Source organism: Ranitomeya variabilis, chromosome 3 (assembly GCF_051348905.1).
Source record: "Ranitomeya variabilis isolate aRanVar5 chromosome 3, aRanVar5.hap1, whole genome shotgun sequence".
Classification (NCBI taxonomy): Eukaryota; Metazoa; Chordata; class Amphibia; order Anura; family Dendrobatidae; genus Ranitomeya; species Ranitomeya variabilis.
In genome coordinates, this window is record NC_135234.1 from 111,699,107 (window position 1) to 111,843,285 (window position 144,179).

The 144,179-nt window shown below is 45.4% G+C and overlaps 1 protein-coding gene and 1 long non-coding RNA gene across 2 annotated transcripts; both read left to right on the forward strand.

The window, feature by feature from the left end:
* The first annotated feature begins 36,422 nt into the window (after positions 1 to 36,422).
* LOC143817992 (uncharacterized) lies at positions 36,423 to 79,041 on the forward strand. Its single transcript, XR_013224245.1, has 3 exons — positions 36,423 to 36,511; positions 78,462 to 78,566; positions 78,909 to 79,041. It is a non-coding gene; the product is annotated as an uncharacterized LOC143817992 (long non-coding RNA).
* A 24,383-nt stretch (positions 79,042 to 103,424) lies between these two features.
* FZD9 (frizzled class receptor 9) lies at positions 103,425 to 111,900 on the forward strand. Its single transcript, XM_077294514.1, has one exon. The coding sequence runs from the start codon at positions 104,177 to 104,179 to the stop codon at positions 105,932 to 105,934; it is 1,758 nt and encodes a 585-aa protein (XP_077150629.1). The 5' UTR covers positions 103,425 to 104,176; the 3' UTR covers positions 105,935 to 111,900.
* The last annotated feature ends 32,279 nt before the right edge of the window (positions 111,901 to 144,179 follow it).

Here is a 144,179-nt window from a genome sequence, read left to right on the forward strand (position 1 = left end):
GACCCAAGACTCAACAATAGAAAATTATCACTGTGTTTTTAAGATTTATGGAATTCCTAGAATATCATGTTATAGTCCTTTGGCATTTAGGTCCTTATTCATCAAGCTATCAAGCTATTTTTACAAGTATTTTTTACTTAAAACTGCTTGAAATTTTGTACAATTTTTGCACAACTTGAGTTCCCCTCAAAATTTGCAACATTTAACATTTACACGTCAGTCCTGGCCAGCTCCGTCTACTTTTTGAAAAGTGTGTGGAGCTTAGCCAAGATGGGTCATGGCTGAGTGCAGCCAACAAATTCCTCATAATTTACGCCACAAAAGTGACTTAAACTATGACACGAATGTACTCCAGTGTCCTTGGTGGCAGCTGAAAGATGCGCAAAATTCATCAAGAAGCACATGCCTCCTAATGAATTTGGCACATCTTATTCCTGTGCACTCTTCATCAAAGATCCCCATGAATTGGGCCCTTAGTGTGCTGCTAACAGGAATACTTCAACTTTAAATGGGCAACCATGAACAGACTTGGCATAAGCCACATTGAATGGCCTGATTTACATCCCTACACCGTAACTTAGGGATCTGACCGAGAGTGAGAGCAGAGTGTGAGCCGACTCTCTTGGATGAGGAGAAGATGGGGAAAACAATTTCTCCATTTTCTCCATTCTGTCAGGCCAGGGAAATAGGACTGCACTCAGATGACATCCAAGTGCAGTCCAGTGTTTTCCATGGACTCATTTACTTGAATGGCCGAGTGGGATCCAAATATTGGATCAATCTCAGCTATGCTGTGGTTGTCAGATGATGTCCCAGGAAATAATTGGACAAGTACATGACCTCATAAACCAACATTGGTCTGAGTGCAATCCGATGTTTTGTCGGCTCACGCTAAGACCAATAATACGGTTGTCTGCACCTGCCCTATCAGAAGAATAATTTACAGAGATTCTTGTAAGTTTACAGAGCAGCATAGGTTACAATCACTGGCACTACAGAAAGGGTATTAGGGATTTAAATATGGCGCTATGACTTCTTACCTCTCTTCTGTATTCTATGGGCGTTATGGAAAGAGGACACTAACAGCTTTTAATAAAGGGCTGGATGATTTCCTCAGTACACATAACATTGTGGGTTATAGTTAATTTAGAGACAAAATGTACAATTGGTGGAGAAAGGTTGAACTTGATGGATCGAGATCTTTTTTCAACCTGTGTAACTATATGTACTGTATATGAGTGCTGCCGTACAATATCACCCGTCCTTCATTTCAATGTATTACAGTGTGGACTGATCATGTTATAAGTGTTGGTGGGCATAATAATAATAGCAATCAGCTGTACATACTAAAAACTCTACTTGATTTTCTAAGATTTACAGAGAATTTAAAATGTCAGATGTGTCAAATATTGATTTAGGGCGGAAGCCAAACTATTAAAGCACAAGAATTACTCATTTTACTCCCTACTATGTTAATTTTTTTAACTTTTAATATAATTATATTGTTTTTTAGAATAGCATTATTAATTTTGGTAAAGCCGGATCCATTTCTTATTTATATGTTCCTAACAAGGTACAGGCTGTAACATTTTTCCTGGAGTGTACTAACACCAGGGTTTTGGCTCAGGTAGTCATTCATACGTAGCATGTCCAAATATTCCACTGCTCTGTGTCAGACTCCTGGTTAAAGGGGTTGTATGAGATTAAGGCTATGTTCACACGATGCGGTTTTTGCTGCGGATCCGCATCCTTTTTCCATGCAGGGTACAGTACAATGTTACCCTATGGAAAAAAAAAACACGCTGTTCCCACGTTCCTTTTTTCCGCTGGAAAATCCGCGCTGATTTTCTGCGGAAAAAAAAAGAAGTACCATGTCAGTTCTTTCTGCGAATTCCGCAGCGGGTTTCCACCTGCACCAATAGGAAAATGCAGCTGGAAACCCGCAGTGGAATCCGCAGTAGAAAAAGGATAGAAAACCGCAGTGAAAACCACCGCAGGTTTTGCACTGCGGTTTTGCAAAATCAGGACTTGAAAAATCCGCAGCAAAAAAAGGATGGTGTGAACAAGGCCCAAAGGAAAGAACGGTTGTGTGTGTTCATTTTCCAAAAACAGTGCCCCACAAATCCATGGTTGTGTCTGGTACTGTAGCTAAACCACTTTCACTGAAATTAGATAAAGCTTTTGAAAACACTGACCGACAATATTTTGTCTTCGATTAATAGTCTAGAAAGAAGGGGTGTCCTTGTTAACCTTCTATCGTCCATGTCCTATGGATACGTTTATAGGGACAGACACATAAAGGTGATATGTTACCTGGTAAGCACCATATATTAGCCCTATATGACATATGTATTAGGACGGCGAGGTGGCTGACTGACGTATTGGTAACTGGCGGCTTTCATAGTTTCACAGCCTGGTCGATAGCCGCCAGACTGTGTTATACATGCCTAGAGGAAAGGGTGAGTGGCTGTGGAGGGATAAGACATAGGAGAGCTGCATTTCTTCGTCTCCCCTGCTCGTCTGTAACTAGACCCTGGTCAGGAAATGAGTGTGGCTTTCCGTGAAACACTGGGCACAGACGCTGAATAAATTGGTGAACAAGGAGCGATATTGTGTGCCCGGCGGCTCCCCCTGGCAGGTTGTGCTTTGTTTGGCGGGGGATGGGGGCTGGAAGAATGCTGGAAGTGTGCTAAGTGGAGAGGAATCCAGAGGGGTCTTAACCCATTGACTGCTAAGTATAGACATAAAAGCTAACTATAAGGCTGCCGTCACACTAGCAGTATTTGGTCAGTATTTCACATCAGTATTTGTAAGCCAAAACCAGGAGTGGAACAATTAGAGGAAAAGTATAATAGAAACATATGCACCACTTCTGCATTTATCACCCACTCCTGGTTTTGGCTTACAAATACTGATGTAAAATACTGACCAAATACTGCTAGTGTGACGGCAGCCTAAGGCCGGCGTCACACTGGCATATTGCATCCGATGTGAGAGCATCGGATGCGATATGCTAATGACACTCGGCTCCTGCTCGCAGCAGAGCAGGAGCCGAGTGTCATGCGTCTGTGCTCCGATTCTCTCGCACAGGGAGGATCGGGGCACAGCTGCGGAGGAGGCGGAGAAATGAATTTCTCCATCTTCTCCATTGCTTGGGTCCGCTCATAACGCACATCACTCGGATGATATCCAAGTGATGTGCGCTGTCTCACTCGCACCCATTGGCTTATATGGGTGCGAGTGAGCCGAGAGTTTTCTCAATGCTGCGATTGTCTCGGACCGAGGAAAACGGCCGACAAAAAGTCGGCTGGTGAGAGCTGCCCCATAGCTTAACATTGGTCCGAGTGCAATGCGATTTTTTATCCGTTTAAAACGCCAGTATGACGCCGGCCTAAGAGGTGTGACTGGTCAAATTTACTAAAATATTTCTGAGCAAATTTGTAGGAAGGACGATATCTGAAAGACAAGTGAGCTGTGCTCTTTTAAGTTCACTGTGTAATCTTACCTCCCTACTTTCCGAGCCGTCAGAGATATCTTTGGTTCATTGTGTGAATGAACCATTTTTCCATTCATATTGATACACTTGAGTACGTCTATGTATAACGCTGGCTAAACATATAATGGAATGTGTTTTATAAATCGACAAGTATTCCAATAATTCATTAGGTGTTCTTTTCACTGCATTTAGGCTATGTGCACACGTTGCGGAATCTCTGCGGATCTGCAATGTTTTTTGACGCGGTTTTGACGCGGTTTTGGTGCGTTTTTTTTCCGGACATTTCCCAATGCATTTTATAGCGGGAAATCCGCAAAAAAACCCGCAAAATTAATGAACATGCTGCGTTTTTTACCGCGATGCGTTTTTTTAGCAGGAAAAAAACGCATCATGTGCACAAAACATGCGGAATTCATTCTAAATGATGGGATGCATATTGTATGCTTTTTTTTGCGGTTTTATAGCATTTTTATCGTGAAAAAACGTGAAAAAAACTTGAAAAATCAGCAACGTGTGCACACAGCCTAAGAAAAAAATCATCTGAACAGCACTAAAGAATAACATGGGTCAGTATGCTGTCCAGTTAAAAATCCGATAGCATGTGTCTGATTTATATGCTTGTCTGCATGAGCATTGCCACGCAATGCCACGCTAAAATTCTGCTAGTCGTTTTCATGCCTTCCTTGCCCAGTTCTGACAAGGTAGGTGGAGTCGGGGCAGGACGAGGGCCTAATGGAGAGTGGCGTCCCTCACTCGTCAAATTCATGATGAGCAGTGGCGTTCCTTACACTACAAATATCTCGACTCGAAGAATAAGATTTGTGGTCAGGTGAACGCTGGGGCGCAAGCTACTTTACACCTCACCTCATTCTTAATAAATCAGGTGTCTCTCACTCTACCCCACCCTCTCATCAAAATTGGCATGAAAACCAAGGGTTTTGACGAATCGGGGCCATAGTCCTCAGAGAAACAATAGCGTGAACAACCCCACAGACCATAATAGGTATGTGTTCTAAATATAAGGAAAGAGCATGTACAACATAGATTCTCACCACAGCAAAATAAAACTCAGCTATTCCACATAATAAGGTCATCTCTCCAATATGTCTGTTGCGATATTGGCAGTCATGTAACCAAGGGAAACGATTTATTTTCCCAATATTTTATTTGTTTTAATAGGGGTAAAGGGGGGAAGGGGGATTTTAAAGTGAGTCAGGTGGTGTTAGGAAGGCGAGGGGAGTAAAACAAAACATAACGCACGTAAAAATGCGAATTGGCTACAGTTTAGCCTGAATAAAGCAAGGGACGCAGCCCTTGGAACAAACAGCCTTATAATCAACAACTATAGTGTAAAAGTCAGAAAACAGAGAGTACATTGTTGAGACATATTTGAGACCATTGTTAAAGAGCGAACTGGATAAAGAATGATAGTGAGGTGAGAGAGTAAATGATCAAAACGTAAAAAGTTGATCCCATTTGTACCATTTCTGATAGAACTTGCCAAATCCATTGTTGGAAAGCAAATTTAAGCTCAAGTTCTCTATGTTGAGACATAAGTTTGATGATGAGGTCGGAGTTGGGTAGAGTAAGTTTTTTCCAATGGTAGGCAATGGAATTTTTGGCGACCATGCATATGTGCAAAACTATATGTTGCAGAGAGTTGTCTAGAAGTTTAGTATCTAAGGAAAGTAAAGCCAATTGGGGTGTGAGGGTAAATGTAGAACCCGATAGTTTAGTGATTATTGAGGAGATTTCCGACCAAAAGGCGACGACAATGGGACAGTTCCAGAAATTATGTAGTAGGTCTCCTTTGTGGCCACACTCTCTCCAACAAAGTGGGAAATTAGAAGTATCTATGTGAGAAAGCCTAGATGGTGTATAGTACCATCTGGAGCATAACTTGAAGTGTGACTCTAGGAGAGACATAAATATTGTGGAATGGTAAGACATTGAAAACGCCTCTTCCCAGTCATCTGTAGAAGCAGTGAAATTAATGGACTTTTCCCAAGCTAGTATGAAAGCGCTTTTTGCAAATGACGTGTCTTTGTTAAAGCTATCATAGACAAACTTATGACTCCAAAAAATTTGGTGGTTTGGATTGACCAATATTTTTAGAGATGCCTCCGAGAATCTCAACTTGTAACCCAGAAATGACTTAACGTGTTCCCTCAGTAACATGTAATCAAGGAAGGAGGATGATGGGACCTTGAATTTATTTTTTAGAGTGCTGAAATTCAGATGGTTGGGTCCATCCGAGATATCACCCAGAGTGTGAATTTTAAAATCCACCCAATGGGGGGGCATAGTTTGGTTCAAAAATGAGTAAACAAAAGCTAGAGGCAATTTATGTAGCGTGGACCCTTTCTGGCTGCGACCATCAATTCTGGAGATTCTGGACCAAGCCAAGGAGATTGCTTGAAATATTGGGTGCGTAGAAGTGTTTGGAGTCGAGCTAGATATAGCTTTAAAAACCAGGGATTTAGGGTGTTTGCCTTCGTTAATTTCCATCTCCAAGTCATACCATGCGGGGACATTTTGGTCTGAAAACCAAAATGTGCTCTGTTTGAGTAGTAGCGTGAAGTAATGGGCATATATATTAGGAAGGTTGATTCCACCATGAGTTTTCATTTTGAACAGAGATCTAGTATCAGTTCTGGGTTTTTTGTTATTCCAGACAATGTTGTTCAATTGAGATTGAATGGCCGTCAGGTAGGCCGTGGAGATGGGAAGTGGGATGCACCTAAAAACATATAAGATTTTGGGCAGTGTAAATAGTTTAATCGCCAAGTTTCTCCCCCACCAGGACAAATCTCTATCTTTAAAAATGATACTGTCTCTAAGGATCGAGTCTGTCAGTTTTTTCATGTTTGATATGGCGGTCTTGTCTAAGTTTTTATTGATTGTAACACCTAGGTATGGAAATTCCTCTTTACACCATTTAAATGAGGTAGAAGCTTTTAGAAAACGGATTTCTTCTGGTTTAACATGGATGGGCAAGATGTTAGATTTTAGGTTGTTAATTTTAAATTTGGAAAGAGCTGCAAATATCTCTAACTCGTTAAGGATCTCCAGAGTAGAAGCTACAGTATTCGTGAGGGTCAGGATTATGTCATCTGCGAATAGGCTAAGCTTATGCTGGCGTCTATTAGTGCGTATACCAGATATTTTGAGATTTTGTCTCATGTGTTCCACTAAGGCTTCCAATGCTAAGTTAAAGAGTAAAGGTGAAAGGGGGCATTCCTGTCTCGTGCCGTTATTAATGGCAAATGCGCCCAAAACGTGGTTATTACAGGTAATTCTAGCTGTGGGGCCATTATATAGTGTCATAAATGTGGTGATAAGGTTACCGTTAAATCCGAATTTGATTAAAGTCTGTCTGAGAAAGCACCAATCAATACGGTCGAATGCTTTCTCAGCATCTAGTATGAAGACTGTTGGGGTCCTGGTTAAATTGGTGAGTTTAATGGAGTCCAGTATTCTTCTTGTACCGTCAGCTGGTTGTCTGCCCTTAACAAATCCCATTTGGTCTTTAGCTATTAGATTGGGTAAAATATAGCTAAGCCTATTAGCCAGGATTTTTTAAAATATTTTTATATCCGTGTTTAAGAGGGATATCGGTCTGTAGCTACTAAGGGTACCGTCTCACAGTGGCACTTTGGTCGCTACGACGGCACGATCCGTGACGCTCCAGCGTCGCTCCAATATCGCTCCAGCGTCGTAGACAGCGGTCACACTTTGCAATGCACGACGCTGGAGCGATAATTTCATGACGTATTTGCGATGTAGAAGCCGTTGGTTACTGTGCGCACATCGTATACAACCTGTGTCACACGATGCGATCATGCCGCCACAGCGGGACACTTGACGACGAAAGAAAGTTTTAAACGATCTGCTACGACGTACGATTCTCAGCGGGGTCCCTGATCGCAGTAGCGTGTCAGACACAGCGATATCGTATGGATATCGCTGGAACGTCACGGATCGTGCCGTCGTAGCGACCAAAGTGCCACTGTGAGACAGTACCCTAAGGGATGCAGGATTACCTGATTGTTTTGGGATTAGTGTAATGGATGCCTCCAGCATCTCTGGTGGGAAGGATTCTGACTTTGAGGCATAGTTGAAAAGCTTCACAAGATGTGGAGATAACCTTTTGCCAAAGGCAAATAGGCATTATTGTAGCCGTCCGGCCCCAGGGACTTAGGAAGATCGAGGTGGTTGATAGTATCTTCCACCTCTTGGGTGGAAAAAGGTGCAGATAGGGATGGCAATTCAATGTTTGCTAGGTAAGTTTTTATATCGAGTTCGTTAGGGGGAGGGGAAGATGGGTCTGAGTTTAAGTTGTATAGTTTGGTATAATATTTGGAGAATTCGTTGGCTAGGGACCTGACGGACACCGGAATGTGAGTATGTACGGTTTGTTTTTTTTTACATTTACGATGATAACCAGGGTAAACATAGGGTTACTAAGCGCGGCCCTGCGCTTAGTAACCCGATGTTTACCCTGGTTACAAGCGAACGCATCGCTGGATCGGTGTCACACACACTGATCCAGCGATGACAGCGGGAGATCCAGCGACGAAATAAAGTTCCAAACGATCTGCTACGACGTACGATTCTCAGCAGGGTCCCTGATCGCTGCTGCGTGTCAGACACAGCGATATCGTATGGACATCGCTGGAACGTCACGGATCGTACCGTCGTAGCGACAAAAGTGCCACTATGAGAAGGTACCCTAACCTGGTTTCTATTAGGTGCGTACACATTCCCCAGGGTACATGTTTGACCATTAATGACACAAATCAAGATATGGTATCTGCCTTTGGCATCACCAAACTCTTCAAGGACCTCAAAGGGGACGGTATTTTTGACCAAAGTGATCACCCCAGCTCTTTTACTGGAATTGCAGGCTTCAAAAATATGAGGGAAGCTGCGATGTTTGAAGTAGGGGTGATTTCCTGCCAAAAACTTTGTCTCCTGAATACAAGCAATATCTGCCTGAGATTTGAGTAACTCTCTCCATATAGTATGCCTCTTTTGGGGGCTATTTAGCTCTCTGATGTAGTAAGAGAGAATTTTAAAAGTCATTTTAACCAGTTCACTATGATAGAAAATAACACTTTAAACCTTAGGATTTCTATAGTCTGAAAAGGAAAAATTGCACTGAGGTGCGAAATATAGTGATCACCCGTGTACCGTATTATATCTTTCTTCTTGCGAACCGCAGTCTCGACGGGTCTTTAGTTGAGACCTGAAAGATAAGATAACGGGTCTTTAGTTGAGACCTGAAAGATAAGATAACGTCTACAATGTCTACACAAGTAGGTCCGCAGAACTACCTGAAAAGAGAAATGGGGTTATTAAAAGTGGGTGGGAATAGGGGAAAAATCCCAAATAGCGGTTGAGACGGAGGCCCCCACCACTAGGGGATGGCTGAGAAAGACCTTCCCTATGACCATCATCTGGTTAGTCTCTATTCAGTGGTCTAACGATCTAACGAAGTTCAGTCCGTCTTCAATGGAGAAAATTGGTATGGTTCTTCCCTGATATGAAATTAGCAGTTTCAACGGAAAGCCCCATTTGTAACTGATTCCTTTATCGTGAAGAGCTGTAGTCACAGGCCTGAATTCCCTTTGGCCTTCCAGAGTTTCTTTTGAAAAGTCAGGAAAAACCTTTAGTTCCTTATAAGGCTCTGGGAAGGTTTTCTTATCCTTTAGGTAGGCAAGTATCATCTCTTTGGTTTTGAAAAAGTGAAGTTTGAGGATAGTGTCTCTTGGTAATTCCGCAGAGACCTTGGGAGGTTTGGGCAACCGGTGGGCTCTATCGATCGTTAGGTCCAGATCTGAAAGGTCGGGCAAGGCCGATTTAAAAATATTCTTGAGGTGAGTCGACAGTTGTTCCTGAGTCACATCTTCCGAAATGCCCCTTATTTTCAGATTGTTTCGTCGGCCTCTGTCTTCAAGATCTGCCATTTTGCAGCGTAAATGTTTCATCTCTAGGTTGAGCGGGTCCAGTTCATCAAAAGATATTGACGATCTGTGTTCGAGCCTATTTAGCCTCTCCTCGTGTTTTGACAATTGTTTATCGATCTTGTCAATCTTGTCACAGTATCTTTGGAAGTTGGAGTCCATTTCTATTTTCATTGTCTTTACAAGAGATTCTAGTTTTTCATCCATTTTGTTAATTAACTTACTTATTAGGTCGTCTTGATCTGATTTACTTGAACCCGCAGAGTGTGTAGGTGCGTGTAAACTTGCTGAGTTTGCACCTTTGTGGCATTCAGAGTCGTCGTATTTTATTTTGCTTTTCAGTGGTGTTTGATTAGGGGACGTGTCGCTGGATTCGACATCATCCCCTACTTCAGAATTATTCCCAGAAGAAATATATCTCTCACTTATAGCTCCTGGGTTCATTCTTTTCAAACTAGTAGAAGAGTCCATTTTAGTAGGAGAAGATTTACTGTCAAAGGATTTAGTATTAGGCCCATAGTCAAGTAAACGAGGCATATCTCTCTGAGGAGATCTAGACCTACGCCTAGGAGAAGAAGTGAAGTTAGCCCTGTTTCTTTCTTGTTTTAGGCTGTATTGAGATTTAATTGGGGTAGTGGGGTTAGCTTTCCCCTTAAATTTTGAGTTGTACATGGTCCCAGTCAGAGGATGCTGGCGGAGTGATTCTTAATGTTGTGGAACGGCCGGAAATATTTCCTATATACAGATGCTGTACGTGACAGTATTATAATAAAAAAACGCACTTATACTCCTCTCCAGGAGTAATTTCTTATAGGGCCGATGAGAGGAGGACACTCATGTAATTACCCCCTTTTCTAGAGCTCCCCGCAGTATATAGGATGTTTTTCAGGGGACTACTTTTTTCAGGCCTCCATAAACCGCCGGGTTCGATCCGGGGCCTCGATTTGATTATGTACTGACCTTGCGGTATGCCTCTAAGGGACTCCCCGGGAAGGCCGAGATCCTCGTCGGAAGGCAGGGAGAGGGCGGGATGATTCACTGGCGGTGATCCAGCAGTCTAGGTGACCGCCGGTCTTCTGATACAGAGGCACGGAGCCTGCCGGTTGGAGCCTGCCGGTTGAATGACGCCGGCGCCTGGGGAGCAGCGGTGAGACCTGCATCTGATGAGGAGACGCTGCACCACAGCTCCTGCTCTCTGTTATCTGCCGCTTGATGTGGCGCTTCAGCAGCGCTGTCCTCTGCCGGTCTCCTGGGGCCGCGGCTTGCGGCCGACTCTGTGCACCTGATGAGGAGACGCTGCACCGCAGCTCCTGCTCTCTGTTGTCTGCCGCTTGATGCGGCGCTTCAGCGGCGCTGTCCTCCGCCGGTCTCCTGGAGCTGCGACTTGTGGCCGACTCTATGCCTGTAAGGCCTGCTGCACCTGCTCTCCAGGGTTAGCCTGGCAGAAGGTCCTCCAGCTTGTGACCTGCAGAACTCCCTGAGGGATCGCAGTGGGGGACCGTTTTGCAGGAAATGGGAAAGAATGGGGATGAGCAGGAAGAAAGTCTCTTGTTAGTAGTATTGGGCCTCTCAGGCTTAAAAGGCCTCAAAGGCCCCGTCAGGCAGATGCCAGATTGCGGCCTATCGCGCAGTTTAGCCAGTCAATTTTTGATTGAGAGTGTTCCCTGTAGTGTGAGGGGTCTATATAGAGGGGTTGTGTGGCAGGTAGCCCCCTTTAGGATGCGTTGATAGCCGCTTTGTGGGATTTTTCCCCAGAGCTCCCTCTTCAAGTGTGTCTCTCCATTGACACCGAAGCCACGCCCCCAAGGGAAACGATTTCAATCAGAATAACCATTGACCTAAATGCAGTAGTGGCCAAGAAGTATTTTTTCTAACTATCTTCTATAATTCTTAGGGCTCCTGCACACGACTGTAAAAATCGGATGATTACTATCCGTCGCTTTGACCGATAGCCTTCGTCCCCATGTTATTCTATGGGGCTGTGCACATGCCCAATTTTTTTCCATGAAACTGAGTCTATGAGTCCGTGGAGCATATCGAACTGTAATCTGATGACATCCGAGTATGGACTGACAATATAGAGATGGTTGAGAAACTTTTTTTTTTCTACACCTCCGAGAAAATTGGATCACACTGATCACACTGTAATCAGTTTGTGATTACCATAATGGGACCGATTTTCTCAGATGAAATAAAAATGGTCTTGTGACTTTAGCTTTTACGCTATGTGCATACGACGTTTTTCTCAGGTGTTTTTTTTTTTTTTGCACCATTTTTTTTCCAGTCGAACATTCTACAGCATGTTAGTTGCAAAACAATGGGAGAATAATAAATGTACTAAAAACAATTAATTTTCATGACATTTTTAACTCCCTTTTAGTGCATTTCGTGGAATAACATTCCTTTTTCCATGGACACATTGACTTGAATGGGGAAGTTTGATCCATAAATTGGATTTAAAAAATTGGACGTCTGGTTATATATTTTTATGAAGGTCAGATGATAATTTAAAATCCATAGCAAAATCTATAACATACCACAGTATCTGTCACAAAGTGACAAGGGACTGTGGGCACCTACCCGGTCCCTTGAACTAGGGGCGCCCAAGGCTATCCCTGTCCCCTGGATAACCCCGGATGGTGGAGATGACGGATTTCCTACCTTGCTATGCTTCTATCTTATCCTTATCTGTTCCCTCCCCAACCCAGGCCGAAGTGTATAACCAGTCAGGGGTTAACAGACAGGGATGAAAGAAAATGACAATCAAATACACTCACAAAACAACAGTGAGTGGGAAACAGGAGGAAGAGGAAGGAAGAAACCAAATGGGAGAGGATAAGGATAAACATGCAAACCAGCTTCACACAGCAATCTCCTGAAAAACTCTCCAACCGCCAACTCCAAACACTGAACTCTCTCATTCAACTCAAAACCAGGTAGTGGTAACTGTCACTGACAAGGTCAGAAGCAAGGAGGAGGGTTATTATACCTGCTGGGAGTAACAAACTCAGAACAGCTGATAAAACCCAAGACTGAGAACTCCTGGAGTCCACCTAAGCAGTTTAGCCCTTGCAGTACCAGAGCAAGAAAGAACTGCTAATAGGATGGTGAAGCCGTTCTAACTACAGCAGGTGTATGTGTCACCAGACGCTGATGCTGACCCCACTCTGTTGCGGTAATCCCGTGACAGTATCAACAGTGCCATGCTCTGGGTGTGATGTTTTTTTCTGACATTTTTCACATAGTCTTCTCTATAGGGATTGATCAATACCAGAAAATATGCCTTTACAAAATGTCACAGAACAAAAATGTTAAAACAAATGCTCGAAAATAAGGCTATGAAAAAACGTGGGGCTGTGTGCCCACTATGAGTTTTTGATGCTGCGTATTTTTGCTAAGTCGAAAACACAGCATCTTCTAGTTCCAGCAAAGTGGATGGAATTTATAGAAATCTCATGTCCTCTTGAGCTGTTTTTTGTACTTGGCGTAAACTTACTTGCGGTGCATGTTTCAAATCCGCATCATGTTATTTTCTCGTGCACTGAGTTTTATGTGCAGATTTTCCTACAGACTTGCATTATATGCTGAAAATCTGCAGACAGTGTGTTTCCGAAGCGTAAACGCATTAAAAAGGTAATATCCAGAGTATAAATGATAATTACCCAAGCCTCACAATACACTGTGTGCAGAATTATTAGGCAAGTTGTATTTTAGAGGATTATTTTATTATTGATCAACAACTATGTTCTCAATCAACCCAAAAGACTCATAAATATCAAAGCTTAATATTTTTGGAAATTGGAGTGTTTTTTTTTTTAGATTTGGCTATCTTAGGAGGATATCTTTTTGTGCAGGTAACTATTAGGCTAAGTGCACATGCTGCGGAATTGCCATGAAAATTTCCACGGCAATTCCGCAACTCCTGCCGCCGGTATATCGCATGCGGAATTGGCATGCGTATTCCCGCTAAACACTAGCGTTTTGCAAGCGTAATTAGCTTGCAGAATGCTAGCATTTTCCAAGCGATCTGTAGCATCACTTGGAAAACTGATTGACAGGTTGGTCATACTTGCCAAACATAGTATTTGACAAGTGTGACCAACTTTTTACTATTGATGCTGGCTATGCAGCATCAATAGTAAAAAGATCTAATGTTAAAAATAATAATTAAAAAAAAAAAAAAAAAAAAAAAAGGTTATTCTCACCTTCCGAGATCACCCGGTCTCCTCAGCGGTGCACGCGGCGGCTGGGATGCTGTGTGCTAAGGACCTGGGATGACGTCACGGTCACGTGACCGCAACGTCATCCCAGGTCCTTCGCACACCGCATCCCTGGGAATGGAAGCCGCTGTGTGCACCGCTGAGAGGCGGGAGGACTCCGGGAGCCATCGAAAGGTGAGTATATCACGATTTTTTATTTTAATTTTTTTTTAACAATTATATGGTGCCCAGTCCATGGAGGAGAGTCTCCTCTCCTCCACCCTGGGTACCATCCGCACATAATCCACTTACTTCCCGCATGGTGGGCATAGCCTCATGCGGGAAGTAACTGGATCAATGCATTCCTAGGTGTGCGGAATCCCTGCGATTCTGCAAATTAATGAACATGCTGCATTTTTTTCCGGAATGCGTTTCCGCTCAAGAAAAAAATGCAGCATGTGTATACAAAATGCAGATTGCATTCTTTTAAGAGGATGCTTAATGTGAGCGTTTTTTCGCGGTTTTATATCGAAAAAACGCAAGAAAAATCCGGAATGTGTGCACACAGCCTTACTGTGCAGAATTATTAGGCAACTTAATAAAAACCAAATATATTCCCATCTTACTTGTTTATTTTCACCAGGTAAACCAATATAACTGCACAAAATTTAGAAATAAACATTTCTGACATGCAAAAACAAAACCCCCCAAAATTAGTGACCAATATAGCCACCTTTCTTTATGAGGACACTCAACAGCCTTCCATCCATAGATTCTGTCAGTTGCTTGATCTGTTTATGATCAACATTGTGTGCAGCAGCCACCACAGCCTCCCAGACACTGTTCCGAGAGGTGTACTGTTTAACCTCTCTGTAGATCTTACATTTTATGAGGGACCAGAGGTTCTCTATGGGGTTCAGATCAGGTGAACAAGGGGGCTTGTCATTATTTTTTCTTCTTTGAGACCTTTACTGGCCAGCCGATACCGACTTCTTCCTGTACCACTGCTTGAAGAAGTTGTCTTCCAGAAACCGGCAGTAGGTCTGAGAGTTGAGATTCACTCCATCCTCAATCTGAAAAAGTCCCACAAGTTCATCTTTGATGATACCAGCCCATACCAGTACCCCACCTCCACCTTGCTGGCGTCTGAGTCGGAGTGGAGCTCTCTGCCCTTTACTGATCCAGCCTCTGGCCCATCCATCTGGCCCATCAAGAGTCACTCTTATTTCATCAGTCCATAAAACCTTTGAAAAGTCAGTCTTAAGATATTTTTTTGGCCCAGTCTTGACGTTTTATCTTATGTTTCTTGTTCAAAGGTGGTCGTTTTCAGCCTTCCTTACCTTGGCCATGTCCCTGAGTATCGCACACTTTGTGCTTTTTGTTACTCCAGTAACGTTGCAGCTCTGAAATATGGCAAAACTGGTTGCAAATGGCATCTTGGCAGCTTCACGCTTGATTTTCCTCAATTCATGGGCAGTTATTTTGCGCCTTTTCTGCCCAACAAGCTTCTTGCGACCCTGTTGGCTATTTGCCATGAAACGCTTGATTGTTCGATAATCACGCTTCAAAAGTTTGGCAATTTCAAGACTGCCGCATTCCTCTGCAAGACATCTCACAATTTTGGACTTTTCAGAGCCTGTCAAATCTCTCTTCTTACCCATTTTGCCAAAGGAAAGGAAGTTGCCTAATAATTAGGCACACCTTATATAGGGTTTTGATGTCATTAGACAACACCCCTCCTCATTACAGAGATGCACATCACCCGATTTACTTAATTAGTAGTTGGCTCTCAAGCCTGAACAGCTTGAAGTAGGACAACATGTATAAAAAGTATCATGTGATCAAAATACAACTTGCCTAATAATTCTGCACACAGTGTAGATGACAGCGCTGCTCTGCTTTCTCAAGGGGTGTGTGTCCTGTATTTTTCTGGTATACATATATTATATACACTATGATTAATATGTTTTAGCATCTTTGAAAAATAAATAAGTATTTTATTAATTTGAGTGTGGTACATTTTTTGCAGGCTGTACATTATAAGTCTTCATTAAAGTCTGACATGCACTGAGTTTTCGGTTTCATCCAACAGACAACCATCAGTAATGGTGACTGATTCATACCTAAAGTGGGAACCTCAAAGCAAATCCAACATGGAGATCCATCTTGCTGATAGTTGAGTTGATGAGTCTGACACTACCCAATCTACGTTTTTACCTGATTACCTTTCTTTCACTCCAGTGCATTTATGCCACATAAATGGAGAAGAATCCAAAAGGAGAAAAGTCCCTCAATTTACCAAAATTCCCAAATGAAAGTACGCCATAGGGATTTCGTTCTAGTAACCTACCTTCATCAAAGCTTTGGAGGGCTGAAGATGAGTCGCCCGCCAGGGCCGTGTGGTACTCGGTACCGGGTCCGGTGTTCACAGGGGGATGTCACGGTGGTGACCCGGTCCGTGACCCTGGGAGTTGCTCATGTAAAAGGGAAAGGTCTTTAAAGGGAATAAAGTTTATGTTTGTGACGCCACTTGTGGTATTTGGTCAGGGTGACCGACGCTGCTTTAAGGGGTCCTCTGGGGTGATTGTTATGGATCCCAATGGCTAGGGGATCGCACTGGACAAGCAAAAATAACTAAAATAACGGACGAGCTCTAGGGTGATGGAACCTGGGCTGACCGCTGCCCTACTCCTGACAAACACAACTAGAAATAGCCAGGGAGCGTGCCTACGTTGATTCTAGACGCCTCGCGCCAGCCTAAGAGCTAACTAGCACTGCAGAGAAAATAAAGACCTAACTTGCCTCCAGAGAAATAAACCCCAAAGGTATAGTTGCCCCCCACATATATTGACGGTGAAAATGAGAGGAAGGCACGCACATAGATATGAAAATAGAGTTAGCAAAACGAGGCCCGCTATAACTAGAAAGCAGAAGGATACAAAAGGGGTCTGAGCGGTCAGCAAAAAACCCTAATCAAAAACCATCCTGAGATTACAAGCACCCATGTGCCAACTCATGGCACATGGGGAGCACCTCAGCCCACTAGAGCTTCTAACTAGCATAGAGTAATATTTAGCAAGCTGGACAAAAAACAAAACAACTGAAAAGCATAACTTAGCTTATCCTGAGAGATCTGGAAGCAGGTAGTCAGAACCAAACTGAGAACATCTGAGAACATTGATAGCCGGCAAGGGAATGACAGGGAAGCCAGGTTAAATAGGAAACACCCAGCCTCTGATGGACAGGTGGAAACCAGAAACCGCAACCCACCAAAGTCACCCAGTACCAGTTGTAACCACCAGAGGGAGCCCAAAAACAGAATCCACAACAGTACCCCCCCCTTGAGGAGGGGTCACCGAACCCTCACGAGAACCCCCAGGGCGATCAGGATGAGCTCTATGGAAGGCGCGGACCAAATCAGTCGCATGAACATCAGAGGCGACCACCCAGGAATTATCCTCCTGACCATAACCCTTCCACTTAACCAAATACTGGAGTTTACGTCTGGAAACACGAGAATCCAAGATCTTCTCAACAACATACTCCAATTCTCCCTCCACCAGCACCGGAGCAGGAGGCTCAACCGAAGGAACAACGGGCACCTCATACCTCCGCAATAACGACCGATGGAACACGTTATGAATAGCAAACGATGCTGGGAGATCCAAACGAAAAGATACAGGGTTAAGAATCTCCAAGATCTTATAAGGACCGATGAACCGAGGCTTGAACTTGGGAGAAGAGACCTTCATAGGGACAAAACGAGAAGACAACCACACCAAGTCCCCAACACGAAGTCGGGGACCCATGCGGCGACGGCGATTAGCAAACTGCTGATCCTTCTCCTGAGACAACTTCAAATTGTCCACCACCTGATTCCAAATCTGATGTAGCCTGTCCACCACCACGTCCACTCCAGGACAATCCGAAGGCTCCACCTGACCAGAGGAAAAACGAGGATGAAACCCCGAATTACAAAAGAAAGGAGAAACCAAAGTAGCAGAACTAGCCCGATTATTAAGGGCAAATTCGGCCAGTGGCAAAAAGGCAACCCAGTCATCTTGATCAGCAGAAACAAAACACCTTAAATAACTTTCCAAGGTCTGATTAGTTCGCTCCGTCTGGCCATTCGTCTGAGGATGGAATGCAGACGAGAAAGACAAATTAATGCCCATCTTAGCACAAAACGTCCGCCAAAATCTAGACACAAACTGGGATCCCCTGTCAGAAACGATATTCTCCGGAATCCCATGCAAACGAACCACGTTCTGAAAAAATAAAGGGACCAACTCAGAGGAGGAAGGCAACTTAGGCAAGGGTACCAAATGAACCATCTTAGAAAAGCGGTCACACACAACCCAGATAACGGACATTTTCTGTGAGACAGGGAGATCTGAAATAAAATCCATGGAAATGTGTGTCCAAGGCCTCTTCGGGATAGGCAAGGATAACAACAACCCACTGGCCCGAGAACAGCAAGGCTTAGCCCGAGCACACACTTCACAAGACTGCACAAAGGTACGCACATCCCTTGACAAGGAAGGCCACCAAAAAGACCTGGCCACCAAGTCTCTAGTACCAAATATTCCCGGATGACCAGCCAACACAGAAGAATGGACCTCGGAGATGACTCTACTGGTCCAATCATCCGGAACAAACAGTCTTTCTGGTGGACAACGATCAGGTTTATCCGCCTGAAACTCCTGCAATGCACGTCGCAAGTCTGGGGAGACGGCGGACAATATTACCCCATCCCTAAGGATACCAGTAGGCCCAGAGTCTCCAGGAGAGTCAGGCACAAAACTCCTGGAAAGAGCATCTGCCTTCACATTCTTTGAACCTGACAGGTATGAAACCACAAAATTGAAACGAGAAAAAAACAACGACCAACGAGCCTGTCTAGGATTCAGACGCCTGGCAGACTCAAGGTAAATCAGATTTTTGTGATCAGTCAAGACCACCACACGATGTCCAGCACCCTCAAGCCAATGACGCCACTCCTCAAATGCCCACTTCATGGCCAAAAGCTCCGGATTACCCACATCATAATTGCGCTCGGCGGGCGAGAATTTTCTAGAAAAGAACGCACATGGCTTCATCACCGAGCCATCGGAACTTCTCTGTGACAAAACCGCCCCCGCTCCAATCTCGGAAGCATCAACCTCAACCTGAAAAGGAAGTGAAACATCTGGTTGACATAACACAGGAGCAGAAGAAAACCGGCGCTTAAGTTCCTGAAAGGCCTCCACAGCCGTAGGAGACCAATTAGCAACATCAGCACCCTTTTTAGTCAAATCAGTCAAAGGTTTAACAACACTGGAAAAATTAGCAATGAACCGACGATAAAAATTAGCAAAACCCAAGAACCTCTGAAGACTCTTAACAGATGTAGGTTGTGTCCAGTCACAAATCGCCTGAACCTTGACGGGATCCATCTCAATAGTAGAAGGAGAAAAAATGTACCCCCAAAAAGAAATCTTCTGGACTCCGAAGAGACATTTCGAGCCCTTCACAAACAGAGAATTGGCCCGCAGGACTTGAAACACCTTCCTGACCTGTAGAACATGAGACTCCCAGTCATCAGAAAACACCAAAATATCATCCAAATACACAATCATAAACTTATCCAGATATTCACGGAAAATATTGTGCATAAAGGACTGAAAGACTGAAGGAGCATTAGAAAGTCCAAAAGGCATTACCAAATACTCAAAATGGCCCTCAGGCGTATTAAATGCGGTTTTCCACTCATCACCCTGCTTTATCCGCACAAGATTATACGCACCGCGAAGATCTATCTTAGTGAACCACCTAGCCCCCTTAATGCGAGCAAACAAATCAGTCAATAATGGCAATGGATACTGATATTTGACTGTAATCTTATTCAGAAGGCGATAATCTATACAAGGCCTCAGGGAACCATCTTTTTTAGCCATGAAAAAAAAACCTGCTCCCAGAGGGGACAAAGATGGACGAATATGTCCCTTTTCCAAGGACTCCTTAATATAATTCCGCATAGCAGTATGCTCTGGCACTGACAGATTAAATAAACGACCCTTAGGGAACTTACTGCCAGGAATTAATTCTATAGCACAGTTACAATCCCTATGAGGAGGGAGCGAATTGAGCTTAGGCTCCTCAAAAACATCCCGATAGTCAGACAAAAACGCAGGGACCTCAGAAGGAGTAGATGAAGCGATTGAAATCAGAGGTGCATCATCATGAAACCCCTGACATCCCCAGCTTAACACAGACATTGTTTTCCAATCCAGGACTGGATTATGAGTTTGTAACCATGGCAGACCAAGCACTAGTACATCATGTAAATTATACAGTACAAGGAAGCGAATCACCTCCTGATGAACAAGAGTCATGCGCATGGTCACTTGTGTCCAGTACTGCGGTTTATTCATAGCCAATGGTGTAGAGTCAATTCCCTTCAAAGGAATAGGAACTTCCAGAGGCTCCAGACTAAAACCGCAGCGTTTGGCAAATGACCAATCCATAAGACTCAGGGCAGCGCCCGAATCCACATAGGCATCGACGGAAATGGATGACAGTGAACAAATCAGAGTTACAGACAAAATGAACTTAGACTGCAGAGTACTAATGGCAAAAGATTTATCAACCTTTTTTGTGCGTTTAGAGCATGCTGATATAACATGAGCTGAATCACCACAATAAAAACATAATCCATTTTTCCGCCTATAATTTTGCCGTTCACTTCTGGACTGAATTCTATCACATTGCATAGTCTCAGGTGCCTGTTCAGAAGACACCGCCAACTGGTGCACAGGTTTGCGCTCCCGCAAACGCCGATCAATCTGAATGGCCATAGTCATAGACTCATTCAGACCTGTAGGCGCAGGGAACCCCACCATAATATCCTTAATTGCCTCAGAAAGACCATCTCTGAAGTTTGCAGCCAGTGCGCACTCATTCCACTGAGTAAGTACCGACCATTTCCGAAATTTTTGACAATATACTTCCGCTTCATCATGCCCCTGAGAGAGGGCTAATAAAGCCTTTTCAGCCTGAATCTCCAGGTTAGGTTCCTCATAGAGCAATCCCAGTGCCAGAAAAAAACGCATCCACACTGAGCAATGCAGGATCCCCTGGTGCCAATGCAAATGCCCAATTCTGAGGGTCGCCCCGCAGGAAAGATATTACAATCTTGACCTGCTGAGCAGGGTCTCCAGAGGAGCGAAATTTCAAAGAAAGAAACAATTTGCAATTGTTCCTGAAATTCAGGAAGGTAGATCTATCTCCAGAAAAAAACTCTGGAATAGGAATTCTAGGTTCAGACATAAGAGTGTGAACAACAAAATCCTGTATGTTTTGAACTTTTGCAGCGAGATTATTCAGGCTGGAAGCCAAACTCTGGACATCCATGTTAAACAGCTAAGGTCAGAGCCATTCAAGGGTTAAGAGGAGGTAAGAAGCAGCTAGACAGCAATTAAAGGCTAGGCAGCAAAACTCTGAGGGAAAAAAAAAAAAAAATTTCCCTTCAACACTTCTTTTTCTCCTGCTTCAGCCCAAACAATTAACACTTTGTAGGCCGGCTATACTGTTATGGATCCCAATGGCTAGGGGATCGCACTGGACAAGCAAAAATAACTAAAATAACGGACGAGCTCTAGGGTGATGGAACCTGGGCTGACCGCTGCCCTACTCCTGACAAACACAACTAGAAATAGCCAGGGAGCGTGCCTACGTTGATTCTAGACGCCTCGCGCCAGCCTAAGAGCTAACTAGCACTGCAGAGAAAATAAAGACCTAACTTGCCTCCAGAGAAATAAACCCCAAAGGTATAGTTGCCCTCCACATGTATTGACGGTGAAAATGAGAGGAAGGAACGCACATAGATATGAAAATAGAGTTAGCAAAACGAGGCCCGCTATAACTAGAAAGCAGAAGGATACAAAAGGGGTCTGAGCGGTCAGCAAAAAACCCTAATCAAAAACCATCCTGAGATTACAAGCACCCATGTGCCAACTCATGGCACATGGGGAGCACCTCAGCCCACTAGAGCTTCCAACTAGCATAGAGTAATATTTAGCAAGCTGGACAAAAAACAAAACAACTGAAAAGCATAACTTAGCTTATCCTGAGAGATCTGGAAGCAGGTAGTCAGAACCAAACTGAGAACATCTGAGAACATTGATAGCCGGCAAGGGAATGACAGGGAAGCCAGGTTAAATAGGAAACACCCAGCCTCTGATGGACAGGTGGAAACCAGAAACCGCAACCCACCAAAGTCACCCAGTACCAGTTGTAACCACCAGAGGGAGCCCAAAAACAGAATCCACAACAGGTGATGTTATGGCAGCTAGATGGTATAACTTCCCACAGGTGAAGTATGTCCCCAGGGTGTTATGACCCCAATGGCGAGGGTCTCAGAGGAACGTGGAAGTCTGCAGAATACAAAAATCCAGCTCATAGGGCAGTGGCAACTGGGTTGACCATATATCTACTCCTAACGCCAACACTAGCAGTAGCCGGGGATCATTCCTACGTTGATTCTAGATGACACGCGCCAGCCGGAGAATCTAGCTACCCCTAGTAGAGGAAAAACAAAGACCTTTCTTGCCTCCAGAGAAGGGGACCCCAAAGCTGGATAGAAGCCCCCCACAAATAATAACGGTGAGGTAAGAGGAAATGACAAACACAGAAATGAACCAGGTTTAGCACAGAGAGGCCCGCTTACTGATAGCAGAATAAAGAAAGGTAACTTATATGGTCAACAAAAACCCTATCAAAATCCACACTGGAAATTCAAGAACCCCCGAACCGTCAAACGGTCCGGGGGGAGAACACCAGCCCCCTAGAGCTTCCAGCAAAGGTCAGGATATAGATTTGGAACAAGCTGGACAAAAATACAAAACCAAAACAAATAGCAAAAAGCAAAAGGCAGACTTAGCTGATATAACTGGAACCAGGATCAGTAGACAAGAGCACAGCAGACTAGCTCTGATAACTACGTTGCCAGGCATAGAACTGAAGGTCCAGGGAGCTTATATAGCAACACCCCTAACTAACGACCCAGGTGCGGATAAAAGGAATGACAGAAAAACCAGAGTCAAAAAACTAGTAACCACTAGAGGGAGCAAAAAGCAAATTCACAACAGTACCCCCCCCTTAGTGAGGGGTCACCGAACCCTCACCACGACCACCAGGGCGATCAGGATGAGCGGCATGAAAGGCACGAACTAAATCGCCCGCATGAACATCAGAGGCGACCACCCAGGAATTATCCTCCTGACCATAGCCCTTCCACTTGACCAGGTACTGAAGCCTCCACCTGGAGAGGCGAGAATCCAAGATCTTCTCCACCACGTACTCCAACTCGCCCTCAACCAACACCGGAGCAGGAGGCTCAGCAGAAGGAACTACAGGCACAATGTACCGCCGCAACAAGGACCTATGAAATACATTGTGAATAGCAAACGACACAGGAAGATCCAGACGAAAAGATACAGGATTAAGGATTTCCAATATCTTGTAAGGCCCAATAAAACGAGGTTTAAATTTGGGAGAGGAGACCTTCATAGGAACAAAGCGGGAAGAAAGCCATACCAAATCCCCAACGCGTAGTCGGGGACCCACACCGCGGCGGCGGTTGGCAAAGCGCTGAGCCCTCTCCTGTGACAACTTCAAGTTGTCCACCACATGATTCCAGATCCTCTGCAACCTATCCACCACAGAATCCACCCCAGGACAGTCAGAAGGCTCCACATGACCCGAAGAAAAGCGAGGATGGAAACCAGAGTTGCAGAAAAAAGGCGAAACCAAGGTGGCGGAACTAGCCCGATTATTAAGGGCAAACTCAGCCAACGGCAAGAATGTCACCCAATCGTCCTGATCAGCAGAGACAAAACACCTCAAATAAGCCTCCAAAGTCTGATTGGTTCGCTCCGTCTGTCCATTAGTCTGAGGATGGAAGGCAGACGAAAACGACAAATCAATGCCCATCCTACTACAAAAGGATCGCCAGAACCTGGAAACGAACTGGGATCCTCTGTCTGACACAATATTCTCAGGGATGCCGTGCAAACGAACCACGTTCTGGAAAAACACAGGAACCAGATCGGAAGAGGAAGGCAGCTTAGGCAAAGGAACCAAATGGACCATCTTGGAGAAGCGATCACATATCACCCAGATAACGGACATGCCCTGAGATAGCGGAAGATCAGAAATGAAATCCATGGAGATATGTGTCCAAGGTCTCTTCGGGACAGGCAAGGGCAAGAGCAAACCGCTGGCACGAGAACAGCAAGGCTTGGCTCGAGCACAAGTCCCACAGGACTGCACAAATGACCGCACATCCCTTGACAAGGAAGGCCACCAAAAGGACCTGGCCACCAGATCTCTGGTGCCAAAAATTCCCGGGTGACCTGCCAACACCGAGGAATGAACCTCGGAAATGACTCTGCTAGTCCACTTATCCGGGACAAACAGTCTGTCAGGTGGACAAGACTCAGGCCTATCAGCCTGAAATCTCTGCAACACACGTCGCAGATCCGGAGAAATAGCTGACAAGATAACTCCATCTTTAAGAATACCAACAGGATCAGCGACTTCAGGAGCATCAGGCACAAAGCTCCTAGAAAGAGCATCGGCCTTCACATTCTTTGAACCTGGTAAATACGAGACAACAAAATCAAAGCGGGAGAAAAACAATGACCAGCGGGCCTGTCTCGGATTAAGGCGTTTAGCAGACTCGAGATACATCAGATTTTTGTGATCAGTCAAGACCACCACACGATGCTTAGCACCCTCGAGCCAATGACGCCACTCCTCAAATGCCCATTTCATGGCCAACAACTCCCGATTGCCCACATCATAATTTCGCTCGGCAGGCGAAAACTTCCTAGAGAAAAAGGCACAAGGTTTCATAACAGAGCAACCAGGGCCTCTCTGCGACAAAACGGCCCCTGCTCCAATCTCTGAAGCATCCACCTCAACCTGAAAGGGAAGTGAGACATCGGGCTGGCACAAAACAGGCGCCGAAGTAAACCGGCGTTTCAACTCCTGGAAAGCCTCCACGGCAGCAGGAGCCCAGTTAGCTACATCGGAGCCCTTCTTGGTCATATCCGTCAAAGGTTTCACAATGCTAGAAAAATTAGCGATAAAACGACGGTAGAAGTTAGCGAAACCCAAGAACTTCTGAAGACTCTTAACTGACGAGGGCTGAGTCCAATCAAGAATAGCTCGGACCTTGACTGGGTCCATCTCCACAGCAGAAGGGGAAAAAATGAACCCCAAAAAGGGAACCTTCTGTACACCAAAAAGACATTTTGAGCCCTTGACAAATAACGAATTTTCACGCAAAATTTTAAAGACCAACCTGACCTGCTCCACATGCGAATCCCAATTCTCAGAAAAAAACAAAATATCATCCAGATAAACAATCAAAAATTTATCCAGATACTTCCGGAAAATGTCATGCATAAAGGACTGAAAAACTGAAGGCGCATTGGAGAGCCCAAAAGGCATCACCAAGTACTCAAAATGACCTTCGGGCGTATTGAATGCGGTTTTCCATTCATCACCTTGCTTAATGCGCACAAGGTTGTACGCACCACGAAGGTCTATCTTGGTGAACCACTTGGCACCTTTAATCCGGGCAAACAAGTCAGACAACAGCGGCAAAGGATACTGAAATTTGATAGTGATCTTATTTAAAAGCCGATAATCAATACAAGGCCTCAAAGATCCGTCCTTTTTTGCCACAAAAAAGAATCCCGCACCAAGAGGGGAAGAAGACGGACGAATATGTCCTTTCTCCAGAGACTCCTTGATATATGAACGCATAGCGGTATGTTCAGGTACCGACAGATTAAACAGTCTTCCCTTAGGAAATTTACTGCCTGGGATCAAATCTATAGCACAGTCACAGTCCCTATGAGGAGGCAGTGCACTGGACTCAGACTCACTGAAGACATCCTGATAATCAGACAAATACTCAGGAACTTCCGAAGGCGTAGAAGAAGCAATAGACACAGGCAGGGACTCCCCATGAATACCACGACAGCCCCAACTTGAGACTGACATAGCCTTCCAGTCCAGGACTGGATTATGGGTCTGTAACCATGGCAGCCCTAAAACAACCAAATCATGCATTTTATGTAAAACCAGGAAACGTATCACCTCGCGGTGTTCAGGAGTCATGCACATGGTAACCTGTGTCCAATACTGCGGTTTATTTGCTGCCAATGGCGTAGCATCAATACCCCTAAGAGGAATAGGATTTACTAATGGTTCAAGAGTAAAACCACAGCGCTTAGCAAATGACAGATCCATAAGACTCAGGGCAGCACCTGAATCTACAAACGCCATGACAGGATAAGACGACAGTGAGCAAATCAAAGTTACAGACAGAATAAATTTAGGTTGCAAATTACCAACGGTGACAGGACTAACAACCTTAGCTATACGTTTAGAGCATGCTGAGATAACATGTGTAGAATCACCACAGTAGTAGCACAAGCCATTCCGGCGTCTATGAATTTTCCGCTCATTTCTAGTCAGGATTCTATCACATTGCATTAAATCAGGTGTCTGTTCAGACAACACCATGAGGGAATTTGCGGTTTTTCTATCACATTGCACCGAATTAGGTGTCTGTTCAGACAACACCATGAGGGAATTTGCGGTTTTGCGTTCCCGCAACCGCCGGTCAATTTGAATAGCCAGTGCCATAGTATCATTCAGACCTGTGGGAATGGGAAAACCCACCATAACATTCTTAATGGCTTCAGAAAGGCCATTTCTAAAATTAGCGGCCAGTGCACACTCGTTCCAATGTGTCAGCACGGACCATTTCCGAAATTTTTGGCAATACACTTCAGCCTCGTCCTGCCCCTGAGACATAGCCAGCAAGGCCTTTTCTGCCTGAATCTCAAGATTGGGTTCCTCATAAAGTAAACCGAGCGCCAGAAAAAACGCATCAATATCAGCCAATGCTGGATCTCCTGGCGCCAGCGAAAAAGCCCAATCCTGAGGGTCGCCCCGTAAGAACGAAATAATAATTTTTACTTGCTGAGCAGAGTCTCCAGATGAACAGGGTCTCAGGGACAAAAACAATTTACAATTATTCATGAAATTCCTAAACTTAAACCTGTCTCCGGAAAACAGTTCCGGAATCGGTATTTTAGGTTCTGACCTAGGATTTCTGATAACATAGTCTTGTATGCCCTGCACACGAGTAGCCAGCTGGTCCACACTTGTAATCAAGGTCTGGACATTCATGTCTGCAGCAAGCATAGCCACTCTGAGGTAAAGGGGAAGAAGAAAAAAAAAAAAAAAAAACTCAGAATCTTCTTTCTTATAATCCCTCTTCTGCAATGCATTAAAATTAATACGGGCCTGGCAAACTGTTATGACCCCAATGGCGAGGGTCTCAGAGGAACGTGGAAGTCTGCAGAATACAAAAATCCAGCTCATAGGGCAGTGGCAACTGGGTTGACCATATATCTACTCCTAACGCCAACACTAGCAGTAGCCGGGGATCATTCCTACGTTGATTCTAGATGACACGCGCCAGCCGGAGAATCTAGCTACCCCTAGTAGAGGAAAAACAAAGACCTTTCTTGCCTCCAGAGAAGGGGACCCCAAAGCTGGATAGAAGCCCCCCACAAATAATAACGGTGAGGTAAGAGGAAATGACAAACACAGAAATGAACCAGGTTTAGCACAGAGAGGCCCGCTTACTGATAGCAGAATAAAGAAAGGTAACTTATATGGTCAACAAAAACCCTATCAAAATCCACACTGGAAATTCAAGAACCCCCGAACCGTCTAACGGTCCGGGGGGAGAACACCAGCCCCCTAGAGCTTCCAGCAAAGGTCAGGATATAGATTTGGAACAAGCTGGACAAAAATACAAAACCAAAACAAATAGCAAAAAGCAAAAGGCAGACTTAGCTGATATAACTGGAACCAGGATCAGTAGACAAGAGCACAGCAGACTAGCTCTGATAACTACGTTGCCAGGCATAGAACTGAAGGTCCAGGGAGCTTATATAGCAACACCCCTAACTAACGACCCAGGTGCGGATAAAAGGAATGACAGAAAAACCAGAGTCAAAAAACTAGTAACCACTAGAGGGAGCAAAAAGCAAATTCACAACACCAGGGCTTCCCAGTGTGTAGATGGTAGAATGGTGAGAGGTGCAGTAAGGAACGAGGACACCGGTTTGCAGACTCTTTACCTCGTTTACTGAAGACTTCAGCAGCCACAGTCCAGGGCAGTGGATCACAAGGCAGGTAGGGTCCGGCCGATTTGAAGGCAAGTCCCGAGTCCCCTTATCCAGGTGGAGAATAGAAGCCTTCCTTTGCGCTGTAGTGGTGTAGTCCCTTACTGCTAGAAGCTTCACATAAGGTTCTCACAGATGTTACCTCTTTCTCTCTGTTCCCCGGATAGGATAGCACAAAACCTGTATGACTGGTGACTTGAGCCTGTTTATAGGGTCTCTTAGATGACCCGGCTCTGAAGGGTGTCACCGTGCCTCCTGGGTGTTGGGTCGGATAGGGAACTTGAAGTTCAGCTGTCCTGCCAGTCTCTGATGTAAGGCGTGGAGGTCCTTACAACCTTGGTGTTTTGCCTACCGGATTCCTGCGCCTCAGAAGGAGGCATCCTACTCGGGGCTGGTCCCCTTCTGGTATCCTCTCCTGTGCTTCCTCTCCTGCATGCTCACTGCAATCAATTCTGCTTTCTAAATGTCTCTTTCCAGGAGCTGCAGCTCTGTGGCATGCACAGCTCCGTAAACCCTCTGTCCTCCTCAGACTGATGTCTGGAACTGACTAACTTTCCCTACAGACTACCAGTTATATATATATGGGGAGTCACCTAGTAAATAGGATCAAAAGCTCACCCTGGTGGCCTGGAGTGTGAATGTGTTGCATGTTTGTGGTACCTGGTTACAGTTATCCTTTCTTGCCTCCAAAATGTAGCATCACGCTCCCCATAAGGAAAGCGACATTACTGTGATGACCAGGACCCTGGGGCGCCACAAACTATTCCCCAGTGTCTGCCTCTCAAGAATTTTCTGTGGCTGAGAATGCAGGTTTTTGGTTCCCTAAAAGGAGATCCGGCGTTTGCAGTGGTGAGGAACTTGATGGTAGGGGGGAGACACAATGGCACAATGGCTGCTTTCCCTTCATTGTTAATAGTAGAAATAAAGCATGTAAAGTGATTGGATGATTTTTGTTTTACCAATAGTCTAGAATGGAATAAAAAAATAATGAAAGAACCGTGTTTGCGTGGGTTTCCTCTGGGTACTCCGGTTTCCTCCCACATTCCAAAGACATACTGATAGGGAATTTAGATTGTGAGCCCCATTGGGGACAGCGATGATAGCACAGGTCTGCAAAAAAAAAATTTTCAAGAGCTATTTTGGTTATTCCATGTCATCTTTATGTTTTTAAGTGCGCTGAATCCGAAAATGACCTCCATTTTGTCATAGGACATCACGTTTTCTGACAATTTAAGTAACTATGTTAAATAAGACAATACCTCAAAATAAATGTAAATAGACTCATCAAATTAATTTTTTATTATAAAATGTTTTATGAAAATCATTTTTTAACTGCAATGAGCTCACTAACACACACTAAAATCGATTCTTCTTCCCTGTGAGGCTTCTCTTGGTACATTTACGCTTGTGAGTAGCATCTGGAATATCTCTCTGAAGCGTCCAACAGTAGTCTGCCATCACTGTAATGCTCTATCTTCCCTGGTATCATCTTTTCATCTCTTTAATGTCCGGGTGGAATTTTCAGGAAAGTTGTCAAGGTGGGAATGGAGGAAATGCACTTTCAAACTCATCAGGCAACCTAAAGCTTGAAATGCTTTCAGCATTCATCCGACGATTTTTTTGTAGTCAGGGTCTTTGTTATTGCCTAAAAATTTATCTACGACCTCTTTAAATGCAAACCACCCTTCTTTTTGAGGATGCGTCATGGTATTGATAAACTCTTGATCAGCTATAAGCCTTCTACTGTCTGGTCCGACGAACACACCTTCCTTCAATTTTGCCTCCAAGAGGCCTGGAAACTTGGTGACCAAGTATTTGAAGCATTCTCCATCTTTTGGAAGTGATTTTACGAATAGCTTCATCGATCAAAAATTGAGAAAAATATACTAAATTTGAAGAGAATTTTGCATTTTGTGGCAAATCCTGACGTCCAGGATTTTTTTCAATATTTTTTTTCGTTTTCAGCACACCAAAATACATGGAAATTAGATGAACATAATCAAGCAGCTTTTTAGTCGCAGACTAACTGTAAAGCGCTGCGGAATATGTTAGCGCTATATAAATAAAGATTATTATTTATTATTAAAGAAGCAATATTCACTTTATTGATCTATTCCAATGCTACCTGTGGCCTCCTCTGGCTTTTACCTTCTGGTCCTGTCATAAAATACAGGAAATGCTAGACTGTAAAGCCGATTATGTTGGTGCTAAATGAGGATCATTCTAATAATTTAGTTCTAATGCATAGTGAAGCTTGTCAGAAGGTTACTGTCTATTGGGAGCATGAATCCGCAGCACTGTCTGCAGGCTGCATGATGTCACAGATTAGTCTGCGGAGTGCACTGAGTTTCATCAAAGTGCTGCCTACAGGGGCCTCTGTGTACTACACAGCCTCCATACAGATGTGAGCACAGACTGCGTGCAGCCCTAATGTGTCTGGCTAATGGCTTCGGGCTAGGAGAAGGAATCATTTAAGAGCAGAGTGTTAATAAGGGACTCAAATCAAGGACGTCTGCATAGGGGCTAATGTCTGAGCACTGCACATAGGACTTATGTTACTAATGGAAAAAAATATATCAGACCGGTGTCTCACAGAGTAGAGTGATGTCATTGTCTTGCTTTGACTAAGAAGGGGGACGATGTCATAGAACAGCTTTTTAGTAGGAAGGTTAAACCTAATTGATGTTTTTACAGGCCAAAAACGTGCAAAGTGTGAAAAATTTGAATGTGCAAAATATTCAGAACTTCCACTTAATGATAATGTCAGGGGTGAGATCAGGGTCCATGTCTGTTCTATAGGCCAGAGGTGTGCTCTTAAACACTGGGAAAACTTCATAAGAGCTTTCAAAGACCGCTGACACCAGCATAAGAGAAATGCCTGCAGCAGAGGACTGCTAATGCTCCCTCATTCGTCCTGACACTTGCTTCTTTTCACTCTGTGGAATCGACTTGCTGTATAAATAATCAGCTATTTCCAACCAAAATGAAACAGGAGCCGGAGCTGTGAGAGACAAAAGCAGCTTTCATAGAGGCTCATTTTGAGCGCCGGGAAAGCCTGGCTCCATCCATCCACCCCCATTACATCCCAAGCCCTGGGGATTTCCTTTAACACAGCTGGGGTCGGGGGCTCAGGTCTGGCACCCTAAAACATCCTTCTGGTATTATAGAAAATAATCTACAGTGTGCAGCAGCCTAGTCATGCTGCACTGGTTAAAAAAAAGTTTCAAGGTATAAAAAAATAAGAACTATGGTCAACTTTAGTAAAACAGATGCCATATTTTATTTTCAAGTGGAAAATATTATAATAATATACTATATACAACTACGGTAAGCATCAGAACTGTAAGTGTTCACGCGGGCATCTGTTTCCAAACGTTGCCCCTAATGAGACTGATCCACTTGGATCAATTATTCCCACTAATTGGACCCCCGAAGGGCTAATCGGGGAATATGGTTTGAAGTGCACGACTTATGAGTGTATGTGATGGCTTTTCATCCATCAGTGATCCCTTCTTCCTGGATTTTTTTTTATCATCTAGAAGACTTTGATACTTCTTATTACATTGCAACCATTTATTTATGTTATTATAGTGTAGCAACTCACCTGGGAAAACAGGTAGCACACTAAAAACTGCAACTGACCCTGCTGGTTCCTGTACGGATTAGAGATCCTGACCCCGCGGTCCCTAGTTGTTCCTGCGTGAGCTGCGTGAAAGGCCATCGAGCGCTTCACGTTTGTCCTAAAGAACCGGAGGGCAGAGCAGAGTACAAATTATATTCAGAAAGGTCTAAGGTGTTGTATTCAGATGAAAGTAAATTTTGCATTTGCTTTGGAAATCAAGGTCCCAGAGTCTGGAGGAAGAGTGGAGAGGCCACAATCCAAGCTGCTTGAGGTCTTGTGTGAACTTTCCACAATCAGTGATGGTTTGGGGAGTCATGTCATCTGCTGGTGTAGGTACACTGTGTACTATCAAGACCAAAGTCAGTACAGCCGTCTACCAAGAAATTTTAGAGCACTTCATGCTTCCCTTTGCCGACAACCCTTTTGGAGATGGAAATGTGCAGACAAACTGAAGGCCCCAAAAACCTTTTAAAGTTCCCACGTGCTGTATGTTTTTCCTGTCGGTCCGGTCATCCTCCCTCATGTTCTTTCCATTTGATAATAGATTTGATGCTGCTCCAGGGGATCATTTTTTTAATATCCCAACCCAGACTTGTATTTCTCAACAACTTTGTCCCTGACTTGTTTGGAGATCTCCTTGGTCTTCATGGTGTTGTTTGGTAAGTGGTGCTTCTTGCTTGACCCCTTAGTGGCCATCAATATGTCTTTTTACAGACCTGAGATATAAGAGGCTAGCGTCCCCCAATGGGTGACAATCCTGTAGCTATCAGCTACAGAACTATAGCTGACAACTTGCTGCATAATCCACAATCAGTGTTTGCACCTACTATGTACGTTTAACCCCTTAAATGCATCTGTCAATAGTGACTAGATGGTTAACAAAGTGTGGTGGCTTCCTCTTTAACTTAATTGGCACTCTGAGATCTTGATTGTTTGGTCTTGATGTTTGCCATGCCAGTTCTTGGCCAAATAAAGGCTTTAGAGGCTACTGGCTATAGGGACCTGTTCAAAAGGTATCAGAATTTAGGTGGTAAAAACAAACTTTTTAATTCCTGTCATGCCATATTGCATTAATTCCTGAAAAGCACCCGAATGGTTAATAAACTACCCAGAAGCAATTTTGAATACACTGAGAGGAGCAGTATTTAAAATGGTATACTTTTTGGGGTTTCCAATATATAGGACCCCAAAAGTCACTTCAAACCTGAACAGGCCTCTAAAAAAATAAGTTTTGTAAATTTCCTTGAAAATGTAACAGTAATTTTTCATTTTTTCAAACTTCCTAAAATGCTAACAGAATAAAACAACATTTTACAAATGTTGCTGATGTAAAGCAGACATGAAGGAAATGTTATTTGGTAATTTTGTTTGGTATGGATATCTGAATTAAGAGGATAATTATTCAAAGTTTGAAAACTGCAATTTTTGACAAATTTTTGATATTTTTAGAAACATATCAACCTAAGTCTATCATTATCATAAAGTAAATGTGTCAAAACCAATCTCAAAATCAATGGAATATGTTGAAGCATTCCAGACTTATTACTACATAAAGTGACACATGTCCAATTTAAAAAAAAAAAAAAAATAGCCCGGTCACTAAGGGGTTGCAGCCTCAGTGGCCTTTCAGGTGTGTATATACTGACAGACCATGTAACACTTAGTTTGCACTCAGGTGAAAGTACTGTCACTAAGCATGTGACTTATGAAAGTAATTGCTTGTCCCAGAAATTTTTTGGGGCTTCATAGCAAAAGGAGTGAATATATATGCACGTGACAATTTGTAGTTATTTGATCCCATAAGTTTATTTTATGCCTATATTTTTATCATTTCATTCCACCAACTTAGACTATTTAGTGCTAATGTATCACACACAAATTGGATTAAAAAAATATTTAAACACAGATTTTAGTGTAACAAAATACATAAAAATCCAAGAGGTGGGGTGGTGAATACTTTCGTCAGCCTCTGAATGGGGTACCTAAGACCAGGGCCGCCATCAGGGAATTACTGCCCTTATTGCTGTATGGGGCCGATGACCAGCGGCACACAGGGGGGCCCGCAAGGCCCTGCCTCTTGTGCTTCTACTCATCGGGCCAGGGCCCCATCGTGCACTAATGTGCTGCTGTGCGCTGCGGGGGTGCAGCGCACACGTCGGCGCCGGACCCAGGATCTTTCTCGGAGCTGTGCACGGCTGTCTTACCTTGACAGCTGCACAGCTCCGACTCCCTCTGCCCTCCCTGGACTTCTGGTCACGTGTCGGACATGGTTATAGCTAGAATGTGTGGGCTCCTTCCAGGTCCTGTCAGCAGCCCATACAGTCTAGCTGATTCACTGCTGAAAATGATACAATGTATTGGCTTCTTCCAGTTATAGCGTCTACTGTGACAAGAATAGGAGCTGTGCCTGCTGAGGATCACTTGTGAAGTAAGTATGAAAAACTTTTTTTTTTCTTGATAAAATGAATTAAATGGGTGAGGGGTGCTGCAATAATGAAATGGGGGCTTATGGAGGGGGTCTGCAAATGATGGAGGGAGGCTACAAATGATGGAGGTGGGTGCTGAAAATGATGGAGGGGCTGCAAATGATGGAAGGAGGCTACAAATGCTGGAGGTGGGTGCTGCAAATGATGGAGGGGGCTGCAAATGATGGAGGGGGGATGCAAATGATGGAGGGGGCTGCAAATGATGGAGGGGTGCTGCAAATTATGGAGGGGGCTAATGGAGGGGTGCTGCAAATTATGGAGGGGGCTGCAAATGATGGAGGGGGTGCTGCAAATGATGGAGGGGGTGCTGCAAATGATGGAGGGGGCTGCAAACGATGGAGGGGGCTGCAAACGATGGAGGGGGCAGCAAATGATGGAGGGGTGCTGCAAATGATGGAGGGGGTTCTGCAAATGATGGAGGGGGTTCTGCAAATGATGGAGGGGGTTCTGCAAACGATGAAAGGGGGGCTGCAAATGATGATGTGAGGGAGGGGACGGGGGACTGCACATGAACAGAAGGGGACTGCACATGATGAAGTGGGGGAGGGGAACTGCACATGAACGGATGGGGACTGCACATGATGAAGTGGGGGAGGGGGACTGCACATGAATGAAAGGGGACTGTACATGATGAAGTGGAGGAGAATGGGGGACTGCAAATGATGAAGTGAGGGACGGGGACAACAATTGAATTGAAGCTGGGGGATGGGGAGAGCAAATAAGGACCTGAGGGAGAGCAAATAGTGATGAATTTTGAGGGTGGTGGGAGTAAGTGATGTATTGAGGGTATGTGCACACGTCAGGATTTCTTGCAGAAATTTCCTGAAGAAAACCGGAAATTTTCTGCAAGAAATCCGCATTTTTTTTTTTGCGTTTTTTTCCCTTTTTTTCGCAGTTTTTTTTAGCACTTTGCAAGCGTAATTAGCTTGCAGAATGCTAAAGTTTTCCAAGCGATCTGTAGCATCACTTGGAAAACTGATTGACAGGTTGGTCACACTTGTCAAACATAGTGTTTGACAAGTGTGACCAACTTTTTACTATAGATGCAGCCTATGCAGCATCAATAGTAAAAGATAGAATGTTTAAAAATAATTTAAAAAAATAAAAAAAATGGTTATACTCACCTGCAGACAGCCGATCTCCTCAGCGGCTTCCGTTCCTATAGATGGTGTGTGTGTGCAGGACCTTCGATGACGTCGCGGTCACGTGACCGCGATGTCATCGCAGGTCCTTCACACACACCATCTATAGGAACGGAAGCGGCAGCATGCACCGATGAGAGGCGAGAAGACTCCGGGGCCATCATAGGGTGAGTATATGACTATTTTTTATTTTAATTCTTTTTTTTTTTACCAATTATATGGTGCCCAGTCCGTGGAGGAGAGTCTCCTCTCCTCCACCCTGGGTACCAACCGCACATGATCTGCTTACTTCCCGCATGGTGGGCACAGCCCCATGCGGGAAGTAAGCAGATCAATGCATTCCTAGGTGTGCGGAATCCCCGCAATTCCGCAAATTTAATGAACATGTTGCTTTTTTTTCCGCGATGCGATTTTTTCGCGGAAAAAAATGCAACATTTGCACAAGAAATGCGGAATACACTGAAAATAATGGAGGCATATGTTAGGCTACGTTCACATTTGCGCTGTGTGTTGCGTCAGCGACGCAACGCACAATGCATGCAAAACGCATGCAAAACGCATTGTTTTGTGACGCATGCGTCCTTTTTTTGCTTGATTTCGGACGCACAAAAAATGCAACTTGCTGCGTCCTCTGCGCCCTGACACGTGCGCCGCAGTGACGCATGCGTCACAAAACGCAAGTGCAATGTTAAATATAGGGGCGCATGACGCATGCGTCGCCCGACGCTGCGTCGCACAACGCTAATGTGAACGTAGCCTAAGCGTTTTTTTTGCGTTTTTTTTGCGTTTTTATCACGTTTTTATAGCGAAAAAACGCGAAAAATACTGAACGTGTGCACATGGCCTGAATGTGGGGAGAGCAGTTGATAATGAATAGAGAGTGGGGGTGGGAGAGAGAAAAGACATGACAATGAATTTGGGCGGAAGGGGCATGTAAATATAATGAATCAGGGGAGTGGGAGGCACATAGTGGGGGACTTTGAGGATGCAGTGGCTGGTAATGAATTGTGGAAAGAGTACAGGGGCTAATTAATGTATATATTTATTATGTTGGGAAAATGGCTATTTACAGTTGGTGGGGGCGCAGTGGTGGATTATAATTTATATTTGGAATGGTGGATTGCATAATAACTAATTATGTATTAATGGTGGGTGCACATCTGTATTCAGATGTGTAGTGCAGAAGAAAGGGAAAAAGTGGTGAATGTGCTCTAGAAGCCTTGCTCTAGGTAACTATGTGTTATTTTATGCAGAGACGAGTCCTGGCTGGTAGAAATGATGGCGGTCTGCTCTGCATGAAAAAGAAAAGCAAAGAAAAGGAATTCAGCTACTGATGTTACTGGTGAGTCAGTGTGTTACCTGTACACTGACACTATACACTCTATTACCTTTTCACTGTACACTATATACAGAGCTCCTGTATATACTGTCACTGGTGATCACTGTATTACCTGTACACTGACTCTATATACAAAGCTCCTGTGTATAATGTCACTCGTAATCACTGTATTACCTCTACACTGCGTGCAAGCGTTTCATGGCAAATAGCCAACAGGGTCGCAAGAAGCGTGTTGGGCAAAAAAGGAACAAAATAACTGCCTATGAATTGAGGAAAATAAAGCATGAAGCTGCCAAGATGCCATTTGCCACCAGTTTTGCCATATTTCAGAGCTGCAACGTTACTGGAGTAACAAAAAGCACAAGGTGTGCAATACTCGGGGACATGGCCAAGGTAAGGAAGGCTGAAAAACGACCACCTTTGAACAAGAAACATAACATAAAATGTCAAGACTTGCCAAGAAATATCTTAAGACTGACTTTTCAAAGGTTTTATGGACTAATGAAATGAGAGTGACTCTTGATGGGCCAGATGGATGGGCCGGAGCCTGGATCAGTAAAGGGCAGAGAGCTCCACTCCGACTCAGATGCCAGCAAGGTGGAGGTGGGGTACTGGTATGGGCTGGTATCATCTAAGATGAACTTGTGGGACCTTTTCGGGTTGAGGATGGAGTGAAGCTCAACTCCCAGACCTACTGCCATTTTCTGGAAGACAACTTCTTCAAGCAGTGGTACAGGAAGTCGGTATCGTTCAATAAAAACTTGATTTTCATGCAGAACAATGCTCCATCAGATGCCTCCAACTACTCCACAGCGTGACTGGCCAGTAAAGGTCTCAAAGAAGAAAAAATAATGACATGGCGCCCTTGTTCACCTGACCTGAAACCCATAGAGAACCTGTGGTCCCTCATAAAATGTGAGATCTACAGGGAGGGAAAACAGTACAGCTCTCGGAACAGTGTCTGGGAGGCTGTGGTGGCTGCACGCAATGTTGATCGTAAATAGATCAAGCAACTGACAGAATCTATGGATGGAAGGCTTGTGGATCTCTGTATGATCCAATGTTCAATCCACCAAAAACAAATATGTCAAGATCCTACTTTACCAGAAAAACCAAACAAGAAAAAACAAGGATCCCTAAAATATAAATTTTAATATATAAAGTTTAAAAAGATATTCCAAAATTGGAGACAAGTAGCAAAAATACAAAATATCATAGGGAAAAATGATATGCACCAATAGTATATCCTTTTGGGCCCTATAAATAGACTAAAATGACTACTACCTGACAGTGGAGGTTGGCACCCTAAGTTTCAGTGGTAGGCGCCCCCACTCCACGGTGGCTTGCCCTCCTGTCCCTACAAATCCCTATGATCAAAAAATGTGTCCCTATACACCCATTGCCCCAGTGAAAAAAACACAGAAAAAATTACAAAGTAAACATAAAAAATGAAAAAAATATAAATAATAAATAGAGCGAGTACTTCCCATACTAATAAATGCTCTATTCAGCTCCCAAATGGGAGAAAGTAGGGAATAGTATCCCCTTTGTACCAAAAAATCAATCTGTAGGCACAAATGGTATAAAAAAATATAAGTGTAACACCTGCACTGGGAACTGTCAGGGCAGCTACTGGTATACTGGGATTTACAGACACTAAGAAGAGCTTTGCAGCTGCTGTTAAACGGGGACCTACAGACATTAGCAGATTTTCCTCTGAGCTGCAGTGGACTACGATTCCCAAGGACCCTTGGACTACAATTCCCAGGGATCCTTGTTTCAGTCAGATGACACAGCCTGGATTGGATGAGGAGTGACTTGGAGGGAGGAGCTGGGCACAAAGTGAAAGCAAGAATTCAGAGAAAGAAAAGAGCGTGGCATCTTGCTGGGAGAGACAGCACGGTGGATTTGCATCGCACCACGCTGCAGGTTTGCTGTCCCCTCGGATATACCCGCGCTGCTGGCAAGAGCGCGGATTTGTTTTACTCTCTGGAGCAAGTTGCATCAAGAACTTGGAGAGTTCTGCCGGCACTCCCACCGTATAAAGGACTGAATCTGGCCGCCCCCAGCTGGCGTCCAGAGAACCATCCGACCATTGGAGATGCGCAGTGAGTGCCCTTCTGAGACTTGTGGTCCTACCAGCGCTATTTACAGTGAGTACATTACAGCCCAGACTATTGCCATTAATATTCGTCTAAGTGCACCAACTGTTGTAATTTGCGCGCCAACATCCGCGGCAACTGGGCCCCAACGTTTGGACTGAGTTAAACTAGAAACAAAAACCCTGCTACGTTATACTTGCAGGGTTGAAGTAGAATTAGAGTGTGATGTGTATATGACTTTGATAGAGCACAGTTACTTGTATTGCATGTTATTCTTTTAAATCCATCTCATTTATGCTGCATAGCAATAAACCTGTTAAACTGTTTTACTACTGATCCCTGTGAGTGTGTACTGAGTGTGGCAGGGGCTTCCCGAGTTAGCCCCTGGCAGAAGATAATAGTCCTTCTGCAGTCCCAGAGAGAGCTCCAATCAAGATTCGGGTGGAGGCACTGCGCCCTAGAGAGGTGAGACCCCCCATAACACCCAGTGTACCATGGTAGCCCTAAAAGGGTGTTACAGTGGAGGCACTGCTGAGATACAGAACTAACACAGGAGTATTTACTATGGAGACTTTAACAAAACGAGAAGTGTATTTGTGGTGTGAAGAGATGGATGTTCCTGCCAAACAAAGCTTTGCAGTGAGTGGTGAGCTCTGTGATGCGTCTGATGAAGAGATACTGAAAATAGTTAACTGACTCACTGAACTTGCCCACCCTAAAGTGGTCGACCGCCGGAAGGAAAAGCGGGGACAGTTACCCACAGCCCTGATTTCAACCGGGCAGATCTTGAGAAAAGAATACTTCCCATCCATGGTAGTCATGTCTTCAGAGTATGGTCGACAATGGCAGATCACTTGGCCTACTGAGTCCGAAGTTGAGACCCGACAACAGGAATCAACCACTCAGCCTAGAAAGACTAGTATATATCCACCCTCTTCTCCACCTAGCTTCCGTCCTGAAGAGACAGCGGCCCCTGCTGATGTGCTTATGACAGCTATGGAAAAGTTAGTCAGTCAGTTTGCCAAGATGCAGCCAGAAGGGAACTACCGTCGTCTAAGAACTTCCTCGGGTGCCCTCCCCACCCCTACTAGAGAAGAAGGATATGATACTTGGAGGGATGTCACTTTACAGTGGCAGTGCATTGATGCTGTAAAGAAGCAGAGAATAGTAGAGAGCTTGAAGGGTACTGCTATGGAGGTGGTGCAGGCTGCTTGGCGGAGCAAGCCTCTGGCAACTTATCAAGATTATATGAGTGCTTTAGAAGATGCTTTTGGATCCCTTGAAGATGCTACTGATCTACTCTATAAACTCTGTACCACGTACCAACAGCCAGATGAGAAGATGTCCGACTATCTATATCGACTAGATAAGCTGGTTCATAGAATAATATCTAAAGGTGGCATCAGCCCTAAAGAAGTTGATCAGTGTCACCTGGAACAAGTACTCAGAGGAGCTCTCACTCATGATCCAATTGCCCAGCGGATGAGGTCTTGTGATAGAGAGAAGATTCCTGGTTCTTTTCATGAGTTGCCTAAGGAAGTTGGGAAGGAGGAGGTTATTTTGGCCGCAAGAGAGACGACATCCCCTCGGGTGACTACTGTTGCCTTGAAGCCAGCAGCCGACTGCCGAGAGATAGAACTGTTGAAAGTCATCGAGAAACAGGGGAGCAGATCACACAACTGTTAAGTGCTCAGGCCAAGATAATACAGCGGCTACAAAGTGCTGCGGAGGTAGCCGAGAAGCAAACCCTGGTTTCAGGAAGAGAGAATGATGACCTCGGTAGAGTAGAGAGTAGGAAACCAGAAGGGTGCTTTGTCTGTGGGAGTCCAGGCCATATAGCTCATCAGTGTCCGAAGAGGTGGAGCCCAAAGAATTCTTCACATCTTCCCCATCACCCTCAGAGGCAGTCGGGAAACGGGAAAGGGGGCCAATAGAACCCCATACTGAGCACCCATCAGCAACTAAGACCTACTCTACCGCCCCATCCAATAGTGCATCATCGAAAACCCTGCCTGAAGGTTTAGTGGGACCATCCCCACATGTCCCCGCATATATCAATGGTCAACCTTGCACAGTATTACTGGATAGCGGGTCTCAAGTATCCATCATCTTTGAAGGATGGTATAAGAGATATTTATCCAACGTGCCTCTGAAACCGTTGTCTGGACTCGTGGTGTGGGGACTGAGTGAGCAGAGCTACCCCTACAGAGGATACGTGTCCGTGACGCTACGATTCTCAAAGACTGTTGTTGGAGTGGATAAAGAGATACCCATCATAGCTCTAATCTGCCCAGAGGCCGAGGCAGATGAGAGACCAACACCTGTCATAGTGGGAACAAATGCCAACATCTTCTGTGCGTTAGCTCAGTGGTGTCGGGAAGTTGGGGGAGAAAATTACTCGCAGACCCTATCCATCCACCCAGTCTGCCTGGAGGCCTATGTGAGAACGGAGGAGGAAAAGAGGGAACTACGCCTTGAAAGCTTTGACCCTTGTTTTGAAGGAAGCGAGCTAAAAGTTGACGAGAGGGGGTTGGTCATTGATGGCCTGATGATGCGAGGTGCAGTTTTTACTCTAGGTGAATGGGACATGGGACTCGCCCAAGGAGTGGAGCATCGCATTCGGTTGAAGGATCAAAAGCCTTTTCGAGTGAGATCCCGAAGATTGGCCCCGGCGGATATCAAAGATGTCAGGCAGCATCTACGCGGTATGTTAGACACAGGAGTCATCATAGAGTCTAGTAGCCCCTATGCTTCCCCCATCGTGATAGCTCGAAAGAAAAATTGAGCTATTCGGATGTGTGTGGATTATCGTACCTTGAATAAACGTACGATCCCCGACCAGTACACTGTGCCCCGAATCGATGAAGCTTTGGATTGCCTGCAAGGGAGCCAATGGTTTTCTGTGTTAGATCTCTGGAGTGGCTACTATCAGATACCCATGTCAAAAGAAGATCAAGAGAAGACCGCTTTTATCTGCCCCATTGGGTTCTTCGAGTTTCAGAGACTGCCTCAAGGACTGACAGGTGCTCCGGCCACTTTTCAGAGATGTATGGACAAAGTAGTGGGGGACATGCACTTACGTGAGGTCCTGGTTTATCTAGATGATCTAATTGTTTTTGGGAAGACTCTGGAAGAACACAACCAGCGGTTGTTCAAGGTGCTGGATCGGTTGAAGGAGGCTGGGTTGAAGTTGTCCCTTGACAAGTGCCGGATTTGCCAGACGACTGTGAAATATGTGGGGCACATAGTCAGCAGAGAAGGAATTTCCACCGACCCCGCCAAAGTGGAGGCTGTTGTAAACTGGCCTAAACCCACCAAACTGAAGGAGCTTAGGTCCTTTTTAGGATTTTGCGGATACTACCGAAGATTTGTACCCCAGTACTCTCAGATTGTGAAGCCGTTAACTGCCCTTACTCAGGGGTATCCCCCTTCCGGGAGGACAGCCCACTCCTCAAGGTCAGGAAAGAGGGTCTACTTCAAAGTTAATGAACTTTTTGGGGATAGATGGACACCGGCATGCGACGAGGCATTCGAGAAACTGAAGTCATGCTTGACCCAAACCCCAGTGTTGGCCTATGCAGACCCCAGTAAACCAAATGTGTTACATGTAGATGCTTCTCTTGATGGACTAGGAGGGATTCTCTATCAAGACCATGAAGGCTGTCTGCGTCCCGTCTACTACATTAGTCGAGGGTTGACTCCCAGTGAACGCAACTACCCAGCTCACAAACTGGAGTTTCTGGCTTTGAAATGGGCTGTAGTGGACACGCTGCATGACTACCTCTATGGGGTACCCTTTGTGATTCATACCGACAACAATCCATTAACCTACGTGAGAACCACGGCAAAACTGGATGCCACGGGGTACCGGTGGCTTGGCTTGCCGCACTCTCTTTGTACGATTTCAGCTTAAAGTATCGACCGGGGATCAGTAACATTGATGCAGACACACTCTCTCGCCTGCCTAGGGAACCCTTAAATGAGGAAGAAGAACGAGGATGGATAGAGGTCCCTGCCCCTGAGGTGAAGACTCTGTGCCATAGACATCAAACAAATGCTCTCCCTATGCAGGGTTGTGCTGAATTCTTAGGAGTATCCAGTGAAGCACTCCCGTTGTTGTACTGCCGAGTGACAAATGTAACCCCAGACTTTCTCCCTCAACTGACTCGTAATCAAGTCCAAAAGGCACAGCAGGAGGATCGATCAGTGGGGGTTGTCTGATGGTGGGTTAAGAGGGGCTGGAGGCCCGAAAAGAATGCATTACGAACAGAGGAATCTGTCCTGCTGACTCGGCAGCTAGAGTCTCTGGTAATAAGAAATGGACTACTATACCGGGAGGCAAAGCGCCAGAAGGGACGAGTCCGCCGACAGCTGGTGTTACCCACCCAATTTCGGAGGATGGTCATGAAGTCCCTGCATAATGACCATGGACATCTTGGCATCGAAACGACCATGAGTCTTGTGGCTGACCGATTTTACTGGCCTCGGATGGAAGCGGATATTGAAGAATACTGCAAATCATTATCCCGGTGTGTGTTGAGAAAAACCTTGCCTTTGAGAACAGCCCCCCTTGTGAACATTACCAGTGATGGCCCACTTGAGCTAGTGTGCATTGATTTCCTCTCCATCGAGCCTGATGAAAGCAATGTCAGTAATGTGTTAGTGGTCACTGACCATTTCACCCGATATGCCCAAGCCTACCCCACCAAAGATCAAAGGGCAACTACTGTAGCAAAAACACTATGGGAGAAGTTCTTCGTGCATTATGGGCTGCCTGCCCGCATCCATACCGATCAAGGAAGAGCTTTCGAAAGTAGACTAATCAAGGAGCTATGCGCCATCTGTGGGATCAAAAAATCCAGAACCACCCCGTATCACCCCCAAGGGGACCCTCAACCTGAGAGGTTCAACCGTACCCTTCTGAACATGTTGGGCACTTTGGATCCCAGGAAGAAGGGACAATGGAGCAGGCATGTGAGTCAGTTGGTTCATGCCTACAATTGCACCACAAATGAGTCAACGGGATACTCGCCTTATTTTCTCATGTTTGGAAGAAAAGCCCGGCTACCAGTGGATATTAGTTTTGGGACATCCTTTGACAATTTTAATGGGAAGACCTACTTAAAATATGTGTCCCAGCTAAAAGAAGATTTAAAAAAACCTTACAGATTGGCAGAGCAGGCCTCTGGTCGATCAGGGAAGCGCAATAAGACTCGCTACAACTGTAGAGTTCAGGAACAAGTTTTACTGCCTGGAGATAGAGTCCTTATCCAACTTATAGGTCTTACTGGGAAGCACAAGCTTGCTGATCGGTGGTGTCCTGTTCCTTATGTGGTGATGGGGAAGCTGCCTGGTGTCCTGGCCTACAGAGTGAAGCCCAAGAAAGGGGGTGGAGCTGTCAAAACCTATCATCGACACCATTTGTTGCCTGTGGGAAAAAACATCCCGTTACCGCCATTGCCAACCCAAGGAGGTCTTCCATGCAATAGGAGAAGTCGTAGGTGTCAACAACCACCCCAGCCTGGAGTTGCTTCAGGAGGAAGTGACCGCGAGTCCGGGGATGAATGGGGACCCGACGGTCAATGGAGCTACAGGTGGACTGAGGACCCATGCCCCATAGGTGGGGGCCCTGAAAACCAGACTCCTGAAGTGGAATCACAAAAAAGGGACATTTGTCAGGAGGCGAGTGCGCTCTGCCCACCATTGGGGAGAGTTCAGAAGAGGGACATTTATTAAATGAAGAGACCCACCTGGAGGAGCCCTATTTGGCCTTATTTCCCAGTATCTCCCATGTGTCCAGGAGGTGGTTTGTGTGCATGTAAATTTGGTGTTAATCAGGATGCTTTAACCCCCATTCATATTTCAGGTAGTGAGTCCTCATGTCATGCTGGGACACTTTCAATAACTCACCAGGGGGAGAATGTAACACCTGCACTGGGAACTGTCAGGGCAGCTACTGGTATACTGGGATTTACAGACACTAAGAAGAGCTTTGCAGCTGCTGTTAAATGGGGACCTACAGACATTAGCAGATTTTCCTCTGAGCTGCAGTGGACTACGATTCCCAAGGACCCTTGGACTACAATTCCCAGGGATCCTTGTTTCAGTCAGATGACACAGCCTGGATTGGATGAGGAGTAGTGTTGAGCGATACCGTCCGATACTTGAAAGTATCGGTATCGGAAAGTATCGGCCGATACCGGCAAAGTATCGGATCTAATCCGGTACCGATACCCGATACCAATACAAGTCAATGGGACTCAAGTATCGGACGGTATCCCTGATGGTTCCCAGGGTCTGAAGGAGAGGAAACTCTCCTTCAGGCCCTGGGATCCATATTAATGTGTAAAAGAAAGAATTAAAATAAAAAATATTGCTATACTCACCTCTCCGACGCAGCCTGGACCTCACCGAGGGAACCGGCAGCGTTCTTTGCTTAAAATGCGCGCGTTTACTTCCTTCCGTGACGTCACGGCTTGTGATTGGTCGCGTGCCGCCCATGTGGCCGCGACGCGACCAATCACAGCAAGCCGTGACGTAATTTTCAGGTCCTGAATGCCTAATTCTAGGCATTCAGGATTTTAAAATTACGTTCCGGCTTGTGATTGGTCGCGTCGCGGTCACATGGGCGACGCGACCAATCACAAGCCGTGACGTCACGGGAGGCAGGAAACGCGCGCATTTTAAAATTACGTCACGGCTTGTGATTGGTTGCGTGCCGCCCATGTGACCGCGACGCGACCAATCACAGCAAGCCGTGACGTAAATTTCAGGTCCTGAATGCAGAATTAGGCATTCAGGACCTGAAAATTACGTCACGGCTTGCTGTGATTGGTCGCGTCGCGGCCACATGGGCGGCACGCGACCAATCACAAGCCGTGACGTCACGGAAGGAAGTAAACGCGCGCATTTTAAGCAAAGAACGCTGCCGGTTCCCTCGGTGAGGTCCAGGCTGCGTCGGAGAGGTGAGTATAGCAATATTTTTTATTTTAATTCTTTCTTTTACACATTAATGTTGTTTCGATACCGATACCCGATACCACAAAAGTATCGGATCTCGGTATCGGAATTCCGATACCCGCAAGTATCGGCCGATACCCGATACTTGCGGTATCGGAATGCTCAACACTAATGAGGAGTGACTTGGAGGGAGGAGCTGGGCAGAAAGTGAAAGCAAGAATTCAGAGAAAGAAAAGAGCGTGGCATCTTGCTGGGAGAGACTGAGCACCGTGGATTTGCATTGCACCACGCTGCAGGGTTGCTGTCCCCTCGGATATAAGCGCTGCTGGAGAGAGCGCGGCTTTGTTTTACCCTCTGGAGCAAGTTGCATCAAGAACTTGGAGAGTTCTGCCGGCACTCTCACCGTATAAAGGACTGAATCCGGCTGCCCCCAGAGAACCATCCGACCGTTGGAGACGCACAGTGAGTGCCCTTCTGAGACTTGTGGTCCTACCAGCGCTATTTACAGTGAGTACATTACAGCCCAGACTATTGCTATTAATATTCGTCTAAGTGCTCCAACTGTTCTAATTTGCGCGCCAACATCCGTGGCAACTGGGCCCCAACGTTTGGACTGAGTTAAACTAGAAGAAACAAAAACCCTGCTACGTTATACTTGCAGCGTTGAAGTAGAATTAGAGTGTGATGTGTATATGACTTTGACAGAGCACAGTTACTTGTATTGCATGTTATTCTTTTAAATCCATCTCATTTATGCTGCATAGCAATAAACCTGTTAAACTGTTTATGGCTACGTTCACATTTGCGTTGTGCGCCGCAGCGTCGGCGCCGCAGCGCACAACGCAAACAAAAACGCGGCAAAACGCATGCACAACGCTGCGTTTTGCGCCGCATGCGTCCTTTTTTTCATTGATATCGGACGCAGCAAAAATGCAACTTGCTGCGTCCTCTGCGCCCCGACGCGGGCGCCGCAGGGACACATGCGGCGCCAAACGCAAGTGCACCGCATGTCCATGCGCCCCCATGTTAAATATAGGGGCGCATGATGCATGCGGCGCCGCTGCGGCGCCTGACGCTGCGGCGAGGACCGCAAATGTGAACGTAGCCTTACTCCTGATCCCTGTGAGTGTGTACTGAGTGTGGCAGAGGCTTCCCGAGTCAGCCCCTGGCAGAAGATAATAGTCCTTCTGCAGTCCCAGAGAGAGCTCCAATCAAGATTCGGGTGGAGGCACTGCGCCCTGGAGAGGTGAGACCCCCCATAACACCCAGTGTACCGTGGTAGCCCTAAAGGGGTGTTACATCAGTAATAAATAGACCAGGTGCTTCCCCCAATAATAAATGCTCTATTCAGCTCCCTAATGGGAAACAATAGGGAATAGTATCCCCTTTATACCAAAATGTCAATCTGTAGGCACATATAGTGTAAGATTATATGCTTGTCTCATTTGTTCTGTAGTGTTATTAGGAGAAAGCCAAAAACTGAACATTCTATGCCACTTTTAAAGAAATGTATATACATTCTGAATCACCAATAATAACCATTTATATAAAGTTTTGCAGCTGATCAATACCCCTCAGATGAAATACAAAACGGAGTTTGCTTTCCCCATTAGGCCACCGATCGACCCCCACAAAAATCACAGGCCACTTTCAAACATAATAGTTCCAGAGACCTCAGCACGTGATACCTCAAAAAGTCATATATTCCCTTTAGGTAGGGTTTCAACACATTATCATAGTCTGCACATTTGAGGCCGATACTATTCATCAACTCATATCACATATAATGCTCAGATAGCCATATACTCATCTGTGCTGTGATATAGAGGGTCGCTGTCACACTGAATCATCGGTAAGCCACACATGAGCGACATCCCAGGTAGTATCCAACGCATTTCCCCCCCCCCCCCCCCGTGGGAATAGCGGGGGTTCATCAGGGAATGTTGGCCATCACAGTGGAATAGAGCTCGGTGGCCTAATGGGGATAGCAAACTATTGCTATTGTAAGGTGACATTAAGCCAGATTAATAATGGAAAGGCGTCAATTATGTCACCTATCCATTGTTAATCCAATTGTATGAAAGGGTTAAAAAAACACACACATTATTAAAAAGTATTTTAATGAAATAAACACACAGGTTGTTTTAATATTTTATTGCTCTCTCAATCCACCTGAAGACCCGCGCTCGGCAAAATAATAAACCAACAATATACATACCTTCTGTTGATCTGTCACGTCCCACGAAGTAAATCCATCTGAAGGGGTTAAATCATTTTACAGCCAGGAGCTGTGCTAAAGCACTCGCTCGTGCCTGTAAACCCCGGGTACTGAAAGGAAAGCAGGATGATCTGTACTTACCTTGAGCGTCATCACCCTGAACACACCATCCCCACTGTCAAACATGGTGGTGGCAGCATCATGGTTTGGGCCTGCTTTTCTTCAGCAGGGACAGGGAAGATGGTTAAAATTGATGGGAAGATGGATGGAGTCAAATACAGGATCATTCTTGAAGAAAACCTGTTGGAGTCTGCAAAAGACCATAGACTGGAACAGAGATTTGTCTTCCAGCAATACAGTGATCCCAAACATAAAGCAAAATCTACAATGGAATGGATCACAAATAAACGTATCCAGGTGTTAGAATGGCCAAGTCAAAGTCCAGACCTCAATCCAATCGAGAATCTGTGGAAAGAGCTGAAAAATACGATCTCCATCAAACCTCACTGAGCTCGAGCTGTTTGCCAAGATAGAATGGGCAAGAATTTCAGTCTCTCGATGTACAATACTGATAGAGACGTACCCCAAGCGACTTGCAGCTGTAATCGCAGCAAAAGGTGGCACAACAAAGTATTAAGTTAAAGGGGCCGAATAATATTTCAAAACCCCCCTTTTCAGCTTTTGAATTTCCACAAAAATTTACAATAACCAATAAATTTCGCTCAACTTCACAATTATGTTCCACTTGTTGTTGATTCTTCACCAAAAATTTACATTTGGTATCTTTATGTTTGAAGCATGTGGAGCGCCCCCGGTAGGGCAATGGGGTACTCGGTACCGGGTCCTTCGGTTCTCAGTGGGGGATGTCACGGTGGCTGACCCGGGCCATGACCCTAGGGACTTCCATTGTAAATGGGGGAAAGGTCTTTAAAGGGATAATGTTCGTGACGCCACCTGTGGTATTCGGTCAGGGTGACCAACGCTGCTTAGGGGTCTGCTGGGGTGATGTAATGGCAGCTAGGTGGTATACCTTCCCACAGGTGAAGTGTATCCCCAGGGCTTCCCAGTGGTGTAGATGGTGGATGGTGTGAGGCGCAGTGAAGAACGAGGACACAAGGTTGAAGTCTCTTTACCTTTTTACTGAAGGCTTCAGCATCCACAGTCCAGAGCACCAGATCACAGGGCAGGCAGAGTCTGGCCAGTCTGAAGGCAAATCCAGAGTCCCCTTATCCAGGTGGAAATCAGTAGCCTTCCTCTAGCGCCTGGGTGTTGTAGTACCTTCCTGCTAAGCTTCTCAGTAAGGTCGTCACAACTGTTGTAGATGTTCTAGATGTTATGTCTCTCTCTCCGTCCCCCTGATGGTATGGATAGGATAAACCCGTATGACTGGTGGCCTGAGGCTTTTTACAGGGACTCTAGCACGCCCCGGCCCCCACAGTTGCCACCGTGCATCCTGGGTATAGGTCGGGCAACTAATATGGAATTAGCTGTCCTGCCGGTCTCTGGAGCAAGGCTTGGAGACGATGACTCCCTCGGTGTTCCGGCTACCGGATCCTGCGCCTCAGAAAGGAGGCAGCCTTTTGCAGGGCAGAACTCCTTCTGGTTTCCTCTCCTTTTGCTATGACTTCGTTTCTCACTCTCTACAATACAATTCTCTTCCAATGTCTCTTTCTTAGGATGCTGCCACACGTCGGGCAGGCGCAGCTCCGTGGCCTTCTGTCTAGGCCTCTGACAGGATCCCACCCCTGTCAGGGACCCACTACCTGAGCGGAGCCCAGATAGCAGCTAACTGGGTGAAGCCCAGCTCGCCTCTCCTGCTGCTTATATGTTGCTCCTTCCCCTCTGGCTGCCTGAGTGGCGCACCCTGGGTGAAGCCCAGTCAGCTTCTGCCTCACTTCCTATCCAGACCACCAGTTTTACCTAATTGTGAGGAGTGCCCTAGTATATAGGAGCATTGCTCCCCCTGGTGGACTGGAGTGTGAAGTGTGTTGTGTTGTTTGTGATACCTGGTAAAGAGATCTCCTTTATTGCCTTCAGACGTAACATCACTCCCCCTGGTGGAAGAACGACATTACTGCAACGACCAGGACCCTGGGGCGCTGCACATGACATGTGGGAAAAGGTTGAAAAGTTCAAGGGGGCCAAATACTTTCGCAAGGCACTATATATATATATATATATATATATATATATATATATATATATATATATATATATATATATATAATGTGTGTCACTAACATCGGCCCTAAGCCCTCTTTTGGGTGGATGTTAAATGTTGCAGTGGTCACTCACACGTTAAAGGGGTTGACGATTTTCAGTTAAGGATGTCTTTAGGTGGCGTTTGGTATATAAAAAAACAAACCATGCTATACTCATCTTCCCTGGGTCCACCAGTGAGTCTCTGCCATGGCTGCAGTGCCAATGTGTCATGTCGGACGCTGTTCAGACCAGGTCGTTCGACAGACAGCGGTAATTCCGCTTTTGACCACTATTTGCTCATTGGCGTCGGCTAGATTTTATCTAGCTGTTCCGGGGTTAATTTACCTGATCCTCGGATTGGAAGCTGGGCCATGCCCATGGCCTTTAAATAGTTCTCCTGATCATTGGGCGTCGCCGATTATAGCTTCTGTCTTGTGCGTTGTTATCTCGGTCTGGAGTGGAGAGCTGGTTGTTGGACATTCGTTGCTGGTGGTGTATTTTCCTTAGTCTTATTTACTCCTTCCTATATTTGTATTTATTTTGCCCTGCACATTTATAGTGTATTCCTGAGTGACTGCGGCGTGGTGTATATTCCTTTATCCTTGTCTGTACTAACTGTGGGTATTGGTGTATTACCTCTTCACTGGGTGGGGGGCGGTTGGTTTCAGCCTAGGGTTGAAACAGGAGACAGGGTGAGGGTCGAGGCCTGGACATGCACACCATCAGTGTAAACTCCAGGTAGAGGGTCAGTCAGGATTTCCCTAGTCTGAGGGAAATTGCAGGGGCCCGGGTTATTAGCTCTCGCTCACCTAGTCTCCCTGTGACATTATAATCGGCCCAACAAAAAAAAGGGTTTCTTTTTTTTTTCTCTTGTCATGGATCCCATGACTTCCATAACCCACCAGTTGGAGGCGCTGTCCCTACAGGTCACTAAGTTGAGGGGGCAGTTCAGCAACAGGGACTAGCAGTATCTAATGTGCAAGCTGGAGCGACAGGAAGAGTTGCTGAGCCTAAATTCCCTTTGCCTGAAAAATTTGCTGGGGAACGCAGTAAATTTGTTTCTTTTTGTGAAGCTTGCAAACTATATTTCCGTATGCGCCCGATCTCCTCGGGTAATGAGGCTCAGCGTGTGGGCTTGGTGTTGTCATTATTAAGCGGGGATCCCCAAGCATGGGCGTTTTCTTTGCCATCTGATTCTGTTGCATTTGACTCTGTGGAGAGTTTTTTTTCTTCTCTTGGGAAAATCTACGATGAACCTGACAGAATGGCTCTAGCAGAATCTAAGATACGCACTATTTGCCAGGGGGAGCGAGTTGCAGAGGATTACTGTTCTGAATTTCGTCACTGGGCAATCAATACACAATGGAATGATCCAGCATTGCGGAGTCAGTTTATTCATGGGGTTTCTGGAAGGGTTAAAAAAGCTCTTCTGATGTACGAGACTCCTGCTTCTCTAGATTCCGCTATGAGTCTGGTTGTCCGCATTGATCGCCGTTTGGGTCAGGGGGAGCATGAGACACCGCCTATGGGAGAGGGTTTAGGTTCACGTGTGGTTGCTGCAGGTGAGCCCACGGAGCCTATGCAAATCGCAGGGGTGTCACATGTGAAGCGTCGAGCCCCTGAGCTCAGGAAGCAGGGTGCCTGTTTTTACTATGGTAAAACTGGTCATTTTATTAACATCTGTCCTCTGCTGTCTAAGAAAAATGCAACGGCGGAAAACTTCTAAGCTCAGAGGGTGTGGAGGAGACCAATCTGAGCTTATGTATAACCTCCATGGTGGTTTCTAAATGCATGCTCCCTGCTAAGGTTTTTATCGCTGGCAGTGAGCTGCCAATTACTGTTTTTGTGGATAGTGGTTCAGCCACAAATCTCATTGATAAGGAGTTTGCGCGCACAGGTTTTAGGATTGAAAAACTGTCTGATCCTATCCGTGTGGTCACCATCAATGCTGCTCCTCTCTCTCAGGGGGAGATTACTGAATTTGTGGCTGAGGTGAAACTCCACATTGGGCTTCTACATTCCGAGCGGGTTACATGTAAGGTGCTCAGGAATCTTCCTGCTCAGGTGGTTTTGGGTTTTCCTTGGTTATCCATGCACAACCCGGTAATTGACTGGAAAACGCAGGACATAATTCAGTGGAGCGAGTTTTGCCAGGAGAATTGCCTGGCCACATGTGTGGCTGCGGTGACTTCAAGCGTTCCGGAGTCACTTCTGGATTTTGTGGATGTGTTCTCTGAAAAGGGTTGTTCAGAGTTTCCGCCACATCGTCCCTATGACTGTTCTATCAGGTTTAAACCAGGGGCCAAGTTGCCTAAAGCAAGGATGTTTAACATCTCCGGTCCAGAGAGACAAGCATTAAAAGATTATATTGCTGAAAGCTTGAGCAAAGGGCACATCAGGCCGTCATCCTCGCCGGTGGCAGCAGGGTTCTTCTTCGTGAAGAAGAAAGATGGCGGATTACGCCCGTGTTTGGATTTCAGGGAGTTGAACCAGATTACGGTTCGTGATCCATACCCGATGCCACTGATACCAGATTTGTTCAACCAGGTGGCGGGTGCTAAGTGGTTTACCAAGCTTGACCTCAGGGGGGTGTACAACCTCATAAGAGTCCGTCAAGGTGATGAGTGGAAGACGGCTTTTAATACCCCTGAGGGTCATTTTGAAAATTTGGTGATGCCTTTTTGGGTTGACTAACGCACCTGCAGTGTTTCAACATTTCATCAATGATGTGTTCTCGCGTGTTTTGGGGAAATTCATTATCGTGTACCTAGATGACATCCTCATATATTCTTGCGACCGGGATGCTCATTTAAATCATGTCAGGCAGGTGTTACAGCTTCTCAGAGAGAATAAGCTGTATGCTAAACTTGAGAAATGTGTATTTTCTGTTCAAGAGTTGCCTTTCTTGGGTTATATTGTGTCTGCTTCTGGTTTTAAAATGGACACCGCTAAGGTGCAAGCGGTGCTGCATTGGGAACGTCCTGATAACCTGAAAGCACTTCAGCGGTTCCTTGGGTTTTCTAACTACTATAGGAAATTTATCAAGGATTTTTCCATCATTGCTAAACCGCTAACTAACATGACTAAAAAGGGTGCCAATTTCTCCGTTTGGCCTGAGGCTGCTGTGCGCGCATTTGAATTTCTTAAGAACAGTTTTGTTTCAGCCCCCATTCTTGTGCAGCCAGACGTATCAAAACCCTTTGTTGTGGAAGTCGATGCGTCTGAGGTTGGTGTGGGGGCGGTACTATCTCAAGGCTCATCTTTGAGTGGTTTGCGTCCGTGCGCCTATTTCTCCAAGAAACTGTCGTCCGCCGAACGTAACTACGATATCGGCAACAGGGAGTTGTTGGCAATCAAGTTGGCCTTTGAGGAATGGCGACACTTCTTGGAGGGGTCGGTACATCAGGTTACTGTTATTACCGATCATAACAATCTGCTGTATTTGGAGTCAGCCAAGCGTCTGTCCCCCAGGCAGGCTCGCTGGGCATTGTTTTTCACGCGGTTCAATTTTGTTGTCACTTACAGACCGGGGTCTAAAAACACTAAGGCGGATGCTCTGTCCAGGTGTTTTCCGGGGGGTGAACCTCGAGAAGATCCAGTACCCATCCTCCAAAAGGGTGTTGTGGTTTCGGCTCTCACTACCGAGGTTGAGGCTGAGATTGCCGAGGCTCAGGAGGAGGTACCATCGGAGCTTCCCATCAACAAATCTTTTGTACCGCTTCATCTCCGCTTAAAGGTTTTGGCGGAGCATCATGATGCAGTCCTGGCTGGCCACCCAGGGGTTAGAGGTACCTTGGAGTTGGTGTCATGTCGGTTTTGGTGGCCCAAGATCTGACAGGACGTGGTCTCATACGTGTCAGCTTGTACCACGTGCGCTAGGGCTAAGACACCCCGCTCCCGTCCTGTTGGCACACTACTTCCTCTTGAAGTACCTAGTAAGCCATGGACGGAAATCTCCATGGATTTCATCACTGATTTGCCCTCATCAGCTGGGAACACGGTCATCTTGGTGATTATTGATCGGTTTTCTAAAATTTCGCACTTTGTGTCTTTGCCTTCGTTGCCTAACGCTAAGACTCTGGCTCAGGTATTTGTGCAGGAGGTGGTCAGACTTCATGGGGTTCCGTCTGACATCGTGTCTGATAGGGGGTCTCAGTTTGTGGCAAAATTTTGGAAAGCATTTTGCTCACGGCTGGGGATCAAGTTGTCTCATTCTTCGGCATTCCATCCTCAGTCAAATGGTCAGACTGAGCGTATGAACCAAAATTTGGAACAATACCTACGCTGCTTTGTCTCTGATAACCAGGAGGAGTGGTCTACCTTTCTTCCTTTGGCTGAGTTTGCCATCAATAATCACCGCCAGGAGTCGTCTGGGGAGTCTCCGTTTTTTTGTGTTTACGGGCTACATCCTCAATTTTGTACCTTGAGTCAGAGGGGCTCTTCCGGCGTTCCGGAGGAGGATCAGTTAGGAGCACAATTGTCATCAGTCTGGAGGAGAGTTAAACAGCGCCTGTTGAGTGTGGGTGCTAGGTACAAACGTGTGGCTGACAGTAGGCATGTGCCAGGTCCGGACCTGAGTGTGGATGACTGGGTGTGGTTATCCACACAAAACATAAGACTCAAAATACCATCCCTTAAATTGGGTCCACGGTTTATTGGTCCATTTAGGGTCACTGCCGTCATTAACCCAGTAGCGTACCATTTGGAGCTCCCTACGGTGTATAAGATACACAACGTGTTCCACAGGTCTCTTCTAAAGAAGGTGGTGGGTTCTGTGGACGCGGCGCCTATGCCACCTCCAGTCTTGGTGGATGGTAATTTGGAGTTTGAAGTCACCAGGGTGGTTGACTCTCGTGTAGTGCGTCGCATTTTACAGTACTTGGTACACTGGCGTGGTTATGGGCCTGAGGAGAGGTCCTGGGTACCAGCCTGGGATATTCATGCGGATCGGCTGGTCAGTTTTTTTCATCGTCGCCATCCAGACAAGCTGGGTCCTATAAGCCGTGAAGGCTCTGGGGTCCCTCGTAGAAGGCGGGGTACTGTCATGTCGGACGCTGTTCAGACCAGGTCGTTCGACAGACAGCGGTAATTCCGCTTTTGACCACTATTTGCTCATTGGCGTCGGCTAGATTTTATCTAGCTGTTCCGGGGTTAATTTACCTGATCCTCGGATTGGAAGCTGGGCCATGCCCATGGCCTTTAAATAGTTCTCCTGATCATTGGGCGTCGCCGATTATAGCTTCTGTCTTGTGCGTTGTTATCTCGGTCTGGAGTGGAGAGCTGGTTGTTGGACATTTGTTGCTGGTGGTGTATTTTCCTTAGTCTTATTTACTCCTTCCTATATTTGTATTTATTTTGCCCTGCACATTTATAGTGTATTCCTGAGTGACTGCGGCGTGGTGTATATTCCTTTATCCTTGTCTGTACTAACTGTGGGTATTGGTGTATTACCTCTTCACTGGGTGGTGGGCGGTTGGTTTCAGCCTAGGGTTGAAACAGGAGACAGGGCGAGGGTCGAGGCCTGGACATGCACACCATCAGTGTAAACTCCAGGTAGAGGGTCAGTCAGGATTTCCCTAGTCTGAGGGAAATTGCAGGGGTCCGGGTTATTAGCTCTCGCTCACCTAGTCTTCCCGTGACACAATGTCATGTCAGTGAGCTCAACGGCTAGGAGTGGGGCATTATATCTACACTGGCAGAGATGTTGAACAAACTGATCAGCTCCTGCGCTGCTCCTGTTGCATCACTGTCACAGCCAATGTCAGACACTGGGGCAGCGGCAGAGACTGACCATCGGGCAGTGAATACAATGCGTTATTTTTTAGTACCAAACTGTGCTCAGGGACAAGGATTAAATGAAAGGTGACAAGTCCAACCTCTAGATAGATAGATAGATTAGATTTCAATGCTGTATTTGTACAATTCCTGCCTACCCTCATAAGAACATACAAGTTAGGGTACTAGCGTTTTTGTGCATACGTCGCAATGCGTAGTTTTGGCGAAAAAATGCATCCTGCAAAAGTGCTTTTGTTTTTTCTCCATAGACTAACATTAGCGACGCATTGCGACGCATTGACACACGTCGCAACCGTCGTGCGACGGTTGCGTCGTGTTGTGGCGGACCGTCGGCAGCAAAAAACGTTGCTTGCAACGTTTTTTGCTGCGTCGAGAATGTCTTTTCCGACCGCGCATGCGCGGCCGGAACTCCGCCCCCTCCTCCCCGCACCTCTCAATGGGGCAGCGGATGCGCAGAAAAACAGCATCCGCTGCACCCGTTGTGCAGCGCAAACAACGCTAGCGTCGGTACATCGGCCCGACGCACTGCGACGGGCCGAGTACGACACTAGTGTGAGAGTAGCCTAAGGCTACTTTCACACTAGCGTCGTGCACTGTGGAAGCGCCGCACAACGGTGACAGCGGATGCAGTTTTACAATGCATCCGCTGCCCCATTGTGATGTGCGGGGAGGTGGGGGTGGAGTTCCGGCCGCGCATGCGCGGTCAGAAAAGACGGTCACGACGCACAAAAAAACGTTACATGTAACTTTTTTTGTGGTGACGGTCCGACGCAACACGACGCAACCGCAGCACGACGGTTGCGACGTGTGGCAATGCGTCGCACTGCGTCGCTAATGCAAGTCTATGGAGAAAAAACGCATCCTGCAAGCAATTTTGCAGGATACGTTTTTTCTACAAAACGACGCATAGCGACGTGCAGTGCACGACGCTAGTGTGAAAGTAGCCTTATAGCCTACCGTTACCATTGTCAGGAGATTTTGTTCTCACCTAGTTACAAAATTGTCATGTCTCACCATCGCCTCATCCTTTTCTCTTACTTACAAAACTGAGAATTCTCTCGCACAAGTTCCGTTCCCATTAACTATACAAAAGGAAACACCAAATAGCTTTTCTCAGCATGAATTTTGTGAACTGCAGCAGGATATAAAAGAAACACAGGAATTTAGCATTGAAAGCAAAAACTTTATACTCAGGCTCTTTGAATTTTACTTTTACTCCAGAAAAAGCTCATGTGTATGATCCTGGATCCAAATACTCACAAATAACATTTTTTCAGCTTTAGTAGGAAATCCAAATCCTTACAAATAACGTTTATTTTCTGTGTAAAAAAAAAATCTGAGTTTTTTCTTAAATTACCGTATATACTCGAGTATAAGCCGACCCGAGTATAAGCCGACCCCCCTAATTTTGCCACAAAAAACTGGGAAAACTTATTGACTCGAGTATAAGCCTAGGGGGAAAAATGCAGCAGGTACCGGTGAATTTCAAAATTAAAAATAGATGCTCCATACCGTTCATTATGGCCCCATAGATGCTCCACATAAAGCTGTGCCACATATAATGCTCTGCACCGTTCATTATGGCCCCATAGATGCTCCACATAAAGCTGTGCCATATATACAATGCTCTGCACCGTTGCCCCATAGCTGTGCCACATATATAATGCTCTGCACCATTGCCCCATAGCTGTGCCATATAGTGCTCTGCACCGTTGCCCCATAGCTGTGCCATATATATAATGCTCTGCACCATTGCCCCATAGCTGTGCCATATAGTGCTCTGCCCCATAGCTGTGCCATATAGTGCTCTGCCCCATAGCTGTGCCATATAGTGCTCTGCCCCATAGCTGTGCCATATAGTGCTCTGCCCCATAGCTGTGCCATATAGTGCTCTGCCCCATAGCTGTGCCATATAGTGCTCTGCCCCATAGCTGTGCCATATAGTGCTCTGCCCCATAGCTGTGCCATATAGTGCTCTGCCCCATAGCTGTGCCATATAGTGCTCTGCCCCATAGCTGTGCCATATAGTGCTCTGCCCCATAGCTGTGCCATATAGTGCTCTGCCCCATAGCTGTGCCATATAGTGCTCTGCCCCATAGCTGTGCCATATAGTGCTCTGCCCCATAGCTGTGCCATATAGTGCTCTGCCCCACAGCTGTGCCATATAGTGCTCTGCCCCATAGCTGTGCCATATAGTGCTCTGCCCCATAGCTGTGCCATATAGTGCTCTGCCCCATAGCTGTGCCATATAGTGCTCTGCCCCATAGCTGTGCCATATAGTGCTCTGCCCCATAGCTGTGCCATATAGTGCTCTGCCCCATAGCTGTGCCATATAGTGCTCTGCCCCATAGCTGTGCCATATAGTGCTCTGCCCCATAGCTGTGCCATATAGTGCTCTGCCCCATAGCTGTGCCATATAGTGCTCTGCCCCACAGCTGTGCCATATAGTGCTCTGCCCCACAGCTGTGCCATATAGTGCTCTGCCCCACAGCTGTGCCATATAGTGCTCTGCCCCATAGCTGTGCCATATAGTGCTCTGCCCCACAGCTGTGCCATATAGTGCTCTGCCCCATAGCTGTGCCATATAGTGCTCTGCCCCATAGCTGTGCCATATAGTGCTCTGCCCCATAGCTGTGCCATATAGTGCTCTGCCCCATAGCTGTGCCATATAGTGCTCTGCCCCATAGCTGTGCCATATAGTGCTCTGCCCCATAGCTGTGCCATATAGTGCTCTGCCCCATAGCTGTGCCATATAGTGCTCTGCCCCATAGCTGTACCATACAGTGCTCTGCCCCATAGCTGTGCCATATAGTGCTCTGCCCCATAGCTGTGCCATATAGTGCTCTGCCCCATAGCTGTGCCATATAGTGCTCTGCCCCATAGCTGTGCCATATAGTGCTCTGCCCCATAGCTGTACCATACAGTGCTCTGCCCCATAGCTGTACCATACAGTGCTCTGCCCCATAGCTGTACCATACAGTGCTCTGCACCGTCCATTATTGCCCCATAGCTGCTGCTGCAATAAAAAAAAATAAAACACATACTCACCTGTCTTGCAGCTCCTCGGCGCCATCTTCCCGGCGTCTCCCTGCACTGACTGATCAGGCAGAGGGCGGCGCGCACACTATATGCGTCATCGCGCCCTCTGCCTGAACAGTCAGAGCGGAGAGAGAGACGCCGGGAAGATGGCGCGACGCCCGGCGTGTGGAACCAGGATAGGTGAATATGCGATACTTACCTGCTCCCGGCGTCCCGCTCCTTCCCCCTGCCTGTCTTCGGTGCCGCAGCCTCTTCCTCTGTCAGCGGTCACCGGCACCGCTGATTAGAGAAATGAATTATGCGGCTCCGCCCCTATGGGGGGTGGAGCAGCCTATTCATTTCTCTAATGAGCGGTCCCACGTGACCGCTCAGGGGAAGAGGCTGCTGCACCCGGAGACCGTGTAACAGGCAGGGGGAGCGCCAGGATCGCCGGGACTAGGTAAGTATATGACAGTGCTCACCCGCCGACCCCACCACCGATCATGACTCGAGTATAAGCCGAGGGGGCACTTTCAGCCCAAAAATTTGGGCTGAAAATCTCGGCTTATACTCGAGTATATACGGTAGATTTTGTAGGCAGCACTTAACGGTTAGATGATTAGATCCATAGACTGTTCTCATCGCCTACAGAATGTTCATAAAAATGTAGCACTGTCGTCACTCATTATATGTAACATTAGTGCTATTCATTTCTGGCTGCCTTGCTTTGTATTATCAGACATGCGAGAAGGGGGCTGCTGTTTCTTTGGGAGCTATGTGTGCAGAAATCATGGATGTTCCTGGTGACATTTTGTGCAGTGAAAGGAGACACTCACACCTTCCACAGCAGCCGCTTCTGGCTCAGCCAGATATACATTAGCAGCCAAAGAGTACTTGCTTTGGTTTGGATGGTGAGAAGAGGGAATAGTTCATTCATCCCCAAAGAAAATATTTTTTCCGTCTTGATGTTTCCAGCTTGTCAAACTGACTTAAATGTGAACTGATATTGTAAATCTTTTTACTGAGTCTATATTTTTTTAATCATTTTTGTATTCTTACATTATGCACTTTTACTCCTTAATTAAAAATGGTGCCAATTAGTAGACTAAAAAAAGTTATTAGCACCCCCAGAAATGGAACATCCATAAGATACGCCAAATCTGGCACTTAGCCTCACTCTTCCCACTTGCCCTGGTGCGGTGGCAAGTGGGGTGATAGTATTAGAGTTGATGTCACCTTTGCATTGTCATTCACAAAACTTGACCTCTGGGGTTGTACAACCTGATCTGAATATGCCAGGAGGATGAATGAAAGATGGCCTTTAATAAAACTGATGGCCACTATGAGTATCGGGTAATGCCCTTTGGACTCTGCAATGCTCCTGCAGTCTTTGAAGAACTGGTGAACATCATCTTCTGGGACCTCCTCTAAATATGTGTGGTAGTTTACCTAGATGACATCTTGGTGTTTTCTCATGATGTGCCCAGACACCGGAGGGATGTTCACCAGGTTCTGCAAAGATTATGGAATAACGGCCTGTACGTCAAGTATGAAAGTGAGTCTTCAGGTAGACGTCTCTGACTGGTCTGAAAATGGATCCTGAAAAGGTGTCTGCCGTCTTGAAGTAGCCCAGTTCTGACGGACTTAAAGCTATCCAGTGGTTTCTCAGATTTGCGAACTATTACCGCCATGTCAGCCTGCATTTTCTCTCTCGGATCGCACCTATTTCTGCTCTGATCTGCAAGGGTGCTAACCCGAAAATATGGATTCCTGAGTCAGAGAACGCCTTTGTGTCTTTGAAACAGGCCTTCTCCTAAGCTCTGGTGCTGCATCAACCGGACAATAATAAGCAGTACTTCTTGGAAGTGGATGCTTCTTTCTCAGGAGCCGGAGCCGTTCTTATCCAGAAGTCATGCTGACCTGCGGATTCTTTTCTAAAATCTTCTCATCTTCAGAACGCAACTACTCGATAGTCAATCGAAAACTGTTAGCAATAAAACTGGCTCTGGAGGACAGTGATACATCCGGTGGTTATCTATACTGTCCACAAGAATCTTGCCTATCTGCAGTCTGAGAGTGGCTCAATCCACGACAGGCCAGGTGGTCTCTGTTTTTTGCCCACTTCATCTTTACTTTCCATTTCCATCTGGCTGATAAGAACGTCAAGGCGGACGCTCTCTAGATATTTTTTGTCTTCCGACTAGGAGGAGGGACCTCAACACATCATTGAGCCCTCCAAAATAATTATGGTCACTCCGTTAGATTTGTCTCACCTCCCTTCTGGCTAACGTTGCTGAACCAGATCGGAAGTGGGTCCTTCTGTGTGGTTACTCATCTAAGTTGGCTGATCATGCCAGACAGAAGAAAACACCTCTCCTCCTTTCCCAATATTATTAGTGGCCGACTCTAAGCAAGAATACCTCAGATTTCATCTCTGCCAGTCCCTCTTGTGCCAAGAACAAAAACTGCTTCTGACTGCTCAGCTACTTCCTTTGCCCATACTATCTGCTCCTTGGCAGCATATCGTAATGGATTTCATCCAGTATCTTCCAGTATCGGCTGGATGTAACGTCATCTGGGTGGTTGTGGATTGCTTTTCTAAGATGGCTCATTTAATTCCTCTGTCCGGTCTTCCATCTGTTCCAGGGCTTGCAAAGAAGTTTATTCTATATGTTTTCTGCCTCCATGGTCTTCCGCTCCTTCTACCTACAAGCTACCTGCAAGCCGCTGAATGTCACGTTGGATTTCTTTTCGGCCTACCTCCGTCAAGGTAGAGTGGGTCAATTAGATCCTGACAAATTTCCTGTGGCACTTTTTCAATGCCCACCACAATAACTGTGCTAAACTCCTGCCTTGGGCTGAATTGTCATATAACAACCATGTAAGTGAATCTTCTGCCAAATCTCCATTTTTGTGGTCTATGGTCAACATCCCGGTATTACTGCTGCTGAATCCCTCATTAAGGGTATTTCTAAAATCTGGGAAGACACCAAGTCCACCTTACTGAAGTCTTCTGAGTGGATGAAAAGACACGTGGACAAGAGACGTCTAGATCTGCTTCTGTTTTGTCCTGGGGACAAGTTCTGGCTGTCGTCTAAGTATGCCCATCTCAAGGTAGCCTCGTATAAACTAGGCCCTTGTTTCATTGGTCTGATCGCAGCTTTTAATCAGATTAATCCGGTAACCTACAAGCTCAAACTCCAAGCTCCTTTACGAATCCCCAATTCTGTCCATGTGTCTCTCCTCAAGCCTGTCGTTCTCCGTACTTTTTTCAGAGTTTCTGGTACCACTCCTGCTTCAGTCAGCATTAAAGATGTATTCAAGGTAGAGAACATTCTGGCCACCTATAGGGTAAAAGGAAAGACAATTTTTCTTGTGGATTTGTAGGGTTTTGGTCCTGATGAATGGTCCTGGGAACCTAGAGAGAACATCCATGGCCCACTACTCCTGGAGAGATTTCTTGCAAGCTTCAAAAAGTGGGGGCATAAAGGAGGGGTACAGTAGCGCCGGCGTCCCTGCACACTACCCCTCTCGCCCAGCAGGGACACCGACTCCCTCACCACTGCATCCCCCATCCTGCACCTCCTCCTCCTTCCTTGTCGGCTGCACAGATCCCCAAGCACTGTGCTTAAAGTATGCACTCCTTCCTTCCTAAAGGAGGCATGCACACCATCCTAAAGTATCCCCAACCAATGGCTGGGAGACACTTATTATTTAAGGCACATCCACCTGTATGGAGGTGGCTGTGCAACGTTGTTAGTCTGTTCCTAAACATGCTTGCCAGTCTGTATATGGATATACCATGGAACTGTGCTATACATAATAATACTAAGGGACTGTGCCATACATACTGAGTACACTATATACTAAGGGACTGTGCCATACATACTAAGTGAGTACACTACATACTAAGGGACTGTGCTATACATAATAAGTGAGTACACTATATACTAAGGGGCTGTGCTACACACAGTAAGTGATTAAACTATATACTAAGGGACTGTGTTAGACATAATAAGTGAGTACACTATATACTAAGGGACTCTGCTATACATAATAAATAAGTACACTGTATACTATGGGGCTGCGCTATATATAATAAGTGAGTATACTATACTAGATGGTGGCCGTAACGTATCGGGTATTCTAGAATATGTAGGTAGTATATAGCACAGGCTATGTACTATATTGCACAGAGACGTAGTATATAATCGCTCCCTGCCCGCCGCACATGAGGGCAATCTGACCAAGGGACACCCTGTGCCGGATAAACAGGCCAGATTGCCCTCAGCGCTAGCTGCCCCGCAGGGGCCCCATCCACCTCCAGGCCCCGATGAAGCTGTACATGCGGTATGTCCGCCCCTGTTGCCAGAGCAGAATACACAATGAAGCAGAAAATAGTTGAGTTAAGGTACCTTCACACGAAGCGACGCTGCAGCGATAGCGACAACGATGCCGATCGCTGCAGCGTCGCTGTTTGGTCGCTGGAGAGCTGTCACACAGACCGCTCTCAAGCCACCAACTATGCCGAGGTCCCCGGGTAACCAGGGTAAACATCGGGTTGCTAAGCGCAGGGCCGCGCTTAGTAACCCGATGTTTACCCTGGTTACCAGCGTAAAAGTAAAAATAACAAACAGTACATGCTCACCTGCGCGTCCCCCGGCGTCCGCTTCCTGTACTGTGTGAGCGCCGGCCCTAACAGCAGAGCGGTGACGTCACCGCTGTGCTTTTACTTTCACTTTACGGCCGGCGCTCAGTCAGAGCAGGAAGCGGACGGCAGGGGACGCGCAGGTGAGTATGTACTGTTTGTTATTTTTACTTTTACGCTGGTAACCAGGGTAAATATCGGGTTACTAAGCGCGGCCCTGCGCTTAGTAACCCGATATTTACCCTGGTTACCAGCATAAAACATCGCTGGTATCGTTGCTTTTGGTGTCAAACCTGACGATACACGCCGGTCTGACGACCAAATAAAGTTCTGAACTTTATTTACCGACCAGCGATATCACAGCAGGATCCAGATCGCTGCTGCATGTCAAACACAATGATATCGCTATCCAGGACGCTGCAACGTCACGGATCGTTGTCGTTCTCGTTGTAAAGTCGTTTCGTGTGAAGGTACCTTTAGGCAGGAGAAAGCAATGGGGTTTGTCTGGTTGCTAATAGTGAAGGGCACCGTGTCTAAATGGGGTCTAGCTAGGGCACATACAATACAATCACCCTTGTTCATGACAAGTGCAGAGTATTTTACCCATTCTAACCAATAATAGGTCTAAGAGTATCCAATTTCCCAGATAGTTATCCTCATAGGTTAGGGGCACTAGGAATTAATCTTTGGAAGTATTATGTTGCAGGGCCTCAGCTTTATTTAGAATACGTTGGTCCCTGATATCCTTGAGTTAAAAGTGTTCTAATCGGTCAGTGCCCTCTGGGATATTTATGCCCATCACATATAGACCAGCATCCGTAACAGAGGGGTTCTCCATCTTCAAGTATAGGGGAAGAAAGTTGCCAGACTTACAAGTAAAACAGGACCCTATTGTACAGGGTGGGCCATTTAAATGGATACACCTAAATAAAATTGGAATGGTTGGCGATATCAACTTCCTGTTTGTGGCATATTAGTATATGGGTGGGGGAAAACTTTTCAAGATGGGTGGTGACCATGGCGGCCATTTTGAAGTCAGCCATTTTTGATCCAACTTTATTTTTTCCAGTGGAAAGAGGGTCATGTGACACATCAAACTTATTGAGAATTCCACAAGAAAAACAATGGTGTGCTTGGTTTTAATGTAACTTTTTTCTTTCATGAGTTACTTACAAGTTTATGACCACTTATAAAATGTGTTCAAAGTGCTGCCCATTGTGTTGGATTGTCAATGCAACCCTCTTTTCCCACTCTTGACACATTGATAGCAACACCGCAGAAGAAATGCTAGCACAGGCTTCCAGTATCCGTTGTTTCATATGCTGCACATCTCGTATCTTCACAGCATAGACAATTGCCTTCAGATGACCCCAAAGATAAAAGTCTAAGGGGGTCAGATCGGGAGACTTTGGTAGCCATTCAACTGGCCCACGATGACAAATCCACTTTCCAGGAAACTGTTCATGTAGGAATGCTCGGACCTGACACCCATAATATGGTGCACCACCACATAATGGGTGTCAGGTCAGGTCTGAGCATTCCTACAAAAAAAAAATTCCAAGTGCAAAAAATCTTTTTTGGATTTTTTTTTTACATTGTTCACTAAATGTTAAAACTGACCTGCCATTATGATTCTCCAGGTCATTATGAGTTCATAGACACCAAAGATGTCTAGATTACTTTTTATTTAAGTGATGAAAAAAAATCCAAAGTTTGTAAAAAAAAAAGCTATTTTCCGATATCCGTAGCGTCTCCATTTTTCATGATCTCAGGTCGGGTGAGGGATTATTTTTGGTGTAAAGAGCTGAAGTTTTTAATGGCACCATTTTGCTGCATATGCGATCTTTTGATCGCCTTTTATTGCAGGCTGCAATCATCCGATCGCTTGTGCTATATAGAGCAGGGCTGCAGCCCTGCTCTATGTAGCCGAAATGCTCAATTGCTATGAGCGTCGACCGCTGTGTGTCGCTCATAGCTATCCGGCTATGACAACCACAGTGGTCTCCTGCAGACCCCAGGTTGTCATGCCAACCCATCGGTGACCCGCAGTCATGTGACACGGGCACCAATGGGTGGAGGTAATACCGCGATTCCTGCATGTGCATGTTAAATGCCGCTGTCCGAGCTTGTCAGCGGTATTTAACATGTTAACAGCCTCTGGTGAATCGCGATTCCACCTGCGGCTGTTAGGGGCACATGACAGCTGATCAGATCAGCTATCATGTGCCGGAAAAGGTGCGGACTCATCGCCGGAGCCTGCACCAAACAGGGAAAGGCATGCAATGACGGACACTGCACATCATTGAATGTTAAGCCTGCCACCCTGTGGACAACCAAATGCAGAACAAAACCTACACATTTTCTTCACAAATGTATTTCCTTCTTTCTCCTTTACCAATTTGACAGCAGCCTTGCTTTGCTTAGTCTGTAGTTTAGTGGACCGATTACCCTTCTCTTATTTACAACAGTAATAATGGACTAGAGAGATAAGCTAACAGGTACTCTTACCTTTCGCTATGGTCACTTTATCAGTCACTCCATGCCTGACTTACATAAAATCAGACGAAAACTATCATCCCCTACATCCAAGGGCCAGAACCATGTGGGCAATCACCAACGTCAGCTCCACCTGGTACAATCAAATAAACATTACAATCCAACGCTGAGTACCGATGACTAGTGAAATGTCAAATTCACACTTCCCACACAACATACAACACAGGAATTCAACACAGTGCACAAGGTCTCCTGGGGGTTCTTTGTCTAACAATAATGGAGCCATTATAACTCTGGAACTCTTCAAAGGATCCCATTGATTTCTGAGATTATTTTTTGTGACATATTGTACTTCATGATAGTGGTAACATTTCTTCGATATGACTTGCATTTATTTGTTTAAAAAACATGACATTTTGTCGAAAAATGTAGAAAATTTTGCAATATTAAACGTTCAATTTTTATACTCTTTAATTAGAGAGTTATGTAACACCAAATTGTTAATAAATAACATTTCCCACATGTCTGCTTTACATCAGCACCATTTTTGAAATGTACATTTTTTTTTTGTTAGGAAGTTATAAGGGATAAAATTTGACCAGCAATTTCTAATTTACAAAAGCATTTTTTAGAGGCCACATCACATTTGAAGTGATTTTGAGGGGCCTATATGACATAAAATACCCCAAAGTGACACCATTCTAAAAACTTTACCCTTCAAGATGCACAAAACCACATTCAGGGTATGTGCACACGTTGCGGATTTCCTGTGGATCCGCAGCGTTTTCTTCCGCACAGATTCGCTGCAGATCCGCAAGTGATTTACAGTACAATATAAATCAATGGTAAAAAAAAAATGCTGTGCTAATGGTGCGGAAAATTCCATGCGGAAATGCTACAGGTTAAAAGAAGTAGCATGTTACTTCTTTTTTGCGGATCTGCAGCGTTTTTGTACCCATTCCATTATAGAAATCCGCAGGGGTAAAAAACGCAGTAAATCTGCAAAAAATCTGCAGCAAAACCGCACAAAATGCGCACAAAAAACGCGTCAAATCCGCACCTGCGTTTTCTGCCAAGATATGCAGAATCTGCACCAGAAACTCCTAAGCCTAATCTGCAACGTGTGCACATAGCCTCAAGAAGTTTATTAACCCTTCAGGTGCTTCACAGGAAATATTGGACTGTGGAAAGAAAAAAATTAAAATGTAACTTTTTTTCACAACAATTTTACTTTTGACCCAATTTAGACCAAAGTTGCTGGAATAACATATGATATGTCCTGTTTGGAGAGCCCCTGATGTGCCTAAACAGTGCAAACCGCCCACAAGTGACACCATTTAGGAAACTAGACCCCTCAGGGAACTTATCTAGATGTGTGGTGAGCACTTTGAGCCCCCCAGGTGATTCACAGAAGTATATAACTTTGAGCCGTGATAATAGAAAAAACACATTTTCCCCACAAAAATGATTTTCAGCCCCAAATAGTATGGGTCTTTTTTTCGGGATTTGGGCTTGGTACTCTGTTTACTTGTTGTAAGCCTCCTTTAAATGGAGCCTGTCACCCCTAAAACACATATTAAACTACTTCTACTGCTATATAAAGGACTGGGACATGTAAAATTCCTGTCAGTATTATACTTTTTTTTGTTGTTTTACTGGTTGAGAAAACAACTTTTTTTTTTTTTTAATATACAAATAAGGGAGCTTCAGTGCAACTTTGGTGTGATCAATTGTCCCCCCCCCCCAATTTGCATTCTGAGCACTGTTTCCCTGATCCTGGTTGACAGCACTTGCCTGATCAGTGCAAGTGCTGCCACAACTCAGTCGTGATACTCTGACACTGAAGGAGTTCAATGGCGCTCGGACAGTGTCAGTGCAATCATGCACACGGTGTAGATGAAAGCCACTCTCAGGCATGATTCCTGTCTGCGCCCGCCACTCACTACACTTCTAGTATCCATGTACAGAGTGGTGGCCATGCCAAGGATTTGTAAGAGTGGTGGACTGTACTGTCACGTTACTACCCCTGAAAACAACAATCATTATGTGAATGATGTCATGCTTTTATATGTATATATAATGTGATATGGTATGTAATGTATACAGTAAGATATAGAATAGGTTTAGGACATAAGGTAGTGAATATAAAGTAAGATAAACTTTGGTAAGCATTATTGGTGTAATCTGATTAATGTATGTAAATGTAATACATAGTGTTTGTAAGGGAGATCTGCCCAGCTACATACTGTAGAAACAGACATAGATAAACTTTGGGAATAGCCTGTAGTGGGAGAGGAAACCCCCCAGTAAAAACAGGAATGCTTCCTGATAACAAGTAAGATAGGGAAGTACTGTAACCAAGGTCAAATTCAAGTTGCTGAAGGCAATCATCTATCAATCGGGGCAGTAGGAGGCCTTACTGGAATCCGTTACGGACATTCCTGTTACATCTGGAGATCAAGGCTCGATACAGGTACTATGAAGAGTGCCTTATCCTCTGACGTACAGAGGACGATGGACATAGAGCTGCATGAAGGGAAGGTAACAGATCCCAGGTGCACTGCGGGACTGGATGGGAAATCCATGGGGCTGACAGGAACAGTAAAGATAGGGATAGTCCAGGAGGAACGAATAGTAATGCTGGAGACGTACTGTATTAAGGAAACAGAAACTAAGAAGTGCTGTGCCCCATACTGAGTGTTACAATCTGATGATCCTGAACTGCGTGTCCCCTGAGCTATGAAGATGGAGGCCTGTGGACTACAAGTGAGTGTGATGCACCCCACACCTGGTAGTACTTTGTGTTTTGGACACTTGATTTTCCTGTAAAGTGCCCAGACGTTATGGAGAAGCAGCTCGTCCATCACTTTACAGATTCACCAAAGCACCCTAATTGCATACCTCCCAACCGTCCCGATTTCAGCGGGACAGTCCCGCTTTGGCACCGGGGTCCCGCTGTCCCGCTTCGGGCATTTAAAATCCCGAATTTGCGGCCGCCGGTGAAGCCCCGCCCACTTCCGGGACGTAGAGACGATTAGGACTAGTCCCGCACTCCGGGCGGGGTCAGTGACGTAAGCGGCCGGCATGATCACACTCTGCAGCCTTTGTTTAGTAAATCTGGGCCAGGAGATCGGGGAAGGAGGGACCAGCTGCGTGCGCGGCGCCGACTCCAGCCTGGTGTCTCCCCCACCACGCACCGCAACGCGCATGCGCGGGAATCTGTGGTACCCGATGCTGAGGCGCAGAGTCTGGTCCTTGTGTCACTCGGAGGCGGCAGCGGCGTGTGAGGGGGAGGGAGGCGGTCATCATTACCGGCACACACCGGCATGCATTGTGTATGGCGGATAAGGGGCGGCAGGGAGAAGCCTGCAAACCAGATAGTGCAGTGTGTCCATGCACCTCTCCATCCACAGGTAGCACTGTAACACCTCTAACAGTGCCAGCCAGCACCCTCCTAGTGCCAACCTGGCTGTGGGTGTGTGTGTGTGATGGCTGGGTGTGTGTGTGATGGCTGGGTGTGTGTGTGATGGCTGGGTGTGTGTGTGTGTGATGGCTGGGTGTGTGTGTGTGATGGCTGGGTGTGTGTGTGTGATGGCTGCGTGTGTGTGATGGCTGGGTGTGTGTGTGTGATGGCTGCGTGTGTGTGTGTGATGGCTGCGTGTGTGTGTGTGTGTGATGGCTGCGTGTGTGTGTGATGACTGCGTGTGTGTGTGTGATGACTGCGTGTGTGTGTGATGGGTGTGTGTGTGAAGGCTGCGTATGTGATGCATTTGTGTCAAAGCTGCATGTGTTTGTGAGCTGCGTTTGTGATGCTGCGTGTGTATGTGTGATACTGTGTGTGTGATGCTGCATGTGTGTGAGCTGCGTGCGTGTGTGAGCTGTGTGTGTGCTGCGTGTGTGTGGGCCGTGTGTGTGAGCTGTGTGCGTGTGCATGTGTGTGAGCGTGTGTGTGTGAGCTGCGTGCCTGTATGTCATTATACAGTATGGAGAACTGTGGCCATTATACAGTATGGAGCATCATGTGCGGTCATTATACAGTATGGAGCATCATGTGCGGCCATTATACAGTATGGAGCATCATGTGCAGTCATTATACAATATGGAGCATCATGTGCAGCCAGTATACAGTATGCAGCATCATGTGCGGTCAATATACAATACGGAGCATCATGTGCGGTCATTATACAGTATGGAGCATCATGTGCGGCCATTATACAGTATGGAGCATCATGTGCGGTCATTATACAGTATGGAGCATCATGTGCGGCCATTATACAGTATGGAGCATCATGTGCGGTCATTATACAGTATGGAGCGTCATGTGTGGCCATTATACAGTATGGGGCATCATGTGCAGTCATTATACAATATGGAGCATCATGTGCAGCCAGTATACAGTATGCAGCATCATGTGCGGTCAATATACAATACGGAGCATCATGTGCGGTCATTATACAGTATGGAGCATCATGTGTGGCCATTATACAGTATGGAGCGTCATGTGTGGCCATTATACAGTATGGGGCATCATGTGTGGTCATTATACGGTCTGGAGCATCATGTGCAGTCATTATACAGTATGGAGCATCATGTGCGGCCATTATACGGTATGGGGCATCATGTGCGGTCATTATACAGTATGGAGCATCATGTGCGGTCATTATACAGTATGGAGCATCATGTGCGGCCATTATACAGTATGGAGCGTCATGTGTGGCCATTATACAGTATGGAGCGTCATGTGCGGTCATTATACAGTATGGAGCACTGTGTGGCCATATTTTTTTGTTTATAACTATTGTATATGAAACAGTGTGATCAGCAGTGCTAAATGGGTGTAGTTGGGACGTGGATATGGGTGTGACTAATTATGAATGGGTGTGGTCAGAGGCGTGGCCTAAAATTTGCCGCGGCGCGCTTCGCGCGCCGCTAACTTTGTCCCTCTTTCCCATCTTCAAAAGTTGGGAGGTATGCTAATTGTCATTAAAAAAATAAGTCTTTTTCTTTCTCAACCAATATAAAAACTAAAATGCATGCTGCTGGTATGAGTTTTGCAGGGGCTAAGTCCCCTATGTAATATGTATATTGGAGGTGACAGATTGTCAGATTGTCAGATTGCTTCAAAGTTCCAACCGTTAATAAATATCCTGTTTTCTGAAAATTCCTCTGTGCATTTCCACCATTTACATTTTGATTAAACAGACTATTGAAAAAGTTGAGCCTAAGTGAATCATGTGATGCCACAGAGTGAGTCATGGTTGGGTATGTGTTGCCTGGTCAGCACAGTAAGTTCACACTGAACTCCGGTCACCGCTTCCAGAATCTTACCAATTTATTGGCTGTTCTGAGTGTCTACTGCTGGCACTTTGTCATAGCAGCTCATGTTCCCACACTTCGCCTCCTTGATTTTATATAACCGCTTACTGCTGCTCTTACTATAAGGCAAAAAATGAGAATTCTGACAGAACTTCACTGCACCTAGTGCACAAATGACATCACTGATCCGTGGCAACAACATACCTCTAACACTATGTTAAGCAAGGAAATGTCTGAACAACGGGAACAGTTAAAGTGGTTGATTAGCAATGGATAACCTTATGTATGCCCATGTATGTAAAGGAAATCTGTCACCAGGTTTTTACTGCCCAATATGATTGCAGCATGATATAGGGGCAGAGACCCTGATTCCAATGATGTATCGCATACAGAGCAGCTTTTGATAAAAAAACACTTTTTCATTATCTGCAGATCTACTGGTTCTCTGAATGCTGTGCCCTGTATAACCCGCCCACACCATTGATCGGCAGCTTTCAGTGCATACTGTGCATAGGCAGAAAGCTGCATATCAGTGGTATGGCGGGGTTATACAAAGCTCATGAATATGGAGGACTACTTGGCAGCAGGTTTACTAGTCCTCTAGTGATAATCTGCTGAAAAAAACTGTGATTTGATCAAAAGGACAACAATCACAGCAAGTGATACATCGCTGGAATCATGCTGCTCTCCGGTTATATGGCAAAAAGCTGGTAACAGATATAATGAGGAAAAAGCATATTTAGCTCCCAGATCGGGGATCTTATGACAATGTTTGTCACAGGAAAGCTGCAGCCTATCTGGACAACCTCTTTCATAATTCTTTGCAAACAGAAGTCAACCTTGAGGAGCAGTGAAAACAGTATTATTCTGAGTAAGTCTGCAAATTATATTTTATACAATTGTTAAGAGAATGAGGGTGATAGTCCAACATAGAAGACAAGAAACCAGGAAACTGCAATGGAAGGTTCATGCGGTTTACTATGGTTCTCCTGTGGACGAAGTTGGTCTAACTTTGATACACGTTGAGAATAAACTGCATGAAGCTTTCATTGCAATTTCTTGTTTTTTTCCCTTCTACGTCGGCAGCATTCTCCTACCAATTGTTTGATACGATGGGAGTCCCATTCAGCTGATTCATCTTGATCTCTTTGTTGCGGGTTAATTGCTATTACTAGGGTTGAGCGAAACGGATCGTTCATTTTCATAAGTCGCCGACTTTTGGCAAAGTCGGCGTCTCATGAAACCCGACCCGATCCCTGTGTGGGGTCGGCCATGCGGTACGCGATCTTGGCGCCAAAGTCGCGTTTCGTATGACGCGTTTAGCGCCATTTTTTCAGCCAATGAAGGAGTGTGGGCAGAGTGATGACATAGGGGTTAGGGGCGTGCACGCCTATGATCATTTTAGCGCTTGTGCACAGCAGGGATTTGCAATGTGTAAAACGAAATTTTCGGGGCTGGGACAGAGGGGGGGGGGAGAGAGAGAGAGAGAGAGAAAAAAAAATTAAAAAAAAATAAAAAATAAATAAAATATCCCCATTGACGTGCATAGGGTTTCGTGTTCCGGCCGATCCTCGACTTTTCGCAGTAATCGGCCGATTTCGCCCGACTCGACTTTTCAAAAAGTCGGGTTTCGCAAAACATGACTCGACCCTAAAAAGGTCAAGGTCGCTCAACCCTAGCTATTACGCTTGGGGTCCCCTCCATTTTCTAACTCGTTAATGCAAGTCAATGGGTGGGATTAAAACATTGCACGACACTCGGACCATGTGTGTGCCATCCGATTTTTACGCACCCATCTCATAGGAAACTCGACATTTCATCAGCCGAGTACAGTAAATTCACAACGTGACCCGTTAGAATAGAATAGATAGAAAACATAGATATAAAGATGTCAGTGACATTATATCTGCCCTGTGTATTATTGTGTTTTATCCTCATGTAGGCTGCAGTTTCCTGATAGTCAGGGGTGATAGGATTAACTGTAAGGGTACCGTCACACAGTGCAATTTTGATCGCTACGACGGTACGATTCGTGACGTTCTAGCGATATCGTTACGATATCGCAGTGTCTGACATGCAGGCTGGCCTATATAGTTGGGGATCAGTAAATGGGTATTAATTTTTATAGTTCCTAAAACCAGTTAATCCTGGTTGAGCTAGAGAGAATAAAGGACACCCTCAGTCAGTTCTGCTCATCATCGGGTGTGTGAAGAGCAGACATACAAGGGAGCAAGTTTTCAGCAAGCAAGTATCAGTGATGGCAATTTCTTCCCAGAGCAGGCAAGTTGGAGACCTACTGGAACTGGATTTTAAGTCAGTGTAGAGTTAGCCAGACCTGGAGATCTTTGTGAATAAAGACGAGATCAGCCAGGCTAGGACACGTCTGTAAGATGGGACCTGAGAGAGCTCCCTTATACCCTTTACAGAGTGCAGTTGGTGTGTAGTGGGCACACTGTAGCACATTGAGCTGTGTGGCCCTGTACCAGGAAGAAGATGGAGGTGCAGCGCCCCCACCGCCTCAGGGTCGAGGGGTACCCGGTACCGGGCCTCTGAGTCTCTGCTCTGGGGTTGTCACGGTGGCTAGACCCGGTCCGTGACCCTGCTGAGGGGCGCGCAGTGCCATCAGACGTACCATAGCCCCCCTTAGCGGCGGAGCCACAGTACTGCAACGACCAGGACTCTGGGGCGCTGCATTCCCCCCCCGGTTAAATCCAGTACTCCTGGACTGGGAAGAAAACAACAATACATGTCAGCAAAAAGACATACAACTTTTAAAATGCAAGTACAAGTCAACTTTTTAACAGAGCTTCCCTTTATGGGAGGTGAGGACACTTGAACGTTACAAACATAGTTAAATACTTTTAAATAACTTTACTATAAATAACTTTTCTTACCCAACCGGGTATTCTACTAAGTGCAAAATCTGAACAATAATTTAACATTGCCTTTAAGGACGTACTCGCTAAATCCACTAAAGACCTTCTTATATCACATATAAGGCGAATTAACTTTTATGCATTCTCCTACTTTACGTCTGCAGGACCGCCTGTCCTAACCGCTCCAGACCTACTGCCTCTCCTTTCTGTTACAGGACCGCTCCTTTCCGCCCGAGCCTACTGTCCTTCCACTACTATACACAGTATAGAACATATCATTTTTCTTTCAGTTTAGGATCACTGAGCCATCTCTGTATGGCTCCTAGGAGGACTCACCACTAACCCCTACAGGTTCACTTCCTGTCCTCATTCTCTAACACATTATTAAACATTTCTTACAATCAACTAGTTAGTTACATTTAACTTTCACATATCAACATCATCAATACTTTCTTTTTCAAGACATTATTGCCATTCAACCATCTTAAGGCAACACTGTTCATAAGTGCAGGATGTGAACATCCCCTTTAAGAGGGGACCAAGTCTCTATGAGGTAGTGCAACTTCTCAAGCTGCAAGTCCGTATGCAGCAAGGACTCCAGTGCAGGTTCCAAGAACCGTATCTTCGCAAAGAGTCCGTCTTTATGTAAAACCAGTAGAGAGCACCTTTAAGAAGGTGCAAACTATATACAAGAAGTTTGTATCATGCATTGTTCATGATTCAGCAGTTCTTTGACAACTTGTGCAAAACGTAGAAAACAAACAAAAACAATAGGGATCCCGGGTCAACAAAGGGATCCCTTTAAGAGTAACCCTAGACGGGTTTTAGCAGCAAAACAGTAAAAACAGTTAACTTATTTACAGTCATTAAAGCATTTTTGCTTACTCTGATGGTGGCTGTGCAGGGGGTGGTCTTCTGTCCCCGGCCGATGCCATGTCTGTGCTGGTGGTTGGTCTCTCAGGTGCCATCAGATCAGCCGGTGTTTGGATTTGAAGGCTAACCCTGCTCGCAAGCTCGGCGGCTGCTACAAGGCGGACGGTGGTGATAGTAACAAGATCTGTCAAATCTGGATCAATCCGGGTCACGGCAACAGGCGACGCTCCCTCAGGCTCACACCGGTGGACGTTCCGAGCGCACCATCTTTGTGCATTCCGGCGGCGAGCGTAGGTCACCTGATCCCCCTTTGCAATGGGTCACCATCTCGACTGCAGCAGGGAGTTTTTACGTTGTAGCTAGTAACGAAGACGTCAGTTGGTAGTCCCGGTTCCTGTATGGAGCCCCAACCCCTCTTCGGGTGGAAGGCTAGCACAGTCCCCCGCTTTACCACGTCGTTCCTGTTGTGCGCAGGCTTCTTGCGTTGCGTCTTCGGCATATCAGATTGTTCTGTTTCGTCTCGGTTTTTCCAGTGTTGGATCAGACATTGTTTATACTGTTCCCAAGTGAGCACAGCAAGGGTGAGGCTCTCCCCTGGAGCTCCATACGGCTCGTTCCAGGGGGTGTCCCACCGGAGGATCACCCCGTCTGGGCCCACATCTATGGGTTCCCCCATCTTGGTCGGTAGGGGAGGTACCAGCTTCCCCATCACGTCGGGGGTGAGGACCACCCGTTCCACCGTAAAGGCGCGGTTATTGTTGCTGGGGTGAGGAGCGGTCACAGGAGCGGGATCGGTCAGGGGAGCCGGATCGGTCGGGAGAGCAGAATCGGCCGGGGGAGTAGGGGTGCCGTCCATACCTGCGCCTGATGTGATTCCACCGATGTCGATCGGTTCCGTTGACGAGGACACTGGAATCGGCTGCAGCCCAGACCGCGGCTCTTCCGGAGTGGCCTCTTGACGTGGCTCCGCCCTCCATGGCTCCGTGGCTGGGATAGGTAGACTCGGCTCCTCCACTGGCGGCTCCCAGGAATTCAGGTCCTTCACGGGCGGTGGACGCGAGTCCGTCTCTGATGGGTGAGGGCAAGCCGGGATCACCTCGCCGTTGCTCGGGCACTTGCTGCTCATCGTCGCTGTCTGGCATTCGGCGGCAACGCATGCACCTGGCTCCGCCATTTCTCCGAGGTTGAGCTCCTTCTTCACCTCATTCCCGCCGTTGCAAATCAGGGGGCGGTTCTCCTCTGCTGCTGGGTAGGTCGTCCTCTCGCAGCAGGAGTCGGAGGGGGCGGTCGCTACTTCTGGCGCCGCTTTGGTAGTCTCCTCCCATGGCACGCCCTTCTTCCTCTGTGCTCCCTGTGGCGCTGCAATGGCGGCGGCTTTTGGCGGGAACTTTTGGCGGTAAATGGCAACACACAGTCTTTGCAATAAAATACAGTCCAAGCACAGTAAATCACAGTTCCAAGGCACACATGACCTGATTCTTCAGGCTTAAGTAGATCCTGTTCGTGACGCCAAGTTTTGCAGCGCCCCCACCGCCGCAGGGCCGAGGGGTACCCGGTACCGGGCCTCTGAGTCTCTGCTCTGGGGTTGTCACGGTGGCTAGACCCGGTCCGTGACCCTGCTGAGGGGCGCGCAGTGATAGATGTGGATGATGGTGGTAGTGTAGTGCCGGTCGCAGTCAATAACGAGGACACCAGGTTGCAGTCTCTTTACCTCTTTACTGAAGGTCTCAAAGTCCTCAATCCGGAATACGGTTAACCGGGCTGCGCAAGTCCGGCCGGTCCGATGGCACCTCCAGAGTTCCCTTTGCAGGTGGAAATCTGTGCCTTCCTGCTAGCGCTATGTGTTGTGGTCCTCCCCTGCTGAGCTTACGGGATAGTCCCCACAACTGTTGTGGTCCTCCCCTGCTGAGCTTACGGGATAGTCCCCACAACTGTTGTGTCTGTTTCTCGTGTTCCCTCACAACTCGATTAGATGATCTTCTGCTAATCTTCCGTCCCTCCCAGGTGTTATGGTTGGGACGCACCCGTATGACGGGTAGGCTCGGAGCTCTTCCGGGACCCTAGAGTCGCCCCTCTCCAAAGGTTGCCCCCTATGTCTGCGTAGGTGATTTAGATGAGACAGCCCGCCTGTGACTGACTGTCCTGCCGTTGGTTTGAAGTATGGCTTAGAGCTCCGTACCTCCTCGGCGTTCCGGCCGCCGGTTGTTTACGCCTCAGTAGGATGTTGCCTCGATCTTACAGCACGACTCCTACTGGTATTCTCCTTCTTGCTTTGATCTCGTTTCTCACTCAGCACAATAAATCTCGCTTCTTGTCCTTTCTTAGGGCACCGCCGCTATGAAGTGCAGGCGCGGTCCCGTAGCTTTCTCTCTGTTTGCCAGGCCTCTGTCAGGATCCCTCCCCTGACAGGGACCCTACCGAATCTTCCCCTGCAACACCCTCTGCCACAAGGTGTTGCCTGGTTCATACCCAGTCAGCGTTCTCTCTAACTTCCTGCCTAACCCCCAGTTTTACCAGACTGTGAGGAGTGGCCTAATGAATAGAACCCTTAGCTCCCCCTGGAGGCCAGACTGTGAAATGTATTAGTGTATGTGATACCTGGTCAGATGAACTCCTTCAGTGCCATCAGACGTACCATAGCCCCCCTTAGCGGCGGAGCCACAGTACTGCAACGACCAGGACTCTGGGGCACTGCAGAGGCCCTCAGCATAACCCATTATTCATATGCAATGCTCTACACATGTAGTGTGTTCACAACCATCAAGTGTGAACCTCTGTCATACTGGGCAGATGAAGAAATTAAGCTTTGTTCCTGCTACCCTTTGATCATATGTTGCAGACCTGGTAAACAAGACTTTATTTTCATAAACTTGTCTTCAAGCTAAAGGGTCTCATTATCTCACAAATTGTGGCAGAACCTAGTCTGAAGGTGTCAGCAGCAGAAACCACAACACGTGCGCACTCCCAGGGACCCATGGTGTTTAGGTGTAAGGGTACTCCCTGACCAATGTGTACTTTGGGGACCCCACGGCTAGCTACCTAAGGGTGCTGGATATATTTCTGAGATAGGACCAAGGAGCGTGGAGGCTTTGGCTGACCTTTGACCCAGCTGTTTTACCAGCAATTCAAGGGCAGTAACTCAAATACTGTTCCCACTATCTAGGGACACCTTGCATGAAGAACTTCTGGTTATGGTGGCATATCGCTTAGCTATCTATAATTATACTGTCTATTGGTCACAAATATGTTGCATCACATATAATAATGTTGCATTAATCACGCAATAACCTACTCTGCTGGATAATAGAGTTGCATAGGGATGCTCTGTATCATGATAACAAACCTAGCTGCCAATATACTATGGCAAAACATTGCATGGAATAACTTTAGAATGATATTGGCATAATAACAATCTAAATTAAGTAACCAGTTGGCTTTCTCCCTGCAGAAAGGTCAATGGTAACCCACAGGGATGGGACGCAGTTGGATCTCCATGGTCAGGCTGATTGGAGGAGAAAGAGGCCACCAATGCTTGTCATTGGAGAAGGATGAGGTGAGATTCAATTTATTTTTATTTTTAAAATTGCCTGGGACCAAGAGGATTTAAAAATGTGTGTGTTAATGTGTGAGGGGAAATCACTATGGTGTGGGGGTACAGAGGGGGCACTATTACTTTATGGAGGAACAATGGGGGACACTATTTCTAGGTGAAGGCACAGAGTGTGTCACTATTACTATATGGAGGCACAGGGGGGAAAACTATTACTACTATTACTACGTGATGGCACAGAAGGGGCACTATTACTACATGAGGTTTCAGAGGTGAAAACTATTACTATATGGAGGTAACACTAAGAAAGGGGAACATAATCTTTATTTTTTAATTCCTTTCTAGCATTCAAAAGAATTTTGCTCTGTTAGCGTAAATCGAATCCTGAAAATTACAATTTGCTAGAATCCGAAAATTTCAATTTTTTTTACCAATCAATTTGCTAATCTCTAGTGTTGACCTACTATTTAAAGTTGGCACAGTACACAGTACAGAGCGGAGATAGAAAAGATCCCACTCCAACGAGCACTTTATCGCATTCAAACAGTCCCTCACTACTTTCAAGACCACACTCGCCACAGCTAAACAAACCTACTTCTCATCTTTCATATCCTTCCTGTCTCACAACCCTAAACAGTTCGACTCTCCACTCTACTCTCAAGATCGCATCTCACCACCTGTGCACTTGACCCAATCCCTTCCCACTTCATCCCAAACCTCGCCACAGTCTTCATCCCAACTCTAACCCATCTCTTCAACCTATCACTAACAACTGGTGTTTTCCCCTCAAGCTTTAAACATGCCTCAATCACACCTATCCTCAAGAAGCCCTCTCTTGACCGATCCTGTGTATCTAGCTATCGCCCTATATCACTTCTCCCCTATGCCTCAAAACTGGAACAACACATCCATCTTGAACTGTCCTCCCATCTATCTTCCTGCTCCCTTTTCGACCGCTTACAATTAGGCTTCCGGTCACACCACTCCACTGAAACTGCCCTAACTAAGGTCACCAATGACCTATTAACCGCCAAGAGCAAGCGACACTACTCTATCCTCCTCCTCCTAGACCTGTCCTCTGCCTTTGACACAGTGGATCATTCCCTATTACTACAGACCCTCTCATCTCTTGGCATCACAGACTTGGCCCTATCCTGGATCTCGTCATACCTGACTGACCGAACATTCTCCCATTCACACACCACCTCCTCACCTCGCCCCCTATCTGTCGGAGTCCCGCAAGGTTCAGTTCTAGGGCCCCTGCTCTTCTCCATTTAGCCGTTTGGCCTGGGACAGCTCATAGAATCTCACAGTTTTCAGTATCATCTCTATGCTGATGACACACAGATCTACATCTCTGGACCAGATATCACCACTCTACTAACCAGAATCCCTCAATGTCTATCCGCTATTTAATCCTTCTTCTCTGCTAGATTTCTACAACTTAACATGGACAAAACAGAATTCATTGTCTTTCCCCCATCGACCCCCCCCCCCAACGAACCTATCCATAACAGTAAACGGCTGCCCACTCTCCCCAGTCCCACAAGCTCGCTGTCTCGGGGTAATCCTTGACACTGATCTCTCCTTCAAACCTCATATCCAAGCCCTTAACACTTCCTGCCGCCTTCAACTCAAAAATATTTCACGGATCTGTACATTCCTAAACCAAGAATCTGCAAAAACTGTAGTCCATGTGGAGCGCCCCCACGTTAAGGGCAATGGGGTACTCGGTACCGGGTCCTTCGGTTCGGGGGATGTCACGGTGGCCTGACCCGGTCCGTGGCCCTTTGAGGGGTGTTCAATAAAAGGTTTAGTTTGTATAATGTTCGTGACGCCACCTGTGGTATTCGGTCAGGGTGACCAACGCTGCTTAGGGGTCCGCTGGGGTGATGTTATGGCAGCTAGATGGTATACCTTCCCACAGGTGAAGTGTATCCCCAGGGCTTCCCAGAGTGTAGATGGTGGATGGTGTGAGGCGCGGTGAATAATGAGGACACAAGGTTGCAGTCTCGTTACCTTTTACTGGAGGCTTCAGTGTCCACAGTCCAGGGCACCGGATCACAGGGTAGGCAGAGTCCGGCCGGTCTGAAGGCAAATCCAGAGTCTCCTTGACCAGGTGGAATGCAATAGTCTTCCTATGCGCACAGTAACACAGTAGGTCCTCACTTGCTTAAGCTCTAATAAGGTCCACACTGTTGTTACTCTTCTCTCTCTGTTCCCCGTGGTCGGATAGAACAAAACCAGTATGACTGATGGCCTGAGGCTTGTTTATAGGGACCCTAGAGATGCCCCGACCCCCACAAGTTGCCACCGTGTCTTCTTAGGTATTAAAGTCGGGCAGCCAACTTGGAATTGACTGTCCTGCCAGTCTCTGAAGCAATGGCGTAGAGCACTTTACTCCCTCGGTATTCTGGCTAGAAGGATGCAGCTCCTCTCGTCTACTATCCTCTCTGGTATCCACTTGTTGCTATGCCTTCGTTTCTCACTCACTACAACACGCTTCCTTTCAATGTCTTTTTCTTGGATGCTGCCGCACTTAGGGCAGACGCAGCTCTGTGGACCCTCGTCCTCCTCAGACCGTAGTCTGGATCTGGCTGGAACCCACTCCAGCCAGCTTCTGCCAAACTCCGTCGGGATCTGACTCTCTGTACGAAGCCCAGTCAGCTTCTGACTAACTTCCTAACCAACCCACCAGTTTTACCTAACTGTGAGGAGTGGCCTAGTAGATAGGACCTTTGCTCCCCCTGGTGGACTGGAGTGTGAAGTGTGTGGTGTGTATAGTGATACCTGGACAGAAGATCTCCTTTATTGCCTTCAGACGTAATATCACTCCCCCGGTGGAAGAATAACATTACTGCAACGACCAGGACTCTGGGGCGCTGCACATGCCCTCATCATCTCCCGCCTCGACTACTGTGACCTCCTGCTCTGTGGCCTCCCCTCGAACACTCTCGCACCCCTCCAATCTATTCTAAACTCAGCTGCCCGACTAATCCACCTGTCCCCCCGCTATTCCCCGGCCTCTCCCCTTTGTCAATCCCTTCACTGGCTCCCCATTACCCAGAGACTCCAGTACAAAAGCCTAACCATGACATACAAAGCCATCCACAACCTGTCTCCTCCATACATCTGTGACCTCGTCTCCCGGTACTTTCCTGCACGCAACCTCCGATCCTCACAAGATCTCCTTCTCTACTCCCCTCTTATCTCCTCTTCCCACAATCGTATACAAGATTTCTCTCGCGCATCACCCCTACTCTGGAACTCTCTACCACAACACATCAGACTCTCGCCTACCACGGAAACCTTCAAAAACAACCTGAAGACCTACCTCTTCCGGCAAGCCTACAACCTGCAGTAATCACCGATCGACCAAACCACTGCACGACCAGCTCTATCCTTACCTACTGTATCCTCACCCATCCCTTGTAGATTGTGAGCCCTCGCGGGCATGGTCCTCTCTCCTCCTGTACCAGTTGTGACTTGTATTGTTCAAGATTATTGTACCTGTTTTTATTATGTATACCCCTCATCACATGTAAAGCGCCATGGAATAATTGGCGCTATAATAATAAATAATAATAATAATACATGTAGCTGTATTTGTAGAGGGCACAGTGTATGGTACTTTTGTATTTGTATACAGGATGACAATCTGGTGCAAAAGTGAAGAGCTGAAGATGACTGGGTAACGAACAGCAGAGGTGAGAAATAGCTAGAAAAAGCCATGATGGTCTGGATTGGATGCAAGAAACTCTCACAAAGCCCTTACCATAGTTCAGGTCATAATTGGAGCTATTTTCTCACACAGTAGAAATGTCCATTGCATTTACCTGCCTCAACAATTGGTATATTTGAATATTACAGTAGAAATAATTTTCCATGACGCTTTACACACACCAGGTAGGTTCCCTGTTTTTTAAACATTTGAATCCCAGCCCTGCCCATAGCAACTAACAAAACTTATAGTCTTACAGGTAATAAGAGGTCCATGTAATATTTCATTCATTATATAAGAGGATGATGTATTTATTTTCTACTCTCTTTCAAGCTGAAATAACAGCGTCATATGGATTTCCACCTTTTAGTGCACATTTATTCATTATTATGACGTCACAGAGGTTTTTCTGCATAAAAGAAGTGATGGCCTATACTCAATACCCTGAATCTGTAGCTTCACTAGGAAACGAGTGGCTCGTGCTGGAGACAGGGGAGAATTCTTAAAGAATGGCATCTCAGAGGCCAGTCTTGTACCCAAAGCCAGCGGTAGTAAAATACGCCAATATCATTAAGAGGAACTCGGTTCTTAATATATTTGGTGCATCATTTGACCTGTCCATGCACTAAAACATGAAGTGTTCCCCAGATATAAGGGAAGACATGACATCAGGGTATACGTGACTCAGTCGAGCTTGTACATTGAACTCCCGTTTAACCCCTCGCTAGCAAAATCCCTCCCCCTAAAATTTAAAACCTTTGTACCAACTCCCCAATAAACAAACCAGACATAAATTTGGATTTTAATGGCCACAGCAGCCTTTATTAACATTGAATACAAAACATATCAAACAATAACTTCCCAAAAGGCGGGGTTGTCCTCGAAGCCCCAACAATGTAAGCTGCAAATCTCCAAATCCCTCCTTGGCCCCCAGGTTAAGTCTTACCCCCAGCCGCTATGTACCAGCTCAGAGGCAGATAGTAACTAACCTGGCCAAACCAAAATCCCTACCACAGGTCCCTTGGTTATAACTTCTGCGGGATTATCCAAAAACCCCACCCAATTAAATTCACCCAGGGGGAGTCCAGGACCTCTCGAGATCCCCCCACCACCACCAATCCGCCATTTCCACATTCCACCAACTTCGAGGACCCTCCCCCCACCACCAACATAAATGTTCTGACACTTTAAACATTTATGTGCCTCCACACCTTTAAGCCAGTTTCTATGCCCTCCTGAATAGCCAAACACCACATATCTGTGCTCATCGCGTTAAAGTGAACACCATCCATTCTCCAAAATCCTCCTTCACCTGACTCCAAATCCACATGTCGTACTACCACCGGCCCATTTTGAGTCATTAAACGAGATACCGCTCGGTTCACCTTAATTCTTGCCCTATTTACCCCATCCACAGACTGAGCACCCCTCCAAACCTTCTGAGAATTAATATCTGACCAGACCACTAAAACTTTCGGAAACATGGAACATAGCCTCAACATGTCAAATTTAATGTCCTTTATCAACTCTCTACTTGGCCGCTCGCCTAAGTCGTTTCGCCCCAAATGTATGACTACCACATCCGGTGCCCGGTCCAAGCGATTGAAACTATGAAATTCGGGCAACCATTGCTTCCACACCATCCCCCTTTTACCGATCCAATGAAGGGTTACTGACTCCCGGGGAAAACCTAGCTGCTGCCCATCCGGACGGGCTGCTGTCCTCATCGCGGCCCAGAACACGAACAAGTTATACAAACGAGCCTCTGACCATTGTCTGAAACAAGAAGAACAAATGGCGACACTTAAAAAAAAAACAACCTAACAAAGCTATTAACATCACACCAAATTAGGATGAAGATACGACCTAAACCTTGCCGATTCTCAATGTCCAATCCTCTTCACCACCTCCTCCCCCAGACACCTTCTAGCCGCCTCTGTCGCTGCACCAATCCGAAAGGAATGTCCATTGTAATCTTTTGCCAGAATTCCCTCTGCCTCTAAACATCGTCTAAATACTGTAATACATTGAAATCGTGACAAGAAGGAACCATCTGCATGTACCAACAATGGTTCCCTCAGTACCCCGCCCCTGTTCATGAAAGTCCTAACGCAGGCCAACGGACATAATGGAGAGCCAGCCACTTCAAATAATACCACCTTGCAACCCTTCCCAAACACATCGGTCTTAGAGGAACAAATGAATATCACCACTCTATCGTCCCAAACATCCACATCCTCTCTCAACAAACCACCTTTTCTACACCTCAAAGGGCTAATCAATTCACCCAACTGAAAAGCTACGAGAAAAGCCAACACAAAAGCCGCCTTAAATAAATCAACTTCCCAATCAGAAAAACACACCCCTGGTAGCTGCCCACCAATAATCAGTAACACCGCATAAGAAATGGGATGTCTATTGTCAACTGCCTTCCATCCTTTTTTCCACACCCTTATTAATTGGCGTACCAAGAATGATTTTGTCTCATCCCTAAGACCCCTAACCTTGAAACCAAAGGATAAGTGTTGTGAACTCTGTTTTCGGGCTCCCTCTTGTGGTCACAGGTGGTATTGTGTGAGTTTTGTTTTTGGGCTCCCCCTGGTGGCTTTGTTTGTTATCCTGCGGATCTGTGGCTGGATCAGCTGCCTCGTTATGCACTAGGGAGTTTCCTATTTAGCTCTGCTTCACCTCCACTTGTTGCCGGCTGTCGATGTATTCAGTGCTATTCTGATCTCCCCTGATTATCTTCGTTTTCAGTCTCTTCTGGAGAAGCTAAGTTTCTGTTTGATTATTTTTTGCTCATCAGTCTGCAATATGATTTCAGTATATGATGAGTTTAGTCCAGCTTGCTAATATGTGAGTTCTTCTGCTGGTAAGCTCTGGGGTACGGAGTTGCTTCCCCCGCACCGTTAGTTGGTGCGGGGGCTCGAGCAATCTCTGCGTGGATATTTTGCTTAGGGTTTTCTATTGACCGCACAGCTCCCTTCCTATTTTCTGCTATCTAGTGTTAGCGGGCCTCATTTGCTAAATCTATTTCATCTCTGCGTTTGTGCTTTCCCCTTAACTCACCGTTAATATTTGTGGGGGGCTTTTCTATATCTTTGGGGTCATTTCTCTGAGGCAAGTAAGGACTTTACTTTCCCTCTAGGAATAGGTAGTTTCTCAGGCCGTGAAGAGACGTCTAGGATTTTCAGGTAACGTTCCACGGCTGCCTATAGTTGTTTGCGGATAGGATCAGGTTGCGGTCAATCCAGATACCACTTCCCCAGAGCTGGTCGTCGGTTTAGTTACTTAGCTAGTCAAACTTGCGATCCTTGCCACTAGGATCATAACAGTACAGCCGGCCATGAAGTGTTAATTGCATGGCAGAAGCAGGAGAAGAGAAGCCTTGAGGAATTTTTTTTTTTTTTGCTGCCGTGTGTCTAGCTGCTGTGTGTCTAGCTTCTCTCCTCCTCTTAATCTTGGTGTGGCTCTGAGTTCAGCTGCTGACATGGATATCCAGAGTTTGGCTTCCAGTGTAGATCATCTTGCTGCAAGGGTACAAAGTATTCAGGATTTTGTTGTTCACAGTCCTATGTCAGAGCCTAGAATACCTATTCCGGAGTTGTTTTCTGGAGATAGATCTAGGTTCCTGAATTTTAAGAACAATTGCAAATTGTTTCTTTCTTTGAAACTTCGTTCCTCTGGTGATTCCATTCAGCAAGTTAAGATTATTATTTCTTTCTTGCGCGGCGACCCTCAAGATTGGGCCTTCGCATTGGCGCCAGGGGATCCTGCATTGCTCAGTGTGGATGCGTTTTTTCTGGCCCTTGGATTGCTCTATGAGGAACCTAATCTTGAGAACCAGGCTGAAAAAGCTTTGTTGGCTCTCTCTCAGGGGCAAGATGAAGCAGAGGTGTATTGCCTGAAATTTCGGAAATGGTCGGTGCTTACTCAATGGAATGAGTGTGCCCTGGCTGCAAATTTCAGAAAGGGTCTTTCTGAAGCCATTAAGAATGTCATGATGGGGTTCCCTACGCCTGCAGGTCTGAATGAGTCAATGACTCTGGCCATTCAGATTGATCGGCGTTTGCGGGAGCGCAAACCTGCGCACCATTTGGCGGTGTCTTCTGAACAGGCACCTGAGTCTATGCAATGTGATAGAATTCCGACCAGAAGTGAACGGCAAAATTATAGACGGCAAAATGGGTTGTGCTTTTACTGTGGTGACTCAGCTCATGTTATCTCAGCATGCTCTAAGCGCACAAAAAAGATTGATAAATCTGTCACCATCGGTACTTTACAGCCTAAGTTCATTTTGTCTGTTACCCTGATTTGTTCCCTGTCATCTTACCCGGTTATGGCTTTTGTAGATTCAGGTGCTGCCCTGAGCCTGATGGATTTGTCATTTGCCCGGCGCTGTGGTTTTGTTTTGGAGCCTTTAAAATTCCCTATTCCACTAAGGGGTATTGATGCTACACCATTGGCTATGAATAAACCTCAGTACTGGACGCAAGTGACCATGTGCATGACTCCTGTTCATCAGGAGGTGATTCGCTTTCTTGTTCTGCATAATTTGCATGATGTTGTCGTGTTGGGTCTGCCATGGTTGCAGACTCATAATCCAGTCCTGGATTGGAAAGCAATGTCTGTGTCAAGTTGGGGTTGCCAGGGAATTCATGGCGACGCTCCTGTGGTGTCAATTGCTTCATCCACTCATTCTGAAGTCCCTGCGATTTTGTCGGACTACCAGGATGTATTTGATGAGCCCAAACTCAGTTCTCTACCTCCTCATAGGGATTGTGATTGTGCTATAAATTTGATTCCTGGTAGTAAGTTTCCTAAGGGATGACTTTTCAATTTGTCAGTGCCGGAGCATGCTGCTATGCGGAGTTATATAAAGGAGTCTTTGGAGAAAGGACTTATTCGCCCCTCCTCCTCCCCTCTGGGTGCGGGATTCTTTTTTGTGGCTAAGAAGGATGGTTCCCTGAGACCTTGTATTGATTATCGCCTTCTAAATAAAATCACGGTCAAATTTCAGTATCCTTTGCCATTGTTATCTGATCTGTTTGCTCGCATTAGGGGGTCTAGTTGGTTCACCAAGATAGATCTTCGTGGTGCGTATAACCTTGTGCGTATTAAGCAGGGTGATGAATGGAAAACTGCATTTAATACGCCCGAAGGCCATTTCGAGTACTTGGTGATGCCTTTTGGACTTTCTAACGCTCCTTCTGTCTTTCAGTCCTTCATGCACGACATCTTCCGCGAGTATCTGGATAAATTTGAACATAAGAAAAACCAGCGCACAGCTATAAAGTTAATATCTCAACAGGGGGTGCAAGTAGCAGAATATACACAATATTGGAAAGAGAGAAAAAAGCCACTGCTACAGAAATGCACACCACCAATTATATATATGTGATAACACACAACACTTTATTGGCATGATAAAAACAATTAAAAACAACATGCACCACAGTGGGACGCCTGGATACATAATAGCTATATATATATAAATGATAGAAATACAGCCTGTCCATAGACCAGTATAAAACAACAAAACCAAATACTATAATAAATGGCACCATGTAAACCTGCCTATCGGCTCATGGGGTTACTATACCCTGTATACAGTATGGTAACTGTCTATCTCCAAAAAAAAGGGGGGGGTTAGATGAATAGCCACAGTAGGCCACTACCACTGGGCCTCCTGGACGCTTCAGCCTGTCCATCCAGAGGCCGGTTTGTATCAGGTCTACATATCCACCTTATTGGCTCTATTTTTAGGGGTGGATATCTCTTTTTCCATCAGTACATGGGGGGCCCTGTGGCTATTCATCTAACCCCCCCCTTTTTTTGGAGATAGACAGTTACCATACTGTATACAGGGTATAGTAACCCCATGAGCCGATAGGCAGGTTTACATGGTGCCATTTATTATAGTATTTGGTTTTGTTGTTTTATACTGGTCTATGGACAGGCTGTATTTCTATCATTTATATATATATAGCTATTATGTATCCAGGCGTCCCACTGTGGTGCATGTTGTTTTTAATTGTTTTTATCATGCCAATAAAGTGTTGTGTGTTATCACATATATATAATTGGTGGTGTGCATTTCTGTAGCAGTGGCTTTTTTCTCTCTTTCCAATATCTGGATAAATTTATGATTGTGTATCTGGATGATATTCTGTTTTTTTCTGATGATTGGGAGTCCCATGTGAAGCAGGTCAGGATGGTGTTTCAGGTCCTGCGTGCCAATGCTTTATTTGTGAAGGGCTCAAAATGTCTTTTTGGAGTCCAGAAGGTTTCTTTTTTGGGTTTCATTTTTTCCCCTTCTACTATTAAGATGGTCCATTTGGTGCCCTTGCCTAAGTTGCCTTCCTCCTCCGAGTTGGTTCCGCTGTTTTTTCAAAATGTGGTTCGTTTGCACGGGATCCCTGAGAATATTGTTTCCGACAGAGGATCCCAGTTTGTGTCTAGATTTTGGCGGACCTTTTGTGCTAAGATGGGCATTGATTTGTCTTTTTCGTCGGCCTTCCATCCTCAGACGAATGGCCAGACCGAGCGAACTAATCAGACCTTGGAAACCTATTTAAGATGTTTTGTTTCTGCTGATCAGGACGACTGGGTGGCTTTTTTGCCATTGGCCGAATTTGCCCTTAATAATCGGGCTAGTTCTGCTACTTTGGTTTCGCCTTTTTTTTGTAATTCGGAGTTTCATCCTCGTTTTTCCTCGGGTCAGGTGGAGCCTTCTGACTGTCCTGGAGTGGATCTTGTGGTGGATAGGTTGCATCAGATTTGGGATCATGTGGTGGACAATTTGAAGCTGTCACAAGAGAAGGCTCAGCGCTTTGCCAACCGCCATCGCTGTGTGGGTCCCCGACTTCGCGTTGGGGACTTGGTGTGGTTGTCTTCTCGCTTTGTTCCTATGAAGGTCTCCTTAACCCTGTGTCATTTCGTTTGGACCTCCCAGCATCGTTTGCTATTCATAATGTGTTCCATCGGTCGTTGTTGCGGAGGTATGTGGTGCCTGTGGTTCCTTCTCGTATTTCTAGACGGAGGCTTCAGTATTTGGTTAAGTGGAAGGGCTATGGTCAGGAGGATAATTCTTGGGTTGTCGCCTCTGATGTTCATGCGGCTGATTTGGTTTGTGCCTTCCATGTGGCTCACCCTGATCGCCCTGGGGGTTTTTGATGAGGGTTCGGTGACCCCTCCTCAAGGGGGGGGTACTGTTGTGAACTCTGTTTTCGGGCTCCCTCTTGTGGTCACAGGTGGTATTGTGTGAGTTTTGTTTTTGGGCTCCCCCTGGTGGCTTTGTTTGCTATCCTGCGGATCTGTGGCTGGATCAGCTGCCTCGTTATGCACTAGGGAGTTTCCTATTTAGCTCTGCTTCACCTCCACTTGTTGCCGGCTGTCGATGTATTCAGTGCTATTCTGATCTCCCCTGATTATCTTCGTTTTCAGTCTCTTCTGGAGAAGCTAATTTTCTGTTTGATTATTTTTTGCTCATCAGTCTGCAATATGATTTCAGTATATGATGAGTTTAGTCCAGCTTGCTAATATGTGAGTTCTTCTGCTGGTAAGCTCTGGGGTACGGAGTTGCTTCCCCCGCACCGTTAGTTGGTGCGGGGGCTCGAGCAATCTCTGCGTGGATATTTTGCTTAGGGTTTTCTATTGACCGCACAGCTCCCTTCCTATTTTCTGCTATCTAGTGTTAGCGGGCCTCATTTGCTAAATCTATTTCATCTCTGCGTTTGTGCTTTCCCCTTAACTCACCGTTAATATTTGTGGGGGGCTTTTCTATATCTTTGGGGTCATTTCTCTGAGGCAAGTAAGGACTTTACTTTCCCTCTAGGAATAGGTAGTTTCTCAGGCCGTGAAGAGACGTCTAGGATTTTCAGGTAACGTTCCACGGCTGCCTATAGTTGTTTGCGGATAGGATCAGGTTGCGGTCAATCCAGATACCACTTCCCCAGAGCTGGTCGTCGGTTTAGTTACTTAGCTAGTCAAACTTGCGATCCTTGCCACTAGGATCATAACAGATAAGCCCGCTAAAAACGTATCCACCTTTGCAACTGACCAGCCTAACTCCCAATAATGGCCTATCGCCAATAATAATTTACACTCTTCCTCCATCTCTACCCCTATAGTTGCCCTCCATGTTTCCCACAAGCTCCAAGCTTGACCATACTGCACCCATGATCTGTCAGACTGCGAGCTGGAAAACAAATCCCTTACATCCGGCAAAGCAGGTTCCACAACTCCGCTGGACATTCCAGGCCCGATGATTCCGCTCGTGGTGCCAACTCCCGATACCGATCCCACTGAAATCGAGAAAGAGCGTCAGCAATAGGATCAAACAATGATGGCCTGATCTCAGATACAATCCATAAATTAAATTGCAAACCTAAGAATACCAAGTGCTGTAGCACTTTCACTACCACCGTAGTCAGTGCCGATAACGTGTTTATGGTTTCCACCACCCCTTTGTGCTCACAGTGAAAACAAATCTTCTTATCCTTGACCATCTCACCCCAAATTGACAGCACCACAACCTTTGGGAATAAATGCAGCAAAATCCGATTTGCCACTAAACCCTGTTCAAACCAAACTCGAGGCCATTCCCTACCAACCAGCTTCCTTGAAAAAACAAAACATCCACATTCACAAAGAAACCCAAGGTTTTTGCGTCCACTACCAGTTGAATTCACAAAGATCTGCCGCTGTACCCTTCGAGAAAATTTTCCCACATTTTCAAATCCTCCCGCAATTCTTTCCTCAATCTGATACAATGCGTTGGGGACTTCACCATCTCCAAATATAACTGCCTATAAAAAGCTCGTCCCACCGGCATGATCCTGCAGGCAAAATTCAGCTTACCTAACAGCGGTTTCAAATCGCATAACGTTATTTTCCGTAAACAGCCCATTCTCGCAACCTCTTCACGCAAAGCAGTTACCTTATCCTCAGGAAATCTACATTCCATCGCCATGGTATCAATTTCAATTCCCAAGAAGCTTAGCAAAGTTTCTGGCCCCACCGTCTTTTCCGCCGCCAACGGGATTCCGAATCTCTTTGCCATGCTCTCCATCATATGCAATAAAACCGAACAATCAGCGCCCAAGCCGGACCAATAAACAAAAAATCATCAAGCTAAGGGATACAAGAGTCCAAACCCGATACGTCCTTAACGAACCATTCCAGAAAAGTGCTAAATGTTTCAAAATAAGCACACGAAAGCAAACAACTCATAGTAAGACAGCGATCAATAACGAACCCCCGTCCCAAAAAACAGCCCAACAGGTGCATGCTCTCAGGGTGCACCGGCAACAAACAAAAAGCTGCCTCTATATCTGTTTTTGCTAGCAAAGCCCCTCTCCCGCACCACCATACCCATTTCATAGCTGCATCAAATGACGTGTACGACACTGAGCACAATTGTGGATCGATCCTGTCGTTCACTGACGACCCTCTCAGAAAAGATAAATGATGGATCAATCAGAACTTATTGGGCTCTTCTTTTGGCACCACCCTAAGCGGCGACACCCTCAAATTACTGATGGGAGCTGTTGTAAAGGAGCTCGTCATTCTGCCCAATGCCACCTCCTGCTGTAACTTATCCGAGAAACTTGGAAACTGTAATGCTGATTTTAAGTTCTTTTTGGATAAATGAACTTTTTGCTCAACAAAAGGTATTTTAAAGCCCTCCCTAACACCATCCTTCAGCAAGGCCGCCGCCGCTGCATCTGGGTACTTATTTAAAAATCCCTCCATCATGTCCAGCTTAACCGGCGTCTCCCCTTTTTTCAGTTGCGTCCCCCCCTTTGATCTACCTCCTTTGATGCATTTTGCTGCTCCATGCGTGCCCGCACAGGCTGAGCATTCATGTTTAAACTTACATTTGCTCCCAAATTTGCACATCCCCTCATTAAAGGAGAAACACAGTCCTCTCTGCATTGCCACCAAGTCTCCCAACTGTCCCGAACCCCCGGTGCCGCCCTGAAAAGGCTGACTATTTTAGCCTAACCTAGATGGAACCATCACCCTCATTCACAAGGCTATGTCCTTGTGATCCCATCTGATACTGGGCAGTACAGCCTTACGCTGACGAAACTGTTCGTCATATCTTAACCAGCCCTGACTGCCATATACCCAATATGCTTCACCTATCCCATCCAAATAACAAAAAAGACACGAACAATTTTCAGGGACCTTTTCCCCAATAAAACTGGCCAAATGGGCGACTGCTTGTAACCAATTAGAAAACGTTCTCGGTATTAACCGATACCTCCTCTTCTCCTCATCCTCCCTCTTAGAGTCCTCCCTCCGTACTCTGTCTAAATTAAAATTTTCCAGTGGCAATAAAGAGAATATATCCATGTATTCTCCCTTCCATATCTCGTCCCTCACTTCCTGCTTCAAATGGGCCCCCAATGGTCCCTCAAAACACACATATACTTCTCCTCTAGCTGTATCATCTAGATGAACTGCGTCTTCCTTTTCTTTTCCCCACCTGCATCCACGACTTGTCCCGAATTCCCTGATTCCTCTACTGGCAAGTTCGAACTGGATGCCCCGCCACTGCTCACAAAAGAAGCTGCTATACCAACCCCCGAACTGCCACAGGCTCCCAAAACGTTTGGTGGATTCCCCAACCCTAAAAACCTAGGGTTTCCTAACCACGCAGCCAACGATGATACCCCGATCCCTATAACCTAACTAAATCCCGCAAGCCATTTAAAATTAACCCCATACCCCCCGCTAACTCCCCCAGAAATTGCCTCCTGGTTCCTAAACTCAGGAGAAGTTAAGCAAGAGTTAAATTTAAAAAATTGGTCACTCTCACCTAGCTGCCTGGGCGCTGTGAACCCAGCAGCCGAAGATCCAGCATCCTGTTGATGCTGTCCAGGCTCCATCCTGGACCTGTCCGACCACGAATCCGAAGTTGCTGGGTCTCCTTGTCCCACAGACCTCTGACCCCCTTCCAATGCCGAGGTACCAGTCTGTGCAGGGACCCCTGGAACCGCTGCTGTTGATATACTAGGAGCAGGGCCAGCCTCCTGCCTCCTGTAAGAGGCCACTCCACCAGACTCATGATGCCTCTCTTCTTGTCTGACGACTGAGGCAGCCAGCTGCTGTTCATATCCATGCAATGGAACTTGCGCTGTTCTCCCTCCCTGACCCTCATGGCGCTGACCAATGGCTCCATGCACTGCATCTGGCAGCGCACTGCTGTCCGGGCCAGTCGACTGCCGCCCACGACGATTCCGATGCTGAGAGACCGCCAGGTATGGCCCCCATCTCCTCAATACCCGCTGTGTCCTGTGTTGAGCAGGCCCAGTCCCCGTGCCTTTGCCCGCCGTTCCCAATCCCAGCCTCCTTCATGGTGCTGCTCTCGATGAAGGGGAGGCCAACTCCTCGCCTTGCTGTAGGCCCTGCCGCTCTGATGGATTCCTTCCGGCAGTGCGACACGAGGCCACCGGCCTAAGGCCTGCATCGCTTACCGGATGGGTCCCCGTAGGGGCTCCTATTTCAGCGCCAGACTCGGGGGTGACGTCGGGGCTTAAGCGCGCCGGAGGCCTGGACCTCCGCAGCCGGCGCCCTTCAAGAGGAGCCTGGGAAGCTCCGGCCACCAACCCCTGTAGCAGGGTGTTTATTGATGCCTGCAGCCACTCTGCGCCCTGCTTCCCTGCGGCATCCTGCAAGCGTTGCAGCAGAGCCTCGACCTCCATCCCAGAAGTACCTCACAGCTTCTTGCTATACCGTGTGGGTACTCAAAATGGTTGCCCTAACGAGATGTATGCCCCCCCACCTCTAACCCCCATCATCACCCCCTCCTCCTTCCATGACCTAATCAACACTCCTCCCATCGTGCCATTAACCAAATCCCTGTCCTTGTCAGCTCCCTATCTTCCCACATTACCAGGGGCCCAGTACGGCCTTTCTAACTTTGTCACGTTTTGGTGCCAGTTACATGTAGAGGGGATGAGAAATTTCCTCCATAATTATTATCTTGCGTCCTTGTTGGTCATTGCCTGATATGTCTCCTTGATAGGAATTACCAAAAGAGTGACAACCCTATAAATTAAGTTTGGAACCTGTAGCTGAGACATATGTGGGTGGTGGATTATGTAGCAAGGTTCATGCAATTCATAAACATGTTGCGTTTGGCTTTTAAGTCCACATTGATATCTTGTTCGTGACATCTTGTGGGGATCCCTAGAATGGTGGTTGGGAACTGATGAGCAATGTCTTCCGAAGTGGGGGATTCTTTTTCGAGATCTCTGGGGCTTATTGATTCAAAGGAAAGGCATTTTATTTTGTTTAACACTTTGTGTACCTTTCAGAATGCCCCATTTAGTTTTATATGTCACACTTCATGTTCATTGCAAAATTGGCTGCACCTCTACAAAATAAAATTATGTCTAAGGCTGCCGTCACACTAGCAGTATTTGGTCAGTATTTTACATCAGTATTTGTAAGCCAAAACCAGGAGTGGGTGATAAATACAGAAGTGGTGCATATGTTTCTATTATACTTTTCCTCTAATTGTTCCACTCCTGGTTTTGGCTTACAGATACTGATGGAATACTGACCAAATACTGCTAGTGTGACGGGAGCCTAAAGGTACCTTCACACGAAGCGACGCTGCAGCGATAGCGACAACGATGTCGATCGCTGCAGCGTCGCTGTTTGGTCGCTGGAGAGCTGTCACACAGACCGCTCTCCAGCGATCAACTATGCCGAGGTCCCCTGGTAACCAGGGTAAACATCGGGTAACTAAGCGCAGGGCCGCGCTTAGTAACCCGATGTTTACCCTGGTTACCAGCGTAAAATCTAAAAAAAACAAACAGCACATACTTACATTCACGTCCCCCTGCGTCCACTTCCTGACTGACTGAGCGCCGTACAGTGAGAGCAGAGCGGTGACGTCACCGCTGTGCTGCTTTCACTTTCACTTTGCGGCGCTGAGTCAGAGGAGGAAGCAGACTGCAGGGGACGCAATGTGAGTATGTGCTGTTTGTTTTTTTTACATTTTACGCTAGTAACCAGGGTAAACATCGGGTAACTAAGCGCGGCCCTGCGCTTAGTAACCCGATGTTTACCCTGGTTACCAGTGTAAAATATCGCTGGTATCGTTGCTTTTGCTTTCAAACACAACGATACACAGCGATCGGACGACCAAATAAAGTTCTGGACTTTATTCAGCGACCAGCGACATCACAGCAGGATCCTGATCGCTGCTGCGTGTCAAACGAAACGATATCGCTAGCGAGGACGCTGCAACGTCACGGATTGCTAGCGATATCGTTATAATGTCGTTTCGTGTGAAGGTACCTTAACAGTCGTTTCGGCAGGCAAGGACCATGCTAAACGAAAGTCAGACATTTAAACCTGATCTATTTTAATAAGTTCAAATATACCGTAGTTTTTTTCCTTTCAATCTGCCGTCCTGCATTCTTGGATCCTATTTTCAGAAACTCCATACCATTTTCCATTCCTCAGATACCAAGCTTATAAAAACAGAACTCCAGGGACATGTATAGCAGACACCATGAGTGTTGCTGTCTAAACAGCCTTGTTGTCTCAGACATTTTATTAGAAAAAAATCGCTAAGTACCCTGATAGTTCCCGGGCATGCTAAGAATAACTTCTGGTTACATAGGTTTCCAAACACCTGAGAAAGGTAATGTAAGGTTACATCAAACTCATCACGTGATGAACAGTCTGTTTTGTTGAAGTCCTAAAGTGCACTTAAGGAGAGAAATTTAAAGGGCTTGTCTTAGTATTCATGACAAATGGCAGTAAAATTATGTAGCAGAGGGACACTTTGCCTCCTGTGGGCCATTGCTTATTATTCGTGGAACACGTAGAGCCAGGAACAGAGTGGTACAATGATTTGCTAGTAGATGGACAAAAAATTTGTGGTGCCATAGGCCCTATTTTGACGTGATGCAAAATGTCAACAGACCACCTACCTCCAATATACACTTCACCCCCCATGTGAACATCACTTAACCTGTCCTGTGCCCAAGTAGTCACATGATCATGCTTATTTGTTCAGTGCAGTGCTCAAAGCAGTGCCTCCACCTCTACTAGTAAATATACCATTGCCCATTCCCCACAGCAAATCTTCCCCTTTTCCCCTAGGGATCATCAGAGGTCATAGAAATGCCTTGACACTTGCCACTTCTCCCTGTATGGCTGCACTGCTTACCTGAATTATCACAGCAGAGCACCTCGCACTATTAATTCTTCTCCAACACACTCACACACAGCACCCTCTTTGAGAGAGATGGCATATGTGCATGGCCTCTTTTAAGTTTCTGATGAATCTGTACAGACCGTAGCCACAGTTTTCTATTCTGAACTACCCGTGTTGTTATTGCCATTGTAGCTCATTCACTTCAAGGCTTAAAAATATTATTTGCATTCAGTCATGCTGATCACTGTGGGAATGCAGAATCATCTAAAGAGGACAATCACCAATTTTGTCATATTGATTTGGACGCACAATTAAATAGGCACTGAAGCTTTTTTATTTATTTTACTTTTTTATTTCGCCTCTCCATTGCAGAGATATTAGCAATGAAAGTATTCAGCAATACAGCAAACAGTTATTTTTTTTAAGTCCAAGTGGGCATTGCCAGAGAGATTTCACTGTGGGTGTGTACTTCTTTCTCTTTCTGACAATGGCCAATCATAAGCAAGCAATAACACACTGGATAAAGAGGTTCACATCCACACAGTATCTTAGTATAACATGCTCAGTGTGACACGTGCTGTAACACGGCAGACCTGAGTGTGATTAATTAAGAGAAAGCCCTCTTATCTCTGGTAGTCAGCATGGAGGGAGAGGCAGTACTGCAGAAGTCATTACAAACACTTCTACTAGTTCTCCTCTCAAATTCAAATGAGCTTTGGCAGGGCCGAACACACAGTAGCATTGCCAAAGCAAGTTTAGTGCTGCCAACTCTGCTCTACTGACTTTTCCCCATATACTGACTGCTGCAGATGACAGCTGTTAATCACACTCAGGTCTGCTATGCTCTAGCACATGTAATAGTGAGTAATAATTCTGTAGTGAGGAAAGCAGACTGTGCCATTATGTCTCATACACAGCAGAGTCTGTTCTAAGCTATAGTGAGGGCATGTTCTTTTTAGGCTACGTTCACATTTGCGTTGTGCGCCGCAGCGTCGGCGCCGCAGCGCACAACGCAAACAAAAACGCAGCAAAACGCATGCACAACGCTGCGTTTTGCGCCGCATGCGTCTTTTTTTCATTGAATTTGGACGCAGCAAAAATGCAACTTGCTGCGTCCTCTGCGCCCCGACGCGGGCGCCGCAGCGACGCATGCGGCGCAAAACGCAAGTGCGCCGCATGTCCATGCGCCCCCATGTTAAATATAGGGGCGCATGACGCATGCGGCGCCGCTGCGGCGCCCGACGCTGCGGCGCTGGCCGCAAATGTGAACGTAGCCTTACCCTTGTATGTGTATGCATGCTTTTTTTTGGCAGAGCTGGCAACACTATAAGAGAGAGATGAGTGTTTGTGATGAGATTAAGCTCTGCAACACTGCCTCTCCCCCTCACACTGTCAGAAATAAGAACTGAAAGCTGTCAATTAAGCACACTCAGGTCTGCTGTGCTCTAATTAAGCATACTCAGGTCTGCTGTGCGCTAGCACTTCATCACTCTGCAGCAAGGAAAGCAGACAGTTTGTCAAAACTTATCTCACACTGAGCCTGTTTTAAGCTATTGTTGGGGTGTGTTCTTCTTTCACCAGTGTGTTGCTGCCTGATTTTGACTGGTCAGCTCCAAAAAAGGAAGAAGTACACGCCCCAGCGAAATCTCTCTGGCAAAATAAAATCTCACAACCACTATATAAATACAGACCCTTCAATCTACCTTCAACCTACCCTCAGATCCTCCAATATAATAGACCCCAGACCAGACTCCCTCCTACTATAGACCTTAGACCAGATTAGTCAATACCAAATGTACAGATACTCAGCCTATCACATTCCAGCAGTTTTCCCGGATGCCGCCATGGACAATATAATGATACTATGGCTAGTGTCAGAACATTGTCTGTGGCCATATCAGGAATGAAGAAACTGCTAGAACCGGGAGAGTTGCGTATATTTTAGACATCATGTGGCGACTGGTTAGATTCTTATACGGTTAAAGAGGTTGCTCAACACTGCAAAAATGTTATTCCTTGGCATGGATATTGTCAAAATAACAGGAGCAAACTCACCTTCCATCACACCCATGGATCCAGTGCAGGCCAGTCCTGCGGTCTGCACTAGCTCCGGAAGTAATGTCTGTGCCATCCAGATGCCAAAGGACTGCTGAAACCTGTGATTGACTGCAGTGGTGAAGTGACTAGAAGAGAACGTCATTGGATGTTTCTTGGATGACCTGCTCGTCTAGCCACCCCTGGTTATCTGCGGTCTGCGAATGGATAGTAAGTGGCAATACATTAGCCTCTGCTAACAATACAGTCACAAAGCACAGGATGCTGTAAACGATTTAGTGAAGTTTTGGACTTGTGCTGCTTATATTATCTGGTTTAGGAACGATAGAGAAACCTGATCAGTGCCCAACTCTTATTGGATTATACTGCTCTCTCCTGGACAGGCAGCTGCTACTGTGCTGATGTATCACAATGGCCAAGATGCAGATTGCTGCGGATGGAAGTGAAGCACACGATCCTGTGCAATTTCCCTGGAAAGAGAATTCTGCATGTCACTCAAGACACATTGAGGAAAGAATATCAAAACTAGTGTAATGGAAAAGCAAATAAGTGGCCCATAGCAACTACTCTATTAACTATTTTTGAAAGAACCACTGAAAAATCAAAACTAAACTGTTTAATTGAACATCAACATCTCCACTCTTCATTTGCACAAGTTCTTATTCTCCTCCAGTGTTTCTTACAGAACAGAGTTGCTAGATTCACATTAAGGACTCATGCAGACGACCGTATTTTCGGTCCGAGTATGATCCTACAAAATATCGGATCGCACTCTGACCAGTTTTAATCTATGGGGCCTTGTACATGTACATGTCCGAGGAAAAAATGGCAGTATGATTTGCATCCGATATTTGGATCGCACTCTGCCATGTAAGACACTGAGCCCATGGGAAAAATTGGATTGCACTCGGATGACATCTAAGTGCAGTCTGATTTTCACGGACTGACAGAAGGGAGCACCGGCTACAGGGAGAAAATGACATTTTATTCTCCCTACAACAGCTCACTTCCAGTGATTGGCACTTTGAGTGACACTGTGCTGTGCAGAGTGTGCGTGCTTGTGTGTGTGCATGTGTGTGTGTGTCAGGGCCGGACTGGGACTAAAATTCAGCCCTGGTACTTGAAGTTACACAGGCCCACTTGTCGCATGGTGACTGTATAATATCTTTGTACACTTGTAGGTTACAAGAAGTGAGGGGAGTGTAACACGACTGTATAACATATAATCACAGCTGTATCCAGCATTACAGCTCGGTCCTATTTATTGCTTTCAGTTGCAGTAGATAATGAAGGGATTGAGACGACCAAAGGCTATGGAACCTCATTCTGATGCTCCATATACTTTGCCTACAGCCACTTTTGTTTCCGCTGCACAGAACGAGACCCAGTGACTCTGAAGAGCGGTGACATCAGTAACGTCACTGCTCTTCAGATATTCCGGGTCTTGCGCTGAGGTCGGCAACTGTGAAGAGCAGTATTGTTACTAATGTCACCGCTCTTCAGAGTCGCTGGGTCTCGCAAGGTCTGGGCTAGTAGTGGGGGTGTCTGATAGACACCTCTCCATTACTTACATCAGGGATTCATAGCAGCTGACATTACGCAGCTGACATCAACCCTAAAAATCATTACACATACCTGAATTAAATGCTCTGGTGGCTGGAAAAAGTAGTAGAGTTAGCGCTATTCCCAGGCGCCGGGTGCTAACTACAACTGTCATCATCCTTGCCTGGTCTCCCTGCGAAGCATTTCTGTTGTATTTACATGCACTGATCTCAGGCCACTAAACGAGTGTGACAATAGTGAAGTCGTTCGCTTGTTTCCCGGCCTCTTTACACCAACTGAGAAAGAATGAAGGGAACAGAACAATCACAATTAGATCAATCTGTCCCCATACAGTATCATGTTATCAGCAGCACATCTACAGTTTACACCGGCGATGTGCTGCTGAGATCAAGGATTTCTGTTCCCACATAAACAGTCCAATCACTCGATGAATAGGCAGCATTTTGCTTGTTTAGTATAATACACCCCATAGTCCTCCATATATTATAATGTGCACCTCAGTCCTCCATATAGTATAATACACTCCTCAGTTCTCCATATAGTATAATACACTCCTCAGTCCTCCATATAGTATAATACACTCCTCAGCCCTCCATATAATATAATACACTCCTCAGTCCTCCATATATTACAATACACTCCTCATAGTCCTCCATATATTAAAATACACTGCAATTCCTCCATATAGTATAATACACTCCTCAGTCCTCCATATAGTATAATACACTCCTCAGTCCTCCATATAGTATTATACACTCCACATAGTCCTCCATATAGTATAATACACTCCTCATAGTCCTCCATATATTAAAATACACTGCAATTCCTCCATATAGTATAATACACTCCTCAGTCCTCCAAATAGTATAATACATTCCTCAGTCCTCCAAATAGTATAATACATTCCTCATAGTGCTCCATATAGTATAATGCCCCGCCATTGTCATCCATGTAGTACAATTCACTTCCCATAGTATAATGCACCCCATAGTTCTTCATATAGTATAATGTATTCCCCATAGTCCTCGATACAGTATAATGCAGCCCATATATAGTATAATGATGCCACCCCAGAGTATAATGCAGCCACCCCACAGAATATATTGTTGCCCCCTGAGTATAATGTAACCCCCAGAGAATATAATGCAGCCCCCTCATATAGTATAATGCAGCCTCTGCATATATAATATATGGTAGCCACCTCATAGAGCATAATGCAGCCCCCCATAGAATATAATGTAGCCCCTCCATAGAATATAATACAGCACCCCATAGAATGTAATACAGCCCTCCCCCATAGAATGTAATGCAGCCAGCACCCATAGAATGTAATGCAGCCAGCCCCCATAGAATGTAATGCAGCACAGCCCCCACAGAATGTAATGCAGCACAACCCCCATAGAATGTAATGCATCACAGCCCCCATAGAATGTAATGCAGCACAGCCCCCATAGAATGTAATGCTGCACAGCCCCCATAGAATGTAATGCAGCACAGCCCCATAGAATGTAATGCAGCACATCCCCCATAGAATGTAATGCTGCACAGCCCCCATAGAATGTAATGCAGCCAGCCCCCATAGAATGTAATGCTGCACAGCCCCCATAGAATGTAATGCAGCACAGCCCAATAGAATGTAATGCAGCACATCCCCCACAGAATGTAATGCTGCACAGCCCCCATAGAATGTAATGCAGCCAGCCCCCATAGAATGTAATGCTGCACAGCCCCCATAGAATGTAATGCAGCACAGCCCAATAGAATGTAATGCAGCACATCCCCCACAGAATGTAATGCTGCACAGCCCCCATAGAATGTAATGCAGCCAGCCCCCATAGAATGTAATGCAGCCCCCCCAATAGCCCCACAATACAGTTATCACTCAGTGATATATTTAAAAAAAAAACAACTCACCACTCCTCGTGCCCAGCGCTGCTCCTGGCTCCGGTCTCAGCAGCTGCAGTATGCCCGGTCACACAGCAGGTGCGCAATGATATGACGTCATCGCGCACCCGCAGTGTCAGCGCCAGGCAGAGCGGGGAATGATGGGAGAGGGAGCGTCAGCAGACGCTCTCTCCTCCATCATTGCATTCAACTGTACCGGTGTCATAGATGCCGGTATAGTTGAACGCGGCGGCGCTGGCGGGGGGGCATTTGCCAGAACTGCCCAATGGCCAGTCCGGCCCTGGTGTGTGTGCAGACCTGGCTGTCAGACAAGGTGCAGGTGGAGTGATCACAGCACTGTGCAGTGAGTGGTGACTGTAACCGCTCCCTGCACTACTCATTTCCGCGATAACTGGAAATGAGTGGTGGCAGGGAGAATAAAACTTTATTTTCAACCCCGCCGCTGCTCCCATAAGCCGATTACACAGGGCTACACAGGGTTAAACACTATTTACTTGTATATTACATCTATATCTGCAAGTAAACAGCTTTTCCGGATGTGACAGATTCTGTTCAGTAAAATGCAAAAAATTTCATTTTTTGGAATATATATTTCCCAACATAAGGAAATGAAAAAAAAAATGTGTGTAAAACATTTCCCCATATACTGTATAAGCCATCTACTACACTGTACAGAAATGAATGCACGTATTATTGACCTGCATGTGCACAATAATCAATATGTCTCTATGTCTTCCTACAGAATAAAAGTGCGACTGTTGTACTAAAGTGTGGCGGTGATTTAGAAAGAGACGTGTGTCTTTTTGTATTAGATCCTTGTGTTGCCAGGAGGCCAGAAATTCAGATGTTAATAAAATAAATGCTATGCAGAGGTTCCAGGGGAGCACAAAACATGACTTGTTCAGAAAGAGAGAGAAACACTGAGCTTCTTATTCCGTGCGGTTTATAAATGTAACCCAAGATTTTTCCTTCTGCTTTTTCAAATCAACAAGGTTTGTGTGTAATTTCCCCCAGCCCCCTCCTCTGTACAGATATGTAGATTATATACAGAGAAGGATGTGTGTGTGTGAGTGTGTGCGTATAATATATATATATATATATATATATATATATATATATATATATATATATATACACACATACACATACATACATATATATATATATATATATATATATATATTGCTCGCTGAAGCAGCAGAAAGCCGAGCTTTGTTACGGCTGCCAACAGGGGGTGACATGACTTGGAAAATATTATTCAAGCAATTTTGCAAATTACCATTCACTTTGTTTAATGAGGGCACTGTTTCTTTAACCAGGCCATGCCCCTTTGACAGATGTGGGTGTGATAAGAGCTGGCCACCCCCCTCTTGTGATTCCTGTATGGAGAGGTGCCTAGCATGGTTAGTGTCAGCAGTAGCCACAGCTCCCAGTAACAGCTGGGACACCCTCCCCTGCATGCAGGCTGGGCAGGCGCTGTCTGCAAGCCCTCTCCTCCTTAACCTGGCTGGGTGCCCTCTGTGCATTGAGGCTCTGCGCTGACATTGGTGCCTTTGCCCTCTCCCATGTATTTATTTCCATACCCGCTGCGTGTGAATGCTGCTGTCTGGAGCTGTCACCGGCACTCTCCAGCCTGGCTTTGTTTCCCAACATTTCACATTGGAGAAGAAAAAGCTGCACTTGTGCTCAATGTCTCACTGAAGACCTCCAGCTCCTGGAATCCTGGAATAGACACCCTAACTGCAGCTGAAGAGAAGCCGGTAGTGCTGCCAGCTAAAGACTGTGCCAACCTGACTGGCAGACAGTGGACACACTAAAGGGCAAGGCAGAAGTGCCATGAGTTGCTGCGGAGAGCATGCTGTGTTCCTATGGATTGTAACGGGAGGCTATGTCTGGATCCTGATGTGATTCCTCAGCATTCCCAAATGATTACCTTCTGTGCGGCAAGTACTTCCCATCACTCCTGGAAATATTGTACCAGAACGGGCTAATTTGTGTCCTGCGTGACCCAGCTGGAAGGCAAGAAAGCTGATCCCACCAGCCATTCTGTTGGAATGCATTGTGCCCTGCTCCTAACAGACAGCTGGATATAAAGTCGTGTGTCTATATCCGCTGCACCCCTCCTCTTGTCCTCACAGTTGTTGTCTTGTGCTCTGTGCAGGAGTGTGGCTAGCCCTGAGGATGTCCCGCTGGCTCTTAACCCTTCCGTTCCTATGGCAGACACTGGCGATGGCTCTCACCTTGGAGATGGTCTTATATGATGGGGAACGGGGAAGAGAAGTTAAATGTGAGCCTATTCAAATTCCTATGTGTCAGGGCATTGGCTACAACATGACTAGGATGCCCAACTACGTTGGCCATGAGTCTCAGGCTGAAGCTGCGGTGAAACTTTTGGAGTTTGCCCCCCTTGTGGAGTATGGCTGTCACATACATCTTCGCTTTTTTCTCTGCTCTCTTTACGCTCCAATGTGCACTGAGCAGGTGTCCACTTCAATTCCTGCCTGTAAGCCTATGTGTGAAATTGCACGTCAGAAGTGTTCCCCAATAATGGAGCGCTTTAATTTTGGATGGCCAGAGTCTTTGGACTGTGACCGCCTGCCCAGTAAAAATGACCCAAATGCACTGTGCATGGAAGCTCCTGAGAATGCAACTAATGGAGATCCTCAAACCAATGGTCACGGCATACTTCCTATAGCCCCACGGCCTCCACGTCCATCCGGCGCTGGGATCGGTATACCCATTCGTTGCCCCAATCCGGACAAATTTCTGTATGTGGAAAGGAGTGGAGTGTGTGCCCCAAGATGCTCCCCTGGTGTGGATGTCTACTGGTCTTCAAGTGATAAGGACTTTGCCCTGGTATGGATGGCAGCTTGGTCTGGCCTTTGCTTTATTTCCACAGCCTTTACTGTACTGACATTTTTATTGCATCCTCAGCGCTTCCAGTACCCAGAGAGGCCAATAATCTTCCTCAGTATGTGTTACAATGTCTACTCTACAGCTTTTCTCATCCGTGCTGCTGCTGGGGCCCCGAGTATTGCATGTGACCGTGAAGGTGGCGCCCCCTATCTGATCAGAGAGGGTCTGGAAAGCAGTGGGTGCACACTTGTGTTCCTCATACTATACTATTTTGGCATGGCCAGCTCACTGTGGTGGGTTGTTTTAACCCTCACTTGGTTCCTAGCAGCAAGTAAAAAGTGGGGTCATGAGGCCATTGAATCCCATGGTAGTTACTTTCACCTAGCTGCTTGGGGAATTCCAGCTATAAAGACTATCATTATACTCACAATGCGGAAAGTTGGTGGAGATGAGCTAACCGGACTATGCTATGTTGGTGGCTCCGATGCCAGTGCCCTAACGGGATTCGTTCTTGTGCCTCTTTCATGCTATTTGGTGACAGGCACATCATTTCTGTTGACTGGTTTTGTTGCACTCTTCCACATCAGGCGCGTCATGAAAACTGGGGGAACCAACACAGAGAAACTGGAGAAACTGATGGTAAAAATTGGAGTCTTCTCCATCCTTTATACAGTCCCAGCTACCTGCATCATTGTGTGTTGTTTCTATGAACGTCTTAATTTGGCTCACTGGGAAGCCCGGGCACGGGAAGAACCCTGCAGGACAGCTTCTGGAAGTGGCAGGCCAGACTGTAGTTTGCCTGGGTCAATACCCAGTGTAGCAGTCTTCATGCTTAAGATATTCATGTCACTAGCTGTGGGTATAACTAGTGGTGTGTGGGTATGGAGTTCAAAGACATTACAGGCCTGGCAAGGAATTCTGTGCCAGCGTCGACTTGGGGTGGTGGGAACCAGGACTCGAGGGAAGCCTCAAACTGGAGGAGGCATTGCTTGTAGTTTAGCGAGCTGCCCTTACAAGCCTCCACCACTTACTCTTCAGGTTGCTAAAACAGACCTCTTTATGGACTGCCCTACACATGTGTGAACCTCAAGATTCAAGGGGAGATGGGGGTCTAATATAAATATGTCATAGAGAAATGTATTTACATCTGCAGGAGGTATGTTTAACCATGGGAGAAAAAAATGTATGTGACTTTAATCAGCTCTTGATACAGGAGTTTTTTTAAGTGTGGCCAAGAAAAAAGAATTACGTGAGGCCACCTCACCTACAAATTTCTAAGCAGAGGCATAATATATTTTGGTGACACATTTAGTGAAATAGGTCGTGATCCAGCCAAACAGACATTACAGAGGTGCTCTGTATCAAAGACTTCTTTTGGCTGCTTTTTGCGAACACTGAGCCTTTTAGCAGCTGTTTTGAGAGCTAAACCCCCCTCCCTGCAAGCACAGAAGCAGAAATTACACAGAACGGTGCCTATAGGACTTATCCAATCCAACGCGCCATCTCCAGGGGCAGCTCGATCCATCTGGGCTAATGTCACATTCTGTATCATTGTTTGTCGTAAAGGTCACCAACATCCATGTCTTACTGAGAATAACCCACATTGGTGTTTCTCTCAGTCTGAGGTAAATGTGCTCCGTCTGCCTGCTCCAGGACAGAGTTTGCCAGATTTGTGTCTCAGATGAAGGTACAGAGTTGTGTTCTGCAGTTTCCAAAATTTCTAAAAAATATAAGGGAATTGTTATTAAGATGAATTAGCAGTGCAATACAATGACTGGTTGGCTATTTGTCATCCTGGGTGGTGAAATCCATCAGGTCAATGTTCAGTACAGTTCACCCATGTTTACTGACCTATCCCACATAACGGTTGATGGCTGCAATACTGTTTAACCAGAACGCTGGCATACGTGCAAACTATTGCTAAGTTCCAAGAATTCTGACTTGTCCCTGTTTCTGAATTCACCCAGTGAACAGTATAAATACGTTTTGTAAGTGAAGGCACTTGTCCCAGTCTTTTTATATTCCCTTTTTGTATTATTATTAATATTATTTTATTCCAAAGAGTATTAAAAATACTATAAATTAAAACTTGGCAAAAAAAACAAGATAAGTATTTTTGCACAGATGCCAAAAAGTCTTTTGTGTGCTAGGTAAATATTTTCTCCAGCAAAGTGACCCTAAGAGTTCTAAGTAATAAGATATTCTTATTTGTGTGAGGAGATTGTACAGAATAAAGTCCTTCTGTTATTAGTATAGTAAGTAGTTTATAGAAAGTTTCTGCAACCAAGCCCACTTTTCACACTTTGGAAAAACATTGTTCTACTGCCAAGATTGGGGGTTGTCTAAAGTTAGAAAATAAATGATTCTCTTCCTAAAACAGTGCCGCTCTTGTCTATGGGCTGTGACCGGTATTGCACCTCAGCCCTCTTCACCTAAATGCAATGCAAGAAACAGACCAATGACAAGTGTGGTGATGTTTTGGGGGAAAAATAAGAACGTTTTGTCTGCTTGTCTCCTATTACACTCCTTAGGTTGATTTCACATATTTATTTTTTTATTTACTTTTTTAAACTTTTTTTTTTTAAATACCATTACAGTTTTAATGTAGTTTTTTGAGCTAAAGCCAAAATCTTCTGAATAATTTATGAAAGACTGCATCAAAAATGAAAATGGCATTTTTTTCAAATGTGAAATGATCCTTAAAGGAGTTTTCCCCCCACTCCATTCACTTCTATGGACCTATGGGAGTGGTATTGGGCATGTGTGACCACCGCTCCAATAGACAGTGTATGAAGTGGTGGTCATGCATTTGCACTACCGCTACATAGACACGGGGGCTTTGGAAACCTCCTACTCCGAATCAGTGGAGATTTCAGTGACCATACCTTTATTCCTACCTGCAGAATAGGTGGTAAATGTGTGTAATGCAGGTATCAGGAATTCTAAAATAAATGAATAATAATATGAGATGTATTAGCTCAAGTCCATAACCCTCCATTTACACAGCCAGTCTATATTATAACTGTGTTGTATATTGCAGAGATAAAGAAATTATATGCCTAACATTACAAAAGATACTGCGGGAGAGTCAGTACAGAGCTCAGACATATGCAAAAAAAAGCGCTTTTATGCTTCATTATGAGCTCTCGCTTCTTTGACATACAGATGTCCTCCGCAGCCTTTCATTATAGATCTTTTATTTCATCCAACTCTCTAAAGTGCAAAGTGAAAAATGACTGGCAGGTAAATGAATCATGTATTTCTATGGGGTGTAGTGATTGAAGTGAAGTTCTTTAGATCATTTGCAAGAAAACAAAATTTCAAAGTTTGAGTTGTTACAAAGATCATTTTATGATGGAAGAGATTGAATAATGGTGGGGAACATGTTCAGGGGTGCGCCAGTCAGATGTTACATTGTAGCACTCGCCATGTAATGTCCATCTGATGCTTCTGCTGGGAAATATAGTCCACTGCCCCTCAAACATTTGATAAATTAGTCAATATGTATATATATATATATATATATATATATATATATATATATATATATACACCCCCTGAAACTATTCAATAACATTACATAATTATCCATTTGTGCATGCCTTGGTCCATGTACTATTAGTAATATGGTTTTAAACACTCAATGTTTGCGGTTGCACAAAAGCAGAAAGTCGTCACTTTCACTATGACTTTTTCAGCTCTGCTACATTTGCAAGCACAATTTCCATTGTTTATTTTACCTAAGACTGCATGCAACCCAAATTCATTTACTTTACTCAGAGATTTTTAAAAGAATATTTTTAAAGAATAGTTTAATAACAATTTCAACTCTTCTACATCTGTATATCTGATGAGAAATTTAGATAAACAAGAAAACATTAAAAAGAGGAATATATTCTATTTATGTTGCTTTAGAATTATAAAAGCAGTGATATACTACCAAAATGGTGCTAGGGGTTGGCTGTGGCAAAATGTGTCCTTCATGTTTCTATTGAACATTAACGCTTTTCAATATTGGGGTATCAAAGAGGAAATCACGCAGAAAGAGAATCTGTCGCCAGGTTTTTGCCACTTCAAGGGGTTGTCCAGTGTAAAATGAAAAGTCTGCAGTCACTCTGTGTGAATCCCTCCGGCACACGCACCATGCAGAACGCGTCTAGTGGCTGTGGCCGCGGTCAATACACTTGTATTGGTGAGGCTGTACACACTAGACGGGCTCTGCCCGGGAACATGCATATCGCATTCCTGTCCGCTGGTCACAGAACGGCGAATCTTCTGTCTTGACTTGTAATTTTAGACCAGACAACCCCTTTAATTTCAGAGCAGCATAATATGATTTTATCAAAACTGCAGCAAGCAGCCTAGTAAGTGACACATCATTGGAAACAGGGTCTCTGCTGCTTACATTATGCTGCTCTCAAATAGTGTAGCAAAATCCTGGTGACAGATTCCCTTTAATGTAGCTTTTCACCTGAAAAATAATAATATTGTACATTTTATGTTAAAGTAGCTTATTTTTGTATGGTCTAAATGGAAAATATTATAAAACTATGCATATTTGTATTTATATTTCCTAGAATAATATGTAAGATGATTGATGTTTATTTCTTTAGGGATGCAGTATCATGCACAGCCTGTAGGTGGTGATAATGAAGACAATGAGGAAACTCGTTGGTTGTAGGGAAGTGGTTACCTCCCAAAGTGCTATTGACCTGCATATAGAGTGGTGATCTGCAGATTAATAGCGTTTCAGTCATGTTACGCTGGTTACATTTCGCCTGCGATTGATCGATTCCAGACTACGGGAAGTGCAGGGAGCAGTTACAGTCACCAGTCACTACACAGTGAACATAAGGTCATCACTTTCTGTGCCTTGATTGACAGCTTGCTCTGCAGCGTGTGCAGAGCAGACTTGTGAAGCAAGAGGCAGGGGGATGACAACGCGCTCACCATGTAATCAGTGACGACTGTAACCGCTACCTGATGACAGGAAGCAAGCGGCTGCAGGGAGAATAAAACATCATTTTCTCCCTGCAGATTATCACTAGGTCAGCAGGTAAATACTAGTGTTTTGGAGGCAACAGTTTCCCTTTAATTCTTTCAGTGGAAATAATTTAGAGGGCGATGTGGGACTTAAACTTGTGATAAACGTTAGATAGCTGATGGTTGAATGCTCTTTGGTCATTCACATGCTTTCTTGGCATGTGTTCTAAATAGGGAGAGGGTAATAAGCAGCTGCCAGACATCTGTCACCTGAGAACATTAGGATTTGACATATAAAAATTCAGTATCCTCATAAACATTAGAGGGTTCATCTGGTCCCACCAAAATTTGTGAGTTCATCTGAGTCCACCAAAATCGGCAGGTTCATCTGGTCCCACCAAAATTGATGGATTTTTCTGGTCCCACCAAAATCGGCAGGTTAATCTGGTCCCACCAAAATTGGCGAGTTCATCTGATTCTACCAAAATTGGCAGATTCTTCTGGTGTCAACAAAATCGGCATGTTCATCTGGTCCCACCAAAATTAGCGGGTTCTTCTGGTCTCACCAAAATTGGCGGGTTCATCTGGTCCCACCAAAATTAGCAGGTTCTTCTAGTCTCACCAAAATTGGCGGGTTCATCTGGTCCCACCAAAATTAGCAGGTTCTTCTAGTCTCACCAAAATTGGCGGGTTCATCTGGTCTCACCAAAGTTAGTGGGTTCTTCTGGTCCCACCAAAATCAACGGACTTATCTGGTCCCACCAAAATTGGCGGTTTATTCTGGTCCCACCAAAATTTGCAGGTTCAGTCATCATATATCTGATATGTATGGCTACTGTAAAACAGTGAGAGAATGTCCTTACAATAGTCATCAATATGTGATTGGGAATGTCTCAACTACCACGATAAGTAATGAAGGGATAAGAGCACTCTCACTCTAGCAAGGGTCTATTTCTCTTTCTTGCAATATTAGTGTAAGCTGTTATTGTTTTATTCATAGTAAATCCATTTGAAGGACTTTCATCCTAACAATTCCTAACAAAAGGAAAATTCTTGTTTAGATAACGAAGAATGAAAAGGCCTCTTCTTCATGAAGGTAATAAGTGCATTGACACAGTAGTGACATCTATAGACTGGATTTGGTACTACACTTTAGAAAATTGTGTGCATAGGATTTAATTCAAATATTTAACGAAAAAAGGGAATGCATATTTTTTGGAAAGGGCGCACAACAAATTGCGTTCTTGTTTTTTTTTTATGTACTATCCTTAACGAGTGTGCATTAATAAGTCTGTGGTGCTAAAAATCACCTTTCTGAAAACATACAATAATATAAAAACATGTTCTATGCAGAATTTCTCAGTGGGTTTAGGAGTAGGGATATTGAGTGGTGCTTTTTTGTACAGGTAGTGTGGTAAACTGCAATACCTCTACAAAGAAGCATTAGATTGGCTATTGTTAGCAACTTCTGGGCCTGGCATGATAATTAAAGGGTGAGGTGTGAAAATAGTACAAAGTAAAATGTACATGATAATAAAATGGGAGAAGATGGGGCAAAATATGATGAGAACATGGTATATACTGTAGAATATAAAGGAAAGTCTTTGTTGCCTATAGCAACTAATTACAGCGCAGCTTTCATTGTTCAAAAGCAGAATATGAAATGAAAGCTGCACTGTGATTGGTTGCTATGGGCAAGTCTTCACACATTCTTCTGAATAGAGGGTTCACTCCACAAAATGTCTTCACTGAGTGTTGGGACAGGGTCACTGAAAAGCACAAGAGGGTTCTAGTTTACATTGTAGGCGCCAGGGAGCAGCCCAAGGTCATAAATACATTTCTCTCCCATTGTCTATCAGGGAAAGGTTCACATCATGCAGCTCTCATATACAGATCTATATAAGAAAATTATAAATATATATATTTTTGGAATTGCAATATAAAATGGTACTGGTTTTCTAATGTGCTGAATATAAAAGTAATATTATGAATGGTAATTTAATGCCGTAATTTATTCTCGAACTGTCAGAGTTTTGATTTTATGATTTATTAAACAAACTTTTGTGTGGTAAAATTTTAGTTTGTTGTCTTATTTTATCTGCGGGGGGGTTCATCTAAAATTATAACACTTGTTCAGTTGTCGTGACTCATAAACTTCAAGGACTGACTCAGTGTTTTTTACTTTATTTACGGAATTTGATTTTTAATGTAAAAAAATGAGAAGAAAATTATTGACTGACCCCTAATTTTTGTGTTAATATAAACTACATACTGTATGAAAGACATAAAAGCCACTGTAGGTGACTGCAAATTTCTGAATCATCACAATTCGCACACTGTCCGGATCCTACAGGCAGCAAGAGTGGAGGGTCATGTGAGTGCAAGTAAGTGATGTGCATACTTCCTGCCACATTCCAACTAGAGGTGTCCGATCTCACTCAATTCACTTGTATTGACTGAGGCCACGCATGTCTAGTTAGCACGTGATTGCCTTTATCCAAATCACATACCTGCAGTTGCATGACCTCTTGCTCTCAACACTGGCACCAGAGGATCCTGACAGCATGCATTAATAATAATAATAATAATAATTATTATTATTATTTTATTTATATAGCGCCAACATATTCCGCAGGGCTTTACAATTATAGAGGGGACTTGTACAGACAATAGACATTACAGCATAACAGAAATCACAGTTCAAAACAGATACCAGGAGGAATGAGGGCCCTGCTCGCAAGCTTACAAACTATGAGGAAAAGGGGAGACACGAGAGGTGGATGGTAACAATTGCTTTAGTTATTTGGACCAGCCATAGTGTAAGGCTCGGGTGTTCATGTAAAGCTGCATGAACCAGTTAACAGCCTAAATATGTAACAGTACAGACACAGAGTGCTATTAACTGCATAAAGTGTTTGAGCGAATGATGCGATGAACCTGATTATGGTTTAAGTTTTCTGAATGGGCCACACAGGGATAGTTAGGTTAATGCGTTGAGGCGGTAGGTCAGTCTGAACAAATGCGTTTTTAGGGCACCCTTAAAACTGTGGGGATTGGGGATTAATTGTACTTAATTGGGTAGTGCATTCCAAAGAATTGGCAAAGCACGTGGAAAGTCTTGGCGACGGGAGTGGAAGGTTCTGATTATTGAGGATGTTAACCTCAGGTCATTAGCAGAACGGAGAGCTCGGGTAGGGTGATAGACTGAGACCAGGGAGGAGATGTAGGGTGGTGCTGAGTCATGGAGTGCTTTATGGATGAGGGTAATAGTTTTGTACTGGATTCTGGAGTGGATGGATAACCAGTGTAATGACTGGCGCAAGGTAGAGGCATCGGTGTAAAGGTTGGTGGAGGAATATGATCCTGGATGCAGCATTCAGGACAGATTGGAGAGGGGAGAGTTTGGTAAGAGGGAGGCCGATTAGTAGATAGTTACAATAGTCCAGACGAGAATGATTGAGTGAAACAGTAAGCGTTTTTGCATTGTGTTTGTTGTAAGGATTCAAAAGTCTGCAATTGCATAGAGTGACTGCTGACTTTCATCACAAACTTGGACAACCCCTTTAATCATAACATAAATAAAAATGTAGTAACACTTTACTTTTCAGACAGCACAATAATTTATTATCATAGCAATGTAACACGTAATCTTATAATTTATGGATTGTTACATGTGTTCAGGGTCAGAACCAATAACAGAGCAAGGACTACAGAAACATGCCACCTGAACTACCATCAGTAGAGAAATACATCACCAGAACCACCATCAGTACACGAATACATGAACAGAACCATCATCAGTACATGAATACATCACCAAGCTTAGTACTGCAATCAATTGTAATATCAGGTCAGCCCCATATACAATTGTATCACATGAACCTACAACTTCCAGTATGTCCCTAATAATGGTAAGGTTGACTTCCATCTTCTCTGGTCTTCAGCAGCACATCCTGACCCAGTACAATAGCAGCATCAATATAATTCTCCTTAATAAAAATATCTGCCCTATGTCATGTCCCTGAATAAATAATTGCCCTTCACTTTGCTCCCAGCACAACGTATGATGCTACACTATCCCTCTTATGGTTTATGCCCCCACACTGCCGCCTCCTTTCCATACTGGCCTCCTCTTCACACTTTACTCTCACACTGTGATGCTGTCCTGTGTCACTTCATCATACTACCCCTCCGCTGCACACTATCCTCTCACACAGCCCCCCATGCTGCCCCCTCTCTATACTGTCCCCCACACTATCCAGTCTCTATTATGTGTACCTTCACACTTTTGTCCCCACATACTGTCTTCTAACACTGTCCCTCTTATGGTTCATTTCACAACTTTGCCCTCTCCATTCTATACTGGGCCCCCTCTCCACACTGTCCTCACACTGTGACACAATCCTGTGTCATCTCATCATACTACCCCTCATCTGCATACTGTCCTTTCACACTACCCCCAGTGCTGCCCCTCTCTATACTTCCCCCACACTACCCAGTCTCTATTCTGTGTACCTGCACACTTTTGTCCCCACACACTACCCCCTAACACTGTTCCCCTCAAGTCTCTTCACACATTTCTCCCCACCCTCTTCATACTGTCTCCTCACAAATTTCCTTCTTCACTCTCCATACTGTTTCCTCATACATACGCATTCCTCACACTATTTCCGCAACCATTTCCCCCACTCCTCATACTCTTTGCTCATGTCCCATAATGTATCCTCACAGGTCCTCCTTGCTTCCCATACTACCATACTGTCTCCTCACAGGTCCCCCTCACTCCCCATACTGCCTTTCTGTCTCCTCACAGGTCCCCCTCCCCATACTGTGTCTGCACCAATCCCCCACCTCCCTCATACTGTATCTGTGGATCAATCCCCCCACTTTTCACATTGTGTCCACACCACTTTCTCATACTGTGCCCACACCAGTTCCCCCTTTGCATCTCCATGCCACTTTCCCTCCTTGCTCTTCATATTGTGTCTGTACCATTCCCCCACACACCCTTTCCTCATACAGTGTCCACACCATTCCCCCTCCAGCTTCTCATTCTGTGTCCTTAGCAATCCCACTCCTTACACTGTGTCCACACCAATTCTCCTCCCACTCCTCATACTGTATGTATTGTGACCAATCCCTTCCTCTCTCCTCATACTGTGTCTGTACCAATACTCCCTGCTCCATATTTTGTGTCTGCACAATCCTCCCGCTCCTCATACTGTGTCATGCTAATCCCCCCACTCCTCAATATGTCCGCAACAAATCCCCGCTCCTTATACTGTGTCTGCACAACTCCCGCACTCCTCATACTGCATCTGCACATTCGACTGTTCTATAGTTTCAGCAAAATCACAACTGTTGTTCATCATGGTTTTTTTTGGGTCTGTCACAAGCAGTGATGTAAATTGAAGCTCCTGGACCCCGATTCAAAATCTCCACCAGGGTACTTAGCAATCACAGAGTCTTTAATATTTTTGGTGTTCTCATTTGGGCTAAAGGGACCTTTTGGTTCCCCTAAAGTCCACAGACCGGGTGCAACTGCAACCCCTGCACCAACTATAGTTACACACCTGGGCATTGGGAAATGACTGGTATTGTGACTGATGTCACTGGCCTCAAAAGTGTTCTGATAGGAAACTATGGAACCTGTTTTTTTTTATAATTTTCGCTCAGATATTTAGTACTACACCATAAAAAATCATGACAATTATGACAGAAGGAAATACAGTGCCTTGCGAAAGTATTCGGCCCCCTGGAACTTTTCAACCTTTTCCCACATATCATGCTTCAAACATAAATATACCAAATGTAAATTTTTGGTGAAGAATCAACAACAAGTGGAACACAGTTGTGAAGTTAAACGATATTTATTGGTTATTTTAAATTTTTGTGGAAATTTAATAACTGAAAAGTGGGGCGTGCAATATTATTCGTCCCCTTTAACTTAATACTTTGTTGCTCCACCTTTTGCTGCGATTACAGCTGTAAGTCGCTTGGGGTATGTCTCTATCAGTTTTGTACATCGAGAGACTGAAATTCTTGCCCATTCTTCCTTGGCAAACAGCTTGAGCTCAGTGAGGTTTGATGGAGATCGTTTGTGAACAGCAGTTTTCAGCTCTTTCCACAGATTCTCGATTGGATTGAGGTCTGGACTTTGACTTGGCCATTCTAACACCTGGATATGTTTATTTTTGAACCATTCCATTGTAGATTTTGCTTTATGTTTGGGATCATTGGCTTGTTGGAAGACAAATCTCCGTCCCAGTCTCAGGTCTTTTGCAGAATCCAACAGGTTTTCTTCAAGAATGGTCCTGTATTTGGCTCCATCCAGCTTCCCATCAATTTTAACCATCTTCCCTGTCCCTGCTGAAGAAAAGCAGGACCAAACCATGATGCTGCCACCACCATATTTGACAGAGGGCAGTGGCGTAACTAGAAAGTTATGGGCCCCGATGCAAACTTTCAAATGGGGCCCCCCCCAACCATGCACAAATATTTCCACCCAAATTCAGATTTTCCCTATTCATTTTGCACACTATAGCTTTATTGCAAAGTTGTATAGTGTGATCTCAGTGGCGTAACTATCCGGTGCTTCATCCTGGTATATATCTGTCCCCCGTACTGCCATTGTTATGTAATTTATAAAAGAAAATAAACCATTATACTCATCAGGGGCTTACATAGAAGTCATGGGGATCCATATAAGAATTATAATGCACCCCCATAGTACTCCTTATAATATAATGCACCCCCATAGTCCTCTATATACTGCACAGTTCATAGTCATCCATATAGTATAATACACTCTCCATAGTCATCCATATAGTATAATACACTCCTCATAGTCCTCCATATATTAAAATACACTCCTCATAGTGCTCCATATAGTGTAATACACTGCTCAGTCCTCCATATAGTATAATACACTCCTCAGTCCTCCATATAGTATAATACACTGCTCATAGTGCTCTATATAGTATAATGCACCCCTCATAGTCCTCCATATAGTATACACTCCTCAGTCCTCCATATAGTATTATACACTCCTCATAGTCCTCCATATATTAAAATACACTGCTCAGTCCTCTATATAGTATAATACACTCCTCATAGTGCTCCATATAGTATAATGCACGGCCATCGTCATCCATGTCGTACAATTCACTTCTCATAGTATAATGCACCCCATAGTTCTTCATATAGTATAATGTATTCCCCATAGTCCTCAATACAGTATAATGCAGCCCACATATAGTATAATGCAGCCACCCCACAGAGTATAATGCAGCCACCCCACAAAAGTATAATGCAGCCCCAACATACAATATAATGTAACCCCCATAGAATATAATGCAGCCCCCCTCATAGTAGAATGCTGCCCCTCCATACAGGTGCAGTGAGAAAGACACGGGCAAATGGTGACCATGGGGCAGGGGAGAAGGACACAAGGGGGCTAGGGGAGACAGGCACAATGGTGACACAGGGGGGCTAGGGAGCAAAGAAGACAGGCACAAGGGGACACATGCGGGCTAGGAGGTGGGAGAAGGGCACAAGGGGACTAGTGGGCAAGGGAGACTGACACAAGGGGACACAGGGACTAGTGGGCAAGGGAGACTGACACAAGGGGACACACATGGACTAGTGTGCAAGTGAGACTGACACAAGGGGACTAGTGGGCAAGGGAGACTGACACAAGGGAGCTAGCGGGCAAGGGAGACAGGCACAAGGGGACACACAGGGACCAGTGGGCAAGGGAGACTGACACAACGGAACACACAGGGACAAGGGACACAAGCACAAGGGTGACAGGCACAAGGGGACACATGGGGACTAGGAGGAAGGGGAGAAGGGCACAAGGGGGCAAGGGAGACAGGCACAAGAGGAAATAAGGGGACTCCTGGGGCAAAGAAGATAGGGACACACGGGGAGGCAGAGCTGCAAGGGGACGGGAAAACGGGGGGAGCCTTGGGAGCAAGGAAAAAGGGGGCACATGGATTATGAGGACAGGGTAGATGGGGAACACGGTGAGAAAGGGGACAGGGGAGACTTGAGAACAGGGCAGACAGGTCACACGAGAGGCTGCTAATGACAGGAGGACAAATGCAGATCTGAGGCTTAAGGGACCCTTCGGCAGCAGGAGGAGGAGGACGCAGTAACAGATTGCAGCTTTTTAGGTTTAGGCACTCAGCCACTCACTCAAGCAGCACCAGCTCCCTTCGACCAGTCTTTCCCTTTGGTGTGGCTGAAGGACCTGTGGACACGCCTCTCTCCAGTCACAAGGTTGGATCACGTGACCGCATTAAATCCATCTTCCCCAATGAAACTGGAGGACCTGCGGTGACGCCTCCCTGCTGTAATGGTTGGGTCCTTCTTCACTATTGCTGGACGGACGGGCCCCTAAGCAGTCCGGGCCCGGTCGCAGCTGCGACCGATGCGACCGCTATAGTTACGCCCCTGACAGTGGGGATGGTGTGGTCAGGGTGATGAGCTGTGTTGCCTTTACGCTAAACATATCATTTGGCATTGTAGCCAAAAAGTTTGGTTTCATCTGACCACACCTTCTTCCACATGTTTGGTGTGTCTCCCAGGTGGCTTGTTGCAAACTTTAACCCCTTAATCCCATATGACGTACTATCCCGTCAAGGTGACCTGGGACTTAATTCCTAGTGACTGGATAGTACGTCATATGCGATCGGCCGCGCTCACGGGGTTAGCGCGGCCGATCGCGGCTGGGTGTCAGCTGACTATCGCAGCTGACATCCGGCACTATGTGCCAGGAGCGGTCACGGACCGCCCCCGGCACATTAACCCCTGGCACACTGCGATCAAACATGATCGCAGTGTACCGGCGGTACAGGGAAGCATCGCGCAGGGAGGGGGCTCCCTGCATACTTCCCTGAGACGATCGGTACAAGGCGATGTACTCCCTGCAGTCCCCGGATCCAAAATGGCCACGGGGCTGCATCCGGGTACTGCAGGGAGTACTTCCGGGTCCACAGCAGGCGCTGGTAAGCCTGCAGCGCTGTCAGTCAGATCGCTGATCTGACAGAGTGCTGTGCAAACTGTCAGATCAGCGATCTGTGATGTCCCCCCTGGGACAAAGCAAAAAAGTTAAAAAAAAAAATTCAACATGTGTAAAAAAAAAAAAAAAAATCCTAAATAAAGAAAAAAAAAATTCCCATAAATACATTTCTTTATCTAAATAATAATAAAAAACAATAAAAGTACACATATTTAGTATTGCCGCGTCCGTAACGACCCAACCTATAAAACTGTCCCACTAGTTAACCCCTTCAGTGAACACCGTAAGAAAAAAAAAAAACGAGCCAAAAGACAACGCTTTATTATCATACAGCTGAACAAAAAGTGGAATAACACGTGATCAAAAAGATGGATATAAATAACCATGGTACCGCTGAAAATGTCATCTTGTCCCGCAAAAAACAAGCCACCATACAGCATCATAAGCAAAAAAATAAAAAAGTTATAGTCCTGAGAATAAAGCGATGCCAAAATAATTATTTTTTCTATAAAATAGCTTTTATCGTATAAAAGCGCCAAAACATAAAAAATAATATAAATGAGATATCTGTTATGGTTCTCAATGGCAAGAGAACATAGCCCAGCATACATAGGAACTAGCTCTTGGAAGGATGGAAACTTAAACTGACCATGAACTAAACCTGCCGCACAACTAACAGTAGCCGGGTAGCGTAGCCTGCGTTTTATCCCTAGACGCCCAGCGCCGGCCGGAGGACTAACTAATCCTGGCAGAGGAAAATATAGTCCTGGCTCACCTCTAGAGAAATTTCCCCGAAAGGCAGACAGAGGCCCCCACATATATTGGCGGTGATTTAAGATGAAAATGACAAACGTAGTATGAAAATAGGTTTAGCAAAATCGAGGTCCGCTTACTAGATAGCAGGAAGACAGAAAGGGTACTTTCATGGTCAGCTGAAAACCCTATCAATACACCATCCTGAAATTACTTTAAGACTCTAGTATTAACTCATAACATCAGAGTGGCAATTTCAGATCACAAGAGCTTTCCAGACACAGAAACGAAACTGCAGCTGTGAACTGGAACAAAATGCAAAAAACAAACAAGGACAAAAGTACGACTTAGCTGGAAGTTGTCTGGTAGCAGGAACATGCACAGAAAGGCTTCTGATTACAATGTTGACCGGCATGGAAGTGACAGAGGAGCAAGGTTAAATAGCGACTCCCACATCCTGATGGGAACAGGTGAACAGAGGGAATGATGCACACAAGTTCAATTCCACCAGTGGCCACCGGGGGAGCCCAAAATCCAATTTCACAACAGTACCCCCCCCTCAAGGAGGGGGCACCGAACCCTCACCAGAACCACCAGGGCGATCAGGATGAGCCCTATGAAAGGCACGGACCAGATCGGAGGCATGAACATCAGAGGCAGTCACCCAAGAATTATCCTCCTGACCGTATCCCTTCCATTTGACCAGATACTGGAGTTTCCGTCTGGAAACACGGGAGTTCAAGATTTTTTCCACAACGTACTCCAACTCGCCCTCAACCAACACCGGAGCAGGAGGCTCAACGGAAGGCACAACCGGTACCTCATACCTGCGCAACAATGACCGATGAAAAACATTATGAATAGAAAAAGATGCAGGGAGGTCCAAACGGAAGGACACAGGGTTAAGAATCTCCAATATCTTGTACGGGCCGATGAACCGAGGCTTAAACTTAGGAGAAGAAACCCTCATAGGGACAAAACGAGAAGACAACCACACCAAGTCCCCGACACAAAGCCGAGGACCAACCCGACGCCGGCGGTTGGCAAAAAGCTGAGTCTTCTCCTGGGACAACTTCAAATTGTCCACCACCTGCCCCCAAATCTGATGCAACCTCTCCACCACAGCATCCACTCCAGGACAATCCGAAGATTCCACCTGACCGGAGGAAAATCGAGGATGAAACCCCGAATTACAGAAAAAAGGAGACACCAAGGTGGCAGAGCTGGCCCGATTATTGAGGGCAAACTCCGCTAAAGGCAAAAAAGCAACCCAATCATCCTGATCTGCAGACACAAAACACCTCAAATATGTCTCCAAAGTCTGATTCGTCCGCTCGGTCTGGCCATTAGTCTGAGGATGGAAAGCAGACGAGAAAGACAAATCTATGCCCATCCTAGCACAGAATGCCCGCCAAAATCTAGACACGAATTGGGTTCCTCTGTCAGAAACGATATTCTCCGGAATACCATGCAAACGAACCACATTTTGAAAAAACAGAGGAACCAACTCGGAAGAAGAAGGCAACTTAGGCAGGGGAACCAAATGGACCATCTTAGAGAAACGGTCACACACCACCCAGATGACAGACATCTTCTGAGAAACAGGAAGATCCGAAATAAAATCCATCGAGATGTGCGTCCAAGGCCTCTTCGGGATGGGCAAGGGCAACAACAATCCACTAGCCCGAGAACAACAAGGCTTGGCCCGAGCACAAACGTCACAAGACTGCACAAAACCTCGTACATCTCGTGACAGGGAAGGCCACCAGAAGGACCTTGCCACCAAATCCCTGGTACCAAAGATTCCAGGATGACCTGCCAACGCAGAAGAATGAACCTCAGAAATGACTTTACTGGTCCAATCATCAGGAACAAACAGTCTACCAGGTGGGCAACGATCAGGTCTATCCGCCTGAAAATCCTGCAAGGCCCGCCGCAGGTCTGGAGAAACGGCAGACAATATCACTCCATCCTTAAGGATACCTGTAGGTTCAGAATTACCAGGGGAGTCAGGCTCAAAACTCCTAGAAAGGGCATCCGCCTTAACATTCTTAGAACCCGGTAGGTATGACACCACAAAATTAAACCGAGAGAAAAACAACGACCAGCGCGCCTGTCTAGGATTCAGGCGTCTGGCGGACTCAAGATAAATTAAATTTTTGTGGTCGGTCAATACCACCACCTGATGTCTAGCCCCCTCAAGCCAATGACGCCACTCCTCAAAAGCCCACTTCATGGCCAAAAGCTCCCGATTCCCAATATCATAATTCCGCTCGGCGGGCGAAAATTTACGAGAAAAAAAAGCACAAGGTTTCATCACGGAGCAGTCGGAACTTCTTTGCGACAAAACCGCCCCAGCTCCGATTTCAGAAGCGTCGACCTCAACCTGAAAAGGAAGAGCAACATCAGGCTGACGCAACACAGGGGCGGAAGAAAAGCGGCGCTTAAGCTCCCGAAAGGCCTCCACAGCAGCAGGGGACCAATCAGCAACATCAGCACCCTTCTTAGTCAAATCAGTCAATGGTTTAACAACATCAGAAAAACCAGCAATAAATCGACGATAAAAGTTAGCAAAGCCCAAAAATTTTTGAAGACTCTTAAGAGAAGAGGGTTGCGTCCAATCACAAATAGCCCGAACCTTGACAGGATCCATCTCGATGGAAGAGGGGGAAAAAATGTATCCCAAGAAGGAAATCTTTTGAACCCCAAAAACGCACTTAGAACCCTTCACACACAAGGAATTAGACCGCAAAACCTGAAAAACCCTCCTGACCTGCTGGACATGAGAGTCCCAGTCATCCGAAAAAATCAGAATATCATCCAGATACACGATCATAAATTTATCCAAATAATCACGGAAAATGTCATGCATAAAGGACTGAAAGACTGAAGGGGCATTTGAAAGGCCAAAAGGCATCACCAAATACTCAAAGTGGCCCTCGGGCGTATTAAATGCGGTTTTCCACTCATCCCCCTGCTTAATTCGCACCAAATTATACGCCCCACGGAGATCTATCTTAGAGAACCACTTGGCCCCCTTTATGCGAGCAAACAAATCAGTCAGCAGTGGCAACGGATATTGATATTTAACCGTGATTTTATTCAAAAGCCGATAATCAATACACGGCCTCAAAGAGCCATCTTTCTTAGACACAAAGAAAAAACCGGCTCCTAAGGGAGATGACGAAGGACGAATATGTCCCTTTTCCAAGGACTCCTTTATATATTCTCGCATATCAGCATGTTCAGGCACAGACAGATTAAATAAACGACCCTTAGGGTATTTACTACCCGGAATCAAATCTATGGCACAATCGCACTCCCGGTGCGGAGGTAATGAACCAAGCTTAGGTTCTTCAAAAACGTCACGATAGTCAGACAAGAATTCAGGAATCTCAGAGGGAATAGATGACGAAATGGAAACCAAAGGTACGTCCCCATGCATCCCCTTACATCCCCAGCTTAACACAGACATAGCGTTCCAGTCGAGGACTGGGTTATGAGATTGCAGCCATGGCAATCCAAGCACCAACACATCATGTAGATTATACAGCACAAGAAAGCGAATAATCTCCTGATGATCCGGATTAATTCGCATAGTTACTTGTGTCCAGTATTGTGGTTTATTACTAGCCAATGGGGTGGAGTCAATCCCCTTCAGAGGTATAGGAGTTTCAAGAGGCTCTAAATCATACCCACAGCGTTTGGCAAAGGACCAATCCATAAGACTCAAAGCGGCGCCAGAGTCGACATAGGCATCCGCGGTAATAGATGATAAAGAACAAATCAGGGTCACAGATAGAATAAACTTAGACTGAAAAGTGCCAATTGAAACTGACTTATCAAGCTTCTTAGTACGCTTAGAGCATGCTGATATAACATGAGTTGAATCACCACAATAAAAGCACAACCCATTTTTTCGTCTAAAATTCTGCCGTTCGCTTCTGGACAGAATTCTATCACATTGCATATTCTCTGGCGTCTTCTCAGTAGACACCGCCAAATGGTGCACAGGTTTGCGCTCCCGCAGACGCCTATCGATCTGGATAGCCATTGTCATGGACTCATTCAGACCCGCAGGCACAGGGAACCCCACCATAACATCCTTAACGGCATCAGAGAGACCCTCTCTGAAATTCGCCGCCAGGGCGCACTCATTCCACTGAGTAAGCACAGACCATTTACGGAATTTTTGGCAGTATATTTCAACTTCATCTTGCCCCTGAGATAGGGACATCAAGGCTTTTTCCGCCTGAAGCTCTAAATGAGGTTCCTCATAAAGCAACCCCAAGGCCAGAAAAAACGCATCCACATTGAGCAACGCAGGATCCCCTGGAGCCAATGCAAAAGCCCAATCTTGAGGGTCGCCCCGGAGCAAGGAAATCACAATCCTGACCTGCTGAGCAGGATCTCCAGCAGAGCGAGATTTCAGGGACAAAAACAACTTGCAATTATTTTTGAAATTTTGAAAGCAAGATCTATTCCCCGAGAAAAATTCAGGCAAAGGAATTCTAGGTTCAGATATAGGAACATGAACAACAAAATCTTGTAAATTTTGAACTTTCGTGGTGAGATTATTCAAACCTGCAGCTAAACTCTGAATATCCATTTTAAACAGGTGAACACAGAGCCATTCCAGGATTAGAAGGAGAGAGAGAGAGGAAGGCTGCAATATAGGCAGACTTGCAAGTGATTCAATTGAAAGCACACTCAGAACTGAAGGGAAAAAAAAAAAAAAATTTTCAGCAGACTTCTTTTTTCTCTCCTTTCTCTGCCAATTAATTTAACCCTTTGTGGGCCAGTCAAACTATTATGGTTCTCAATGGCAAGAGAACATAGCCCAGCATACATAGGAACTAGCTCTTGGAAGGATGGAAACTTAAACTGACCATGAACTAAACCTGCCGCACAACTAACAGTAGCCGGGTAGCGTAGCCTGCGTTTTATCCCTAGACGCCCAGCGCCGGCCGGAGGACTAACTAATCCTGGCCGATCTCAATTCCAGCCAATTCTGCGTTGATAAAGTAAAACAGTGCTCCTTCCCTTCCGAGCTCTCCCGTGCGCCCAAACAGGGGTTTACCCCAACATATGGGGTATCAGCGTACTAGGGACAAATTGGGCAACAACTTTTGGGGTCCAAGTTCTCTTGTTATCCTTGGAAAAATAAAAATTTGGGGGGCTAAAAATCATTTTTGTGGGAAAAAAAGGATTTTTTATTTTCACAGCTCTGCGTTGTAAACTGTAGTGAAACACTTGGGGGTTCAAAGTTCTCACAACATATCTAGATAAGTTCCTTGGGAGGTCTAGTTTCCAATATGGGGTTACTTGTGGGGGGTTTCTACTGTTTGGGTACATCAGGGGCTCTACAAATGCAACGTGACGCATGCAGACCAATCCATCTAAGTCTGCATTCCAAATGGCGCTCCTTCCGTTCCGAGCTCTGCCATGCGCCCAAACAGTGGTTCCCCCCCACATATGGGGTATCAGCGTACACAGGACAAATTGGACAACAACTTTTGGGGTCCAATTTATCCTGTTACCCTTGTGAAAATACAAAATTGGGGGCTAAAACATAATTTTTGTGGAAAAAAAAATAATTTTTATTTTCACGGCTCTGCGTTATAAACTGTAGTGAAACACTTGGGGGTTCAAAGCTCTCAAAACACATCTAGATAAGTTCCTTAGGGGGTCTACTTTCCAAAATGGTGTTACTTGTGGGGGGTTTTAATGTTTAGGCACATCAGGGGCTCTCCAAACGCGACATGGTGTCCCATCTCAATTCCAGTCAATTTTGCATTGAAAAGTCAAACAGCGCTCCTTCCCTTCCGAGCTCTGCCATGCGCCCAAACAGTCGTTTACCCACACATATGGGGTATCAGCGTACTCAGGACAAATTGCACAACAACTTTTGGGGTCCAATTTCTTCTCTTACCCTTGGGAAAATAAGAAATTGGGGGCGAAAATATCATTTTTGTGAAAAAATATGATTGTTTATTTTTACGGCTCTGCATTATAAACTTCTGTGAAGCACTTGTTGGGTCAAAGTGCTCACCACACATCTAGATAAGTTCCTTAGGGGGTCTACTTTCCAAAATGGTGTAACTTGTGGGGGGTTTCAATGTTTACGCACATCAGGGGCTCTCCAAACGCAACATGGCGTCCCATCTCAATTCCAGTCAATTTTGCATTGAAAAGTAAAATGGTGCTCCTTTCCTTCCGAGCTCTGCCATGCGCCCAAACAGTGGTTTACCCCCACATATGGGGTATCAGCGTACTCAGGACAAATTGTACAACAACTTTTGTGGTCCATTTTTTCCTGTTACCCTTGGTAAAATAAGACAACTTGGAGCTGAAATAAATTTTGTGTGAAAAAAAGTTAAATGTTCATTTTTATTTAAACATTCCAAAAATTCCTGTGAAACACCTGAAGGGTTAATAAACTTCTTGAATGTGGTTTTGAGCAACTTGAGGGGTGCAGTTTTTAGAATGGTGTCACACTTGGGTATTTTCTATCATATAGACCCCTCAAAATGACTTCAAATGAGATGTGGTCCCTTAAAAAAATGGTGTTGTAAAAATGAGAAATTGCTGGTCAACGTTTAACCCTAATAACTCCCTAACAAAAAAAAATGTTGGTTCCAAAATTGTGCTGATGTAAAGTAGACATGTGGGAAATGTTACTTATTAAGTATTTTGTGTGACATATCTCTGTGATTTAAGGGCATAAAAATTCAAAGTTGGAAAATTGCGAAATTTTCAAAATTTTCGCCAAATTTCCATTTTTTTCACAAATAAACGCAAGTTGTATCAAATACATTTTACAACTATCATGAAGTACAAGATGTCACGAGAAAACAGTGTCAGAATCGCCAAGGTCCGTTGAAGCGTTCCAGCGTTATAACCTCATAAAGGGACAGTGGTCAGAATTGTAAAAATTGGCCCGGTCATTAACGTGCAAACCACCCTCGGGGCTTAAGGGGTTAAACCACTTTTTATGGATATCTTTGAGAAATGACTTTCTTCTTGCCACTCTTCCATAAATGCCAGATTTGTGCAGTGTACGACTGATTGTTGGCCTACGGACAGACTGTCCCACCTCAGCTGTAGATCTCTGCAGTTCATCCAGAGTGATCATGGGCCTCTTGGCTGCATCTCTGATCAGTCTTCTCCTTGAAAGTTTAGAGGGACGGCCGGGTCTTGGTAGATTTGCAGTGGTATGATACTCCTTCCATTTCAATATAATTGCTTGCACAATGCTCCTTGGGATGTTTAAAGTTTTGGAAATCATTTTGTGTCCAAATCCAGTTTTAAACTTCTCCACAACAGTATCATGGACCTGCCTGTTGTGTTCCTTGGTCTTCATGATGCTCTCTATGCTTCAAACAGAACCCTGAGACTATCACAGAGCAGGTGCATTTATACGGAGACTTGATTACACACAGGTGGATTATATTTATCATCATTAGGCATTTAGGACAACATTGGATCATTCAGAGATCCACAATGAACTTCTGGAGTGAGTTGCTGCACTGAAAGTAAAGGGGCCGAATAATATTGCACGCCTCACTTTTCAGTTTTTGAATTTCCACAAAAATTTAAAATAACCAATAAATATCGTTCAACTTCACAATTGTGTTCCACTTGTTGATTCTTCACAAAAAATTTACATTTGGTATCTTAGGTTAAAAAGTTCCAGGGAGCCGAATACTTTCGCAAGGCACTGTATGTCAAGAGTAGACAGACTAGAAAAATGTAATCAAATAAAAAATAATAAGGCTACGTTCCCAGGTTGAGCTTTTGGTGAGTTTCTGATGTTGCAGATTTTCTGCAGCATTTCTGCACCCTTTAAATAATAGGTTACTTGCATTTTTTTTCCCGAAAATATGCAGAGTAAAAAACTCACTAAAAACTCTTCATGGGAACATAGCCTAAGGCATGAAAAAAATGATTCTGGCCATAATCTACAAGCGAAACTTGAAATTTCTGGAAAAGGTCCACTTTCCATTGCCATGTGAAGGGCATTCTGATTGTGAGGATAAATTTCATGTACAGATCCAAGGACAGTGAATTTCATAGCATGTCTTTAAGGTTATGATATTACCTTCAAACATTCTGATGGTCCATGGGGAAGACATACAGACACAATTAAGCCTTGCAAGGCTATCTTTGCAAGGCTAATTGACCTCTGAATGTCAGCAGCTATTTTTCCAACAACAGCTATGCGCGTGTTATAAATCATCATAGTGACTCTGCCCTTGACAATACTTAAAAACCACTGTTTCATTGCTAAAAAAAGTTGTATTACTTAAAAACTGCTATATTGTGCAGAATACTCAATAGGACTATACAGTATTCTTTATATAATAGGAACTGTGTCAAAATGATCTCAAAAACGAGTGTCCACGTTACTCATAGTGACCAATCAACATTAAAAAATTTTTCTGAGTGATTTAGGAGCCAGAACCTGTAAATGTAAAACTAGCAGTTGAGCAGGAGCTGGTTGGTGCAAATACATAGAATGGGATCACTGCTCCTAGTAGATCAGAGCTGCAGGCAGACTCAGATCAGCTCCAAATATTACTAATATAACCACATTATGTGGCCCATTCAATAATTGAGGTTTTATTTAAAAGTGGTGTCCACAACCTGAACTGGCACTTTTTAAAAGAAGAAATTCCCCCTTGTAAAATAAAAACGCTATATAATTGCCTCCTGGACTAGTCTCCCAGGGATTGCGTTTTTTTGGGACGAACTTTGGAAAAGTGGAAGAAGTGAGAGTGCAGCATCTCAACAAGGGCTGCTAATTGGCAGCAGAGCTTAGATGGCATAATGATGTCATGCAAGCCCCAGGATACCTGATGCCAATAGCGCTGGTGTGATAAGTGAGTATATTGTGTTTTTTATTTTACAAGTGGGACTTCTTTATTTAAAAAGGGGTTGTCCTGTTGGTGGAAATTTTTCTGTATTGTTTTTTTTTTTGTGCTGTTTGACCAACACATCCTCAGCGCTGGATTGGCAGGTAATAAAATATGTGACTAGCATTTCTCTTTTACTCTACTTCATTCTATTTTTATTTATATAGAAGCTAGTTAATCCATATACCCCCTTATGACTTTTGGAGACACAGGGGGTCAGCGGGTGCCCTGGTCCGCTAGCCGAAATCGCATGTACCAGGGATCATCCCTCCGAATGCCAGCTCTCCATTTAACGTGGGCGTAACGCTACACAGACAACAAAGGGTGAGGGTAAAACAGTGTGGCAAAGCTTTATTGAACCACAAAACAGGCAGATAAAACATAGAAAAGTCCCAGCAAAATACCCAAGATGGTGCACATTACAGAGTCTCACCCTTCCGCTGACTCATCAGGATAAGAGCAGTTGTTAGTTCAAAGCTTCCAGAGCCGACTACCCCACCTGTGGCATGTACAGAGAGGAGGTAACGACAAGTTTAGGAAGTTTACAGTCCATTTAGGTACAAGGCCAGTTGACCGGCGGGTCACAACCTGGCTTCAGCTTCCGGGGCCGACTACCCCACCTGTGGCATGCACAGAGAGAAGGTAACGAAAAGCTTAGGAAGATGACAGTCCAATCAGTTACAAGGCCAGTTGACCAGAGGGTCACAGCCTTGCTTTTCCGAACATCTCCATGGAGTCAGGCAACCGGTGGGTCTCATTCCTGGCTTTCACAAATGTATCCATGGTTCAGCCATGGTCAATGGAGCAGATCTGTATTCTTCCAGCCAGGGCAGAGGTCCCCTAAGCTGGCATCCTGTAGAATGACAAATCTATGTCCCTGTGATGGAGGCATGATGTCTTGGCTGCTGTCCTGTAGAAAGTCTCTGGTTCTTTGGATCTGTGGGTCTCTTGGCTGTCTCTGTCTCTTTCTATATATCTGAATGTATATCTCCTTTTTCTAGTTAACAAATGTCCTTCAAACCAGCATTCTCAGGTAAAGAGGAAGAATTGTGATCTCTCTGCATAGTCTTTCTCCTATGTTTTGCAAGTCAACAAACTAGCTGGCCTGGACAATGTGTAATTAGCATATCAGCAAACATCATTTTTCAATGACCCTGCATGGAAGAAGAGTCAACATTTCAGATTCTTGCCCAACTGAAGAAAAAAACACATAAATTCCAAAGTCAACATATAGATGACAGTCTCTTCTTCTTGGCTTGCTGAAAATAGACATCTGGTTAATTAAGATAAAATGCTGTGTCCCCATAGGACTCATTCAGATGTCAGTTATTTTCTCATAGGCAAAAACAATCCACATATCATTTGTGTTTTTGATCAGATTTTTAACTGTAAAATTTAATCAGCGTGTCAGTTTTTACCATCAGAGATTCATCAGTTTTTCTGAAAAAAAAAATACTGGAGGCTGCTCAAGCTTCTTCTATCAAATGGACAGAACATGGATGGCATCACTTTACAATTACCGTACATACATACATAACGTACATACTAACACTGTTGCTGCTATACCAGGATATGATACTGAAATACCTACATACTGATCTGAATAAAACACCCTATATAAAGATCATTATTGCCTGTAACCCCACTATACTAGGCCAAATTAGTACCGCCACACAACTAAGTGCAGTACTCCCAGTGGCGTAGGAAGGGGGGTGCGGGCCGCCCCGGGCGGCACAATGCGGGGGTGGGTCACCGGGCCGTGGCCGGCGCTGCAGGCTGCAGCTGTTTAACGCTATTGACGTGAGGGCCCGCGCCCGCACGTCAATAGTTAGCAGCCGCCAGCCAATCTGAGGCTGGCAGCTGACGTCAGTCCCAGCGAGCATGTCGCCGGCGTCTGACGTCATTGTCAGTCGCCGGCGAGTGCACGCCCCTCATGTGCAGCTCCGCCGCCTGCTCCGCTCTCTGCCGGGAGAGGGACAGCAGCTCCTTCTCGTTGTAGCGCATCCTGAGCACATAGCCCGGGGCCGAGCAGGCACTCACCGGCCGTTACCGCCCATATTCACACTACACGCCGGGCACAGCCTGCAGCCGGAACTGTACGTTCTGCGCGAAATAAAGTTATGTGAAGGTGAGGTCATATCCGGGTAGTTCAGCCACACTTCCGGGGGAGAGCGAGGGAGCCACGAAAGTGGGGAGGTAAGAGAGTGATGGGGTAACCTTTGTGTGTATTGAGCCGGGGGGGGGGGGGGGGGCGCCAAACTCGGGAACAGCCCCGGGCGGCAAAAGCTCTAGCTACGCCCCTGAGTACTCCATGCTGCTTCCTGGTCAGAGTAAGATTCTACTTAGTTCTCTAGGGCTTGTTGACACGTTGCCCTGCAGCCCACTCCTTGCTAGCTGCCTACAGGAATCCTTACTTTGTTAGCTCTATTTATGCTACAGCAGGTACACACTGAACGTGAAGAATCTTTCTTAGCATGATAATCACACGGTACAATATGTGCAGTGTCCCTGTGACTTTCTTTCCTGTCTCTGCACTTCAGCTGATGGATGGTAATTGTCTTCTAAGCGTCTTTGATTCTCAATCGCTGCACACGTCCTACTTGTGGCCAGCTGACTAAGTCTACGTTCACATTAGCGTTCGGCGCCGCAGCGTCGGGCGCCGCAGCGTCGCCGCATGCGTCATGCGCCCCTATATTTAACATGGGGGCGCATGGACATGCGTTGTGCTGCGTTTTGCGACGCATGCGTTTTTTTGGCCGCAAGCGTTGGGCGCAGAGAACGCAACAAGTTGCATTTTTTTTGCATCCAACTTTCGTCGAAAAAGGACGCATGCGTCGCAAAACGCAGCGTTTTAGCGTGCGTTTTGTTGCGTTTTTGTTTGCGTTGTGCGTTGCGTCGCCGACGCAGCGGCGCACAACGCAAATGTGCACGTAGCCTAACAGCAGTTCTTATCTCCTTCAAGATCTATCCATAATTTAGTAACCAGGAACTAGCTTCCAGAAAATTCCCATGTCTAACTTTAATGTCTAATTCTAACTCCTTCCCCATTGTTAACCATTCCTAGGCTAACAAACTGCTAAAGTGTGCTGTGCAGGTAAAATCACTTTTAAAACAAATAAATGCATCACATTCAAAGACATGTTTTACAACAAATCTTCAGAAGAGGTGCCGACACTTCTTCCACACCCTTGGAAATTCACAAATATACTGCTATTGGAAGAGAAGATGCTACCATCACTCCGTGACCTTGGTAGGTGTGCACTTTTCCAATCTGACAATGCCCAAAACACAAATATAAGGCCACTGTTGCATTTCTGAAGAGGAACAGGGTGAAAGTGATTCAGTGGCCAGGCCAATTATGTTTCCTGATCTGAAACCAACTGAACACCTATGGGGAATTCTGAAGACACAAGACAAACATCCACCATACAGGCTCTAAAAGAGGTTGTTCTTGAAGAATGGAAAATAATAGACGTTGCAGCATGTTGACAACTTCTTCATGTCATTGGTACTCACCTTTAAAATCATGGAGGTCATACAAAATACTTGATGCAGTACTTTTTATGTGGGGCGTGCTCATTTTTTGCATGAACAAATTTGAGTAAAACTGAAGATTATGAAATAAAAGTTATATTATTAACGTTACATTCATGTTATAGGTTAAAAAATGTTCTTTGAAACTCAGTCCTGTCAACATTTTATTTCTGCTGAGTACGGTATATATTTTTAACTATTTAATTTTTCGACTTTTGCTATTCAATATCATAATCTAAGCACTAACTCAGCCTTTAGGAACAATTAACCACAGTGTTACACCGATCCAACTGAATATGTCCAAAAATATATTTAAGGAAGCTTTCTGACTTTAACAATAAATCACATGCTTTCTGTGGTAGATGATGTAATTAACTATACAGATACGTGTATGATATGTGCAGAGCCGTATTTAGAGTTTCTGCTGCCCTAGGCACTTTTAGTGCTGCCTCCCCCTTTGGTGAGTATGACACTATCGGCAGTGACTTTGGCAAGAATCGCTGATGTGAAAGTCGCCTTTTGCAGCAGATCGGGCAGTTTTTCTGCATCTGCCGCGTAACGGATCACTTACGGCAACACTGCGTTCGGCTTCATTCATTCCCTATGCGATTTGCGGCACTTGCCATGATCTGGCAAATGCGGTACCATACCTCCCAACTTTTGAAGAAGGGAAGGAGGTATAAAGTTTGCGGCGCGCGTAGTGCGCCGCGGCAAATTGTAGGCCACGCCTCTGACCACACCCATTTCACAACTAGTCACACCCATATCCACGTCCCAACCACAGTCATTTAGCACTGCTGATCACACTGTTTTATATACAATAATTATAAACAAAAAAAAATATGGCCACACAGTGCTCCATACTTTGTAATGGCCCCACATGATGCTCAATACTGTATAATGGCCACACATGATGCTCAATACTGTATAACGGCCACCACACATGATGCTTCATACTGTATAATGGCCAAACACAGTTCTCCATACTGTATAATGGCCACACATGATGCTCAATACTTTATAATGGCCACACATGATGCTCCATAGTGTATAATGGCCACATATGATGCTCCAAAATGTATAATGGCCACACAGTGCTCCATACTGTATAATGGCCACACATAGTGCTCCATACTGTATAACAGCCACACACAGTTCTCCATACTGTATAATGATCCCACATGATGCTCAATACTGTATAATGGCCACACATGATGCTCCATACTGTATAACGGCCACACATGATGCTCCATACTGTATAATGGCCATTGGCCACACATGATGCTCCATACTGTATAACGGCCACACATGATGCTCCATACTGTATAATGGCCATTGGCCACACATGATGCTCCATACTGTATAACGGCCACCACACATGGTGCTCAATACTGTATAATGGCCACACAGTTCTCCATACTGAATAATGATCCCACATGATGCTTAATACTGTATAATGACCCCCCCCCCTCCTGTATGCATGGCTCATATTCCCCCCTGTATGCATGGCTCATATTCCCCTTCCTGTATGCATGGCTCATATTCCCCCTCCTGTATGCATGACTCATATTTCACCCCCCCCTGTATGCATGGCTCATATTCTCCCCCCCTGTATGCATGGCTGATGGCTCATATTCCCCCTCCTGTATGCATGGCTCATATTCCCCCCCTGTATGCATGGCTCATATTCCCCCTGTATTCATGGCTCATATTCCCCCTGTTTGCATGGCTCATATTCCCCCTCCTGTATGCATGGCTCATATTTCACCCCCCCGTATGCATGGCTCATATTTCCCCCCTGTATGCATGGCTCATATCCCCCCCTTATGCATGGCTCATATTCCCCCTCCTGCATGTGCAGCGCCCCAGAGTCCTGGTCGTTGCAGTACTGGTGCTCAGCCGCTAAGGGGGGCTATGGTACGTCTGATGGCACTGAAGGAGTTCTTCTGACCAGGTATCACAGTCACCAATACACTTCACAGTCTGGCCTCCAGGGGGAGCTAAGGGTTCTATGTATTAGGCCACTCCTCACAATCTGGTAAAACTGGGGGTTAGGCAGGAAGTTAGATCAGAAAGCTGACTGGGTTGGAACCAGGCAACACCTTGTGGCAGAGGGTGTTGTAGGGGAAGATCCAGAGGGGTCCCTGTCAGGGGTGGGATCCTGACAGAGGCCTAGCAACCAGAGAGAACGTTACGGGACCGCGCCTGCACGATATAGCGGCGGTACCCCAAGAAAGGACAAGAAGCGAGGTTCATTGTGCTGAGTGAGAAATGAGATCAACGCAACAAGGAGAATACCAGTAGGAGTCGTGCTGTAAGACGAGGCAACATCCTATTGAGGCGCATAACCGGTGGCCGGAACGCCGAGGAAGTATAGAGCTCCAGGCCAAACTTCAAACCTACGGCAGGACAGTCAGTTATAGGCGGGCTGTCTCACCCAATTGACCTAGGAAGACACAGGGGGGTAACAACAGGAGTGGGGCGACGCTAGAGTCCCGGAAGAGCTCCGAGCCTCCCCGTCATACGGGTGCGTCCTAACCATAAGATCTGGGGGACGTGGAAGAACATCAGAATCGAGTTGTGAGGGAACACGAGAAACAGACACAACAGTTGTGAGGACTGTCCCGTGGTGCTTAGCATGGAAGGACTACAACGCACAAGCGCTAGAAGGTAGGCACAGATTTCCACCTGCAAAGGGAGCTCTGGATGTGCCATCGGAACGGCCAGGCTTGCGCAGCCCGGTTAACCGTATTCCGGATTGAGGATCCTGAAGCCTTCAGTAAAGAGGTAAAGAGACTGCAATCTGGTGTCCTCGTTATTTACTGCAACCTGCACCGCACCACCACAACATCATCACTATCACGCACATCTATCATGGCTCATATTCCCCCTCCTGTATGCATGGCTCATATTCCCCCCCTGTATGCATGGCTCATATTCCCCCTCCTGTATGCATGGCTCATATTTCCCCCCTGTATGCATGGCTCATATTTCACCCCCCTGTATGCATGGCTCATATTTCACCCCCCCCTGTGTGCATGGCTCATATTCCCCCCCCCCTGTATGCATGGCTCATATTCCCCCCCCCCTGTATACATGGCTCATATTCCCCCCCTGTATGCATGGCTCATCTCTCCACCCTACCCCCCGCTCCCATCTTGAATGGCACGGCTTACCGTCCTTCATCCCCCCTCCCCTGTACCCCTGTCCCCCCGTCCCTCATACTTACCTGTTCCTCACGCGCCGACATCCCTCTGGCTCTGTCCCGACTCCCGGCGCAGCACCTTCTTCCTGCGTGAGCGGTCATGTGATACCGCTCATTAAGGTCATGAATATGCGCATATTCATGACCTTAATGAGCGGTACCACGTGACCGCTCATTCAGGAGCGCTGCAGAAGCCGAGACAAGGCATCGCTGGAGCAGGGTGAGTATCGTCTTCAAGGAGGGCGGGTGGGAGGCGGGCGGGCGAGGGGTGGTAGGGTCGGTCGGGAGGTGACCCAGCTTTTATAAAATAAATAAATAAATAAATAAAGAACAACAAACCTTGCTCAGGTGCCGCCCCCTGCATTGTCCCCGCCCTAGGCACGTGCCCTCACGTGCCTAGTGGCAAATACGGCCCTGGATATGTGATATATTCGGATTGGTTTATGGCTTGTGCATTTTGATTGATTTATGCTCTTTGTTTTGCCAAAATTGTCAAAACTGCTAGTTTAATATAGGGAGTACTAATGATTTGCCCCAGAGAGAAACTTTAGCCTACACATGGTGCGTCGCTGTATTTTGTTTATCTGGCCGACCACTCACTAACACCAGAATCTGATAACTTACTCTTTAAATTTGGCGTCGACAGGTATTAGTAAAAACTTTTTAACAGTGAGGGTGATCAATGAGTGGAATTGGCTGCCACGAGAGGTGGTGAGTTCTCCTTCAATGGAAGTCTTCAAACAGAGGCTGGACAGACATCTGTCTGAGTTGTTTAGTGAATCCTGAATTGAGCAGGGGGTTGGACACAATGACCCTGGAGGTCCATTCCAACTCTAACATTCTATGATTCTATGACAGACAGTAGGCTGAGGGTAATAATACACTATAGCAGTGTTCCCCAACTCCAGTCCTCAAGAGCCACCAACAGGTCATGTTTTGAGGATTTAATTAGTATTGCACGGGTCATTGAATGCTTGCCTGTCCAGGTGATGCAATTATCACCTGTGCAATACTAACGAAATCCTGAAAACATGACCTGTTGGTGGCTCCTGAGGACTGGACTTGGGGAACACTGCACTATAGGATGAGGGGAAATGTTGGAATAAGTTTAAATGCAACAACTCCATTCCTGTTGTAGTCTGCATTGAATGTCTATGAGTGTTCATTTGTCAGCTATGCTGTGATTGTTAAAGTTTGTAAAAAAAAAAAAAGGTCAGAGGACACTCACTGATTGCATCAGTCTGCTGCTGTTTCCTTCACAGAGAGACATGTGTTACATGGACTAGATTATATCGGTAGTTACTGTCAAAGCTTTCTTATTTTGTTCCAGTTCAAGCTGCATATATTAAACACAGTTTGCCTTACGTTGGATTCTGCTGCTTATATGAAGTAACACGCGCTGCTGTGGTAATACTCCGGCTAACAGGTTATGGGCCCAGCCACCGGAAAGTAAATGGTAAAAAGCCCAGTCACCGGAATAAGCAGCGAGCCAAGCGCAGACAGCACAGAGGAACCCCCGGAATACAAGGACACCGGAACGCAAAGGTACCGCAGTGTACAGAGCACCGGACAGCGCAGCTTAAAGGGCCAGTAACAAACAAAAAAAAAAAAGGTACAAGAGACAAGAATGTCTACAGAAAGGAATGCAGTGAAGTACACAGTGCCAAGTCTCACAAATCACAATTACAGCTCCTGGAAATTCAAGGTAAAGATGTTACTTATAAGAGAAGGTACATGGAAATGTATTGAACAGCCTGTGCCTGACCCAGTACCGGGTGATTGGCTAGAGACTGATCAGAAAGCACAAAGCACTATTTCCCTCAGCATAGATGATAACCAGATTGTACATGTATGCAAATGTGATACTGCAAAGAAAATGTGGGAAGAATTACAGAAAGTGCATGAAAGGTCAAATCTCAGCAATAAGCTATATCTTATGAGAAAGCTGTATCAGTCTAAATTAAGTGATGGCCAGCATATGCAGGACTATATCAGAAACACCCTAGAGATTGTGGAGCGCCTAAGGGGTATTGGTGAAGAAATTAAAGATTTTCATGTTGCTGCATTACTATTAAGTGGTCTTCCAGAAAGTTATGACACGCTTGTGACTGCATTAGATGCCAGACCAGATGATGAACTCACACTAGAATATGTGAAAGGGAAACTTGCAGATGAATACAAGAGAAAGTCAGAGACTATTAGCAATAATATATGCAAAGCAGAAACAGCATTAAAGACACAGTACTTTTCTAAAGCTCAGAGTCATTTAAAGGAAACTCGTGAATGTTTTGTCTGTAAAAAGCCTGGTCACCTTAAAGCAGACTGCAGAGTGTGGAAAGCAAGAATGAATCAGTTTAAAAAGCAGGACAGTCATCAAAAGGTTAAAACAGCTGTAAAGAAGGAAGATGCATGTATTGCGACTGCATTTGGGGTCAGCACAAGCCCATATGCAAACCATGTTTGGTGTATTGACTCTGGAGCGACTGCTCACATGACACGTGATAAGGATTTCTTCATTAATCTAGATGAAAGCAAGTCTGAAAAGGTAATTTTAGCTAATGGTCACTATATGACATCAGAAGGAATAGGAGATGGTTATTTCCATTGTCAAGTTCAATCCTCAGCACAAGTCAGAAAAATCCCAGTTAAAGACGTGCTGTATGTTCCCAAACTTGAAAGTAACCTTTTATCTGTAAAGAAGCTTGCACAACAAGGAAATATAGTTACATTTAAGGATGACAGATGCATCATTTCAAAGAAGGGTCATACCCTTGCCGAAGGAAAAATCAAAGATGAACTTTATCAGCTGAAATGCAATGAAACTGTTTACAGTGCTAGACAAGATTTTCATAAGGACTGTATTCATGTGTGGCACAGACGCCTAGGCCACAGAGATCCAGAAGCAGTAAAGAAACTAGCTCAACTTGCAAATGGTATTGCAATCAACCAGTGTAATCAAACAATGAAGTGCACAAGTTGCCTAAAAGGGAAAATGTCCAGAAAATCGTTTCCTAAAGTAAGCACTACTAAATCTGCACAGATACTGGATTTGATACATACAGATGTGTGTGGTCCAATGAGTGTTCTTACTCCCAGCAAGAAGAGATATTTTCTCACATTCATTGATGATTATTCCAGATATACTGTTACTTACCTACTTCAAAGTAAAGATGAAGTTCCACAGAAACTTGAAGAATATCTTGCTGCAGTTCTTAACAAATTTGGAAGAATACCAAAGGTACTGCGAGCAGATAATGGAACTGAATATACAAGTGGTAAAGTGCAAACCATCCTGAAAAAGAATGGAATCGTGTTCCAGACAACCGTTCCATACAACCCAGAGCAGAATGGCACAGCAGAGAGAAAGAACCGAACTCTTTGTGAAAGTGGAAGAAGTATGCTATTTGATGGAAACCTACCTACAACATATTGGGGAGAAGCCATCATGACTGCTACCTATCTTCAAAATCGACTGCCAAGTAAAGCTACAAGTAAAACTCCATATGAGCTATGGAACTGTGAGAAGCCCAACCTGAAGCATCTCAGGATATTCGGAAGCAAAACTTTTGTGCATGTTCCCAAAGAAAAACGTTCTAAGTGGGAATCTCATGCAAAGGAAGGAGTTCTTGTGGGGTACAGTGAAACTCAGAAAGGATACAGAATCCTGCATCCACAGACCAACACAGTAACAATCAGCAGAGATGTAGTGATTGATGAAAACTCAGTATCGCTCAAATTTCATGAGGTTACGCAAATAATTCAACCTAAGGAACAAGAATTTCAGTCAGTGATTCCAGACATTGAAGAGAATCTCAAAGAAAATACTGAAGTCTGGATATGCTCTGAAAGTACTGAAAAAGAAACAGAAGAACCAAGCCAACCTCAGGAGATCAGAAGATCAGAAAGATCAAATAAAGGAATTCCAGCTAAACGCCTTTCTTATATGGTCAGATCAATTCCAGAAGAAGAGCCACAGTCATGGCAGGAAATGCAAAAACTGCCTATTCATAAGAAGCAAAAATGGATAAAAGCTGCTGATGAAGAAATGGAATCCCTTCATAAGCTCAAAACATGGGAGCTCACAGAGCTACCTCAAGGCAAGAAAGCAATTGGATGTAAGTGGGTCTTTAAGAACAAATATGACTCCGAAGGTAATATTCACCGTTTTAAAGCAAGATTGGTCGCAAAAGGATATTCACAAAAATATGGTGAAGATTATGATGCTACTTTTGCTCCAGTTGCCAAGCAAACTACATTCAGAACTTTATTATCCATAGCTGCTGTTCAGCAGATGAAAGTAAGACATTTTGACATCAAAACAGCCTTTCTACATGGAGACATTGAAGAAGAGCTGTACATGACTCAACCAGAAGGCTATGTTAAAAGGGGTAAAGAGAACCTTGTTTGCAGAATGCAAAAATCTCTCTACGGCCTTAAGCAATCAGCAAGAGCATGGAACACTAAGATGAACAAAGTGTTAATCGACGAAGGATTTAAAAGGTCTCAAGCGGATCCATGTTTGTATACAAAAAGTGTATCACAAGATTGGATGTATGTTATTCTATATGTGGATGATGTAATAATAGCGCATCAAGAAGAGAGAGAAATTTCAAAACTAGGTCAAATTCTGAACAAGCATTTCGAGACCAAGGACCTTGGAGATGTGACATACTATTTGGGAATCCAAATCCAGAGAGAGGAAGATGGAAGTTTTCTTCTTAATCAAAATTCTAAAATCTCCACAGTTCTAAACCAGTTTGGAATGTCAGAAGCCAAAGGCATATTAACTCCAATGGATCCATCTTACCTAAAATTGGAAGGAGAAGAAGATCTGCTACCCACAAATGACAGTTACAGACAAGCAGTGGGGGCACTTCTATACATAGCAACCACAACCCGTCCAGATATCTCAGCCACAGTGGGAATTCTCTGCCGACGTGTAAGCAAGCCACGCCAAAGAGATTGGAATGCAATTAAGAGACTTCTTCAGTATCTTAAGGCAACCCAAGAGTTAAGTCTAAAGATTTCTGCATCAGGAGATCTAATTCTCAGAGGATATGTAGATGCAGATTGGGCTGGAGACTCAAGTGATCGAAGATCAACAAGTGGTTACTTGTTCAAGTTAGGACACACTTCAATCTCATGGTCGAGTAGAAAACAAGTGTCAGTTGCATTGTCTTCTACAGAAGCAGAATATACATCAGCTGCTCATGCAAGTCAAGAGTTAATTTGGTTGAAGCAACTTTTGGAAGAATTCGGCAAACCACTAGCTGAACCAACTGTTATCTATGAGGACAACCAAGGATGTATCAAGCTCGCCAGCAGTGAAAGGATAAGTGCAAGAACAAAGCACATTGATGTTAAACATCATCACTTGCGTGACTTAGTAGAGCGTGAAGTTCTAAAGTTTGTTTACTGTGAATCTGACAAGATGTTAGCAGATGTTTTGACAAAGCCATTGTCAAGAGCCAAGTTTGAAGAATTCAGAACTGCAATGGGACTAACAGGATAAGCAGTTGTTGAGTGGGGGTGTTGGAATAAGTTTAAATGCAACAACTCCATTCCTGTTGTAGTCTGCATTGAATGTCTATGAGTGTTCATTTGTCAGCTATGCTGTGATTGTTAAAGTTTGTAAAAAAAAAAAAAGGTCAGAGGACACTCACTGATTGCATCAGTCTGCTGCTGTTTCCTTCACAGAGAGACATGTGTTACATGGACTAGATTATATCGGTAGTTACTGTCAAAGCTTTCTTATTTTGTTCCAGTTCAAGCTGCATATATTAAACACAGTTTGCCTTACGTTGGATTCTGCTGCTTATATGAAGTAACACGCGCTGCTGTGGTAATACTCCGGCTAACAGGAAAACATACAGAACTCCATGTTTTAATCCACCTTATACATCTTGGCCTAAAAAAGGACTTAAGTCAGACTTACACCTTGAGATGACCTGTTAGTAACCCTTGCAGTTGGCATTCACATATGGAAGCAGTGAGGTCCCACATTAGTTGTGTATCTGCATGTGTAATTGATAAGTGCTCTATACAGTAAAATAGCTTCAATGTGTTATCTCGGTTGTAGCAATACTAAAACATGGGGTACTAACTGTTTTTCTTTGCTTTTTGTTTCTTTTGGTAATGTTGTAATCTCCTTGAGATCGTGAACAAGCATTTCAGAAAATCATTCGTGACACACTCAGGAAATCGTCAATGAGATATTCATCTGCTACATGAATATATTTCACTCTTGGAGAGTATCAGTCACCTCAAAATTATCCACTTTTTGTTTTTCTAACTCTGCTGTGTAAATTCTCCATCCAGCTCAGTGATATCAATGCCCGTTAAAACAGGATATCAAGCTCACAATTTCTACTTTGTCTACACACTAAAACTCAATGTCCAATGTTAAGTCTGAAACCTCAGACTGTACAGTAAAAGATTGGCTTTGTTTTATTAAAAAATTCTCATAAATGAGTCTCTTGATAGCAATGATTTGTTACTCTAAAGGTTATTTGCAAATTTCAAGTATGTGTGTACAGAAGCACGTTTTGGCATATCTACCTAGAAACCATGGTCAGAGAAAAATACAACCAGTAGGGCAAATATATAAGAGAGAATAATGAATCACTTAAAAAATTCTGCCTGGCTGCAGAAAACAATGTGGTATACTTTCTCATTCTCCTAATTTATTCACATTTTAATTATAAACAATTATGTAGATGTATAGAAAATATATAGAACACTAGTACATACTTAAAATTGGTGTAAGTAAGAGAACTAATGTGAAAAAAACAACACAAGTTAAAACAGTGGAGGAGCAATGGCAATCCGCAGGTAGTTTATATTGGTCTACATCAGATCTAAGAGTCATAAACTCCTAATGAGGATTTAGACCACTGAAGGAGATAGAAAAAAAACAAGAAAAAAGATAGAATCAAAGGCATTAACATATGACACAGTAAAGTTATGGCTGCATTATCCCAAGGTGGATGAAAAGGCATTGTAAAATTACCAAAAAAAGGAATATTTGCATAACTTTAGATATCCATGCCACAAGCCTAGCATGAATTTTAAGTGGAATCTGTCAGCGGGTTTTTGTTATGAGGTAGGGACAGAAACCCTGATTCCAGCAATTTTTCACTTAGTTTACAGCAAGGCCTGTACTGCGATCCAAATGGTCTAAAAGTCAGGGCCCCATGACTGGCATGTAAGCAAAAGTACAGGTATTTTAAAGAGACCATTTAGTGTTATGGGATTTCAGGAATCCTAAAATAGGGTTTTGCCAGTATTCTGGGGGCAGGGTCACTTTCAAAGTGAAGGGTGGGGACATCCATTAGGGGTGTATGGGTAGCCCAAGGCCATACCTGATTGGTTGCAGTTCCTTGGGTATAAAGGGCTGGGACAGTCCGTTGGAAGGTTATAGAGGCTCTCCTGGATAGCGTCAAGGCCTTAGCTATGGAAAAAGGCCCCAACTGGTTGCATGAGCAGCTGAAAGCTCTGACTGAAGGGGACTGTGAGGCAGCTGCAACACCAGTGCCTTCCAAACACTCTAGGAGGTTCCGACTTCCTGAGAGGTTGAGTTTGGATTTGAACCTCAAAGTGTGGTGGAAACAGAGAAACCCTACTAGGGACCCTCCAGTGGCTGAGATGAGTTGTCCAAGTGGGCTGGTGACCCAGTGCAACGGGAGGAATCCGCATTTGAGAGTCACCCTGTCAGTGAGCAAATGCTGCAGCGCGGTGACGTTATCGCGCACAGACACTCACGCACCTCAAGGGAAGGAGCAATGACGTCAGCCGGCGCAACACAACCGTTTCATCAATGAGGGCGACCGGGTCCATCAGTCTCGTTGTAGGCCAGGAAAGGCACGCAGGCCTGAATAAAGGACATTACGGCTATGGTGCCCTAACAGGGAGTATGATGCCTGCATCATCAGCAGGTGGCATTCAGAGGGAAGAAAGAACTGCAGCATTATATCAGCGGTGGAGACAGCAGGGAGACACTGAAAGGGAACATGGCCCCCAAAGGAATGCTAGCTGCACCAGTCCAGCTGAAGTGCAATCCTCTACCATGGTTCATCACAGCGACAGTGCGGCAGCGACTGGACAGGGCCAAGTTGCCATGTAATGGAATGCCGTCTCTGAAGAGGAGGGATTAGCGTAATCTGATGAAGAGGATGGATCGGAGCTTCGGGGGATGCATGTAGCTGCTGATTCTAGTGTACTTCACAGTCAGCCTGGTAAGCAGTGTGGTCACTGTATGTCTGCTGGTTGTGATGAGAATGTAATGCAGGTGTCTGGATGCAACGCACAGAGGCATGAGGCGGAAACAGGGATGATTATAATTCTATTCATATACTGTGATTTAACTCTAGACAATTGGTGTTAGTAACTAGGCAGATTAACATTCAAAGATAACAATAAACTTGGAAAAGCAAAGGAAGTCTTTATCTAACGTCAATTTTTTGTTCACAACAATGCTGCGCCCAGTCATGGGATCCACTGCGTAAGTTCTATTGCTGCAATTCTGGCCCTAGCGTGGGTCATCGGGTATTCCCGCTAGGCCACAAGTCTCTCTCTGATGTTGTCTATCAAAGCCCGTTGAGCCTTCCATGCCCCACCCAGCTCCCTCCCAACCTGAGACAGTAATTCCAGCCGACTCCGGTACCATAGAGGATAGCTGGAAGGGATGGCAGTGCTCACATTCACTGTCTTTCTGCGGTCACAGGCTCCTCACGGATCTTTTTGGCTTGACCGTCGACGGAAGACTCTCAGAATTGGACCGGAGTAGACCAGGCCTCGGCTCCTGATGGGTGACATCCGGTCTCTTGAGCTTTACTGGTGTAGGTCAGGGATCCTGGTTCTGACTAGCGCAGGCAGAACTCGGAGTTCTCCTGTGCGGAATCCGGGCTTTGACAG

Excerpts from the sequence above, each read along its gene's own strand:
- FZD9 (XM_077294514.1), top strand. The coding sequence starts at position 104,177 with ATGTCCCGCTGGCTCTTAACCCTTCCGTTCCTATGGCAGACACTGGCG.